The sequence below is a fragment of the Juglans microcarpa x Juglans regia genome, chromosome 3D (assembly GCF_004785595.1).
Source record: "Juglans microcarpa x Juglans regia isolate MS1-56 chromosome 3D, Jm3101_v1.0, whole genome shotgun sequence".
NCBI classification, from domain to species: domain Eukaryota; kingdom Viridiplantae; phylum Streptophyta; class Magnoliopsida; order Fagales; family Juglandaceae; genus Juglans; species Juglans microcarpa x Juglans regia.
Window position 1 is genome coordinate 4341109 of NC_054598.1, and position 105843 is coordinate 4446951.

The 105843-nt window shown below is 36.0% G+C and overlaps 12 protein-coding genes, 1 long non-coding RNA gene and 1 other non-coding gene across 18 annotated transcripts; 4 read left to right on the forward strand and 10 right to left on the reverse strand.

The window, feature by feature from the left end:
- Nucleotides 1-4535: 4535 nt before the first annotated feature.
- On the reverse strand, nt 4536-5490 carry LOC121254468. Its single transcript, XM_041154520.1, has 2 exons — nt 5150-5490; nt 4536-4942 (listed from the first exon to the last, which is right to left on the reverse strand). Exons 1-2 carry the CDS (start codon nt 5400-5402, stop codon nt 4701-4703), a joined length of 495 nt encoding a protein of 164 aa, XP_041010454.1. The 5' UTR covers nt 5403-5490; the 3' UTR covers nt 4536-4700.
- Nucleotides 5491-12550: 7060 nt separating this feature from the next.
- On the reverse strand, nt 12551-13459 carry LOC121254469. The gene is made up of 2 exons (XM_041154521.1): nt 13101-13459; nt 12551-12919 (listed from the first exon to the last, which is right to left on the reverse strand). The coding sequence occupies exons 1-2, from the start codon at nt 13450-13452 to the stop codon at nt 12675-12677; spliced, it is 597 nt and encodes a 198-aa protein (XP_041010455.1). The 5' UTR covers nt 13453-13459; the 3' UTR covers nt 12551-12674.
- Nucleotides 13460-14404: 945 nt separating this feature from the next.
- On the forward strand, nt 14405-19685 carry LOC121254470 (armadillo repeat-containing protein 6). The gene is given in 9 exon segments (XM_041154523.1): nt 14405-14562; nt 14565-14675; nt 15027-15329; nt 16028-16320; nt 16880-17008; nt 17457-17579; nt 18333-18440; nt 18763-18941; nt 19124-19685. Coding segments are annotated over 9 exon segments (1419 nt in total). The 5' UTR covers nt 14405-14510; the 3' UTR covers nt 19245-19685.
- A 208-nt stretch (nt 19686-19893) lies between these two features.
- Nucleotides 19894-24276, reverse strand: LOC121254471 (peptidyl-prolyl cis-trans isomerase CYP40). 5 transcript variants are annotated; one of them, XM_041154525.1, is made up of 10 exons: nt 24005-24254; nt 23792-23852; nt 22292-22792; nt 21982-22069; nt 21820-21872; nt 21358-21462; nt 20922-20997; nt 20495-20532; nt 20345-20411; nt 19894-20169 (listed from the first exon to the last, which is right to left on the reverse strand). In XM_041154525.1, the coding sequence occupies exons 1-9, from the start codon at nt 24094-24096 to the stop codon at nt 20358-20360; spliced, it is 1068 nt and encodes a 355-aa protein (XP_041010459.1). In that variant the 5' UTR covers nt 24097-24254; the 3' UTR covers nt 19894-20169; nt 20345-20357. The 5 variants fall into 5 exon arrangements, with proteins under 5 accessions (XP_041010459.1, XP_041010458.1, XP_041010460.1 ...); XM_041154524.1 differs by lacking the exon at nt 23792-23852 and having other exon boundaries at nt 24005-24276; XM_041154526.1 differs by lacking the exons at nt 23792-23852; nt 24005-24254 and adding an exon at nt 22953-23483.
- An 18000-nt stretch (nt 24277-42276) lies between these two features.
- On the reverse strand, nt 42277-42663 carry LOC121254218. The gene has a single exon (XM_041154182.1). The coding sequence runs from the start codon at nt 42661-42663 to the stop codon at nt 42277-42279; it is 387 nt and encodes a 128-aa protein (XP_041010116.1).
- A 6819-nt stretch (nt 42664-49482) lies between these two features.
- Nucleotides 49483-52614, reverse strand: LOC121254473 (peroxidase 10-like). Its single transcript, XM_041154530.1, has 5 exons — nt 52333-52614; nt 51241-51432; nt 50962-51127; nt 50065-50458; nt 49483-49889 (listed from the first exon to the last, which is right to left on the reverse strand). The coding sequence occupies exons 1-5, from the start codon at nt 52576-52578 to the stop codon at nt 49877-49879; spliced, it is 1011 nt and encodes a 336-aa protein (XP_041010464.1). The 5' UTR covers nt 52579-52614; the 3' UTR covers nt 49483-49876.
- Nucleotides 52615-54108: 1494 nt separating this feature from the next.
- On the reverse strand, nt 54109-54182 carry TRNAI-AAU. Its single transcript has one exon. It is a non-coding gene; the product is annotated as a tRNA-Ile (tRNA).
- A 1260-nt stretch (nt 54183-55442) lies between these two features.
- Nucleotides 55443-58713, reverse strand: LOC121254472 (la-related protein 6C). Its single transcript, XM_041154529.1, has 10 exons — nt 58071-58713; nt 57494-57575; nt 57293-57393; nt 57142-57213; nt 56982-57061; nt 56812-56890; nt 56661-56708; nt 56504-56572; nt 56270-56392; nt 55443-56032 (listed from the first exon to the last, which is right to left on the reverse strand). The coding sequence occupies exons 1-10, from the start codon at nt 58383-58385 to the stop codon at nt 55775-55777; spliced, it is 1227 nt and encodes a 408-aa protein (XP_041010463.1). The 5' UTR covers nt 58386-58713; the 3' UTR covers nt 55443-55774.
- A 2773-nt stretch (nt 58714-61486) lies between these two features.
- LOC121254474 (transcription factor HHO6-like) lies at nt 61487-64353 on the reverse strand. The gene is given in 6 exon segments (XM_041154532.1): nt 61487-62045; nt 62261-62337; nt 62803-63178; nt 63316-63545; nt 63881-64018; nt 64021-64353. Coding segments are annotated over 6 exon segments (1185 nt in total). The 5' UTR covers nt 64094-64353; the 3' UTR covers nt 61487-61754.
- A 9484-nt stretch (nt 64354-73837) lies between these two features.
- Nucleotides 73838-77380, reverse strand: LOC121254475 (pentatricopeptide repeat-containing protein At2g15820, chloroplastic). Its single transcript, XM_041154533.1, has 2 exons — nt 76698-77380; nt 73838-75914 (listed from the first exon to the last, which is right to left on the reverse strand). Exons 1-2 carry the CDS (start codon nt 77322-77324, stop codon nt 74037-74039), a joined length of 2505 nt encoding a protein of 834 aa, XP_041010467.1. The 5' UTR covers nt 77325-77380; the 3' UTR covers nt 73838-74036.
- A 3325-nt stretch (nt 77381-80705) lies between these two features.
- Nucleotides 80706-86775, forward strand: LOC121254476 (serine/threonine-protein kinase SRK2E). The gene is given in 10 exon segments (XM_041154534.1): nt 80706-81171; nt 81174-81320; nt 82617-82691; nt 82773-82874; nt 82954-83007; nt 83092-83184; nt 83572-83664; nt 84837-84941; nt 85019-85117; nt 86099-86775. Coding segments are annotated over 10 exon segments (1089 nt in total). The 5' UTR covers nt 80706-81144; the 3' UTR covers nt 86393-86775.
- A 2306-nt stretch (nt 86776-89081) lies between these two features.
- LOC121254219 (protein FAR-RED IMPAIRED RESPONSE 1-like) lies at nt 89082-91603 on the forward strand. The gene is made up of 5 exons (XM_041154183.1): nt 89082-89163; nt 89641-89864; nt 90015-90716; nt 90914-91150; nt 91457-91603. The coding sequence occupies exons 1-5, from the start codon at nt 89082-89084 to the stop codon at nt 91601-91603; spliced, it is 1392 nt and encodes a 463-aa protein (XP_041010117.1).
- Nucleotides 91604-91848: 245 nt separating this feature from the next.
- LOC121254477 lies at nt 91849-92188 on the forward strand. The gene is made up of 2 exons (XR_005938650.1): nt 91849-91884; nt 91964-92188. It is a non-coding gene; the product is annotated as an uncharacterized LOC121254477 (long non-coding RNA).
- A 2778-nt stretch (nt 92189-94966) lies between these two features.
- LOC121254220 (F-box protein At3g07870-like) lies at nt 94967-96112 on the reverse strand. The gene is made up of 2 exons (XM_041154184.1): nt 95175-96112; nt 94967-95096 (listed from the first exon to the last, which is right to left on the reverse strand). Exons 1-2 carry the CDS (start codon nt 96110-96112, stop codon nt 94967-94969), a joined length of 1068 nt encoding a protein of 355 aa, XP_041010118.1.
- Between the last annotated feature and the right edge of the window lie 9731 nt (nt 96113-105843).

A 105843-nucleotide genomic window follows, 5' to 3' on the forward strand; every position in this document is an offset into this window, starting at 1 on the left:
TTTTTAGTTTTTATATTGACACAATCAAATCCGATTGTTAGGATTTCAATTTGCACAAAATCAACCAAGGAATCATCACCATATTTTTAGCCATAGTCATTGATTTGTAAATATCAATTATTTCCTTACATTTGTTTATTTCCATACTCCCATCACCAAGGTTTTTTCTATTTTGTTTCAGAAAGAGCAACAACGCCTCCTTTAGCTCCAACCACTGTCGTCGGATTCCATAGTTTTCGTAGCCGCCACCTCCAGCAACCCATGGAGCCACCTTCGCTGCACCGAATGCGGCAAAACGGGCCACACCAGTGACTGCTGCTAGAGGGGTGTTGGATACCCACCTGGACGTGATCAATGCTCCAAGCCACGCCCCCCCATTCTCGGCAAACCACCGCCTAGCCCCAGGTCTGGTAGTCAATCAAGTCTCTTCCTCCTCTGATTCGTCGCCTCTCCTTGGATTGACGTCGGAACTCTACAAAAAATTGATGGATCTGCTGAACCCGACGCCCATCTCCTTTTGAACTTCTATTCAACACTATTCCAACCTATATACACCTTCGTGTGTTTGATTGTCTGTGTTACGCCCAAACCCTCCGTGCTCATTGAGATAAATTCGCTCATCGTGCCTCAAAATGTATCTTTTTTGGCTATCCCAGTAACAACGAAGCATATAAACTATAACATCTCGACATCCAAACCATCTTTTTTTCTCGCGATATCACCTTTCATGAAGACATATTTCCCTTTCAAGATCTTCCCGATATTTCCCACCCATCTTTTCCTATCCTTCCCTTACCCGTTCCTGAACCTCCCCTACCAACCTCACCCCCCCTCCCCCTACTATCACCTCGGATCCTCTCTCTATTCCTATCACAGAACCTCCCTCCACTTCTTTTCGTCTTCGTCGCACTACTACTCAACCAACTTATCTCCAGGATTATGTTTGTTCGACACTACACACAGGGTCCATGGCATCATCACTTGTTGCATCAACATCAGGTACTGCTCATCCTTTATCTGCTCATTTTTCACCTTCTCACCTTACATATTTATATGCTCTCACCACTTCTGTTGAACTTTCTTGCTATTCTACTGTCCTTCGTCATTCTCATTGGCGCGAAACAATATTTAATGAGCTCATGCCCTTGAAGCCAATTCCACCTGGACACTTGAACCCCTCACTCTTGGAAAAAAACCCATCGGTTGCAAATGGACCTTTAAAACCAAACTCAAAGCCGACGGTTCGGTTGAAAGATATAAAGCTCGCCTAATTGTAAAAGGCTACACTTAAGTTGAAGGTCTCGATTATCATGAGACTTTTGCATCCGTTGCAAAAATGACTAATGTCCGGTGTTTGTTAGCTGTCGCTGCCATTCAACAATGGATCATTCACCAACTTGACGTCAACAATGCATTCCTCTACGGTGATATTGATGAAGAAGTGTACATTACACCACCTCCCGGATATTGCCCTAAGGGGGACACTTGTGTCTGCAGCCTCCGCAAATCCTTCTACAACCTCAAACAAGCTTCTCGCAACTGGTTTTTTAAACAAACCGCTGTGCTTCTTGATGCAGGTTTTACTCAATCTCAAGCGGATCACTCTTTGTTCACCTTGGTCAACACCAAGAGTATCACCGTTGTGCTTGTCTATGTTGATGATATTGTGGTTGTTGGAAATGATCTCTCCCAAATTGAGGTCTTCAAACATGCTTTCTCCACCAATTTCAAAACTAAGGATCTTGGCCCCCTTAAATATTTTTTTGATCTCGAAGTTGCTCGTTCCCAAAAAGGCATCTTCCTTAACCAACAAAAATATGCTTTTGATATTCTGAATGACAGTGGCTAGCTTGGCGCCCGAGTCGCTCCTTTTCCCATGGAACAAAATTTGAATCTCTCCAATCAAGATGGCGCCCTTCTTTCTGATGCAAGCGCCTATCAAAGACTCGTGGGCCGACTCATCTACCTGACCATCACTCGTCCTGATATTGTCTTCACTGTGAACATCCTTAGTTAGTTTATGCATGCTCCCAGTCTTCCTCACATGCAAGCCACCACTCGTGTTCTTCGATACATCAAAGACAGTCCAGGCCAAGGCATTTTCTTTCCGTCCTCCAACCCTCTACATGTTACAGCCTATACTGATTCTGATTAGGCCAGCTGTCCCACTACTTGCCGCTCCACCACTGGTTTTTCCATTCAGCTCGGCACGAGTCCTATTTCATGGTGCACAAAAAAATAGACGACCGTAGCCCGTTCTTCCGTTGAAGCTGAATATCGTGCCATGACCGTCAGCACATGTGAGCTTATCTGGTTGAAATAACTCCTAACTGATTTTGGTATTCCTCATCCTAAACCTTTCAGTTTGCATTGTGATTAGGGGTGCAAATGGTCCAGTCCGGCGATGGACCGCATATTTTAGGTCCATCTTTTTTCGGACCGGACTAGATCGAACACCCATAGGGACCGGATCGGACCGGTAGTTATCAGTTCGGTCCGGTTTGGTCCAATCGGTCCAGCCTATTTTTTTTTCTTTTTTTAAATCAATTAATAAAAAAATTTATTTAAAATACTAAATTAAATTAAGTGATTTATTAATGTGGATTATGTAACAAACTCAATAAAAAAATATTTTATATGGTCAATGATAATAAATTAGTTGAAAATTACATTATTAATTTATGTAATTACTATCTAATTAACTAATTGATATTATATATTAGTTAATTCATAGAATATTAACAAGTGTTAATAACATATTTAAAATTTTATATTGTTAATAGTGATAGGTTAGATGAAGATATATATAAAATATTGTTAATTTATAGAATATTAACAAGTATTAATAACATATTTAAAATTTTATATTGTTAATTGTACAATTATTATATAAATAATATATATAAAATATTTTTTTATTTTTATTTTTTATTTGATCAGTCCGGTCCGAGAAATCTCCACCCCGGGATTGGACCGAAGACCGAAATTCCCATACTTATTGGACCGAAACCGACCATGCATTTTTTTCAGTCCGGTCGGGTCCGGTCGGTTTATCCGGTCTAGACCGACCGTTTTACACCCCTAATTGTGATAATCAATTTGCTCTGCACATTGCCCATAATCCTGTGTTCCATGAACGCACCAAACATATTGAGATTGATTGTCATATTATTCGAGACAAAATCCAGTCTAGAATCCTCACTACGGTCCATACGTCATCACATGAACAAATTGCAGACATCTTCACTAAAGCCTTAGGCAGATAACTTTTTCATCATTTTTTATGCAAGTTTGGCATTACAGATCTTTATGCGCCAACTTGAGGGGGAATATTGACACAATCAAATCTGATTCTCAAGATTTCAATTTGCACAAAATCAGCTAAGGAATCATCACCATATTTTTAGCCATAGTCATTGATTTGTAAATATCAATTATTTCCTTACATTTGTTTATTTTCATATTTACTCTGATTTCTTGTATCTATTTAATCAACAGTATATCATTGTAATTGACAAGTTATTGAAATAAAGTTATTCAGTTTTTCACATTCTTAACATTTTATTACATTCTTTAACATATGTAATAAATTATTATCAGCTAAGGGAAAGCTGCCTAGTGATCTAGCTTGGGTTCAATTCCATATATAGTACTATAAGTTTTCCTGTATGAACGTATTATTTTTTAACTAGTATTGTTCGTTCGGGTATTGATTCAGATAGTCGGCTATACTGGATCCGGACTTGAACCTAGGTGTATACACTACAAGAAAAACAACAATTTGTGACGGATTATTTGTGACGATAATGATTATTTGTGACTAAAACAGATTCATTTTAACATAAAATAATCATTTTCGTTAAAAATAACTAACCACAAATAAGAAGTTTTTTTATAATGATAATGCGGCTCGGGTACCCACCTAATTAATAGAGAAGGATCCAGATTTTTCAAATTATTTGGAACTCGATCGAGTATCCAGGTTAACCAAATATTTTTGCCAAAAGACCCTCTATTTTTTTTTTTAATTTTTAAGTCCGGCCGATACTCGGGGTTGTAACACAATTTTAATGAGTTGTGAGGGTCTTGTATTCGAGATGTACTCCCTATGTGTATGTTCGAATTAACTATCTTGTTTTAATTAGTGCGGCTACATTTTAAATAAATAAAAAATGAAAACGGAATCATATATGTTTAATTGTTGAGATTTATATCGCTGATCCATACCGTTGATATTATTAATATATGATCTGTACCCAAAAAATAATGATAATGATACGCCATAACGTGGGTGAGAGCCAATTGTATACAACTTTCCATGTTGCAAAAGGTTACAGTAGAGAACATGACTTGTGTATATGTATGTGTGTGTGTGTGTATATATATTTATATATATCTATATGTATACCAGCGAATAATTAATGTAGCAGGTGGTATGGAGTATTCTTCCATATTCCTGGCATTAATGTAGCAGGTGGTATGATAATTAAGTTGAGTACTATATATACACACACATGCATACACACACACACCAAGTCACACTACTGGTACATTTATTCGCTCTGATCATATCAATTATTCAGAACTTAATTAAAACTCATTATTTGATACAAACACAAACTTTTAAAATAGAGATGATCAGTAGGCCAGTATTGCTGTATATTATATGTTTCCATATATATATATGTATATCAATTTATTTACACCATGCAGCGGAGCATTGGCATCACAAAGAACTTCATCTGTCCAAGATTGCAATGAATGCCATCGTGCTCACCGCAAGCAAAGTAGTGAGGCTTCCACTCTTGCAGCTTGTACTCAAACCCCTTCCCACCTCCTTGTGTCACATTCCCCACCAACTTCGCTCGGTTTAAATCGCAGTTCAAGAAGCTCCAAAGGTCTGGTAGTAAGTATACACTGTGACGTGAATCATACTTGAAAACTGCAACCACCATATATATATTTTATATATATTGTCATGATCATATAAAAGATTATATTTCTCGTATAGCTAGGAAATTTGGCAAAATATATAAGAATCATAATCCCAAGATAACGGGAACTCATGCATGCCAATAAAACCAGATGACGCATTCAGAAAGACGATATATAGAACAAGGAATAATATTAATGTCATTTGTCAACTCACCTAAAGTATCATTTATGAAGAAGGGGCCATTTGTGAGAGCCCAATCCGTGTAGGTAAAGTTGAAGCGCCACTGCTCAGACCCGCCGACGATGATTTTCTTGGGACCTTGATCTTCACATTTTGGCTGATGGAAGCGGCGGCCATGACCTCTGAAAGGCCAATGGGGGCCACCTCTGTTGGCCGTACTAACTGCCAACATGGAAGCAGTCGCAATGATCAGGACAAGAACCTGTGCAAAAGTGAAACCACCCATATCTTCTTGTCAAAGTGCAGCTTTTTAAGGAAGAGTACTAGTGAATATAGAGGCTGATACCGAAGGATATGATAGATTATGAAATAAGATGTTGGTATATTTATTATTTACAGGGTGAGATAATGGGTATTTATACAAGGCCGGAGATCAGGAAGGAAGAAAACAGTGAGAAAAGGTGGTGCAAAACGCCAAATTCATGACCTATTGCTCTATTGGTTTAGTAAAGAATTGAAGATACAATGTGAAGCACCTTCATTAAATTCAATTTTCCACGAGTTTAGTCTTCCACTTACCCTTTGGACTTTCTTTTCTCTTGTTTTTTTTTTTTTTTCTTCCTCGATCCGATCCTGTTTGTGATGACATACCGGCCAAGAGGCAGCAATGGTCAAAAAAATTAATAAACGTAACTAACTGTTCCAGTTGTGTTATTCGATCATTTGCACATGACAATCCATATAGTATGATTTAATTTGTAATATTTAAATTTAAAAATTTATTTTTCAAAAAATTTAATTATATATGCGACGTAGATGCATGTGTATGATCTAAAGAAATTTAAATAGAATTATTCTTAAATCACATAAATCTTTGCGTCATTTATTTTATTTTATTATCCTTTATTTTTTATCATTTACGATCATGAAGTCACTTCGATCCGTTCACCCTATCATATCATGGCATTGCATGCGTTCATGACCACCGCGTTGACACAATGCTACATGTGGGAGCACTCAAAAATTTTGGAAGGAAATATCCAAGCACCTGCACATCAGCAATGGGTTGGTGCCATTGAAATTAGGAAACGACACGTTTCAACTAAAAATAAAAAAGTCTGGTCAGCACAAATGGCTAGAATCATTTTCCATTATCCATCAAAAGTTTGATCAATATAGTTATAGAGTAATCCTATATACAATCGTAGAGTACGCAAATGCCGTGTAATCGCGTATTTTGAAAAAAAGTGAGGTCCATTATTATTATTATTTTTTCATGAGTCTCATTTTTATTAATTTTTTTTAAAGAGATTGTACGACGTGTGTGAACTTCACGACTGTAATATCATTTCTCATAGCTATATAGCTAGTCATGATCATCTCCAAAACAAAGTCAAACCGGATAAATGAAAATTCAGAAAGCATGGGACTTTAACTGAATTAGGTTGACAAACATGCATGGCTGAGAATTAAAGTTTAGAATTAAACTTATATTATACGTTGGCCGACGTGAGGATGATGTTTTCATTGCATAATAAATTTGGTTTCGTTCTGTTCTGTTTCAAAACCATCGTGTTGCATGCATGCGCCCCATAGTTAGCTAGCTTTTGGGTCAACGTTAGTTTTGGATATCATCAAGCCTAAACCAAGCAACATGATATCATATGATCATACACCAAGCCCTTAGTTAAAAGCTTTAATTTGTTTGTGTACTACAGCTTCGGTAATAAATCTAAATTAGCCATTGGTCTGATCATTCTCGTTCATTCACATTATCCGTGCATGCATGCATGTGATATATATGTAGTTAATTAGTAATTTGACATATTTTCAAAAACAATAAAAACGGATGATCCACATGATAATCATGATACATCAACTAAATGTACGTTTTATCGTATTATATATATATATATATATATATTTATATATATACACCAACGGAGCATTGGCATCACAAAGAATTTCATCTGTCCAAGATTGCAATTATGAATGCCATCGTGCTCATGACCGCAAGCAAAGTAGTGAGGCTGCCACTTTTGCAGCACGTATTCCAACCCCTCCCCACTGCCTTGTGTCACATTTCCCACCAACGTTGCTCGGCTTAAATCACACTTTAAGAGGCTTCGAAGGTCTGGCAGCAAGTATATATACATGACTGTGACGTGAATCATACTTGAAAACTGCAACCACATGATATTATTGTCGTGATCAAATAAAATACTTTTGCAAAATATTATTCATGTGATTATTGATCAGAGAGACTTAAATTATAACAGCCGGGCTTTTACCAAGATAAAAGATGATAAAAAGATGAGACATTCAGAAAGATGATATATAAAAGGATGAATATTGTAAGGAACTCACCCAAAGTGTCATTTATAAAAAAAGGGACCTTGATCTTTACATGGATTTGACTGATGGAAGCGGCCACCATTGAAAGACGGCCAATGGGGGCCAAACTTGTTGGCCATACTGACTGTCAACATGGAAGTAGCCACGACCATGAGTACACACCTTTTAGAGCAGCAATCAAACTTGTGATCGATTGTTGTAAGGACATAGATCATAAGGCTAGCAAGAACAACCAAACACACACATGGTAGAATAATCAGGCTTAGTTTGGAAAAGATTTTCAAAAGGAGTGAGAGAACCCAACGATGAGGTGGGTAACTGATTGAAAATATAAACTGTCATGCGAAAGACACTATCCCAATAAGATTTTGGCACGAATGAGTGGGATAGGAGAGAGACCACTTTCAACGATATGACAATGTTTGCATTCTACGAACCCATTTTATTGGGAGATATGAGGACAAGTAATGCGATGTGTAATACCGTGTTGGCCAAAGAATGTGCTAAGAGATCTAAACTCACCCTCCTCCAATCAGTTTGAATACATTTTATCTTTCAGCTAAGTAGTCTTTCAACATGTTTTTGAAAAGAGATAAAAATTGACAAGACTGATGATTTGGTAGGAATTGAAAAAATTCATGTGAACTTGCTGAAATGATCAACAAATGAAATATAGTATTTATTTCCATTTTCAGGAGAAGGACCCCATACATCCGAGAATATTAAATCTAAAGAACCAGTGTAAACTGTATTTGAGGTTTTGAAGGAAAGCCTATGGCTTTTACCCTGTTGACATGAAGTACAGACAACTGGTTGTTTATTTGAGGAGACAGGAAGTAAAACAGTAGAGGCAAGGTGCTTGACAGTCTTGTATGACGCATGGTTGAGACGAGAATGCCAGATATCCAAAGGAACACGCTGACAAGAGAGAGCTTGGAGAGATGAAGGAGATGATGGTGGACATGTGAGATGGAAAGGGTAGAGCCCATCTTCAATTTTGCCTTGGAACATGCATGAAATTCAATGAAAACATTGTTGTCAGCTCTAAAATAACTGACAAAAATAAGATTTTTCTTGATATGATGAATTTAATTTAAAATTGGAATGGGGAAGAGAGAGGCGTGTAAAACCAATATGCTTAATAGGCAAACCTGTGTCGTCCCCGACTTGAATAGTGTCCATCCTGTGGAATGGTTCTGCACCAATATTCAAATTTTGAAAATCATTGGTGAGGTGATTAGTGGCTCCAATGTCTATGTTTTAGTTGAGATCACTTTGAGATTGAGGTTGAGCAGTAAAAGCTTTGTATGTTTGGTTGTGAGTCTTGGTAGGAGAGATCAAGGCAGTGATAATACTGAATGGTGGTGTGACCAGTTTTGCCACATACTTGACAAACTGGACTGGAACCAGAGGGTTGAGAGTGAGAGCCACGTCCGCATCCACTACCGCGATGACCACGACCACGACCATTTGGTGAGGAATGATGGTTGGGACCTCCCCCACGGCCACGATTCTTATCATTCCTGGTAGCCATGTTAGTAGAGCTAATGAAGATTTCAATTGCTGCATTTTGCTACTCAAGTCGAAGTTCAAAGTTTAAGAGATATGCAAAAGCATCATATATAGAGAACTGATCCACTCGAGTGGAGATAGAGGTGACTATGGAATTGTAGGAGTTTTCTAGCCCAGCCAACAGCTAGGTGAGAATTTCGGAATCCCGTAGTGGTTCACGGATTGCAGCAAGAGTATCGACATCACTTTTTACTTTTTTATAGTAATCTGATAGACATATTGCCTTTTTTCAAAGTAGACAATTGAAGTCGGATGGTCAGGACGTGGGCTCGGGCATGATTGGAGTGCATGCGCTCGAGGGCACACCATACCTCTCTATAGGTCTCGATTTTGACCATGTGTGTGATTATGGGCTCCGAGAGCGATGACATGAGACCCCTAAGGATCACTTGATTCTGATTGTACCATTGCAGGTATGTTGGATTGAGGGTTGGTGTAAGATCACCTTCTTTAGTTAGGAGACAGGGAGGGCTAGAAATGGTGCCATCCATATAGATGAAGAGCTGTTGGCCACGTAGGTAAGGTAAAATTTGGGCACACTAGAAAATGTAATTATCTTTTGTAAGTTAGATAGTTACCAAACTCTGCAAGTTGAGGGGTGTTGTTTGGGAGGGAGAGCTTGATGATACAGGTGATGGTTGCTATTGAAAAAAAAAATGGAAGAAGAGACTTTTGTCTAAGAGTACTGGCTGTGATACCATCAACGGAAATATAAAATAAAATAATGCTGGGCAATCTCACACCATCAAGTGAGGCCTGTGTCTGTGCTATTGTATTTATATGAGGAAAGATTTACACTTATGTATATTGTGTTTTGCATAGAAGGAAGACATTAATGCTTTGTAACCGTGGCTTGATTTATGGAATTATTCTCTTCAACACAGAGAACTAGTAATTCTTAAGACATACATATGTAAATTCCTTTTTCTTTTCCCTTTTTTTGCCTTAATATATATATATATATATACACACACACACACACTTTGGCCGACGTGAGGATGATCATGCTTTCATTGCATCATAAAATAAATGGATTCGTTCTGAGTTGTATGTATATATCACATCCATTCGAAGCCCTTAGTTAGTACTTAATAAATTATAAACGATTTAGACACGATTTCAGCTGATAGATCAATCCCTAGCTAGGCAAAGAGAACCATTGGAAGAAAATCTAAAAACTGATAAATATTGTATATTTCTTAATGACAAATTAATTACCTATATATCATACACTTCATGATATGAAGGTTAATTTGTAAAACTAACTTTTTTATATTATAACTTTGTTAACCAAATATTTTTCTTCCAAATAATTAGATGATAATATGATTTTTTTCAGATTGTCCTATATATACTATAGAAAATGCTAGTTAAACATATAAAAGTGACAGATAAAAATGACTAATTGACTTTTTTATTTTAATTTTTATTTTTTACTTAATGGTTAAGAAAGTGAATATTAATGAATTGATATTTTTTTCTATTTTTTAAAAATGTTTAAAGATATATAAAAAAATGATTAAAAAAAGAAGACAAAAATATAAAAATACATTTGCACTTACGGTTTGAATTCATCGGTTGATTATCGATCCTTGTAGCACTACCCACGACCACGACCATTTGGTGAGGAATGATGGTTGGGACCTTCCCCACGGCCATGATTCTTACCATTCTTGGTAGCCATGTCGGTGGAGCTAATGGAGATATCAATTGTTGCATTTTGTTGCTCAAGTTGAAGTTCAAAGTTTAAGAGATATGCAAAAGCATCATATAGAGAGAACTGATCTACTCGGGTGGAGATAGAGGTGACTATGGCGTTGTAGGACTAGTTGTCAAGCCCAGCCAACAGATAGGTGAGGATTGCAGCAAGAGTATCGGCATATCTCCTCTCAAGTAAATAATGTAGAAAAGTGAAAATTAGGATTTCTACCGTATGACACTATAAATATGTACTTAATGAATAATTTAATACATTCTGAGTGTTTTGAACAGTGAGATTTCACCTCAAAGTGTTTTTGTTATTCCTCAGTACAATAAAATCCTCAACAACTCTGTGAATCTAGGCACATTGCTGAACCACATCAATTTTGTATCCTATGATTGATTTGTTTGTATTTATTTTTGCTTTGTCTGTCATCGTTTTCATAACAAGGCCCAAAGAAGACGAGTACTACATCGGGGATTCTTGACTTTACGATCTCCCAAGAAGGCTTTAACAATTGGATAATCAAGGAAAACATGAAGGATCTCGAGATGGATATGTTACAATCTAAGAAAAATTTAATTGTTTGGACATAGGAAGTCTATATTATATAGCCTCTTGACATTTTCAAAAGGGTGTTTAATTCTTACCGTATCTAATCAAGTATTCTTAGTTGTACGTATATGTATACATTAGTATTTTTTTTTTCTTTAATTCCTTCAAAGAGATTTGAAAAACTTGAACCCATGATCTCGATCGAGCACTTAAGGGCTGAAACTCAACTATGAGAACTGAAAATCTTTTAGGAGGCAGTCTAAGGCAAGTTGACATGGAGACCCTTCGAGGTCCAAGACCCTTCTATGCTCCATAAAAACCTTAACCATCCAGGGCGTCAATCTCTTTGGTCCAAGCTCTGAAAGTACCCTCATTTTTACATGATTTCCACCCGCTTCGTTCCCAACAAAATGTAGGGAAATATGAAGAAGATAGAACAAAATAAAATTATGCTAAAGATCCAAGCATTGATCCAAAAGCTCTAAGACTGTTGTATATAACTAATAATTTGGTTAAACTTTTAACCCTCATGATCATACTATTGGATACAAATTTGGTTAAGTTTTTAATGTTCAGGATCATAGCACATTACATTCTCATTTTTTATTGAGGTTTTTCTAATTGTCTGAGCCGTTTTGGTTGCTTCCGAGGTTTGGAAGTTACGAGGCTGCAAGACCGATATTGTAGTTTTTCTATATATATGCAGCAATAGTAGCAAGAAATAGTGGGTGGTGCGGTTTGTTTTATTCGCTCAAAGATTCAAAATGGGGTCCAAGCGAGCAGGTTCTATTTGTTTTTAGGCTTTGAAGACATGATTGGCATCACTTAACATTGAATTATTTTGATGTTCTAACATACATATTATGTTAGGACTTAGGACTGCGCACACGGAGACACGGATCATGTTGTCTCTAGAGATTTTATTGTGCTTGTTCTTTATGATCATCATCAGTACTAATATTGATCGTGAGGATGTAACATCGATGTTTCCTTTGTTGGGAATTTTAGCATGTATATATAGACGGACGAGGAGTACAAGAACAATATTACTAAAGCGCATAAATAATGAAATTTTGATTATTTCAGTTTCTCACTGCAAGGCCGAGTCCATATCTACTATAAAAAAACATTGAGAATGGAAGTTTATAGTAGTACCTATGCAAAACATCAATACCAGTTTATGAAGTACATTTATTCACTAGTTAGCTATCCTCTCAATCATTTAGAATTCGTCACACAATCTTCTAGCGGAAGGAGAAAAAATATCTCTCATTATTCAATACAAAACACACAAAAAAACAACACCAACTTAAAAAAAGAGAGTAGCAAAAGCAGGTATCAGTAAATTTCTTGTGGCACGTTCTGATCTGTTAATTATGATCTACACCAACGGAGCATTGGCATCACAAAGAACTTCATCTGTCCAAGATTGCAATGAATGCCATCGTGCTCACCGCAAGCAAAGTAGTGAGGCTTCCACTCTTGCAGCTTGTACTCAAACCCCTTCCCACCTCCTTGTGTCACATTCCCCACCAACTTCGCTCGGCTTAAATCGCATTTCAAGAAGCTCCGAAGGTTTGGTAGCAAGTATACACTGTGACGTGAATCATACTTGAAAACTGCAACCACCATATATATATATATATATATATATATATATATATATTGTCATTTATATATAGAGTACAGCTACTTGAATAACAACTGGCTAAATTACCAACAAAACGATCGAGACGACACATGCATGCATTCAGAAAGATGATAAAATTACTAGCTGGAATATTATTGCAAAGAACTCACCCAAAGTATCATTTACGTAAAAGGGGCCATTGGTGAGAGCCCATTCAGTGTAGGTAAAGTTGAAGCGCCACTGCTCCGACCCTCCTACGATGATCTTCTTGGGACCTTCTTTACATTTTGGTAATTGATGGGAACGGCTACCTCTGGAAGGCCATTGGGGGGCACCTCTGTTGGCCGTACTAACTGCCAACATGGAAGCAGCCACAATGATCAGGACGAGAGCCTGTGCGATAGTGAAACCACCCATATCTTTTGTCGGAGTGCAACTAAAGGGTAGAGTAGTACTGTATTTAGAGGTACGTTCGTTGATACCAAAGGAAGGAAACAATGTAAAATGAGATGGTTGGTGCATTGACAGGGTGAAGTTAATGGATATTTATACAATGGGGAGGAAGGGAGCTAGCTAGAGATCAGCAGAGAGAATTAACAGTAGTGCAAAACGGCCAAATTGACGGCCACGGCCTTTTCAATTTTGGGTTGGTACAAATTTGAAAATATACAATGAATTCCATTAGTATATATTATTCTTTACAAAATATTAATAAATTCCATTAGTATCGAAGCCGATATTCACTCCTATTACTACAAAAGTAATACTGGAATTGATGATAGAAAGGCAATTAGCTATATATATCTTCAACAAAATAATACTATTTTAGTTTGGAAAAAAGAGAGCTGATCTCCCATTCCAAGGAATTAATCAACGCTATGCAGGAAGGAAGCACATGATCATGAGGCAATGCAAAATTCTTCAAAGAAATATCCAAGCTTCTGGAGTTGCGTATCTGCAGTTTTGGGTTGGTGACATATTACTGGAATTAATTAGGAAATTCGCGTTTCAACCATTATCTTTTTGAAGTGTGAAAGTACTCAACAAAACAAGTCAATATTCCAATGGTAATGGAAATTCAAAAGGCATGGGGCTTTAACTGAATTTGGTTGACCAACGCTGCCGATAACTTTGGTTGAACAACTCGTTATTTACTTATAGATTTGCTGACGTGACGATGATGTTTTCATTGAACACAACATCATTCATTCCGTAAAATTTATCATATTATTATTATATGATAAGGAAATGGTAGCTTTTTGGAAATTTTTTGGCAAAAGACAACGTCCTCCATCCCCCATGATTTTGGGTGGGCTTGGGCTCACATTTCAGGCCCGTCAAACGGGTTAAATAATTCGAGCTCGAGATGAGGCCCACAGCCAATGTCAGCTACACCTACATGTCGTCTAAAGAAGCTGTATCTGTACGCCAAGTAGTTTTTCGGTAAAATGCAGCAGCGAAGGTAAGACTTCGTTTGGCCTCTACCTCTGCTTCTATTTTCAAAATTGTTCTGGAACACCTGTTCAGCTCAACACTCTTAACTACTCCAACTCCGGAGGATCGGACGGATCGCGACGCAGATGGGCCCAAATAAGAAGACCGCGGCGGCGGATACTGGTCGTACGATCTCGCAGGGGCCTTCGACGATCTGGTTAAGGAAAACATTGACGATCTTGGAATGGACCCCGCCGAGGCCCTCCAGGACGCCATCCAAACCCTAACTCTCCAGGGCGTCGATCTCTCCGGTCCACCCTCTGAAACTCCCACTTTTACATTACCACCCGTTTTGTTTCCTACATAATGCAGTGAAATCAAAATAGAAATGAAATTAAACGACATTACATTCTCATTTGAGGTAGAGGTTTTCCTTAGTGCTGTGGGCATTTTGGATGCTTCTAATGTTCGTGAACGTTGAGATGAAATGTTTGTTGCTTACTCCGTGGAAAGAGTGAAAACAGATCTCGCAATAATGAAATTCAAAATCTCAATTTCTATTTGTTTCTCGCATATTTCCTCACATCCAAACAAAGCCTATAATGATTGAACCTTCCAAGTACATCCTCACATCCAAACAAAGCCTATTATTTATGTTGCAGGGATCGTCACGAGCCTTCCAGGAGAGGGTGGCGTAAAGGATAATCCAGTTATACAGAGCTTGGTTGCCTTGAAGCAGCTGGATTCGGATTTAAAGGATGAAATCAGCAAAAAGGGTTTGAACGACCTTTTGGAATTTCTTGATAAGCTTACAGAGCTGTGCGGTGACCAAGTATCGGGGAATGCGGCAATAGCAACAAGGAATGGTGGGGTGGAATTGCTTTGTTCTATTTGTTCAAAGATTCGAAGTGGGTGCGAGCAGGTTCTCATTTCGGCTTTGAGGGCATTGGTATCACTTCTTCATGGTATTACAGTTATAGAGGATGCATTCTATTTCTTTGGTCCTTATAGTTAATGTTACTTTAGTTGTGGAAATAATATAAGCTTCTGTGGTGGAGTTCGACGCGTGCTGGAATACCTAATCTACTAATATACAAACAGAAGAATGAATAGTTCTAACATGTTATATAAGACTTCACTTGGAGACCTCCGCGTGTGTATCTCTCCTACATTTAACCGTGCTTAGTTCTTTATTGGGGAATTAGTATACTCGGATAATATCATAAGATGTCTAAGGAGTAATGTTTAGCAGGCATTCTTCTATACGCTCATTATCTTCAAATGAATCATACCTGCCTTTTGGATATGGTGATTAAGCTGGTTTTAGTGGAATCTTCGGGATTTTCATAATCAATAATGAAATGCAAAAGGTAGGGTAAGAAGTGGGAAAAAACAGTAAAATAAAATAAAAAACGAATGTCTTAACAGAAAGAAGTTTGGATACCAGGAAATATAGGAATAATTATTTGAGATTGGTTACTAAGAACTTTTTTTTTTTTTTTTTTTAATAATTAGATTGGTTACTAAGATATATATACCTTGTAGGTTATCTATTACTATTAGAGGTGGGATTGTGATTTTTGATACACCAATTTATAGCTTGTGGGATGCTTGAGTTTGCGTACTCTCAGTTTGAAATGGATTTCTGTTTTGTTGTTTGCAGATCTTCAAAGTACAGAAACATTTCGCGCAAGTGGTGGACCGGCTACTGTGGTGGGTATTCTTAATGATTACAGTCAAAATCTAGACATCTTGAGTAATGGTTTCATGGTTGTTTCTGCGGCCTCAACTGGTAATGAAGTCATCAAAGAGTCATTCATGGAGTTGAAAATTGATGAGCTTATCATGCGAATACTGAGTGACCAACATGGGCAGAGTAGAGGCAGCATCCAGAGTATATATGACGCTATACGTGTTCTGTTAACACCAGATGATAACCGTGTTGTGGCTTCTCAAGTAAGTAAAAGACTCATAAAAACTCAGACACTTCCTTTGTACAATGCAATTACTTCTGAAAACTCAACATGTAATAGATGTAGAGCTGTTAGTTCTTGTCTTTAAGAAATGGATTTGTCAAAATTTACTTGGAAGTATGAGACTATCAGTTTTTCATGTTATATAAACTTTTGCAAAGTAACAGTTAAGAACAAAAATAATAATAAAGTCATCCAATTTCAAGTTTCTAGTATTAGTTTTGTCAATGGCATCATTCCAGAATTGGCCATATTCAAGACAAAACATAAACGGTTGACTATGATAATTCCATGGGTCATTGAAGTAGGCCCTTAACAAATTGATCGATAAAATATTTGAAGGTACATAAATATCCTTTCTCAATGGTAAACTTGTGTGAGATTGGGCTTTGAACCCTGATTATGGTTCTTTGGAGTCCCGGATACTAGACTAAGCAAGCTTGCTTTTTTTGGCGTTACATGCTTTTTGCATTCAATTGGTCTCACGCTAAAGCTAAAGTGCAAGTGTTCTAAAGTATATCTGTGATGTATGCGAACTTCAGGTTTATGGTTATGCACGAGTTTTTGCGAAAATTGGAGTTGCAAGAGCTCTAGTGGACTCACTACATGCAGGGCTTAGCTCACCTGGTCTAGTTTCAGCAAGTGTCGCTTTAAAGGCTGTTGCTGTCAATGTAAGTTTATTAAAATTAGACAAGTTGCCAAAGTTAACTTGATGTTGCTTTAGCCACATTTGGATAATATAGCATATCCTTTCCTAAAAAATAACAGAAAGAGGGTGAGGTTACATATTTAATTCATGTGCCAATGCATTGGTTACATCTACCTATCAAAACAACTAAAAGCATTCCTTGATATTCTTATCAGTTTAAAACAGTAGTATGATCTTTTTACTTGCAAGGTGGACAAAGATATCGAGAGTTCTTTGTGTTTTTTTTTTTTTTTTGACAAATTTTCTTATTGTGCACAATACAGTTATTAAATTTCATAGTTGGTGAATGATTCAGTGACAATTTTGTCTTATTTTGCAATTAACTTGTACTGATAGAAAAACTAAATACTTGTATGAGATTGTTTTGAAATATTGGATTTTTGTTGACTCTTAAGATTTTCCTGGTGCAGGATGAAATATGTAAATCCATTGCAGAAAGTGGTGGCATTGATGCAGTTCTCCGATGTATTGATGATAGTGGTGAACAAGGCAACAAGATTGTTGCTAGAGCTTGCTGTTCTCTGTTATCCAAGGTATGAAGTCAGATCCAATATTTTAAGTGGTTTTCTTTACCTTTATTGAAAGAACAATGTCATAGCCAAATTGTAATGCACGAAAACTCTGTGGAAACGTTTCTTGCTTCGACTTGGTATCCTTCCCAGTTCAATAAAAGATTTTGTTTCTGCAATATACTTTCTGCAGTGCTTTAACTCATAGGGGATAATGTGGAGCTTCAAGGAAACTTATGTGGAAAATATAATTGTGGATAATGTAATTCTCTTGCATGGGCCTCTAATAGAATGAACTATCTATCCTTTTATTTATCCATTGTTTTCATTCTTACCTTACATGAGAATCAGTGGTGGATGGCATAAAGCAGGAATACTTTAGGATTTCAAAAGAGCAACAGAAAATTTAGCTTTCTCATTGTTTTATCGAAATACACATTTGAATCTAGTTGTCCCACCTTTTGGGCATCCTAAATCACACATTCAGCAGATATTGGCTCTCTCTAATGATGTAATTTTTCAAGTGTTCAATCATGAAGGATTCCACAGCTTGGTAAATTTTGATGCAGATAGTGGGAAGATGGCTTTCTCTATGTGTAAAGCCCTAGTGGGCCTTTAATGGACACCAAAAAAGGAAATAATTGTCTATTCTGCACCAGGGCTTATATTTCTCTTTGGCTTTAACAATTACTAGCACCTTGCTGCTTGTCGAGCACATCTTATATGCTTTTTTTATAGGGAAAATAAATATACATCTGATTTGTTTTCTATGATTAGTTGGCAGGAAGTGACACAAACAAGACTACCATTGTTGAGAAGGGGGGTATGGACAAGCTAATACAACTCTCAGCCAGATTTTCTGATGACCCTGCTGTTTTGCAAGAGGTAAGAAAGCTGCAAGTCTTGTTTCAGTGACTGCATAGTTATAACACCAGCAAGCAACTCATAGTCCTCACTGAAGTGAAAGTTGCAGTTCATCTAATACAGTGTGAGATTTAGTGTTAGTTGTGCCCTCCTAAAGGCTTTCTGTGTTGGTAACATCCCATGTTTTCTAATGCATTTTTTTACCTGCAATTCTTCAGCAAGCCAACTCCCCCAAAATGCGTATGACTGCTACGTCATATAGTAATTGGCGAAGTTCTACCCAAAATTATTGCCTGCATTACAGAGGTTGATTTGTTAACTAATTAACTTCCACAATAAACAGGTAATGTCTTTGATTTCTGTACTCTCCCTGAGATCGCCAGAAAATGCTGCCCGGGCCATTGAAGCTGGGGCTGGGGACCTTGCTATCCAAGCCATGGAGAAGTTCCCCACCGCACAACAGATGCAAAGAAACTCCTGCCTCATGATCCGGAATCTTGTAGTTAGGAACCCAGAAAACAGGTCAGTTTTTCAATTACATGATGTTTCATATTTTTAGCAAATTTAGATACGTCGCTTGGTCTTTTTCCTGTGTCTTTTCCTGGTCTTGAGTATCTCTGCATACTACCAGAACAATTAAATTTCAACTTCAATGAAACCATAGTTGTTGATAGTTTGTTGAAAAGAACTCTTTCATTGGACAGAACTCTTCTTCTTAGTCATGGTATTGAGAAATATTTAAGGAGAGCTAAGCAAAGCCACGAAAGCTGTAAGGATGCTGCAAGCGATGCACTGAGGGACCTTGGGCTTGATAATTACTTGTAAGCCATGGCTTTCAAACGAAGCTTTACATACAACTTCCATAGCGACGTGTGGCCAACAATTTTGCTTGTCCTTTTCTTTGGGATTTTTATGTGTGACCCAAACGTTGTATTCTGATGACGTTTTGATGTCACGAGCTTTTTACCATGGTTCTTTATGACAGAGGTACCTCATGGGTAAATGGGGGCCTGGCTTTTTTCCCTTCCCCGAGTAAAACAAAAGAGCATTTGTCCATTTTGTCAAAGACTGCAAAACTCTATCAGGCTGAAGTGACTTAAATGAGGATATTAGCATTCAGTCAGTTTAAGTCATGGCCAGGGATTCGACTCCTTTTCCTTTACAGGTGTTACGAAATGGGTTAATTGCACTTTTCACCCATCAATTATCATATATTTTTAAGACTCAAGCACTGTAGTGATGATTGAAATTCCAAGTTTTATCATACGAAATAGAGAAACCCCCCATTCAGCACGACTTTCAGTGCATCATAAAGCTAACAGAAAACACGTGATATGTCTTGTTTTCGGATTGGGACTTGCAGCATTAATAAGATTGAGCTGAGGATCAAGGAATGGAAATTAAAGAAAAGGGGGGAAGAACAAAGAAGCAGCAGCAGAAATAACTAAGAAAAGGAGAAAAGAGCATATGGTTAAAACAAACCAAATAATCTGGCTATCTTATCGAAGTTCTAAAAGAGAACAGGACCACCCCACCCAAAAGCATCTCCAAGTCAAACTTGTGAACTTTCTCCAAATTTTAACAAAACAAAATTGTCTCGAGGAACTTGTTTTCACCGGTGTCAGCCAGTTCTAGAGTAGTACGGCCACACTTCTAAGAAAAATCTAAGAATCTGTTCAATCCTCAATTTTGTACAATTGTATTTGGTGTAAAGTGATGTGGATGTTGTCCCCCGACTCCATGGCAGAACCTGAAAAGTAAAAGGATTAAGTTCATCATGAAGAGATCCACAAGCAGAGCACAAAAGGAGGGCGGCAGCTCAGCTCAAATTTACATGCACAGCCCGCCCATATGAGAAAGAAAATAAAGCACATCCATCCAATTCCAGGAAGCCTATTACGTCAAACAACAAGAGGACAACATACCGGTTGAATGCCCCTATTGGAACATCTTGCTGTATGCCTTTCTCTCCTGATCACGTCTATCAGCGATCTGTGACAATAACTTCCACGTAAAACCTATTTCGCCTTAAAACTTATTTCCAGTCGAAAGATAATTTGCTTTGATATACTAACCTTCTTCTTGGCAGCAGCAAGCTCTTTCTTTATTCCAACTAAAGAAGACAATCAAACAAACAATTTACAAAGTGAGCTCAAATTCTATAGAGTCGGCCTAAACCCCAATTCCATACGAAAACACAAGTAATTTGATTCTTTATTCGTCCTGAATATATGAACATATTGAGTATACACGTATGAGTATCAAAAGGTTAAATCCTACGTTAGAAAGATTCCACAGATGTGAGTGGTAATAGAGTACAGTTGCGTCCATATATTTAAGAATTTCAACCCCATTACAGTGTACATTATAAGTTCACAGATTATATATTTGAAGCTCTTAAGTAAACATCAAAGTCAAGCATCTGAAGTGGTAACCATCCAGCATTGATACCATAATGTCTGGCCAAAAACAGATCATAACGAAGGGTTGATTCGCACTGACCATCAGTTGGCTCCAATTCCAATGCCTTCTTGAAGCTTTCAACGGAAGCATCAATGTCGTTGAGTGCCATGTATGCCTGATCGGGAGGACTATTATATTTAAGAGTCACAAAATATATAAAAAAAAAAAAAAAAAAAAAAAGCCTAGCAAATGGCCAGCCAAGCACACAGAAGATATCTGAAAATCACACGTCCACTTCAAGAGGCCGCATCTTTTTTTGGGTGTTTATAGACATAAATAGACTCGAGAATCAAGTGGAAACAAAATTATGCAAAGTTATAAAGAAAATGCTTTCAAATGTGGAAACAGGGGGCCAAAAAAAGGACTGCTAAGATTGGCAAAGATGAAAGCATCTGAGAAAAATTTCTCAACCAGAAATCTTTGAAGTTCCCATCCTTTTGGTGATAGATATTCTTCATCTGAGGAAGATACGAACCTGACCTTGCCGGAACAAAGCTTTCACATTGTTGTCTCCATCACGCATTGCAAATTCTGTGTCTAACAATGCTCCTTTCAGATCCCCCAACTTCAACTTACAAGCCTAAAGCAATATACCGCATCAACTGTTAAATACACCAAAAAGCATTGGGAATTGAATGATAATAAGGGAGATATTTAAGAATAATATAAGCCTACAAGGGCCTTGACAGGGAAAGGAGTGAAGGATTGATATGCGAGGACCAAAATTGAATGTTGAAGGAGAGGTTTGAGTGGCAAATAACAAATCTACTGCATATTGAGAATTTAGTTGTATGATAGACACATATCACGTGGATCCATCTTATGATAAGCAGAGAGATTTCAGATTTGAATATTTATCTCTGTGCAGCTTGAAAATAATATTATTTGCTATAAATGATCAGTAGTTCGTGTAGATAATTGACCCAGATTCACTTACAGAGCTGTTAGTGAAAATCTGGGACTTTTTCTTCCTCAAACACGAACTCTTTTCTGCAGCAGAAGGAAATAAAGCATAAGATCAAACCAAACCACAGGGATTTGTCATAATTGTCGGATCCTTCATATACAAAGAAACTCTAAGAGAAAATTGACAGCTCACCTTCATCAATCCCTTCTTTCTCCCAGCAGATGTCTAGATATCGTAAAGCCTTCCGATACTTTCTAAGGGCCATCTTATAGTCTTGTTTCTGTATGCGGGAACTATATATTAGCTTGTTGGAAATGCAGGAAGTATTTGTTTTTTCACAAAAAATAAAGGAAAACAAAACAAAATAAATTGATGTTGCCAACAGAACCAACAAGAACCAGTTTTTCCAAATTTCCTTTGAAGCCCCACAAAGGACTTATATTTCAACTAAACTTCGAAAGTACACTCGGGGAAATAAAACAATAACATCAGTAACCATCACCTTGTAAATTTCATTGCCAAAAGACTTTACAGAATCAACAGCAATCATCCACCAGGTGATCTCAGTAGGACTCTCATCCAGGTCAGCTGGCCAATCAGGGTAAGTATCACCATCTTTGAAAAAATTAGATGTCCCATCATCTGCCTTCTCAGGAATTTCTCCACAGTCTACAATTAGAACATCAGCACTAGGACAGTCACCGTCATCAGTCGAAACATGCTCAATTGATCTCACCACTCCCATCCCTTTAATCACCTTCCCGAACACAACATGCTTTCCATCTAGATGCGAAGTGCGAGTGGTTGTAATAAAAAACTGAGACCCGTTTGTGTCAGGACCAGAATTAGCCATAGATAACATTCCTTTCCTTTCATGCTTTAATTCAAAGTTCTCATCTTCAAATTTCAAGCCATAGATAGATTCTCCCCCAGTACCATCGCCAGCAGAGATATCTCCACATTGCACCATAAAGCTTTTAATAACACGATGAAAACGGCTTCCCTGGAATGGGCAATATTCATTAGGAAGAAAATAAGACAATCATCATTAAGCCCTTCAAAGGGAAATACAACTAATGCAATATAACCATTGCCAAATCTCTAAGTTGCCCTAACTTTTTAACCCGAAAGAATTGAACAAAGAAAGAAAGACAAGCATCTACCACTAACCCACCCATCTCTCCGCAACCTATGCCAGGCTCATCATATGGCCAAACAGCCTTAAAACTGTCATCGGATCGTTTCCCGAGTACGAAATACCACTAGGAACATCGCTTTTATCTTTCAATCACCAACTACAACACCCAGGGCTTTGTCCAGTACTGTTCCACAATTTTGCAAAGGGAGTTAAGCCATACGTCGAAGTTGCTTTGTTGTGGCCTGCTGAGATTCGTTTCCCATGACTTTGTTGGGAAAAAACAGGTTTCTTCTTACCATTATTGTTATGGTTCAAAGGGTTTCTTAATTGGATAAAAGTAGATAAAAAAATCAAAACTACGAAGAGAGGCATTTTTTCTTCAATCATCAAGGGCATCAGGGTCTTTTCCCTTTGCTACACAGAGAAGAAAATCAGAATTCAGACATCGCCATTATTGCAACGAAGCAAGGAGACCTAGGCTAGGTTTAGGTAAAACATGCATTTCATCTCGCAATTATAATTTTTTTAAATTTTTATATAAAATATAATAAATAATTCGATTTTTTTTAATTTTAAAAAAATAATAATATTAAAAAATAATATTTTAATAATATTTTATTCAATTTTCAACTCTTTACTTCGAAATCATTGAGATAGTATCAGCCAAACGGTACAAGAAAAAAAAAAAAAAAGACCATCGTTCTCAATCGCCAAGGACACAACCGCCATGTAGAACCAAACTATAGACAGCTACCTTTAATCTTTAGCCCCAAATACATATACTAACTTAGCCAGAAAAATCACCGAGCACATATACTTAGATGTACACGACAACCCGGCACGTATGCGCTTAAAAGTACATACGTAGATAGAAACAATAGAGAGGCGGCATAGACACCGGTGAAATTCATAAACAATCACAACCCTGCAAAAACAAAGACTACGACTTTACGCTCATGATCATCAAGAACGTGGCAGTAGAGTTTTGCATCGCCAAAACCATGAACATAGACCCAGTTAGTCACGTATCAACTTATACACAGACATAAATGTATACATATATGTGAAAGAAAGGACCTTGTAATGAAGAGGAGCCCCAGTGTTGGGACCAATGCCCTTCTCGCCAGTGCAAAGAGCCCTGAAGTTCTCAGCGGTTCTGGGCACCACATCGTTGTAAAGCTCCACCACAATCCTCCCTTCCAGTTCCCCTCCTATGCTTATGTCCAGAAAGCACCGTGGCCTCCCCATCTCTGTGTCTCCCAATATCTCTCTGTGTCTCTCTTTCTGGACTCCTCTTTGACCGAGTTCTGAACAAAAAACATATAGTTGGTGAACCCTAGTAATTGCCGTTGTTGGCCATATATATACTCACCTCGAACGTGACAACTTTTCAATTTTCAAATGCCTCGGTATTTAATTCAAGGGTCATTTATTTTAGGAAAATGCTTTGACCACCTAGAGTGGCCACGTATGAAAGCCATTGAAAACAAAAATAAATATTTAAAAAATTTTATAAATTCTTTAATTTTTTTTTTTAAAAGAGGAGGGTCTCCAATTTTATTGAAAAATCCATATTTTTTATAGAGGAATATCGTGATTACAACCTGACACTTGGGGTTATAAATAAGGAAAATTTTATACACCATACTACTATTTCACTTTCATTCCATTAAGTATGATGTGATACATTTATCACCATTAGATGATATTTTTTATATATTTTTTTATCATTTAATAGTGATGAATGTGTCACATACTATTTAGTATGATTAAAATAGGATAAGAGTGTGGTGTAAAGCATTATTCTACAAATAAACAAAACAAAAAAAAAATCAAACCCAAGCATTAAAAAAAAAAAAAAAAAACCCTATTAATAAACCTTATTATAGATGAGATATGACAAGAGAATAAAGAAAACGTGTAAAACTGCATCTACTTTCTCCTCTGATACGGCAAACTTCCTTTATCAAGTCGTAAAATACCTCTAGTCTCCGTTGGAAGATCTAAAGCAGAGGAATAAGTTGAACTACTACCTTTAGCACCAAGCTTGGCCAGGCTATCAACAACAGCATTGCACATCTCTCGTGTGTAGTATCATCCTTCATTTGATCTTTGTGGCTAAAGAAAGCCGAGTACGGTGTAAGACGACTTATTTTCTCCCTCGTCTCTTGCGTAATATTTTTTCCTTTAAATAAGCTGGAAGTCCATATATTCTGTCTTTGGATATGGCTTCTTAAAAACATCTTAAATTTTATTACCTAATCATCCCTATTGATTTGTTATAACACATTAATTAATATAATAAAAAAATAATATTTATCAGTCTAATATCCTTGAGGCGACATGCTAGAGTACTTCATGTTCCTCTCGTTATTGGATTCGGTTAAGTTGAATAATTTGTAAATTCTGTTTTTCACCAAAAAATAAAATAAAATAAAATATCTCAAATACACAAAATTAGATCTCAAGTATGTCAAGTCGGATTTTGGTTAAACATTCTCAGGGCACCGACCCATGTTTAGGGCTAGATTGGAATTTGGATTGAATCGAAATCAACTCAATTCAGTCTAAATTTAAATTGAATATAATATCTAAATATCTAATTTTTAAATCATTAAATTTATCTTAACTTAAAACTTCTTTACAAATGGGACCAACAACTTTTTTCAATTTAACACATCTATATACGCAAGATCTATAACATTTTCAACTTCTCATAAATACATCTTAACATTTAAATACATCTAAATTTATTTTAAATGTGTCATACAAAATTCATTCTACTATCTCAATTTACTATTATTTATAAAAAAATCAATTTATTTCAACTCCATTCAATATTAAAAAAATCGCTTTAATCATAATAGCCGTTCTGCGAGAGAGAATACAGTGACTTATATGTCTTCTGCATGTTGCTACAGCTCTTTGAAAGGACCGAAGATTAACATGTATGCCGGGAAAATTTTGGATGGTTAATTGGATAATTAGTGAAACCTTATATTATTTTATTATTATTTATAAGCAGTTTATTATTATTTACAAATTTTTTATTATTATTTATTATTATTGTTTACGGATTATATGAAACTGCACGAGCCGATGCGACATTCGACTCAGAAAGCCTTTTCCTTTTTTTATTAATTAAAAATATTGAATGCATGGAGATATACGCGTAAAATGGAAGGGATAACAAATATAAAAATTGAATACAGATCACCATATATCTACCTTCTTCTTCTTTTTTTTCTTTCCTTTTTCTGGTAAGGCATGCAGCAATATTTATGACCATGCATCAACCTGATTATAATTAAAGCTTCTACGTACGTACAGTCCTGTCCCCTACAGAAACACAGTTAATGGAAACACATGCATTAATAAACGCACCGGGGAGGGGGGGCCCTGCCCATTGCCCAATGTACATGGCTTGATATAATCGGATAACGTTTGATCTTAATATGCCTGCCTGCAGGACTGACACTTAAAATTAAATAGTATATATTTCCTAATAATTTATATATTGTCACGGGCCCCATTTAATTATTAACAGAACAAAACTGCCCACAGCACGAATGATGATACCAAATCTTCGACAGGAAATTGCAACTTGCAACTTTATAACTTTCAACCACGAAGTTGCTGTGGATGTGAAAAGACTACTCTACTTATAAACACCTAATTAAGTGCATGGGACAATAAAACAAACACAAGCGATTATATATAATATATAAATACATGATGCAGATATCAGGTGTCTCGTGTATGCTATGATCGATCTCTCTCCGAAAGCGGGGAGTGTGAATTGTCGTCATGTTTGGTGCATTATATACGTCTCATGTGATGATTGGAGAAGTTAGGCCGGCTTGGGAAAAAGCATGCATGGTGGAAGACTAATAAATGAGATTAGGTATTTTGTACGTGTCACAGTCAGTCATGCGCGCAGCACCAAGATGTGCATGGCGCAGTGCGCACTAATCAATCTCATGATTATTATTGGAAAATAAACTAGTCAAGATAATTATAGAAAGCAGTACCGAATTAGTTTAATTAGTTATCGCGGAAAATGTTTTAAAATTCTATACGAAATAGAAGATCCATTTTTAATTAAGTGAGATGATTAAAACTCCGTTTGAATTTGAAAAATACTTCATCTCATCTCATCATTATAATTTTATTAAATTTTATATAAAATATAATAAACAATTTAACTTCTTTTTCAAATTCTAAAATAATAATAATATTAAAAAATAATATTCTAACAATATTTTTTTCATCTTTCATCTAAAACCATCATATCACATCTCTAAATCCAAATCAACCTATATCAATGAATTTTAAAATGGATTAAAAAATAATTGTAAATATATATCTAATTTTCTGTTTCACTTATTTATTTATTGAATAATATTAGATGCAGACTTGAGTTGTGCAAACACCACATACTCATTTTAATAAAAAGTGGAGTACACTATTAAAAAATTATTTTTTTCATATGTCTCCTATCTATTCATTTTTTTTGTAAATAAATGTACAACGCTTGCATATTCTATAACAGAAAATATCAGTTCTCCTATTTATTTGCAAAGAAATAATATTTTTAATTGTAGAGTATGTAAATATTGTGTAATTTCTTTGAAAAAAAAATATAAATATAAAATTTATAAAATAAAATTAATAATAAATTCTACTTTTTTTTAAAATAATTATACGCCGTTTGCTCACTATACAATCATACGTAACATTATTCTTATTTGTAACCACAACGCAACGAAAGGTGCGCGCAGAAGGAGCAGATTGTCGTATTGGGCTAAGCCAGAGCCTAATCCTTAGGGCACAAGATGGGCTGTCCCTTATGACCATCTGGAATCCCGTGCAGCTAATACAAGGTTAAGCCCAGTAATAAGCCGTACGCACTAACATGGATGATCATGATAGGAGCCTTTTTTTGCCCCTTTTTAAAATATCTTTGATTCTTCACACTTCTGACTTTATGCCGACTGGATCCATTGTTTTCTTTATGAGTACTGAGTAGTGTTGTTTAAAAATCTTTAAAACTATACCATTAAATTATGCTATATAAATGATATCTGATCGTGTAAAGATCTCTATATGGCGTAAAGATCTTCAAATAGATTCTTTTTATATATTTTTTTTTAGAGTTTTATTACTTATCATCCTCATAACCATCCACTACATTAATTTTTATTTTTATAATTTTTTATATATTTTTTTTGTTTTATTCTTTCTAAATTAATTGAGTTTTTTTACTTATTATTCATATACTACATATTTAATAAAAAAAAATTAAAAAATTAAATGTAATGTGTGATGTAAGGATAATTAAAAAAGTTGTAAACACTTCACTCTCTCTCTCTTCTTTATTCGTCGTAGAGATAGCGTTCTGCGGAGAAAATTGTTGATTGTTTCTACCAAAAAGATTGTTGATTGAGAAATGATTTAATTATAAATAGATTTTATAAAAATAAATTAATAAATTGATATATATATTAATGTTATATTATATTATAAAATTATTTTTATTATAAAATAAATTTAATGTATTATATAAAGTGATGTCAATTTTTAAATTTATTTTTACAGAATCTTTTTACAGTAATAACAGTTCTATCATTAATTTGATCGGGGAATTATTTTTGCACATTAATGGGTAATTTTCAAGTAATTCAACCATAAGAATTAGAATTTAGAACTAAATCAGTAGCTCAACTTTTATATATTCGTCCAAAAATTCGTTTCGGTAAAATTCGAATAACTTTAAATATTAACACAAACTTTATATTAGTCATTTTTACATAGTTTTTTGTGCACACAGCTAATATAATTTGTTGAGTCATTTTTTTATATAAATAATTATTTTAATTAATTACATGAATAAAATACAAAAAAATTATATAAAAATAACTGATAACAAGAATCGAGTTAATTCAAGACTTCTACTTTCTGACCTCAAATTTATAAGATTTCATTTGAAATCAGAGATGAATTAAATGTGACATGAAATATGATACTACTGGACAATTTGACACTTGGCACTCATCTATTCAACGATGGAGCTGACTGCAGGCTCCCAGACCTAGAAGAAGGAATCCATTTGTGCATGGCACTCATCATGGCTTTTCCTTTGCAAAACCATGGAAAATGTTTGCCTCCCGACAAAGCTTCACAATCGGTCCCGACTTTTTTTTTTTCTTAACGATTAAGTAAATATTTTTTAATAATATTATGATTTTTTTATAAATTTTTAAGATGACTAAACATATATATAAGAAAAAAAAAACAAATAAAAACAAATGCCTTCTCCGTTACTTTTCTCGGGTACGTATTAACCAGTGTCCCAAAACCATTGGCGAATGTCGACTACTCCCACCTGTTTCAACTTTCCATCGTATTTGGTAAAGATCAGAACATTATTATATGGAAGCACACAAGACTATAAGGATCGAAGACTTGGGCCACAGTGGGTAGCAGCGAAAGCACTCTCATGAACGATATGTACAAGGACAGTTCGGCTGGAGCAGAAGATGATGCGTCTGCAAAAGTAATTGGTGCAGTACTCGTTTTGGCGTTTGTGTTTCTGCTGGCGTATGTTGCAGTCACTCTATGTTTTGGCTCAAAAACTGCCGCAGCAAACAAGAAAACAATGAAAGCTCCCGGAAAGGATGCTCGCATCCCAAGGGGTAAGTTTGAAGCAGACCCAAAACAATACTTTCGCAACTTGTGCAAGAAGTAAACTCTGTATCTAGTGTGTGTGTGTGTGTGTGAATGGAGTATCGCCGAATTGATCTTTGGCATGTCGAGGTAGGCTCAGGGTCAGGGATACCACGAACCCCCTTGATCTTTGATTGCCTATAATAGTTATGGAAATAAATTAGTTGAGACGTACGTACATGTTATATCTGTTTGATTTTTCGTTAATCGGTTTCGGACTTCTTTCTTTCGTCAAAGTGGATGATGATTTGTATTCCATCTAACATGCGATTCGTTAGGTTTTGAACCCAAGTCTCAATATCGGAAGGGGAAAAAAAACGATAAAAAGGAAGCGAATGCGTGCGTGTTTATATCAGATTATAGACACATGCAGCTACCTACATTAAGGTTTATATATACGATTTCTTGCTAGACTAATGCTAGTAACTAGTAAGAGCATTGACATTGAATTGGCCAAATACCTTTTTATCTTTATATTTGACTAATTTTAACAATAACTGGCCCACATTGAATTAGTCAAAGACTTTTCATCTCAAATATGAGTTACAGTAATTTTATTTTTCTTTTCGGCTCCTTCTCTCTTCCGCGGCTCTTTTCCTTGATATAGTGTGATGAAATTTTGTTTATTAGATTGTGAAAATGAAAATGAATATGATTATTAAAGATTATAGAAGGTTATGAAAATAGAATTAATTAATTATAAAAATAAAAAATAATAATAATTTATTATTATAGAGAGTGTGATGACTAATCCAATATAGACTTTAAGTTTTGAATGATGAGCTAAAAGTGAAAAAGTTACATATTAGTCAAAATTTGAAGAATAAAATAGCTAATCCAATGCCAATGCTCTAAGTTCTGCATAAGTTGACCCCCGTGACGTGAACTTCTCTCTACAAAACTCTTCCAAATCCAGATCTAGCTTTGCGGGGGAGGGTGCTTTGGCTCCTCCCCCTCCCCTCCCTCCTGTTGTATGTTCAATCTGTTAGCTTTTTACCGTGTTTTGTTTTAGCTTTTTAGTTTTAGCTCAAATAAAGGGTACTCTTTCGGGTAATCCCATTTTTAGCATAGGTTTTGTTCCTCCTTTCTAAGATCTGTGTTTCTGTATAAACTCAAAGATCTTCATTTCAAAGATCCGGAAACCTCATCTTTTTTCTTTCGGACCCGTGTGTGGTATTGAGTCGCCTGGAACGGCCGCAGCTGGGGCAAAGAGTTGGTCGAGAGGGGCGAGCGATGCTATGGCCGATTGGTCGTGCGGAGGAGCTTGTGCGTAGGAGGTCTTCTGCGTAGTGGAGGCTGTGTTCGTGCAAGCTGGGTGCTCGTGCCGTCGGGGCTCGGGATGCCGATGCTTGCGGTGGGCGCGCTGCTCTGGGCACATGCCGGTGCTCGTGGAGGGTGGCGATAGCAAAGAGGGAGATGGGTTTGGGAGAGAGCGGCGGAGGGGGGCGACGGGCTTTGTAAAACATAGAAGAAGAAGAAGGAAGTAGAAGTAGAAGCAAAAAGAAAAGAAAAGAAAAAAAGGAAAGTAGAAGGGGGCGGCTGGCTTGGAAAGCGATGAAACCCTGGAGCCCCACTTGTCTTTTTGTATTTTTTATTGTGTTTTCCGTTTGATGTTTGATGTTTTTTAGTTTTTAATAAATAAGAAATAGGTTATTTTAGACTTGATCTTCGTAGTAGTAGAGTCCCTTCTTCCTCTTATGTCTGGGAGGATGGAGGGAGTTAGTACTTATCTTTTTATTGAAGATGAGTCGTTTAGTTCTATTTTTATAAGAATAAATATAGATAGAAGCCACTGTTGGGAGCAACCATTTTGCACACATGATGTGGCATCATCTAAACCACACATCTCCCAAATCTAAAATAAAAAAGTAGAGAACTAAAAGCAGCCATGTAGTGAGTGCAAAGTGTGCACTGCTACAGTGGCTTCTCTCTAGCATTACTCTTTTTATAAAATGCTCTGTTTGTTAAGAGGGAGTTTTATCGAAGTTAAGACAATATCTATCATAAATGAATTTGTGTGCGGGGGTATTCCAGAATAGATGCGTAGTTTGACTTGTAGTTTAGGTTTTTCCTGTATTGAAAGTCACAGTTGTAACTTTAGTTTATGAAATGAAATGAAGTTTATTTCAAAACAAAAAAAAAAAATTAGTAAGTTCTGCATGCTCTATTTAAAAAAGAGTTTTGTTACTCTTTATCTCTACATACCACACATTATATTTATTTTTATTTTATTTTAAATTTTTTGAAATCTTTTTTTGGTTTATTGATCTTCTTAAACTAATTTAATTTTTCTATTCATCATTTATATATCACACATTTAGATAGAAAAAAAATAAAAATACGTGTGATGTATTGTTGTGTACGAAATGATTAAATTTTTTTTTTTAAAAAATATTAGAATTAAAAAAATCTGTATAAGTAACAGATTTTTTTTTTTTTTTTTAGGAAATGCAAGAGACACGTCCCTAAAGTATAAATATTATATGTCTCTTTTTAAAATTAATGAAATGAACGTAAGGTATGTACTATATATAAAAGGAAATGCTTTAAGCCACCGACATATTCTCCAATAAATTCTAGGAATTCGACTTTTCTTTTTGTTTTGTTTTACTTTTTTTTTTCTCAAAGTTGGACATTCATAGATAAATTAATAGTTACAAAATACAAAATTTAATAGGATGAGTCTTCTACAGTCTTTTCAAAACCAACATATTATAACATGAAAAAAAAAGATCTGGAGTTAAAAGTATTGCTCCCACCAATTTCCCACAAGAGGAGACTGTTTAATGACGATTTTTACATAATTTGATAAACAGACAATAGAAATGAGGCTAGAAGCTGCAGTAAAGGATTGTATGCTACAATTTGTTAGTTTGGACCGGTTGGAAGAAGCTTTCCCGTCCATTTTCACTCGATCTTTAGTTAGGAAAAGTAGAAACGTAGCATAACAACTGGAAACTGTGATGAGTCACCGATGAGGGGTCATTACTGGCGATGACGACTCGTGCAGGCCACATACCACATCTGGAGTGAAGAGAACAGTTAGATCTAGAAGATCTGATATCGTTGGTCTCAAAACTGCGACGCATGGCAGTAAAGAGCTTTGCGAAGTGCGGCAAGGCGTGAGGCATACGCACCACACATAGGAGCGGAATTTATTGATGTTAGTTGGAGCCTCATCATTCAAATTTATTACTACTGAAACGATCATAAATTAATGCAGCATATATACGAATTACGTACGTGCTACTTTTCTTTTATTTTAGTTTTTCATAACGTACGCATTTCTTCTAGCTAGCTAGCTAGCTGAATACTCATGGACACGTACACAGCTGATCATGTACTCCAATTCATTATCTCTAGCCTACAATTTTGGCTCAGATATATTATTAATGCATGCAACTCTGAGTGCTATTATATATATTTATTAATCCAGCACTAATTGGACCATGCCTCATTAATTGAAATTAAAAAGACATATTTAATTGGACCAGGTCTCATTAATTCTATCTATTTAACATGCGCGCAGGGCTCCCTGTTGTTGTTTCTTTATTTTAAATAGGAAATTTTTAGCCGGATATAAATCAACCTCAAAAACATTGAAAGAGATGTAAGAATAGTACTCTTTCATCCTCTTAATTTGTTTAATTTGGAAGAATTAAGTGACTTTCTATATATGGAAAATTCTTAATTTTATTTATGGAATTTATATTGCCTTGTAATATTGGAGAAAGTCAATGCACAAGTAACAAGCTGTAGTATCTGAATTTTAATGATTTTTTGGACACTCTAAATGGAACGTTACTTCTACATGATGTATTACCATAAAGAAAGATTTTTAACGATTTTAGTTTAAGTACTGATGCGGTACTAATGTTTAGATATAAGAGTTTCTGGTCATGATTGGATTTATAAAATATTTTCACTCATTTCCTCTCATCATTATAAATTTTTTAAATTTTTAAATAAAATATAATAAATAATTTAATTTTTTTAATTTTAAAATAAAAATAATATTTTATTCAAATTTTTAATAATTTATCACATCTAATTCACCATCCATACCATCTCGATTTAACCACAATCATAACACAGAGATTGACTGATCACCACAAAATCGAACTAAAGTTGAATTCCAAAAAAAATCAGTACACTTTCTACATAGGAAGTAGGAACCTGGAACCGTGAGAGAGAGAGAGAGAGAGGCATCTTTCATTTGGTCAGGGAAATGACGTTAATGTGGAAGTGGCAGGCGGACAAAAGCTGACCATATCACATGGAATTTTCACGCTATGTGCCACGTACATGATATGGCCGTCATATGAGGCGGATTCATGGTGCTTTGTACATGCAGCTAATTAGTCACTAGTCAGTCTGGCCATGGATTTTTTTTTTTCTTTTTTTTTTTTTTTTTTCCTTCATATCCTCGCAAAAGGTTATACAGATTATCAAGTGACCCAGTTCTGCAACCCACTAAACTTTCCTCATGGATGGATAATCTAGACTTTTCTGTGGTTCAAATTCAATGGTGTTTTGGATCAAAGGCTGTCATTCAAACGCTTTTTTTGTATGTCATTGGAGATGAAGAATGCATCTCATGTTCGAGTCAGAGTATTCAAGAAATTAAGAGATTTTGCTATTATGGTTAATTTTCTGTGTGAAGTTATTGACCTGGAAACATACCCTCCAAAGGCCAAGCTAACTGGAAAGATATTACCACCCCCCCACCTCTCTCTCTCTATTTATCAAAGATCGTATCGTTAGCTTACTTAGACATAAACAAAAAGATCGATCATATTTATATGGTTGGTGTTTCTTTTGACAACGCTTTCTGGGGTGCTGTATGTGTAATATCTGTGTGGATGGATTTGCATGAGTAGGGCCATAGAACAAACCCTCTTCCGTCAATATCAATAAGGGTCATTTTAGGGCTTAGCTCTATATTCATACGACAGGTCAAAGAATTCGTAAATCGAGAAAGAAGAAATACACCGATTACAATTTATTTAATCCAAGATACAAAGAGTTTAATGCATGGCTGTTTCCAACAGACAAAAGTAATTGCACTATCTAAGAAATTTTTATTCATTATCTCTCTCCTTCTCTCTTTCTTTATCTCCGGCCTTTTTTTTTTTTCCTGCTATTTTTTTTTTCTATTTCCTGCTATAATGGCAACCTATATCAATGTTTAAGAAGCCAATTGTGTGAAAAAAATTCTTAATACACTCATTTTGTTTTCATTTTCTGATTTTTATTTTTTTTTTAATTTAGGTTTGTTAAGGAAATCTCCACTGATACAACTGTCCCTGATTCTAAGGGATAATGATGCTCTGCCTAATTTTGGAAACTTGAACCATTATATTCAGGAGCAATCAGTGCAACGGTTATCCGTGTATCTTGTCCATAATATTAGGCTTTTGATTTGTAGTTTACTTTTTGATATTTGCCTTGTATAGAATCTGTTATATATAAAAAGGTGACACTCAACTCTGCTGCATCATGCAGAATTACTCCGATTTTTAGCCTCTCGTTTCATGGTATCAGAGAATTAAAGTGACCTCTATCTTTTTTTTTTTTTTTTCTCTCAAATGGCTTCCACTCCAGTCACTCCTGTCAGTATTCACAGCCTTGTCACCATTAAACTTACCAAAGACAATTATCTATTGTGGAAAGCTCAAATTGAACCTTACTTACGTGGGCAAAGGCTTTTCGGCTATGTTGATAGTTCCATAACGCAGCCACCCACTCATATTACCAACCCTGCGGCAGCAACGTCTGAAGCTGTCCCTTCCCAAATACCCAACCCCAATTACACTATTTGGTTTGATCAAGATCAAGTGGTGCTAAACACATTGGTCTCTTCCTTGTCTGAAAATATTCTGGCTCATATGGTGGGGATCTCCACCTCCAGAGAAGTTTGGGTCGCCTTGGAAACTATTTTCTCCTCCCATTCCGGTGCCCGTGCAATGCAAACTAGACAAATCCTCTCTGTCATAAAAAAAAAAAGGAAAACAATCAATCTCTGATTATTTTTAAAAGATCAAGACTCTTGCTGACACTTTAGCTACTATTGATGAGTCATTGCTACCTCATGAATTTCAATCCTATTTACTGGGTGGACTCGACTCCACCTATGATGCAATTGTCACTGCTATCATTACTCGGTTAGACCCGATGAGCAAAGAAGATCTCCTCAGTCATCTTCTCAATTTTGAGTTGCGGCTGGAACACCACAACTCAGCTCTTGAATCAACTATTGGTTTTGTTAATACTGCTACACGTTCTGACGGCTTTCGACCTCGAGGAGGCAAACAGTTTTCTCAGCAGCAATCTTTCTCTCCACAGCAGCAACATTCTAGTCATCTTCGACCTCCACAACAGCCTTATCAGCGAAATAATTTTCGGGGTCATGGACGCACTGGACGTAACAAAGGCGGACCTGGCCAACAAACCTCCTCTCGACCACTCTGCCAAGTTTGTGGTAAAACAGGCCATACTGCCATCCAGTGTTACCATCGTTTAGATCAGACATATCAAGGAACTCCTCCCACCATGACAGCGTACTTGACTAATCAGCAATCCACTTCTGATGCAAACTAGTATCCTGACACTGGGTCTACCAATCATCTCACCAATGAATTTCAGTATCTCAATATTCATTCTAAGCCGTATACAGGTGGTGACCAGATACAAGTTGGAGATGGGGCAGGTTTAAAAATCCAAAATATTGGTTCATGCAAATTGCATATTGCTTCACACTCATTTAATTTACCACATCTCTTACATGTGCCTCATATTCAAAAGAACCTCATTTCTGTTAGTCAATTTACTAATGACAATAATGTCTTTATTGAGTTTCACTCCTCTTATTTTTTGGTGAAGGACGAAACCAGCGGGAACATTCTACTACACGGTAAGACTAAGAACGGACTTTATCCCTTCCCATCTGATGTCTCATCTTCCACTCAACGACAATCCTTCACATGTCAACGTGTTCCTCTTGAAATGTGGCACTCTCGAATGGGACATCTGTCATACCAAACTGTTCGTTGTCTTGTTTCTTAGTAATCTCTTCCAGTATCAACAAATAAAGCTCCTACCATTTGCTCCAGTTGTCAACAGGGAAAAAGTCACCGCCTTCCATTTCCAGTTTCTACTTCCTCTTCAACCTCTCATCTTGAACTAATTTTCTCAGATGTTTGGGGTCCTTCCCCCGTTATGTCGACTAGTGGAAATAAATTTTGTGTCTTTCTTTGATCATTACAGCAAATACACTTGGCTTTATCCTATTCCACAAAAATCTGATGTTTACAAAGTATTTTGTTCTTTTCAAAAACTTGTTGACAAACAACTTAACTGCAAAATCAAGTCTGTTCAAACCGATTGGGGAGGTGAATATCGTTCTCTTCATAGACATTTTGAAGCCAACGGTATCCATCGTGTCTCTTGCCCTCACACGTCTCAACAAAACGGTTCCATCAAACGAAAACACCGTCATATTGTCGAAATTGGTTTGTCAATTCTAGCTCACAGTTCGGTTCCCCTTTCTTTCTGGGATCATGTGTTTTTAATGGCCACTTACCTCATAAATCGACTACCCACCACTCCTCTGGATACGACACCTCTGCAACAATTGTTTGCTCGTGATCCAGATTTTTCCCTTATGCGTGTTTTCGGCTGTGCATGCTACCCATTTCTTCGTCCCTTTAATAATCATAAGCTCAACTTCCGCTCCAAACAATGTGTGTTTCTGGGCCTCAGCAATATGCATAGAGGATATAAATGTCTTGATCCATCCACAGGTAGAATCATTGTGTCTCGACACGTGGTCTTTGATGAACACGTATTCCCTTTTGCTCAACTACCACCTGCATCCCTTCAGACCAATTCATCCCAAGCCGACACGACATACTTACCTTTTCCCATTAACCCCCAATCGGGACCACACACAAACACTTCCTCACCTTTCATCCCAGATCATGCCACGATATCATCCCCACCTGCTCTCTCTAACTTACACTCTGCGACTACCCTCCCTCTTCTCCAACTGATTGCTCCTCTTCACCTACAACTCATGGTCCTTCTACTCTTGCTGTTGCTATTGAAGTTCCCGCGGCTCGCCCTCATCAAATGAGGACTCGTTCACAGAATCAAATTGTCAAGCCTAAATCCTTCACAGATGGTACAGTCCGTTATCCTTTTCCAAAAGCTTTACTCACTGTGTGTTCTATGCCTGAAGCTCCTTCTCGTTACAGCGAGGCTACCAAATATGCTGAATGGAGGTCTGCCATGGATGAAGAGTTCTCTGCTCTAATGAAAAACGCACTTGGTTGCTGGTCCCTGCTCGTCCCGACATGAATGTTGTTGGCTTTATGTGGGTTCTTAAAACTAAAAAGAGATCGGACGGCACTCTTGACAGACACAAGGCCCAATTAGTGGCTAAGGGATACCACCAACAGCAAGGTATTGACTTCGATGACACCTTTAGCCCAGTTGTCAAGCCTCCAACAATCAGACTAGTTCTCAGCATTGCCATGTCTCACACCTGGGAAATACATCAAATTGACATCCAAAATGCATTCCTTCACGGACTGCTTGCTGAGGATGTTTACATGCACCAACCCATCGGCTACGTGGACACCAACTTCCCAACTCACGTTTGCAAGCTTCATAAAGCTCTTTATGGTTTGAAGCAGGCACCACGTGCCTGGTATTCCAGACTTAGTGACTATCTTCTCACCTTAGGTTTTATCACTTCAGGCTCAAACACGTCACTCTTGATCTATACCACAGACTCGGTAAGATTGTTCCTACTTGTCTATGTCGACGATATTGTGATCACAGGCTCCAATTCACAAGCCATCTCTCACCTCATCCAAAATCTTAGTAGTGAGTTTGCCGTGAAAGACTTAGGTCCCATCAGCTTCTTCTTGGGTATTGAAGCCTCCAAAACTTCTTTTGGTCTTTTTCTCTCCCAAAGACAATATATTTATAACATTCTCCAGCGCACAAATATGGTAGAAGCAAAGCCTGTGTCGTCGCCAATGTCATCCTCGCAACAACTTTCTTTGTTCGATGGTGCCCCCTGTGCAGACCCTTCACAATATCGCAGTGTGGTTGGTGCTTTACAATACTTATCACTGACTCGTCCGGACATCTCTTATGCAGTTAACAAAGTTTGCCAGTTTATGCATAAACCCACTGAGATACACTGGTCGGCTGTGAAGCGAATTCTCCGCTATCTGAAATTTTCCATCGACTTTGGTCTACAGATCAGACCTGACTAATCCACCCAGCTCTTTATTTATTTTGACGCTGATTGGGCCAATTGCCCCGATGACCGCCGCTCCACATCTGGCTACTGCATCTACTTTGATTCCAATTTGATTTCTTGTAGCTCCAAGAAACAACCGACCGTTGCTCGCTCCAGTACGGAAGCAGAATACAAAGCTGTTGCTCATGCCACGGCTGAGTCACTTTGGCTTCAGTCCCTTTTGCGTGAGCTTGGTGTTTTTATTTCCTCAAGACCGGTTGTTTCGTGTGATAACATAGGGGCAACTTATCTCTCCGCGAACCCAGTTTTCAATGCCCGCACTAAACATGTGGAAATTGATTACCACTTCATCCGAGTGAAAGTCCAACAAAAATCACTTGAAGTTCGTTTCATATCCAGCCGTGATCAACTTGCTGATGGACTTACGAAGCCTTTAGTCTCAGCCAAATTCTCAGTAATGCGCGACAAACTCAATGTGGTTCTTTCCCCGTTGAGTTTGCAGGGGCGTGTTAAGGAAATCTCCACTGATACAACTGTCTCTGATTCTAAGGGATAATGCTCTGCCTAGTTTTGGAAACTTGGAGCATTATATTCAGGAGCAATCAGTGCAACGGTTATCCATGTATCTTGTCCATAATATTAGGCTATTGATTTGTAGTTTACTTTTTGATATTTGCCTTGTATAGAATATGTTATATATAAAAAGGTGACACTCAACTGTGCTGCATCATGCAGAATTACTCTCATTTGTAGCCTCTTGTTTCAAGGATATTTTTATCATTTAAAGTGTGGATAGACATATTACATCAATATTTTTAGATACAATAGAGTGACGGCCCAGGAGCGGATTCCCCACCGGCAGGAGGGCGGGAGACTTCCCTTTGTTTCATAGGGTCTATCGACCCCTCACATTCCAGAACGCAACCGTTGCAGAAATTGAGATTATAGTCATATGTAGCATCCTCTCTTAGGCTCTGTTTGAATAGTAACATGAGATGAGATGGTTTTAGATGAAAATTAAAATTTTTAAAAAATATTATTATAATATTATTTTTTAATATTATAATTATTTTTAGATTTAAAAAAAATTGAATTATTTATTATATTTTGTGTGTAAATTTAAAAAAATTGTAACGTTAAGATGAAATGAAACAGTCTTACCATCCAAATGGGAACTTTTTTGAGTAGGTGGAAGCATTCTGTTTTGGTTCTTCTCCACATTCTTACTGGGTGATCAAAGCCTATAATTTTTTTAACTGAGATTTCGACATAGAAATATCTTATTTCTTCACCGCGGAGTATCGCGTCATTTTCTTGAAAAGATATTAGATCACCTTGGGACACTTTCCAATGAGTAATGCTTACCATTGCATTATTCACACAAATCAGATGTAAAGACATTGGAAATATGCTAGATTAAAGAAATAAGTATATGTATTTTATTATTCTCGTACTATAATCTCATTTTTTATATTTTGAATTTATTTTTATTTTTATTTGGCTTATAAATCTTTATTTTATGTGTATAAGACATAATTGTATGACGTATATGAAGAGATATTGTAAATTCATTGATAGTTAAATGAAATATTTGAAATGAATTAAAAATATTAAAAAGTATAATATTTAAATGACATAGAAAAAAATAGATAAATTTATGTATGGTATTATAATAGTCAATATGTAAAATAAAAAATACGAATTTTAGTGTATCTGTAGTTGTATTTCTACTATTTTTGTTGTGAAAAAAGCTACTCTTACCGAGATTTGGGTTCCAATGATGGGTCCCGACAATCTTCTTTTTATTATTATTTAGTGACGAATGAATTGTTTTTTAATGATGTTGTAATTTTTTTTTAAATATTGGAAGGCGTTAAAAGAATAAGAATTCTATGAATCAGTTACTATTTACTTTCACACTACATATTTATAATTTTTTTAATTTTTTCATAGGGTATGAGAGTGTTTTTCATAGAATATAGATTATAGAATAATAAATAAGAGAAAATATATTTACAACTGTAAATTATAGAATTACCATGTAATCAGTTTATAAAAAGTAAATAAAATATAAGATCTAAATAAAAAAATTAATTTTTTAATACTAAATTCTATTCTTTTTCAAAATGATTATACGATATTTATATACTTTATAATTATACATAAAATTATTTATATATAAAATTATCTAATAAATAATAATTGATGCATAGAATTAAGCACTTAACCTTATCGGAATCCATGGCTACACCCTCGGCAGGTGTAGCACCACTCTGTGGTCCCTGTTCGTGTAATTCCAAATTTACTTTTCTAGCCTTTTTGTTTTCGAATGAATTTCTATAATCTATTCATTTTGTTTTTGTCAAAAAAAAGTATTGGCCAATGGCTATAAAATTTTGGGGGCAGCCGCTTCTTGGCCATCAATCATGAAAGGACCCTCATTAGCACCTTTTTAGATATATAATATATATATATATATATAATTAAAAAAAAAAAGGGAAAGAGAGGGAGAATAATATATTTGTTTTTTGAAACGAGGTCGAATCATCTCCCAATGATCTAACAACAGATGCTCTAGCTTATTATTATGATTTTCCAAAATCATATTGACAACATTCAGAGACCAGAACTGAAAACCCAGTTTACAAACAGCTAAGGCCACGAACATCATTAATTCGTTTTTTCCGTTATTTCAAGGATTGGGATCCAGAGCAAAGAAAGACGATTGGGATCCGTGTTCGAATGCAGTATACTTGAAACCCTGTTCGACTCTCGAGCTTAAGAAGGAATTTTGTATAATTTAATGTACAGCAGCTCAATAGACATGAATCGAAGAGAATACTAAGAAAACGATTATGAAATAAATACCGGATAATAATGAGTATGCTTCGTTTTATTTCCTGGAAACGATGAGCAGCTCAGAACTGTTTTGAAACCAGAGATCAATGGCAGTAAATAGCCACACAGGATCATCACGGACAATAAGAAACTTTATATTCGTTTTGTTTTGTTGCTGTCTCCGTAATGTCTATATCAAGGCCATCTTCACAAGAATCGAAATGTAAAAGGAAGACATACGTGAGGGAAAAGGAAAACTTGTTTCTTTCTTCCTCCTAAATTTTCGATAATATTTATGAAGAAAATACCAATCTCATAATTTCCCAAGCTGATAATGATATATATTTACATATCCTATGACGTTGCATGCCCCATAAAAATAAATAAAAACAACATGACAATGAAACTAAGCTCAGACACTAAAATAAGGATAAAAAATGAACCCATTTCACATTGAGAGAGAGAGAGAGAGAGAGAGAGAGAGAGAGGGAGTATAACAAGAAGCATCTTGTCAAGATTCGCCATTTCCATGTCCATGTGTATGTCGATGAGCCTCCTCTTCTTGCTTTATCTCTTGAGGGATCTCCACCGGTTCCGCCTCCGGTGTTGGCTCTTCGGAGGCCGTTGCCTCCTGCTGCCGTGGGGCCGGAGGGTCGATTCTGCCGTCGAGGCACGATGAGCATTTCCTCTCGATCCAGCTCTCGAAATCGTACTGTCCATGACCCATGATCGGCCGACCCGAACAAATCCGGCCGATCATGCCGGCTATGAGTCCAAGAATAGTGATCACTGCAAGAACGGCGATCACGGGACCCACCGACCCGTGGCCCGAGTGGGCGGTGTAGGCTTCCTGGGTCACCGCCAGGGGTGGTGTCAGTTGGTCTATCGGAGTAGACATGTAGCCAGACTGGCTATGCAACTCTTTTCGGGTTTTTAAGAGGTTTAACTTTTAAGGGACTTGGGCAGGCTTGAGGGTTTCTCGAGGAATCTTTTGTTTTCAGAAATCAGAAGTAACAAAACACAACTAACAAGAGACATAAATGGGTAAAACGAAAACTAGAACTTTGTTTGTTTGGAAATAATGAATTCCAAGAGTGCGAGAGACAGAGAGAGCCATTGGGAAGTTCCTGGAAAGAGAAAAAGCAGGAAGTTTGTGTCCGGTGATCAGAGACTTGAGAAAGATCTCGCGGGCTTGAGGGTTTTTTTTCTTTTTCCTTTGAACTTTATTTATATACATATATATATATATATATAATATATGTATATTTCACACCTCAAGGCAATGAGAAGTGAGAATTATGTGATGAGGAGCAAAGCACAAGAAAACCCTTTTTCAGATGGTGGGCAGAAATGAGGGTCTCCTGGTTACCTTTGTCTGGTTAATTAAAAGAAGAGTAATTATATATCTACAATACTTTGTATAATATATTATATAATAATATATTAAATGAATGATATTTTTGTAAAATATTTTATAAAAGAAATATAATTTTATAAAAATATCACTCATTTAATACATTAATGTATTGTATAAATTGTTGTGGATAAATCATTTTTTATTAATGAATACATTGCGAGCAAAACCGGTTTGACATGGTTGTTTGGAAGCCTTGCAACGGAGGAGACGGAGAGGGAGGGAGTACTTGCAAGATTTATGTAGCATCTTTTGACAAAATTCATGCTTTAGAAACAACAACTCTCTCTAATTGCGTTAATTGATGCTTCTATTTCGCTTCTTTTTTTGGTGCTGCATCTACGTACAGTGTCACTGTGACAGGGCATGCACCTAGCAGAATGATAGTACGTGTCTACTTTATGAGGTTCGACCCTTTTGTTTTCACACCAAAGCCAGGTGTATACAAATTGGTAATTTTCACTCACAAATATGCAAGTTTTTTTTAAAGAAAAACAATCAGAAAATATATTAAAAGAAACCATGCGACCATGTTTAGACCTAAATACACATGGCTATCAACAATTCCAATCAATAATATTTCAATAAGCAACAAAATATTATAACTAGCTGGCCTGCAAATATTTTCCAAAAGCTATATAGCTTATGAAAATCAGTCATTACCGTTGTCTTTGCTGTAGTGACAGTAACATCAACTTAGTCTATTTTTTTAGATTATTTTTAGTGAGTGACTTTTAAGTCTAGTTTATTTTCACAGATGAAATAAGTTGAAATAAAAGTTAAAAATTGAATAAAATATTATTAGAATATATTTTTTTAATATTATTTTTATTTTTAAAATTTAAAAAAATTGAATTATTTATTTTATTTTATATGAAAATTTGAAAAAATTTTAATAATTAAATGAGATAAAATGAGTTAAAAAATTTTATAAAAACAAACGAGGTTTTAGTAGACGTTTGGATTATTATAGCCCGACCACCCATATCCATATATCTGTGTATATATAGTACTATATTTGATTTTGTTCTTGTTTCGGTATTTCATGGAGATCATTTTTCAATTTTAAAGTTGTCCTCTTTCGGTACAGGATAGGTTTCCTTTTTATTTTAAGGTCAAAAAGTCGAACATTAATTTCAAAAAGTTAAAACTTTAAGCTAATTCGATATTCTAATCCTCTCTTTTTCTCTCCCACCTCAATAATTGTACGTCACTGAAGTCTATAATTCACTGAAGTCTATAATTCTTATGCCTTGTCGTACTATGCTAAGCCGGGCAAACGAACGATGCTTCCTTCAGCGATGAATTGAATTGGAATTTTTTTTTTATCAATCACTATTTATTATTTTATATTCTATATTTTATAAAAAATATTCTCATATTTTATAAAAAAATAATTATATATATAGAAATATGAAAATAAATAGTAATTGATGCATAACAATATTCATCCCATTTTAAAATTTAAGGGTCAACTTTCATTATTTAGGAAACCATTAACGATGTCTTTTGGTACACAATCCGAACCATAAGTTGCAATGTGTTTGATGAAATTCAACATCCTTTTACTCGTATTTTTTTTATTGTATTAAGAGCTACATGAGATTAAAATAAACTGTATAATCACAAAATATAATAAATTTTACCCTTAAATAATCTAGACGCGAGCTTTCATACTAATTACATAAATTTAAGTGTCTATATCTTTATTCATATTTTACATGTTTTATTTATTATTTAATTTATGTATGAGCATTGAGTACCATATCATTGTCCAAACGATCATCTTGAACCATTCGACCGTATTATAAAGATCCAAGTGCGCCGAAAAATTGCATCAACACAATGCGTATCATTTCTCAATATTTGAGTTAATTAAGACTATCATCATGTCATCTTCTGACTTTTATATATTAGTATTTACAGTCATATCTCACTTACAGTGCAAATTATAATTTATATATATATTGTAATTTATATTTCAATCTTTGTTAGTTGGAAAAATAGATTGGAAAGGGTGTGACAGTTGAGGGTATAATGTATTAAGTATTCATTTTAATTACTTCTGAGTAGCATTGAATTGTTTCAAAACATTGGATCGATAACATGATTGAGCCACGTATCCAAGTAGTTGGCCACAAATATCACTGCAAAAATTTGGATGTTGTTGATGTTTCCTGCTATTATTTATGACAAAGATCGATTAAATACTAAAGAATAAGAAACAAGATGAAGAAAGGACGTCGTCATGCATGCTTGCTTTTACTACGTACAACAGCAATATCTTTGGCGATTCAGGGAATTGCTGGTCTTCATAATTAATTGTTTAGCAAACAATAAAATAAAGGATCTTAGACAATATTCTTCCATAAAGTATTCGATCGATGGAATTAAAGACATGATGAAAGTCAGTTTTTAAATGTTATAATATATTGGACTTATAATAAGGTTGCATCCATCAGTTTCATACGTAGCCGCGCGCGAGTATGCATTGTTACAAATAGAAGAAGGATACAAGAAACGAAACTGAGGCTATAAAGGTAAAATCACATTAACAAACTTAACTAACAGAATTACAGTTATTTGAAAATTACTTCAATTAACTCTCTAATAGTCCCCCTCAAGATGATGTGTATATATTATGCACATTCATCTTGAACAAAAGAGAAAAAATGAACTATAACCTAATAGTTTAGTTAAAATGTCTGCAACTTTATGAGTTGAAGAGATATGCAAAGTTTTTATTAGTCCAGCCTACACTTTCTCTCTTACAAGATGACAATCCAACTCTATATGCTTTGTCCTTTCATAAAATACTGGATTCGAAGCTCTATGCAAGGCAACTTGATTATCACAAAAAAGTAGTGATGTTTTGAAATATGTTTGATGAAAATTTGCAAGTAAAGAATGAATCCATGTAATTTCACAGACTACACACACCATAGATCTGTACTCAGCTTCAGCAAATGACCTTGAGATTGTCTTCCGTTTCTTTGATTTCCAAGATACAAGTGAATCTCCAATAAACACACAAAAACCAGAAACTGATCTTCTTGTATCAGGGCAGCTAGCCCAATCTGAATCAGCAAATACTTTCATGTGAACTAAAGAGAATGCTAAGAAGAAAAGTCCCTGTCCTGGAGCCTTTTTGATATATATTAAAACTCTCAAAGCAACTTGCATGTGTGGCATTCAAGGTTGATCTAGAAACTGACTTAGGTGATGAATAGAAAATGTGATATCTAGTCTTCTATAGGCTGTAGCATCTTCCAAAAATTCTCCATCTTCCTTGCTGAGTTTAGAATGAGTATCCATAGGAAAGTTTACTGGTTTAGAACCAAGTAAACCAGCATCATCTAACAATTCTAAGACATATTTTATTTGACAAATCGAAAGACCTTATTTTGTTCTAGCAACCTCCATCCCTAAAAAATATTTAACAGGTCCAAGATCCTTCAGCTTAAACTGATCATTGAGAGCAGTTTTAATAGCATCCACTGTTAACATATCATTACTAGCTAAGAGTATATCATCGACATATACTAACAAAGCCACAAAAATATTTCCTTCTTTCCTTGTGAATAAGGAATAGTCTGACTTGGACTGCTGAAAACCAAGCTGAACTAAAGCTACTGTGAATTTTGAATTCCACTGTCTAGATTCCTGTCTTAGGCCATAGAGTGACTTCTGCAATTTACACACTCTAGTGACCCCATTTCGAAGATATCCAGGTGGTAACTTCATGTAAACATCCTCATCTGAATCTTCATATAAAATGCATCGTTGACATCAAGATGAATAAGATGCCAACAATGTATTGCAGCTAGGGACTAAATACATCTTACTGTCACCATCTTAGCAACATGAGAAAAAGTTTCAAAAAAATCAAGACCCTCCTTTTGAGTATACCATTTTGCTACTAATCTTGTCTTATATCTCTCAATGGAACCATCAGCATTGTATTTAATTTTATAAATCCACTTACAACCTATAGGGACTTTATTTGGTGGAAGGTCAATGAGTTTTAAAATATTGTTAGATTCTAGGACAGTTAGTTCAAGAGACATAGCTTCTCTCCAATGACTGTGATGTACAGCCTGATGATAGAATTTAGGCTCTACTTGAGATGAAATAGAAACAAAATGTACAATGAGAAGTTGATAGTTTGGAATATGAAACAAAATCAGAAATGTTGTAAGGAGTTTTAGAATGCTTACATGACATACCTTTAGAAGAGTTGTTAGAGGTAGAAGCTGCTATATTACAATAATAATTCTCCAAATACCCAAGGGCTTTATGCTGCCGAGTAGATTTTCTCAAACAAGGGAATTGAATCTCATCTTGGATGTCAAGTTGGGGGAGGAAGTGTTTGAGGAACTGTTAGGATCAATATTGAGAGGAGTATTTGGTGAAGAAGTATATGAAAGATTATTAGAAGCAGTAAGATTTTCAGGTTGAGAAGTATGTGTAGGTTGAGTAGTTGTAGTAGGAATTGTTTCAGGTATGTACTGAGGTATGACAACTTGAGATGAGGTAGAACTGGATTGAATGTCAGAACAGAAAGGAAATATACCCTCATGAAAAACAACATCTCTGAAAATGAAGAGGACTTATTCGCAAAATCAAATAATTTGTATCCTTTTATACCAAAAGGATATCCAATGAATATACATTTTCTAGCCCTAGGTGCAAACTTAGACCTATTTTGAGTAAGAGTTTAAGCATAACATAGTGAGCCAAAAACCTTTAAGGTTTTATATGATGGAGGGATTCCATTTAAAACTTCATGAGGTAACTGATTATTTAAAACAGGAGAATGAATCCCATTGATTATATATGTAGCTATAAGTATATACTTACCCCATAAATTTAGAGGTACATTTGATTGAAACCTTAAAGCCCTAGCGACATTGAGAAGATATTGGTGTTTGCGCTCAACTATTGAATTTTGTTGTGGTGTTTCTATACAAGATTTTTTATGAACTATTTCTATTAAAGAGAAAAATTATATCATGTTAAATTCTGGACCATTATCAATTCTTACATTTTTAATTCTTTTTTTTTTTTTTGAATTGTGTAAGAACTAGATTATAGAATGATATGAATATAGGCCTTACATCTGATTTGGATTTCATAAGATATACCCATGTTGATCTAGAATGATCATCAACTATTGTAAGGAAGTATTGAAAATTATCATGAGGAAAAACTGAGAAGGGCCCCCATATATCACAATGTAAGAGATGAAAAGAAAAGGTGGCAGCGTAGGTATGATTAGGAAATGACAACCTTTTTTGTTTTGCTAAAGGATATGCAAAACAATGGTTCATATGTATATCTTTATTTGGGCAAACAACTTCTAGAATTGATTTAGAAAGTACTAGCAACCTAATTAGAGATGGATGACCAAGTCTACAATGTCAAAGATAGAGTTTGGAATCTATCGCCGAATTAATATTGGCAAATTAGAAAAGCTATCAACAGCATTAGAATTCTTTATTGTAAATATTAACTCTCTAATATGCATGAAGACATTATTCCCTTTGGAAAACAAAATATTACTCGATCCCTAGCTAGCTAGCTTCATCCCCTAACTACTTATCACATCTCTCTTTGAAAACATTTGTCTCAGGTGAACTGAATACTTCAATTTCAATAATAAGAAGGAATCGAATATTGAATGATTCGAAACCAAAGGTGGCAATCATACCACACACACACACACACACATATATATATATGTGTGTATATTTTCTAGTATGTTTATTGAGTCTTAGAATACCTTGTCTTTAGAAAACCTCTGATGCTGCACACAATACTCCCGTACCTGCTAAAAAGGCAAAACCAGCTACTCCTCAAAAGACAGATGGTAAGAAGGGTGGTCATAAGGCAACCCCGCATCCTTCCAAGAAGGCTGGAAAGACTCCTGCAAATAGCGACCAAGCTAAGCCGTAGACCCCAAAATCTGGTGGTCAATTCTCTTGCAAGTCTTGTAGCAAGAGTTTCACCTCAGAGGTTGGTCTTCAGTCACACACAAAGGCCAAGCATGGTGAAAAATAAGTAGTTGGTGGATGATTGATTATCTGTACATGCACAGCCGTAGCATGTTCTGGATTTTTTTCATGGGATGGGTTACAGAGTCGAGTTTTATTAGGGTTTTGGCATGGTATACCAGAGAATTTTCTAGTTGTTTTTGGAATTCTGTTCAAGGATTTAGTATATCCCTATTGTGCTTCTTGGACCATTTTAATGGAGGTGGTGATTTCGTCTTTAAAAAAAAAAAAAAAAAAAAAAAAAAGGGTTCGGACTAAGTTGAGTGGTAATGATTACAGTAATACTATATATCTGGAGTGATAATCACAGTATTTGAAATAATCTAAAAAACCATCTGTCAAAACTAAATTTCCATCAGAAGCTGAAGGGCAGTGTCTGTGGATGTCCAGCCAACAAAAGATGGAATTAATGGAAAATAATGCATTTAAAAAAGTGGGATAGATAGTGCGATTCATCAGCACATACGGAGACATTCATTCACGTGAGATGCTTTAGCTTTTGGAGCGCTCTGCATACGAAAAGTCTCCGCGCCTCCTCTTGACTCCACATATGTTGGCATGCAGGGCAGGCAGGCAGGCATGCTTCTTGCTATTTTTACAGGATGAAATCCTGTTACGACTCAAACGGCCATTTTGCACTTGAATTAGTTCATCAACCTAATGGAGAAAAATGAGAGCCATTTTAATCTATATCAGCAGTACTCGGGAGATGTAAGCTGATTAAACATTTTTATTACGCGATAGCCTTTACTCAACCTTGATTACACTATAGAATTAGTTCCATACATGCAGTAATTAACATTACAGGCAGGCACCATCTTAATTCACAGACCCGCATTTCCTCCGAATTTCCCCATTTTCCCCTGTGAGTACCCCGACATTACCGAGCTTATACATTGATGCTGCAAAATCATGGGAAAAACTACCCGGATTTATGCTATAACTTTCAACCAATGCAGCAGTTTGTGGGTTCCCCATTAATGCTCGGTCAGATTCAAGAAGCCCTGCGTTGTTCATGAGGCTTGTATAATATGAATTGTCAAAACTGGCAGGACTTGTGTCGAAAGGAGCAAAGTTGCTGTTTACTGTGTCTCCATTGGGGCACGTACTTTGCAGGTACGCGAGCAACGAAGAGTCAAGTGTAGGATCAGGCTTTCCAGTGCCTTTGAAGTTAAAGATCCTCCCCTTAATGAAGAGGCAATTGGCAAAGCCTAAGGTGTGTCCTCCTGTAATGGATCACAGGACTAGAACTAAAGCCCTCAACGTCAAAAAAGGGTTATACCATTTACAAGTCTGGTATTTACAATTCTAGTGTGCAACATACCACTTACAATAGGACCCACTATATTTATAAAGAAGTCAAACTACTAATACTTTTCACATAAGCTGATGTAGCAAGCTTCCACGCAAGCTTTCACATCAGCGGTATGATTGGTGTGTCAATAAAAAGGCTTGCAAATAGATCTATTCATAAAAAAAAAATACAAGAAGTAAGGGCACTAGCTTTTGCTTGGAATATCCCATGCATGAAAACTCAGTAGGTCCACTTTCTTTTCATGGCTTTTGAAAATAACTCTACCATATCAAAGGGATAGTATGATTCACTGAATGAAGTTTAGCATAATGGTGACAGCACCAGGTCAAGAATGGGAGTTAGGTACTTCAAACAACTTCCTAGAGTACAAATTTGTTAGTTATAAGTAGAGAGAATCAGGGCAAGAACAAAAACCTGAGAGGACTACAACATCCTTCAAGTCAAGACCCTTTGATGTGAACTTGGCAATGTTATTCTGTAGAGCGTCGACAGGTGACGGTATTTGCTCAAGAACTGCCGACTGACTTGCTGTTGTTGCATCGCGTCGGCCTAATGGAACAGGCCAATCAGTCCCTCCAACCTAATTAAAAAGTTGCAAGAAAAAAGATAGCATATAAAAACCAAAACAATAAGTTGGAGAGGGCGTTTAATTGCAGAGTTCTCTGAGATTTCATATAAAAGTGTAACAAATACCAAAACAACAGCATCTCTTGCCGCGAGAGTCAATATATCTGCACAAGAAACAGTTGACGGGCAAAATCTTTCAAGATCTTCCTTTATGCTATCGATGACTTCAAAACCTCTAAGCGAATTGTGATTGGCAGGAGAGTTCTTTTCACCCGTGAAATCTTCTGTGTCATCAAGAAGTACCGAGGCATCACATCCCTACCCCAACCAATCACACACTTATATAAGCAGCTCCATAAAAGTCATAGGTGATGTAAACATAAGAAATAATGTTTGACACAGACACAGGCGTGAGGCCGGGGGGGGGGGGGGGGGGGGGGGGGGGGGGGCGGCGCAAGATCTTTTCAGTACAACCCGTATGGGAAGAAAAATGGTCGGCCCAAGGTCAACTGGCCATATCATATGCTTTCTCAGGTGCAATGAACTTTCCAAATATCTAGCTGTTTAAAACCCCTCCAAACTCCCATCTGATCATCCTCTCTCTCTGTACTTTACAGTAGCTGAAGGCTGAAGCTCCAACAGATTCTCTGTAATTGATATTATGCCTGCAATCTAGCAGGTAGATATGTATATTTATTTTTTTGTTTCTTTTTGTGCATTTGAACCTTGATTTAAAGTTGACTAGATTTTTTTTTTATAAGTGCTAATGAAGTTATTCTATATTTTTTAAGATGGATAGCCTCTTCTTTTAGAACATTATATTTGGCCTTCTATGGCTTCACCACTGATACCAGGGTGATATTTAATGTCCTCAAAACATTTCCAAAACCATAGTTGCCTATATTCATTATTCATGTCATGTCATGCCTGAAACACTGAGCAAAGTACTTAAATGTATCATGTAAAGGGAAAGAAACTTATGATAATTAAATATCTGCCTAATTTTTTTTTTCCCTTATTGGAAACCTTACAAGACATCACAGATGCACGAGAAAACTAGTAACCAATATAATTGTTGTATAAGTTGCTCTTTACAAAATGTTTTTGCAAAGAAACATGTCATTATGCATTTGTATATTTTTTCCAATAGCATGGACAACAGGAGATGCAAGGATGCCAAAAAGCAAGAGCTAAGAGGTTTTAGGCAAGAATAATTACGTTAACAATACAATCGTGAAAGTGCAGCCGAAGGAGAGATGCTGCCATCCTGGTGTCATCTATTAGAGCTGACCAAACTCTGTACCTAACAATGTTCAACAAGAAGGGGCATGATCTAGCATAGAAATTGTGATTGAGTTGGCCAATAGGGAAATTGTAAATTGGGGGACGCGAGTAAATGAGGGGAGACAAGGACACAATGAAACACAGAGTAAAAGTGAGGCAGAGGAAGTGTTTTTGACCCATAGCTTGTGAGCACGATCTATTTGCTGTGAAATGCTAATTCTGTTACACATGGTGTAAGAGCTTGGTAGTGATTTATATGCAAAAAAATGGAAAACTGAAGGAATTTGATTGGTTAAACTTAAGTGGGTTAGCCACTAGAGTTGTTACTTATTACTGTGGCCACATTTAGCACTAAGATATTGTACTCTAATTTAGATGCGGTAAGATTTCAATGAAATTATCAAGTACCTTTTATTGCTTTCTGTGTGCTCTGATAATTAATTGATTGTTCAAGGACTCGAGCTGTGGGAGATTACCCTCCAATACATATTATCTTGCTTTAAATGATTATAAAAGTCAAGCCATGCGCATTTGAACCGAATTGATTCATTGAAGGTTAGTCATTGTTTCCCATGTTAGCATACCTTGAACTATTATGAAATAAATAGGAGAGCACCAATGTTAACAAATAAATAGTAATCTCCAAAATCTGGTTGAATATCTTGATCTTTTTTATCGTAAGTGCCAATGCTTCCAAAATTATCTGTTGTGGTAAACTTTTATTTGACAAATAAAGAGAGGACAGAGAAGTATTCCACAAGAACTCGTACACGTGAGCAAAAAATATATTGTATAAAAATTTCACATACATGCTAAAATCCACAAATGTGACTAGGATCTCACAAAAAAAGGTGCAATCAATTCAACGCTAGTCAAATTTTAAAAGACAAAAAACAGTAAATTCATTCCAATATTGACCAAATCATGCCAGTGGAAGTACAAGTGTCTTGATGAGTAAGGCTTACAAAAGAAATTTCCACCACCACTTTGCATACCACAAAAGCGATTGCACTTCGTATGTAGTTTATTCAGAAAAATAACAATGAAGTGCATGACTTCACGACAAAATATATTTTGGGCATTACTTGATTCTAAGAGACAAAAAATTAAAAGCAAAAGAAATTCTTCCCTTTCCTGTCAATGGCTTCTAATTATATACATTGGAGGTGATTCGATGGGCTGCATCCCAGTGAGGAATGACTTAGGGGATTGCTAAAGCAGAACGGAACCATGTGGATATATAAGTTAACAAAAGAAAGAGAGACTAACTTGGCATGTCCAGGAATTAGAAGAGCTTGTATGCGATTTTGTATCCACTCCAATCGCAAAGCCACGATTACTTCAGTCTTCAGACCCCAACAAATGCTGTACAATTCTCGTTTGGCAAATCGGCGCACTGTAATTGGGTAGACATTTGTAATTAGGAAGTGGCAGTTTCACGCATGCACTGAGCACTCAGACATATTTTCAGAGATATATATCCATGTAAGTTAAGCCGGTTTCCACCAGCAAATTAGTCAGAGAAATTTACGAGAACAAATACAAGAAACTTATAACGACATGGGAATGGGTTACTACCTTTTGGAGGAGCCAAGTCTCTGGCATTCTTTCAGGCATTTGGTCATGCATAATGCGTGCGAGTGGTTATCATAAAACAAGAAAAGAACGACAGACTATCCGCGAGAAAGGAAAAAAATAAAAAATGGTCATTGGCCCATGCAGGTCTCGAACCTGCGACCTTCGCGTTATTAGCACGACGCTCTAACCAACTGAGCTAATAGGCCTGTTGCTTCTGTTCTCCAAAATTTAAATATTTGATATAGCCAGAAAATGCTTGATGAGGAATATTCTTGCTACAAATCTCACTGAAGTACATGCTCCAATACTTCTTTAATCCAGTTTTTTATTTTAGTTATCATGTATTTTTTTAAATAGGATTAATTGTGTTAGAGATCACAGTTTTTAGTTGTTAAAGGGAAAGAAGTCAAGGATGGATTAATACCGTTTAATTAGAAAAAAAAAATAATGTGTTTGTTTCATGCTCTAAAGACACGTGACAATTTGATCATAGATCAGTCGGAGAAAAACATTGTCCATATTACTATGTGCCAACTCCCAACAGTGATATCCATTGGAAGGGTGAGCCAAGTTTGTGCTCAATTGTATTATTAATTGGAAAGTTAAGGTTGTGCTCCGTTCATTAATTTTTTTTTTTTAGAAATGATATTTGCAATCATAGAGTTTTGCATATTCATTTTGAAAAAAAAAAGTAAATATGGAATTCACATGAAAAAATTAATTTTTAAGAGTAATGCTACATATAATCGTAGAATGCGTAAGCGCCGTTTAATCGTTTTTAAAAAGAGTAGAGTTTACTATTCAAAAATGAAAAATCTTCTTGCAAGCTAGTTCACGTACCAAACCGAGCATCAATATTGACATGTAAAGCATCCGTTTAACGAAACAGTGTGAATTGAAGACAGAAATGATTTTAGTGAGATAAAGGACCTTCTTCTTCTCTCAAAATTTTTCTTTTCAATAAAAAAACTCATGTAAGCATCAGTACGAAATTTGGTGCACGAACTCGCTTGTACCTAGCAAGGCTCATTAAAAAATAATTTTTTTTCATGTGGATCATGTATTTACTTACTTTTTTCAAATTGTTAAATAAAACTCAGGTACCAACCCGGTATCCGAATTTCATAACTGCACTCGACTTGGGTAGGGCCGGGTATGATGATGTGATTTTCGGCCCGGATAAGACGTGGGTTGGAAACCGCATCTACAACAGTTTTTTTGACCCAAGAAAAGGGGTCCGAATGAATTGTCTTATAATTGTGTTATGTTTATTAATTATGTTTTTTTTTTTTTTTTTTTTTTTTGTATATGCATTCGAATCAGAAGAAAAATTACAAAAAAGAAAAAAAGAAAAAAAAAAAGATCAATCTTAATACTTACAAGTTACAATGACTTGATTACCTAATAGCATTCTTTAAATCATAAAATGAAATAAAAATATGAGAGAGAGAGAGAGAGAGAGAGTCATATTGCACCCGTCATCAACTGTATTATTAATGTGAACAAATCTACAAATAACAGATAGAGCTGAATCCCAATAGAAGATACCATGATCTGACAAAATGGCAAGCTTACAAAAAAGTGTGACAAAAAAAAAAACCTACAATCATTTCATGGGCTAGAACATGGCATACAATGCTATACATTTTTTTGACTAATTAATAAAGTTGCCATGATTAGTAATAATAATAATAAAATCCACATAATATAGGCTACTCAATTCCCCTTAGTAACCACAACAGAGCAAAAACAAAACAAAATCGGAGCAGCACCCAATTAAAATTTAAATCACCCTTAATCAAGGTGAAGTGACTGGAGCTGGAGTAATCAACGGCTTGCCTCGTCCAACGGTGAAACCCTTTGTCCCGTCCGGCATTCTTGGTCCCTTGGAAGCGGCCTGTTTGGCAGATGTTTCGGCCTGAATGCCGCTGTTCGATTGTGGAGATGGGGCATGCAGCCCACGTCCTCCACTATGGCAGCTTTGGCCACGTCCTCTGGATTTTCCACGTCCTCGACCCCATCCTAATTTCTTTGATCCCACTGCATTTTCCTCAGCCTACCAATTAATTGTTACATTAATTCTTTTTAGTCAAACATCACTTTTCTTTTTTACTTTCCTTGCTGTGCAATATAGGTTTTGAAAAACCTAATTTGCAGAAGATTTTTGAATTCTAGCTGTTAGCTAGATGCATTTGCTGCATATGGTAAGCATACACATGCCAAAAAATAGTCCCTTTTTTCTGCACTAGGATTCTCTAAATTATGATTAATTATCCGAGCAAAGGACACTTACGTTGCTCTCTAAGACAGATTCTATGTTGTTTGGCTGACAGGAATCTCCGGGGGATTCAGGTGCCTCGTCCTCGTCTAAGATGACATCAAACTCTGTCTTTCTGTTCTTTAGAACAGATTTTGGCTGGAAACCATCGCAATAGAATAATAAGAATACGTTCAAAACAGGAGCACCTGAATCCAGAATTAGCTTCAAGGAAATTAAAACTAGGTTTAATTTCTCAACACGACATACCGAGCGTCTAAGCAGCAACCTTACTCGGAGCCCTTTTCTCCAGTTCCTTTCATCATTCAATTTCTCAACCTGGTGAAGTTGGCGAGCTATTATTTAATTAATTAATGTTCTTGCCATGGAAGTTTGCATATCAAGTATCTTCATGGTTTTTACGTACCGCTTTTTCAGCTATCTCTGTAGACTCATATTCCACAAGTGCATGTAGCTGAAGAGAAAATGAATTGGGAGATAATAATGTAAGAGAAACTCCTGGGGAAGATCTCCTGGTTTTGATAACAAAATGGTCTAATTCATTCAATCTCCTATACCTTGTTACTAACTAAAAAATCGCCTTTGGAGCGAGATGAATTGGGTTCCTGGGGATGGCATATTCGAATTGATTTCACACTGCTCAGTGACAGCAACTATATCAGTAATTAATAAAGCAACAAACACCTTGTTCTCTCATGTAAAAGAACTAAAAGATAAAAGGCCCGACCTTCCAACCACCCCAAGTATTTTCTCAAGGTTTTGATGAGAGTGATCTTCGGGCAAGTTCTCTGCAACAACAATACGAGCCTGCAAGAAAAAACAGCCATTAAAAGAAAAACTTTCTAACCCCTTTGATAGAGGAAGTCTCATGTACAGTTCTTAATTACCTGCAACTCCTCTTTCTCTTTCTCAGTGAAAGGATCTTTCCGTCTAACCTTCTTGCCGTCATCACTCACCACCTTTCAAGAGTATTTTTTTTATAAATAATAGATTGGAGAAAAAGAGATAGAAAATGCTAAAGTTGGCCAAAAGACATACAAGCCTTGAAGAGGACCGAAGTGCTTGGGCAAGTACAGGGTTGGGATTATTGCTAACAAGGGACTTGATCTTTTTTGCTGAAGCAATAACAGATATCGGAACTGTTACAAAGACATGAAGAAGAATTACTATCTTTTTTTAAAATTAAATCTGTAATAAAAGTATTGACTACAAAGAGTACTGCTCTTCCTTTATCCTTACCATAACCTTCGGGATCTTTATTTACGTGTTTCGCCAAAGATTCATTTGCGAGCAGACTCATGTTGCTCAACTGATATTCCACCTGTCATATGCAGAGAAACCACATTCAAATTCAAAAATCTGCTCTAACATGACCAATTAATGCATCATCGTTCCTGCAAGAACCGTGACGTGGAAATAGAGACGGTGACTATGCCAGAAGATGCTTCAGTTTGGAATCTTTGGATGATTCAATGACAGGAAAAGTAGTAATCAACATTCTGGAACTGAAATTAAGGAGTAAGCATGAGAAAGGGAAAGAGAGAATATGCAGAGCAGCATGGCTAAGAAACCAAGGAGTTGATGAGACGTGTGTCGATGTATATTGCGAAACCCAGATTTTAATGGATGCCGCCAAAATATCAAGGAAATATGTTGATGAAAGAGCATCCATATCTAAAATACGCATCGGAAATTGAGCATAATTGTCGTATAACTTAGCCAATACGCTTAAACACAAGGAGCCGAACAATCTCATGATATGACTCCAGAGGACTGCAAGAAAGCCAATATCATGACCATCGCCACCAATTATCACCTGTTTGATGATCTTCTGCTTAAGCTCATCCGTGAGAATGTTCTTGGAGCGATCGGGTGGTGCGACATTCGTGTTGGAAATAAAAAATACAGGCTCGTGATCACTAACAATGAACCACTCGGACCCAGTACCAGTCCCGCCAAGAAAGTTAAAGCATGGATAGAAATAACCCGAAACGGGCATCTGAGTGTGTGATCTTGGGACAAATTCAGGTGCGTGGGCATTGAATTTGAAAGCTGCAGTGTCGTTTGTTTCTTTCATGTACTTTTCTTGGGTACTGTCTTGGATTTTCTCCTCAGGTTGTGCTTGTGCCATTTTTTCCTATCTCGTTCTCCTACCTGAGATTTGTCTTTGAATCTCAGTTTTTTATTTATTATTTTTATCCCTCTGTGTCTGTGTGTCTCTCCCACCTGAAGTTTAGTAACTGTCCGTATTTGTTCTGTCGAGTCCATGTTTCGCGCCCAAAATACGGGCATATATGTTTCAACGGGAGGACTGGTTTTCTTACACATGACCGTTGCTCGTGGGTTTGACTGGTTTTTTAAGGATGGAATTTTGCCAACAGCATACTCTTTGTCTCTCTCTCTCTTGCCTCTCCACCATTTCCGAAAAACCACTCTACGGGAAATCCGGTCCTTCAAACGAGTCCTTGATCAATAGGGCAAAGTAAAATCTTCAAAGTTTTAGGAGATTTGTGGATTCTACGAGGCCGTCTGTGATATCTATTGAAGTGGAAATGGGAGTGCGAAATTTCGAAAGGTGGTTTGTGGGCCATTTGAGATTGGCCCAATTTTTGCCAATACAGTGTTTAGGCCCAAAATAGTCCAAACTTGCTGAGACTTGGAAGTATCTGCTTGCTGGAGTCCTATGGCCCAAGAATACGTCTCTCATATTATTTTTGGATTTTTTGGATTCCACTAAGCAAGGTTTACTTTGTCTTAATCGGGTTTAAATTCGTCCTTCATAGCTCGAAAGCGTTTTTGTTTTTCCATCTCTATCAATAAAAAAAAAGGGTAAGAAAGGAGCAACCGAAAGCTAATACTCTCTACTTGAATGTGACCGTAAAATATTCCCTCAAAATGGATTTGACCCATAATATGACTTTAATGACCGTAAAATATTCCCTCAAAATGGATTTGACCCATAACATGACTTTAATCGCACAAAAGGATAATTAATGCGATACTACGCCGGTGACCATAGATAATGGACCTGTGTATCCGTCGTATTCATGAATACATAAAGCCTTCACCCATCACACCACCCGAGACTAATTAACCTTGTCATCCAAGTCGAGGAAACTAGGTTGAAACATACTGTTAACATTTAAAAATGACGCAACAGACTGGAAAGGGAGAAATATCCATTCTCGATCCGTTGAGATTGTTCGGACCTTGATCGGTGTTGCATGGAGTCTCCAACGACAGTCTGGTGCGACTGTACGGCGTCGGTGTGTATATTCATAACACATTACCTCTCATTTATGTTCTCTCCTCTCTTTTCTCCTAACACCCTTATTAACTTTTTGTCCCCTCTCTCTCTTTTTATATTCTCATTCCTTTGTCTTATGATGGAGACTATTTGATGAACTGGATTTAGTTATTTGAGTCTAAAATATTTTATCCCTTCCACATAAAATCACTAAACTTATGTCTTGATATTGGGACGAAAAGTAGTGCAATTAAAGATAAATTAGATTGATTTCAAATGGTGTTTAGGAAATCCAACAATTGGAGATAATGGTCACCAAAAAAAAATGTAGTTGGCAGACTGGTTGGCGTATTCACCAAATTATTCTGGACATTTGTCCCATGGGTAGTAGAGATTTGTACAAATGTCCTTTTTGGTGTTGTTTTGCATTTGAATATTTCCAAATTATGGCATTACCACTCAAAGAATCTTAAATAGGAATGGTTTTCTTTGTGGGTCCAACTGTGCATATATTTTGCTATCAAACAGATGGCCATGTGACCTGCCAATCTTCTAAATAAATATATTCTATTCTCTAACTCTCTAATCTTATCTACCAATTAAACAAATAGAATACTTATCAGATTTGAAATCTAATCAGTTTATCAAAACAGAAGAGAATTAAAAAAAATAAAAAAAATAAAAATAAAAAAGCTGTTTGGAGATATGAGTTGATGAGAGGTTGGTTCCATCTTTTTCACCAAACAAACAATTTATACCATATATAAAAAGTGCAGCTATCAATGTGGGCTCCTTTCATTATATCTTTGTCTACAAGATTCTCTCTATTATTTTGTTTGTGAGAGTGACTGTTTTGTCGTGTGGACACAGATAAAATAAAAATAATAACTCTCACCATGTTTTCTTAGTGGGATATGACTGTAGGTTAGGTGAGTGGATGAAATTCTGGGATTTTGAGCATTTTAATTAAACTCATTAAGAGGCTGTTTGGAGACCTCATGATTGGGTCAGCTGCTTCCCAACAATATAATGTTTTAGGTAATAATAAATTGCTATTTCCTTTTATATACAAATCAGTAATTTTCAATCTCATATTGGTAACGATGCGTTTACATTTTACTTGGCTGAACATGGCATTCCCAACATTTTTATTATACAAATGAAATCTGATTCCCAAACAGCCCTTTAAGCGACGTGATGATATCAGGGTGAGTTAAATTAGGGAGAATAATGTCAACTTCTAACCTGTCCACTTTCCATTAAATATTAGAAAGCCCTCATTCCAGACGATTGAGGGATAACCACAACACAAAAAGGAATAAACCCTCTAAATATTCTCACAAAGATGAGTCCGGATCTTGTCCTGTGTCTTCTTGTACGACACTCATTTCTTTAACACAATACTAACGCTCGGAGACAGAATAATGCCCAAAAGATTAGGCTCTGATATTTTTTGAACATGCAGCAGCAAATTTCATGAATTCAAGTGCCAAGGAACTTTAGTTCAATGCCAAGAGTACAACAGATTGAAGTGGTTTTTACCAAACACTCAAAACTGTCCACAGGTCATGCAAAAAGGAGACGATCTTTGAGACAGTAAATAATGACTGATGAGAAGAATAAACATCTACTGAGAAGTGAAGAGGTTAGATAAACTAGCTCAGGTTTTCCCCGAACCACGTCTTTCCAATCTTCACTCTGCTCAAATAGATTCGAAACGGGAATTTCCAGAAGTCACAAGTAACAAAAATAAATAAAAGATTCTACTAAATTGAGGTGAAATGAGTGCTTTTACAACTAATTAAATTCAGAAACTAAAGCATGATAAGCTAGCTCCCCTTCCAGCCTAAATGGATAAATACCCATCAAAGGAAACAACCGAGTTGTCCTATTATTATCCATTAAAAGACATTTGCAGGAAAAAAAAAACAAACAAACAAAAAAAGCATGGAAATGAAAGAAAAGTGCATACTGAAGAAATGTACTGTTCTAACTTAGTAAGAGACTTTTATCATGTGGGAGAAATGGCCTTTGTTTCTTCCATGCACGCATGGATTTGGCGTAGAACTCTTGTACCAATCCCGAGACAAAAAAACAACTCAAATTTTGAGAAAGGAGAAAAGCTAATCCTGCAAAATTTAACAGCCTCATTCAAGATCCTTCTCATTTATATGTAGTATAATATTTCTTGTATAGTAATTATCTCCTCCATGTATATACTTCCTATCCGCAAAATTCATGGTGGGATGAGCTCTATACATTGATTTTTCCAGGTTTTGGAATGTGACTTTTCCAGCTATAGCCTTCAGATTTTGCATCTTCATCATCTTCCATGATGTCACCCCCGGTGGTTGAAGTCCCTCCAGTGTTTCCAGTTAACTGGAGGGGACCTTGGGGAGATCCAGACTGGGAACTGCTAGCCTTCGAAGATTCACCATACTGATCTTGGGGCATCCACAAACCTCCTAAAACAACAACAGATTGATTTGTAGGAGCAGCTGATGCATTATTAGCTGGAAGCCTTCGAGTATGTAGTCTGTATTTCTGCAAGGATGAGAAAGAAATACCTTCAATCAATTTTGATCATCAAAATTCAAGTTCCAATCAAAGCGTCAACCTTTTATGGTGCCATCCGGTATATGAAAAAAGAAGGAAAAAGAAAAATGAGGTAATGGAAACAGAAATTCTCAAATGGAGATCACTTGATTTATCCCTCCCTCATTCTTTCTTGGGGAAAAGGAAAAAGACATGTAACCTACTTGTAAATGACTCTTAACTTCATCATTGGTGAGTCCGTCCACCTGCATCAGTTCTCTAATTTGCTTTGGCGTGGCCGCTGTAAAATTTCCAGAAAGTTCAAATTAGACCCTTTCACATCAAAAGTGAGAATAATGCAATTTATCGATTATAGTGCATGGCTCTCAGCAGAATCATGGATGTTATGCAATAAAGACTGTTTCCCTATTCTCCACATTTTCCCTCTAAACGAATTTCCTAACATTACATTTATATCTTATCATGTGGCTGAAAAGTACAACACCATGCCTCCCTCTTCATATCCAAATCTCCATTTTTAAGATAAAAGTAGCCTGAAGGGGAAAAACCAAACATCATAGGTCCTATTTTTCCATTGTTTCGCACAAAAAAGTAGTTAACAATAGAAATCCAACCAAAATTGATTTTCAATTGAAGTATGTAAGTGAGTCTAGACTCATTCCATCAAAAAACAAAAGAACAATGAAATTACTAAAATTGTCACATTTTCGTCTCAAACTTTTTCATTTTGATTTCAGTTTCTAACCTTGTGAACCTCCAAGTTGCTGCAAAGCATTGACAAACCGCCTGTGCAACTCTGGTGACCAGCACCTCCTCTGCTTCCTAGCAGTCTGCTGCTGCGGGTGCTGTGTCACGCTCCGTATATTTGCAGTAGGAGCAGAGGAGGAAACTGACCTGCTACAGCCATTTCTCGAACCGTTAGAATTGGATTCTTCCCTAGGATTCTTAATACCCGGAGTGAGAAGCGAAAGCCCATGAACTGGAAATTCCTCCCTTTCTTCCTTGCTCGCAACGGGACAACCTGAATATGCCTTGAATGGCATAAATCCCACCCCTTCAACCCTGTTTTTACAAGACTGGAATGGGTCCTCACTTCCTAATTCACTTGCTTCCTCGCTCCCCTGCCATAACCACATAAAACATCAATTCCCACGGAGTATTTCAATCAGATTGTCTCGTAATTGGCAATTAAATTTTGGTGAAGTCCCGACTTTCATGGTCTACGAAGACATAAAGTAGTGATCTTTTTTCTTTATACCTTCGTTTCTGATTTGGCGTTATGTTTTGTGCAATCAGTCGAGGGATGATCATCAGTGTTCCAGAGCTGAAATGAGCTCATCCAATTCTTCTTATCCCTGTAGTCTTTTTCTTTCTTGGTTTCTTCACTTCGATCACAATCTTTCTTCAGTGGTATGAACTCCCCCAACAGTGGTTGAGCCTCATTTGGCGCAGTGCATTGTATTGACTCCTCCTTCAGAGCTCGAATCGCTACAAAAACGCACGCGCACAGATAAAAGAGAAAAATGTCAAAATAGCATAACTTTATCGATCAACATGTTCAAAATCTAAAACCCATGTCGGGAATCCAAGATTCCAAAAACCCGTTCCCAGCAGAGGATTTTCATATGTATAAGAACAAATACCCACAGATAGAAAATAATCAAAACCCAAGAACCCATCTCCGATATTGTATCATTTAGTTCCAAATTAATAAATAAAAAGAAGCCTGCATATCCGAAACTTCTTAAATCCAAGCCCATCTCAAAAACCAAATTTATTTCCCAAAAAATGGCATAATAAAGGAAAGAAAATCCAAAACCAACCATCGTTCAATAAAGTCATGCAGAGAGGAAGCTCGCGTTTAAACGCGTCGATCTTCCTCAATTCCTCCTCCAATGTTTTCACGAAATCTTCGAGCTTCGATGCCCTCTCCGAGACGTCCCCAATCCTGGAAACCTCCCGAGGAAATCACTGATTGATTTGGGTACAAAAGTCGGCCTAAAATCCAAGCTCAGCTCAGGCGGAACCGAACCCATTTGCGATCTTTCTTCCTATCACCTTTGATTCTATCTATAAATTGTACAAAACAGAGTGACAGAAAAAAATACAGAGAAAGACCCTGAGGATCTGTGTATATAATATATGGGTGTAAAAATTTATTTTAGAGTGAGAGAGGTTGCGTTTAGAGAGAGAGGGAGAGAGAGAGGTGGGTAAGGGGAAAGGAAAAACAACTGAAAATCGGAATTTTTACGCGAAGATTCTATTTGGTTAAGGAAGCCAGAGCATCCCCGAGTTTCGACGGTGTTTATGTATATATAAAGTCACAATCGTGTCGTCGCGTATTTTATCCACGGTCCAAAACTCGGTGCCAACTCGGCGTCCGGGCGGGTTCAACTCGGCAATGGATCGGAATCTCCTTTTGTTGAAATCTCTAAACTACCCCTTCTTTAGGTCGTTTTTTTTATTCTCTTAACGAGAAGGGGTGGGCCTTATTCCTAGGGCAATTTCTTGGTCACAAGGGTGTTTTGGAAACAGTGGTGAGTTACAAATACTGGGTGATAAATGAGCAGTATATTAAGTAAAATATCATAACTTGTTTTTTGTTCAAATTGCAATTTAGGACATTTATAACTTAATTAATTTAATATATAAGAATATCCTGCATTAATTAAAAACCAATTCTTATCGAAATTATTTATTTATAAGTCTATTTATTGTCAGAAAAATTGACATACCAAAAAACATAAATAATTATTTACGTTTTAAATCTGTTGCGATTTAATTGATTCTATAATAATAACAATAACATTGGATAGCCACAAAGGCCATTGAAATGTACCTAAGTTCTGAAGTTGCATAAAATCCTATGCACCACAATGTAGTTTAGCAATATGTATCTGAAATAATATTTAATTAAAATCAAAATAAAGCAACGATTCAGCTCCAACCAATTTATTCTCGAGAAATGATTATTGCATTCGTGAGACAAGTACTGCACAATTATTTTAAAAAAATTAATAAATATAAGATCTACATAAAAATAATAATTATTTAATAACATATCTACTCTTTAATCCTACCACTATATTAACATCACTCTTTATTCTCAATCTCAAAATTACTTTATGTGCTTTGACCAAAAAAATATCTACAAATTCCTCACCAAAATACCATTTTTGAAAGTTTGAAATATGCTTTCCAACCACTTATTTATTTATTTTTTTGGGGACACCATTGAAAAAAATGTCATCACCATCATTATAGAAAGTGTGTATATTGAACTCTTGTAAAGCAAGCCTTCTAAGAAAGAGGGAAAAAAAGGATGGAACTTGGAAGTCCCAACCCATTAATCCAAAAGCACCAAGGGAACTTTTGAAATACGCAAACCTACTGATTTTATTTTATTTTTATCAGTAAGTATGAAATGGCATGCAAGAAATTAGTGTAAAAAATCTTGAAATAGTCCATTGAAAATATACCTTGGATTGGTCAATTCCATTTTGCACTAAGAAATTTAATATTAAAATAAAAAAATAAAAATTAATAATAAAAAAAGTAGAGATTTGTATAGTCAAATAAGGGAAACCATAAATATGGATGTGTATAAACTATGTACCACTGTTTCAATGTCCATCATGAAGAATCATTTCCTTTATGGGAACAAGAAGACCGCCAAAGCGGAATATTGAGGCCAGCCCATACATATATACATGTTCATCAGATTCCAACACGTGTATATTATATATTTTAACCAGCTTTCCTCCTTGTCTTCAGATATTTTATTTATTTATTCGCTAATTTAATATGCCCATTCATTTTATTGACAGTTGTTGAGATTCTTCTTCTATATTGTTGTGGGTGCAGTGCTTTTGGAATCGTCACTTTCTGACCTTAAGGGTCATGGCTTGGCATACTTGGTGGGATTAGAAAAAACTTTAGTCGCTTTGTTGATTCCAAAAATCCCAATTTATTGGTTCATATTTACTCGACCGTCCATGCCGAATAATTCTATTTAAATATTTTTATATCACACATTATTTATATGATATAAATAATATGATTAGATTTAAAAAATATAAATCAATTTATATCATATGAATGATCTGTGATATAAAAGCTTTTAAATAACATTTTACTGAAATATTCGGATAAAATTTAGGAGAGAAATACATGGTGTGTAATGTTTGTCACGAGATATAAAGTTCACATGGAAGGTAAAAAAACACTAGCTAAATGAAAGATGAGAATCTAATGTGGAAGAAAGTGATAAGGTCGATCTGGAGTGGTTGTGTAATTAAGGACTTTGGCTACCTTTCAAGGTAAACTATATGTTATTTTTTTAAAAATAAAATATTAGTATCTTATTTGGAAGACAATGTGTGACATGTGATTGGACCGTGTTAGACACCAACCTTAATTGCGTGCGGACCAGCCAACTTCAACAGCTGGGGAAAGCTTAGGGATAAGGAATCTTGTGGGGGCTGCGGGCCCCATTTTCGAGATTGCCTGAGATTTCAACTATGGTGGCATTATAAAAGAGGACAGAAGGAGCAGATGGCATGATGCTCTCTCTCTCTCTCTTCTCTTTAAAAAAAAAAAAAAAAATCCCAGAAGAAAAGAAAAAGGCCAAAAAGGACAAGCTTTTACAGCCGTTAGATTCCATCTCTCTTCCATGGAATTAAGAATCTGCCTTTTGGTCTAAAAGATACAATATATATTTAAAAATAATGTAAAATCCGAAAAATACAATATAATATTGTAGCAAAAACGTGTGGCGTATGGTTTGGATCCACTCCGGTTTCCCGCATCTCCACTGGTCTTGTCGGATGCTTGTACTTGAAGAATCTGTACGTCAGATTAATCCCAATTATGCCCCTTGATTTTAACGAGTTCTGAAAAGTAGAGAGAGGGTGAGTGGGGAAGGAACTATCAACTACGTGTCGTTTTTGGCGTGGTAAGGGGATAATAACTTAATATTCGTGTTTTTGAAGGGTCAAAAAGAGAATAAGATTCTTGTAATCCTGCCTGTTTCTAATAAAAGTAATGATGGCATAGAATTGGAGCCAGGTCAGGTCAGTAGGATCTTTCAACGATTTTTAAAAAGTTGGGTCAAATCTATGAAAAATATTCCCCCTTTTTTTCTCTTTGCTGTTTGATGGGTTAGTAATTCAAGAAAAAAAAAAAAAAAAAGATAAACAAAAGGGAAAGTGTGGAATTTGCTCTACAGAAAGAGGAAGAAAAACAGGTTGGCTTTACGGTGTGAAAGCCAACCACTACGTTTTGATGGCCCAAGCTAGCCAGGGAGATTCTCACACATATATATATATATATATCCATACTTCTAAGAATCCAAGAAAAAGATAGATAAATTAATAAATCCCTTAGTTCTTGAATACAAAAAAGACTAGTAAATAAATAAATCTCTTAAGTTCACAATATACATTAATGGGTTTCAATTAGGGGTGATAATATGTGACACGACGCATTAATCTAATACGAACATGACACGATAAAAGCGGGTTAGGGTTTAGCCTTAACGGGTTTGGGTCAAAACGGGTTGACCCGTTAAGACACGATAACTTAACGGATTGATAACGAGTCAACCCTTATATCTAAAAAATAAAATTTTTGAGATTTTAATTTCGATATTTTTATTGTTTGGATTAGTGTTTTAAATTTCGTACCATACCGGCTAGTACAGTCGAAATTTTTCATTTCGGCCGTCTGGCCGGTACAGGTACTATACCTGTTACGTACCAGCCGATCGGCCTCAATTTCGGCCTGTACCGGTCTATATTTCTGTCGGTACCGACCGATATTTCGGCCTGTGTTTTTTTTTTTTCATTTTTTCAAACTACAAGCTTATTTTTTAATCTTCAATTCAGACTAGACTATTTATAATTTATATATATGTATTTATATATAATTTATTTATATATAGACTATTATTTTGGAATATAATTTATATATATTTATATATATAATTTATTTATATATCGACTATCCGAAACGTTATCCTGAAACGCTATCTCGAAACGGTACTAGTACTGAAATATTTCGTTTCAGTGCCTTGACCGGTACAGCGTCCGGTACGGTATTCAAAACATTGGTTTGGATTGTAATTTTGGACTTGTAGTTAGTTTTATATTTTTTATAGATATTGTGATTTTAACATTTATATAAAATTATGCTAAACTTAATTAGATCAATGGGTTAATTTTAGGTCTGTTCAATCTATTTACATAAACGGGTCAAAACGGATTGACAAGACACGACTCGTTATGTTAATGGGTCGTGTTAGGGTTTGAGATATTGACACGATAAGCTTAACGGGTCAGGTTAGGGTTGACCTATATAGTATAATATATATGTCTTGACACGACACGAACACGACCCGTTAACACGATTTGACACCTCTAGTTCCAACTTGTTGAGCCGATTCGAAAATTCTTAAGCCGATATAGCTAGTCTTCAACCTCTAATTACAATAGGAGAAATATTATAGTTATAGAAAAATTATATAAAAATAATTTCATAAATTGATATGACTTTATGTGATTCGTCAGATTATAAAATTATTTTATTTTAAAGTAACTTTAATAGATAAGATGAATGGTGTTAGTTTGTGAGATTATTTTTATATAAATTTTTTTGTGGATGTAACGATACCTCTCCTGCAACTCTAATGTTGCATGGTTTTGCAAGAAGTTATTAAAATTAAATAATAATTGCTTCATTTTATCATAAGATTTTATTTATTGATTAAGAATATTGGAAATAATTTTATATGTCGTTCATTTAGGCTCGTTTGGAAATAAAAATATTTCATCTTATTATTATAAATTTTTAAAATTTTTACAAAATATAATAAGTAATTTAATTATTTTAAATCTTAAAATAAAAATAATATTTTAATAATATTTTATTCAACTTTTAATTTTTATTTTAATTCATTTCATCTAAACTTTTGTTTAAACACCCCCTTGAGCACACGCTAACTTAAAATATTTCGCATTAATACGTGTAATTGAAGATGGCAAAATTTACTATAAATAAAAAAAACAAGTCGTACTTGACGAGTTTAAAAAGAAAGACTACACGATCGAGCCGACATAAATCTGGAGAAAATATAGTAGGTCAACAAATGGTTGTTTAGTCGGTGCGTCAGCTTTGCCAAGAACATGCAAGATGGAATGGTGAGTCCACACGTACATATTCTCAAAATCTCTTCTTCTTGGGCTCCCTATTAATTCCGTCTCCCGCTTTTGAACAAATGTTAATTCGATCGTCTCTATTAGTCATGTATTTCTTTTTGTAGGATTTGTTGATAAATAATCTCATATTTTTTATAGATAAGATTTCGAACATATTTATAATTAAAGAATAAGCAATTATTTTTTATAAAATTAATTTTATCAAATGATTTAAACTTATAAATTTCTTTAAATATGACTACTAAATATACTTATCAAATATGTTCATTTATATATTTTTATTTATTTTTATTTTTTTAATAAATAAAGAATTGACTATGAATAAATTTATAGATATATATATATATATTTTTTATGAATAGGGTACTTTTACATGATGAGCTATTGTTACTGTGTGCAGCTTTTACAGGCATGCATGGAGCTTAGGTCATAAAACACCACGGAACCAACCCTACAAAGTTAGCAAACGTGGTTACCCACGATTAGAGACAATCTTTTTTGTTTTTTTTCTCTACTTTGTGAGGTATAGTAGCTAGTGCTTATTAAATTCCCACAAGATTCAATGAACAAGCCAATTCCCTTCGTTTTCAAGAAAGTTTCAAAAACAATAGATTGAATCCAAGGAAGAAATTAATCAAAGATACCTTATTTTAAATACTTTCGAAAAGGACACACACTATCCTTATCGATCGCCCCCCATGAAAGCATCTTTCACGTGATGACAAAGCTCATGTTCATGCATGGCCTTAATTTGTGTGTGGTGGTGACCTCCTCATGAGGGTATCCTTTCCTGTACATATCATCTTTTTTTTTTTTTCTTTTTTTTTTTAAATAAATTTGTTTACTTGGGGCAATTTTCTGAGGCTGTTATTGTCATTTCAGGGTTTGGTGTCCCTGTCTACTTTTGGGAGTTGTTGAGTGGCATTATTATTGCTCCTGCTCGTTCCTAGAAAGAATTCCACTTTATTGGAACCTTTTTCTCTCCCAAAACCTGCAGGGCTACATCATCATTCTCCCTATTCTTTTCATCATCTTTTAAGTTTTACCCATCCAAAAGTTTCAACTCTCGGGGAGAGAGACAGAGAGAGAGGGAGAGAGAGGATTGTGTTGAGGGTAAAATTCTTGAAAAGCATTCTCAATGGTCTGCATTAATTATAAGTATGAGTTTTTTCTTCGAAGCTGTATATATAATCATCAGCCACCTTTGGGCAGTATCTCATGTAATGAAATTCCAAAATTTTAGTCTAATTAATGTGACTGACTACTGTATACTATAGCAGTATGAGCATGGCTCTGGCTCCATTAATATTGGTGCCAGGAATATCCGTTTTAGTTCTCAGATTTTCGATTGCATATATAGGAAATGTGTGCTGTGTTTAATCATGAGTAGGCTGCATGTCCGCCCTTTTCTTGCTTCATGCGCATCAACTACAGTATAATGATAAGTATTTCCTTCCTTCCTTCCTAGGGTTAGCTTGGCTTTAGAGAGAGAGAGAGATGCAAAATAGGCCAAAACAATGAAAACAAAATACTTTTTGCTTTGAAAAATGTGCTCGATGCATTGAACGGAACATCCCATCATTAAATTATTTAAATTATCCGTATTCATGAGTAGAGTTGTCATATTATTATTTGGGTGCGGTTACTAAGCCGGCTCATGTTGATCGCTGGGCGGTAGTGTAAATTTTTTTTTATTTTTTATATTTTTTTAATATATTTAAATATTTTTATAAAATAAAAAAATATCAATATACTTAAAATTATTTTCCTAATAACTAAGTAAAAAAAAGAAAAAAATTTTACTAAACGCTCAAATGGAACGGCCATAATAAATGAATAAAGTAGTGTTTCTCTTATTATTTTCACTTGGATTTAACAACGATTTATTAAACACCCATTAATTAAACATCATCTGTGTACCTGTCTATGATCGAACGGTGTTTTCATTTTTTCAAAAAATCTTGAGGTTAAGACGTTAAATTGAGTTGAGTTGAGATAATAAAATATTATTTTTTAATATTATTATTATTTTAAGATTTGAAAAAATTAAATTATTTATTATATTTTATATTAAAATTTTAAAAAATTATAATGATGAGTTAAAATAAATTGAGATGATTTTAAATTCTAAATGTACCTTGAATCTTTAAAAAAAAGTCCCTTTCAGGAAGCTTTTATCATACATTCATGACCTCTTCCAGATATAACTGGATGCATGATATATAGCAACCTATACAACTAAATGAATATTGCAGAATTTTTATTTGTTGTGTAGACTCGATGTTAAATAATACAATGATGAAGAACATTTTCCTTCTAAATCTCTCATATCAGATTTGACTTTGAAGGTTGAAACGATACTCCTCTTTTTTAAAAAAAAAAGAATATATATATATATATATAATGGGTAAAAATAAATAAAGCAATTCCTTCATATACAAAAAGCTGGGAAGCCCACGAAAGAAAAAAAAGCTGTTGGTGTTGGTGGGGATGGTGAAAAAAAAACGTGGGATGCAGCGTGGGGGTCGCGTGGCATGATCTGCTATAAAGTAAATGCGGGGGAATCGGTTCGCCGCATCCGAACGGCGGTGCTCTCAACCATTCGAATATTGGTGGATCCCACCTCCCATAAGATTCTCTCTTTGACATTTCTCTCTCTCTCTCTCTCTCTCTCTTCCCAATATCTGACCATGTCATCTCCTCGGCTCCTCCCACCTGTTTCTTTGGATTGTTTTCCACCGCTTTCCTTTTCATTTTTCCATAGTACATTTCCAAGCCCTGCACGAAAGAAGAACGAAAGAAAAAAAAAAAGGTTGTGCTGTGCCCTTTTTCTGTTTTGTGAAAATTTCACTGTTCTAATCTCTAACGCCAATGCAAATTGCAATCATTCCTTATTTTACATGAAAATGTACAACTACTTACAACCTTCAACCCTCCTCTTGAGTTGCATTGTTGCTATTGGCTTTTTAGCTCTTAAAATCCACTTTCCTTTTGGTTCTGATCACATGCTTGATGTTGATTTTTTTGGGTTGTCCACTCAGTTTAGTGACATCCATTCTTGGGAAAAAAGAGTTAAGACTCTTATCTAAAATCCGTGAAATTGCAAATTCCTCGTCGTTCGTGACATCGACTGGTTTAAAGTACTCTAATGATCTAAGAACAGCTAACCTTGCGTTATGGCTGGTTTTCAGGGACTGGACTCTTCAAGTTCAAGCATTAATCTCCTATATCTAATGCCCAACATTCCTCATCACAACCCAAAACTAAGATACAGCACATGAGTCATGCCATGCCATATGAAGCCCTCAGTTCAGCTCTCAGTTCAAATAACAAGAAGGAACTTCCAAAAAATTTAATATTTAGAATGGCTGCAGGGTCAATGCAACAGATCAGTGTCTCATGCTCTTGCTAGTAGAGAGAGGATTGATTGTAACACATACTGACAAAGTTTTTAGTGGGTCAGTTAATAATACCAAACTGCTAGTTTAATATCAGATAAAGAGCTAGGAATCTAATGGGATGAATCGTGCAATCTTGGTAAAGTATACACCGTAGTGAATTTGTAAGGTATTTTGGGTAGTAGTAGTAGTAGTGTGCGCAGGCACGCCGGCAACATATCAGAGAAACAGATTCTCTTTGTGAAGGATCAAACGGGACATGAAGCCTTCTTTGACCCTGTTGTCCCTAAAAAGATGACAGGTCATTTTTGAATTGCTTTCCATGAGTGGCAACGTCTTATCTTTCCACTTTCTAATGGTCCCTATAAAATTCTTAAAAAGATTCTCTCTCCCCAACACCACCGAGCAACAAGATTTCCAAAAGAAAGTGCATGTATGTTACGAGGAACATTAGCAGTAAGATTACCTAGTCAGTAGTTCCCCCATCTGCACTTTTTGAAATGAAGGAAATACAAATTCATAACCAGGTTTGCATAAATATAATAACTTTTGGGCAAAAATGCCTTTTGAGCTCACATTAGAAAGAACTCAATATTCTGCTCGTCTTGATGAAATTGGAGGTTAGAAGCTTTGAGAAGGTGAAGCCAATGAAGAAGTCCACTCCAGAAAGTCACTTTAGCTTATCATCTCATGTAGTTCTCCGCTTGTCAGATGTGTCCTTCAGAAAATGCATCTTTATCATAATCCCACTTCATTATTTGCATCAAATATTGCCAACCATTGAATCTTGTATTAGGCTTTCACATGTGCAGTGTGAGTAAACAGATTTGCAATTTTTTTTAATATTATCAGCCCAATTAACAGATCCAGAGGTAAACTGCAGCCGACAGTCATGTAGCCCAGAATAGGATCAATGGGCTGAGAATCATGCCAGCCCAGAATAGAGTCAAGGCCGGCGCTGGCCCCCCAACTCTCATGCATTATCCCTTCCCTTTTTTTGAAAAAAAAACGTATCATTTTCGTCCCATCTCGTTCAACGCAGCCCGCTATTCATATCGTGAATCGCGGTTCTCTAGAATGGTTCCCTCCTATGGTAGTCAGGCCTCCGCATTCGGCTGTGCCGACGAGCCGTGGTGCATTCCAACATTAGAGCATGAAGATGGCAGAATATGAAAAAGCTCTTTTCACTAGCTTAATTATATAAATAATTTACTCGATCTCTATGAATTTGAATATGAACATCTATGCAAAATCCCCAGGATATGATATCCTGAATTGTTGAGGAGGCCTCCAAACTTCATGAAGTAGTCTTTCCGGTGCTCATTCTGCATCATTTGCAGTCCATAAAAGGAGGCGGTCCATAAAAGTCATGAATCATCATCACTACAATTAGAGGCCATTTCATCGGTTTCTGACACATCATCATAATTAATGTCCTCAGTTTCTCCCGAAATGTTTTCCGAGGTTGCAACACCTACTTTCAGAAAATCTTTCATGTCATCTAAAACATAAGGTTCAATAAGTTTCCAAAACCACGAGGAATTGCTTCCCAGAAAACCTATCCAAAATACTCTTCCCTTCCTCTTCACCCTGCACTCCAAGGACTTTGCCTTCAATGCTTTTACAACCTTGTCAACACCCTCAGGATTTCCTTTCAGCTTCAATAAAATATCCCCTGAAGAAGTTCTACAGCCCCCATACATATACCAGTATGCAAGAGCACATGGCGACAGCCACCTATGAATTAACTTTGGGATCATGGGCCTGCCTTTTGGCCAAAACTGGTCCGCATAGAAACCAAAATAAGAATGGGAGATTGTACAAAATCTACGTGGTATGTCATCGGAATCTTCGCTTGGCTTACATGATGGATGTAACCACTCATAATATTGCTCATGTATATGTCTCTTCAAAACAAAATGAGAGCTGGAATTTTCATTGAATTCAAACCGAAGCATGTGGTTCTTCCTCTCTTCATCTGATTCAATCTGCAACCCACCCAAGAGCAAACCCACCAAAATCTCTCGTTGTTCTTTGCTTAGCTTCAGACTTACTGGTTTCTTAACCTGTTTCCTACTCAAACTCAGAACATAATCAAGCTTCTCCATTAAAGGGGAATCAATACCGTATCTCTTCTGGCACATCAGATCATATATCTTCTCTGCCTTTACATACTCTCCTGAAGACAGATATCCACCTAAAATAGTGTTGCAGGATCGAGAGTTAACACCAATCGCCTGGTTACTCCGCATTACATTAAAGATCTCCTCAGCCTTGTCAAGATTGCCAACTTTCACCAAAGAATCCAGGTATATACTGTAAACGGTGCGATTGGGTTGACATTTCTCAAGGCACTGGGAGAAGACTAGCTCTAATTTATCATGTAGGCTCAAGTTGAAGTACATATTCATCACATCAATATAAGATGGTGTAAGTGGCTTCAAATTACTCTTTATGAATTCCACCATAAGGGACTCTGCAAGTTCTACTTCTTGAGCCTTACATAAAACCTCTATGATTTCATGATATGCTGCAACACTGGATGAACCCAATTGTTCCTGCATCTCTCTGAATATTGTCAGGGATTTTTTGGGTTCTCCAACCTTGGCATAGACTTCCATTTTATACACAAAAGCCAGAGGTGGGATGTCACAGTCTATACAGAGGAGTTTGAGCCAAGTTCGTTCTGCTTCCCCCACATCTCCCTCTTTTGAGCAAACACGCAACATGGACAAAAGCACTTCTTTGCCCTCTTCAAGTCCTGCATTTTGCATTTCCTTCAGTAATGACATTATTCTTTCTCTATCAACGGTGTCCTGATAGCTATGTAACCAAATAAGGCCACCATAGATATCCTTGTGTATCTCCAGTCCACTTGTCACCAAATTGTGAAAAATAAACTCAGCTTGTTTGAGATAATTCTTTGAGGAGGCTCCTGGTTTGCCTACAAGAGCTTTGAAGAGGGAATTATGCAAGCTAAGTCGGGGCTGGTAACCTCCAAGCTGAATCATACGATTGTAAATGCTACATGCTTCCTCCAAGCAACCTTCAATCGGTGAACTAAGATAGGCAACAATCAGTATATGGAATGTAGATTCACTAGGCACACGTCCCTGATTGATTATATCGTCAAATATCTCTCGACATTTTGAGAACTTCCGCTCCTTACCCATGTAATCAGCTAGCTTGGTAGCCAGAGCAAAATCAAATCGATACCAATGTTGTTGCATCATCCATTTGTACACCTAGGGAAGAAAAAAGTTATAAGACGGCTCAAGCAATCCAAGCCAAATCCAAGTTGCATGAATAAATAATAAAACAACCAATATTATTATGAGACATGAGCTATAAGAATGGCGGGGGAGGGGAAGAATCAGGAAGATACCACAAATTTCTGGGACTGGTGCAATGTAGATGGTGGACTGGTTCAGAAATCTATTTTTTTTAAGTACTAAAAAAACGTTTGCCACAGCTCTAATTGGACTGGTTCATCAGTTGCATGCCTAACCTATCTGAGTGATTTCATTTGTTATTGAGTTTAGATTATAAAAAGGAAAATATAGAGGGTGATAAACGAAGGGGATGGAAAAGGAGAAAAATACAAAAGTGAGGAGAAAACTTGTACGTAATAGTAGTATAACAACATTTCAATTACTTCCTAAACTATTTGTGTTGCCACAACGTGAGACAACAAATAGGTCATCTTCTTTCTCTTTGATGCTATGCGGGTAATTTCACTGTCATGAACATGAAAATAATTCCTATGCAACAAAAAGACGGACGATTTTAAGTACACAAGAATCAGACATCTTAGCATCCAGCTTTCAAGACCCCTGAACATAAATTCATCAAATTGACAATGAGCCACAATCACACCCTGAATATTTTTTAAATAGGTCACTATATAAAATAGAAATCCACCAATTACCACAATGAAGTATTGACACTAATCAGCGATTGATTGAACCCTAAATGCACGAAATATGGTAGAATCCCTCGGTACGGGGACGGAAAGTTGTGAAATTCACCTTAAACCCGGCCTCGTTCTCTCGAATCCGCATACAATGCACTGCGACATAAGTGGCGTCCTCTTGCCTCATCCACTTCCGCTGTGCATTAAGTACCCGAACAAGCGTCCCGCCCTTATGCGCGGGGAGTTCCTTACATAGCCATGCCAGCCTCGACCGCCTCCACTGTTCCGGCAGCTCCGCCAGCTCCTTCACGTCCAGAGTCGGCACCGCGGCGTGCTTCAAATCCAGATTCCCAACATTTTTATCGAAATCAAAAGCCGCCTCACTCTCATTATTGTCACTGAAATCCCAATTCTCCTGTGTTTCGGACAGTGGAGCCTCGCACGCCAACTGTTCGACGGAAGTCCTATTAGAAACCGCGCAGAGAGTACGAAACTTCAGGGGTTTTGGGGACAAAAAGAAAGGTAGGGTGAATATAGAGCAAAGGAATCGGTGGTGTGGGCGGTGGTGGGAGAGTGGGAAAGAGAGGGAGCGGAGAAGGGAGAGGGAGGAGCGCATGGGGATTGAGCGGATTACGCTTTTGGGGTAAGGTTTTGAGGAGCAAAGGCTAGGTACGAGCGTACACGTAGAGGCGAGCGTAAGAGTGGAGGATGGCGGGAGGTCTTGAGCTCTGCTCAGAAGCATCTCTTTGCTCTCTTATCTGCTTTGAGGTTCGACTTCGAGGCTTCGAGCTTCGAAAGGCTTTGCAGGTTAATCTCTTCGAGACGGTTTGGGCGCCCACTTTGGGCACTGATCGCTGGGGCCCGTGGGTACCATTAGGCCCAGGTTAATTCAAAACCTTATTGACTTTTAAAGTGAAAAAAAAAAAAATGGTATGAATTTAATTTTAAAAATTATCTTTCATATTAAATTATATTATATAAATAGTGTGTGATATAAATATTTTTAAATATAATTATTAAAACAATAACAAAGAATAAAGTTATTCATGACTTTGCAAGTATAACATCCATTTAAGCATAATTATTGCTAATGTAATAGTGATTTAATTTATATATTAATTATCAAAAATAAAAATAAAAATTATTTTTAAACAAATAAAAATTATTCAAACTATTATCATTGAGCTGTCGGTATAGGCCAATACTGTTGTGCCAAGTGTCAAAGTTTAAACTCTTTATAAAAAAAAGTGTGCAGGTTTTGTAGGATAAAATGGGTCGGTGCCCTGAACATGAGGCAATCACTTCCCACTACAGTAAAGGTTTTGTTTGATTCTTTAACTCTTCTTAACTTATCTTAATTTATTATTATAATTTTTTAAAATTTTAATATAAAATATAATAAATAATTTAACTTTTTTAAATCTCAAAATAATAATAATATTAAAAAATAATATTCTAATAATATTTTATTATCTCAATTTAACTCACTTTAACATCTAAACACACTTTAAAAATTGGACAGCAGCAGCTATTTTTTGACATGGAGAGCTCAATCACACAACTTTTAAAGTTTGTTTGGATACTAGATCAAGTCTAAAATTGAGTGGAATTCAGTTGTGTTTAACATCTAAACGAGTTAAAATGGGCATTTGTTTAATACTTTTTTTGGTTTTTGAATATGTAATGAGTTAAAATTAAAATTAAAAATTGAATAAAATATTATTAGAATATATATTTTTAATATTATTTTTATCTTGAGATTTAAAAAAATTAAATTATTTATTTTATTTTATGTGAAAATTTAAGAAAGTTATAATAATTAAATAAGATGATATAAGAATAATTATGAAAACAAATGAGACCTTACCAAACTATTTTGGTTTTTTATGCATCCTTCCCATTGAAGGTGTTGAATTGAAGCAATGTATATTCCAAACTTTTGAATAAATTATCTTTGAATAGTTTTGAAAAGAAAATTTACCAGCTTCTAAACTTTGTAATGCCAAGTGATTTTCTGAGCAAAGCTTCTTAATCTCAATGTGATGTCCATGTCAAGATTTCGAATATGGGCAACAGATTATGAACTGAGACTCCTCTATTACCAAACTATCAAACTCTGTCTTCCTAGTTGGGCCTCTATGTCTCGTCCCAACAAAAGGTTTTGTGCATTTTTTTTTTTAAGGAAAACACTAGTCTGCCGCTCCAACTTAACTGCTCTTTTTAACCGCTTGGCAAAATTATTTTTTTACTCAGTGATTAAGAAAATATTTTTAAGTGTATTGATATATTTTTTTTATATTTTTTAAAAATATTTAAATGTATTATAAAAAAAAAAATAATGTTGGGCTTACTGTCCAGCAGTAAGAGTGGGGCATCAAAGTAGTCCCATTCTTTTTTTGATAGTATGTGCATGAGACTATAGTTAAGATAGGATGGTTGGTCATTCTAGTCCTACAAAATGACAATTACTTAAAATATGTGCATATTCTAAACTTTTTCTTAACAAAAGAGTTTCTTGATAAGTATTAAATGTTTTTTTTTTTCCTTTTTTTACTCAAATGAACCTTTCAATTTGTATCCAATTTAATTTTCAAAACCTTGTCTGTTAAGTTCACAATTTTGCCCTTACAAAGATGACAAGATCATATTTCATTTACCTAGAGTTAGATAGTAAAGTTTTATCAACTAACTCTAAAAATTCATAACAAAAACATTATTTGCAATATCCCATATTCAATATTAAAAGGCATGAAATAAAATCTTGTATTATTTGACGCGGATAACTTATTATCTTTTATAATAATTTTAAGAGGGTTTAATATTGAATAATTATTTTGAAGCAGGAGTTTATATGTCGTTATATTATTTCACCTTTATTTAAAAACTAGTCCATTTTTATTTTGTAATTTTATTTAGAATAATTAAACTTGAATTTATTGGACCTATTTATATACGGTTAGGAGACATACACGCGTCTCTAATTGATACAATTAAGTCAAATCTTAATTTTATATATGATTATGATACATATATGGTAATGGTGGTAGCAGGAATTGAAAATTCTTGTCATCGTGACTTGCCAACCTTATCCACTTGTCCATTCAATTAATTTCACTTTACTGGAATTCATTTTATTTATTTATTTTTTTAAAATCTGTTTTGACATTATAGAATGGAACTCAATAAAAAACCCAGGCACGTTCATCAAAAAAAGGGCGCATAATAAGTATTAAGAACACGTACGTGTCTGCATTTGGCATATGCCGTCGGTAGTACTGTTGATCCGGATTTCGGTACGAGAATTCGGGTATACTGGAACTGGATGCCGAATTTTAAAATTGAGCCGGATTTATAGTTGCTAGAAAGAAAAAATAAAAAATCAAAAAATCAAAACATTCAACCCAAAAAATAGAGATATCGAGTTTACCCCAATTCTTTTAAACAGGTATCGGCCCGGATTTATTCTGGACCGGAACCCGATTATCTAGATTGGAATGTGAAAAAATTTGTCCAGATGAACAGGCTTAGTTGTTAGTGCACAACACAGGCGGACACTGAAGTTATGTTTGAATAGTGAATTGAGATAATATGAGATAAAATAAAAATTAAAAGTTGAATAAAATTTTGTTAAAATATTATTTTGTTAATATTATTATTATTTTAAAATTTAAATTATTTATTATATTTTATATAAAAATTTATAAAAATTATGATGAAGATTAGATAGATAGATTGAATTAAGAGTGGGTTATTATGCCGCTCTACCTTTATCGTTAGATGCAATATATATATATTTTTTCATATTTTTTTAATATATTTAAATATTTTTTAAAAATAAAAAAAAAATATTAATATATTTAAAATCACTTCCTCAATTATTAAATAAATTTTTTTTTTTCAGCGTTCAACTTTAACGGTAAAATGGAGGCAAACTAGCTTTTCTCTTTAATCAAACTGAGCCTGAAACATCAGCAGACCAACCGCCTATATTTCACCAAAAGTTTGGGGCTATTGCCGTCATTCTACTGTGAGACTCTGCACTGACTTCGAGACAATATAAAAAAAAACAGATAGGAATTAAAGGGGAAAGGAAAATATCTCTGTAGTCTGTACCCTCAGCGCAGAAACTCCCTCTCAGAGAGAAAGGGATTCACGAGCTTTGTCACCGTCTCCCTATCTATCTCTCTGCTACTCTAAAAATCTGGGCACCACAACCCCCCCTCCCCCAACCAGCTGTGTGGGTGTGCTGTGGTGGGTGAAGCTTCACGGGCTCTAGCCTATTTTCCAGTCTCTTTCTTCAACTACCTGTTTCTCTTCAATCTAGTGGCCCACATTGAGCCACGTCGCCGCCTCCACCGCCCCTCTTCCAGCTTGATCTTGATTAGGGTTTTGTTTTGGCCACCTCTCAACTCAACCATTTGGTGTATTGAGTTTCTTATAACATCCCTCAACAATGATATAATGTGAGAGAAGGACATTGAGCTTGTGCGTCAGCGCTTGTGCGTTTTTTAGGGAGAGAGAGAGAGAGAGAGAGATTGAGAGAGTTAGAGAGATAAAGAGAGATGGATCGTTCGGCGATCACTGTGGGCCGGGCATGGACATGCCGATCATGCACGATAGTGATCGGTACGAACTGGTGAAAGATATCGGCTCGGGAAATTTCGGGGTGGCTAGGCTGATGAGGGACAAGCAGACCGAGGAGCTGGTCGCCGTGAAGTACATTGAGAGGGGTGAGAAGGTTAGTGTCTAAGATACTAGGGTCCGTTTGAATATATGAAAAATAATGTTGTCTCAATTTTATCAAATTTTTATACAAAATATAATAAATAATTCAACTTTTTCAAATTTCAAAATAATACAATTTCATTTCATCTCATTATCCGAACCGCACCTTAGTTTCTTCTTTCGTTCATTCTTTCTTTAATTCGAGCTCAGTTTGAGTTTTTAGTTCGCAAATTTAAGGATTTCCATACATTCTTTCTTTAGTAGTTGAGTGGATTATTGGGTTTGAGGGTCAATGAGATTAGTTGGTCGATGTTCGATTCTGGTTACTTCGGTATGTGCGTGTTTATGTTTTGAAGGAATTGAGTGCTGTATTCGGTTTTGGGTCTTTAAGGGTCTATGGGTTATCAGTACAGTACCTGTCGTAAAATTGGACCCCGGTACTGCTGATCTTATTTAGGGAGATAAATTAACAGAGACTCATTTCCACACACCCCGTTTTAATAATTTTAGAAAAATACTAGTATGCCTTTTGATTTTGCCCGCTCATTTTGACCGTTCATATATTAATTTTTTTTAATTTTTACATAATAATTAAATAAGTGATTTTTAGTATATTTGTATATATATATTTTTAAAAATATTTAAATATGTTAAAAAAATGTAAAAATAAAAAAAGGAAAAAATGAAAAGGGAGATTTGTGCTAGCTGGGTGGCACGCTAGCACTGCCCATAATTTTATGAGCGACGATACAGTCCTGGGGCTAGCTCTGTGCACCCTCTTTGAAAAATAGTGGGACCACTAAAATAGTGAATTATTCCACATGAGTCTTAGATTTGTCCACTTTTTTCAAAGAAAGTGTGGGGGGTTTAACTTTACAAATCATTTTCCTAATTTCATTTACTAACAAAAAAGAAAAAGAAATTATGTTCTTCTAAACCAAATTTGGAAGTTTTAACCACCTAATTTGAGCTTGACTTTCTATTAGAGGAGTGAAAGGCTTTTTATTTATGGTACGTACAGTAGGACATATCATATAATTGGTCATGATCAAGATCTTGGAAATATTGTCACGAAACTGAGGTCAGTTTTCATCCTTTTATTAGATTGTGTTGGCTGAAACTAGCTGAAACTATCGGTCAGTCCCTGTGATATAGGCTACAGACCCTGTAATATTATGCTTTGTAAATAAAGAATCTTGACTTGCTTGGAGCCTCGGACCTTTTATGGATTTCTGTCTGGCTTTGTAGTTTACCAAACTTTTATATCGTGTTAACAGATAGATGAGAATGCCTTTTTTGATAAGTGCAGATAGATGAGAATGTACGGAGGGAAATTATAAACCACAGGTCCTTGAGACATCCCAACATTGTTAGATTCAAAGAGGTCTGTCTAATCTCATTATTTTATCATATTTTCTCCCCTCGGTCTATTCTGAAATTCATTAACATGAAGATGTGACTATAGGTCATATTAACACCAACTCATCTAGCTATTGTGATGGAATATGCCTCTGGAGGAGAGCTCTTTGAACGGATATGCAATGCTGGGCGGTTCAGTGAGGATGAGGTTTGTTATCCACGATGTTCGTTTCATTTCTGATGGTTCCCCTGTGCTCATCATTTACTGTAGTCTTTTCTTGTTGCAGGCGCGCTTCTTCTTCCAGCAACTTATATCAGGAGTTAGCTACTGTCATGCAATGGTGCGTGAATTAGCTTTATAATATGTCTTAAAAGATACAAGAATATGTCTAAGATGCATATCTTTCTCTGTATCTTTTGTGAAGCAAGTATGCCATCGTGACTTGAAATTGGAGAACACATTATTGGATGGAAGTCCGGCTCCTCGTTTAAAGATTTGTGATTTTGGGTACTCCAAGGTACTATTTTTTTTTTTTTGCCTTTTATATTGTGAAACTATGGTGCCTTTCTTTCTTTTTGATAGGTAACTATGGTGCCTTTCTGTGATTTAAAAGCTTGATATTTGCATTGAAACTCGAAATACTTCAAAAGTACATCATGGGAGGGTAATTTGATTGTTTATACACTTTTATTTTTAAATTTTATTGTTTATACATGTATCAATAAAATTTCGTTTTGTATTTTCCTGTCAGGGTGCTATTAATAAAATATATTTACCTCTTTTTCAACAATATGGTCCAGTGCATAGAAGTTTGTTGTTGTTTATTTGTGGTATCTTTGTATTCATTTGTCCATCATTGGTTCTCAGTATTTACGTATTTAGACTTGCCCGTTTCTTTTCTCAGTCCTCAGTGCTGCATTCACAACCAAAATCAACTGTTGGCACTCCTGCATATATTGCTCCAGAAGTGTTACTGAAGAAAGAATATGACGGCAAGGTAATGTTACTACTCAATGGAGGAATTTGATTCTGTCCTACTACTATTGTATCATCTATGGGGTACCTCTACTTCCTCGTGGATTTTTTTATTTTATTTTATTTTATTTTTAATTAGGAGTGCAACACCAGAACTTCCCAGGAGGTCACCCATCCTAGTACTACTCTCACCCAAGCACTGATCATTTATGAAGCTTTATAAATCTATTATCATAGGTTTTCCGACTTTGCATTGTAACTGTTCTTAGCTTGTGGCTTATAAGTTTGTTTCTTGAACCCTACATCTGAGCATCATTCTACAATGATATTATAAGGTTAACCTGTTTGTGTCTCAGTCTTCACCATTAATAAGGTCAAATATTGGAGTTATTTCAACCACTTATAAGTTTCACGAATGTAGGATCTGACTTCTAGCCCTGACCTCACAAATCCACTTGCATTTACAGAGGTTACAACCAGGTTCACTTTGGCAAAAAATCTTATTGGCTTTTAACTGCCATTCAGATGAAGCTTGGCCTATGTTTCGCATTTCTTTCCCAAAAAGATGTTTTTGATTGTTAAGTAACAAAGCAAACTGTTCTAGAGTTCAGTTTTTTTCACTATCCAATGCATACACACCTAACAAAGAAGTTAATTCGAATTTTTTTCTCCCCATCCTAAGAGCTGGCATCTAGATCCCCCTCCCCCATGTGTGTACATACACACACAAAATTAAAAAAAAAAAGAAAGAAAAGAAAGAAATCATTCTGCTTTAAAATTATTTTTCTCACTTTTGATTTGATTTGCATGTTTGCTCCATGCATGGTTTCTACCATCCCTAGAAGACATGGGGATGGGGCCGATGGAATGGTCAAAGTGATATGATAATATAATGTGCCACACACATATTGGACGGACAAGAGAGAAGGTTCAAACGTCGTCTATTGGGGTAGGACATTTGACGATAGGGCTGCTCACGAAGAACCTCCTAACTGTATTGATTCTGTCCAGCATATTTTCTACTAAAATACTTTCTGTAGTGAAGAGACCAAATGTTACTGCTGTGTTGTGGTTGATTTCCTGACAAATTTCTTCGTAGATGTCATATGATAGTACATCGATTTTTTATTCTACACTCATGCATTCAACATAATAATTGATATAATTACTTATAATCTGCTGGGATGTCTACAGGTTGCAGACGTGTGGTCTTGTGGGGTGACCTTATATGTCATGTTGGTGGGTGCATACCCTTTCGAGGATCCTGAAGAGCCTAAAAACTTCCGCAAGACAATTCAAGTAAGCCGTTGGACCATATTGGTGAGTTTGTTAGCTCCACTGAAATGATTGACTAAAATGATTCAATGTCTTTGCAGCGAATTTTGAATGTCCAGTACTCAATTCCTGACTACGTTCATATATCTCCAGAGTGCAGCCATTTGATCTCGAGGATATTTGTAGCTGACCCTGCTAAGGTTGGTGCACTTGGTGCGTGTGCATCTATTATTATAGAAATTCCATTTTGTGATATGACTGCCATTTCTTTCTTTTCAAACACCATGTTGTGGTTGCTTCTGTGTTTTTTGATTTTGAATTTAATTGTTTTTCCGTTGTATTTATAAAAGCTTTTAAAAAATGTTTATGCTCTTCTTGTCCTATTTTCTAGGTATGTTCTTTATGAAAATGTAAATAGGTCCAAAGTTGTGAGATTTTATGGAATTGGCATGCATACACATACCTAATCCTGCCGTCCTGAAGAATTTTGAGAGATGCAGTGGTTACCTCCAATTGCCTAGCCCATGGGCCGAAATGATGCCCCAATATACCCACCCACGAAAGAAAAAGTTAGTGCTGTTCTTGGATTGTAAGCATTTATAGGAGTTAAATTGTTGTTTAAAGTGATGGTGTAAATGTGTTTTTCATCTCTTATTTGCCAACTTGCTCACTGACCGAGTGAGATAAGTGTCAAACTATCCTACTTCAGCAACTTTAAGGATTCTAGACGGTGCACCTGGTGGGTGCTTTTCATCTCCATTGACACTTTCCATTCTCATTGGCTGCACAAAAATACCCAAGATTCTTTACCCTTCCCCTTCCTTTTATCCGATTTCCTCTTCATGTTTCCATTTGTGGACCCAGTTATGATAAAATAAATGGAACTTGTTATTGTTTTAGAATTGGAAATTAAGGTTACCTGTGCCTAGCAATGGTCAAGATCTTTCTAAATGCCAACCTCCCCTGGGTTTTGCTTGGCTTGTGGCTTGTCTGACCTGCAAGTGACGACAAAGTATAGGGTGCTTTCCTATGTAAAAATTATGTGGGTATATATATGTGCGTGTGTTTTTCCAAATCTTGGTGCTTTCTGTTCTGTGCCTTGCTTTCCCGTGTCTGATTAAGGCTTAGTGGCAGAATATTGACTTTCTAATTTACGTTCCCACGAATTCACTTGGCAACAGAGGATAACTATTCCTGAGATTAGGAACCACGAGTGGTTTTTGAAGAACCTTCCAGCAGATCTCGTGGATGAAAACTCAAAGAACACTCAGTTTGAAGAGCCTGATCAACCCATGCAAAGCGATGAGGATATCATGCGGATAATTGCTGAGGCTACCATTCCTGCTGCAGGGAGCCACAGTCTCAACCAGTATCTGACTGGCAGCTTGGAATTTGACGAAGACATGGAGGAGGACTTGGAGACTGATCCTGACCTTGACATTGATAGCAGCGGAGAGATAGTCTATGCAATGTGATCATAACCACTGCCTGCAAGGGGCGGTGTGTGCATTTTGTGTGGACGTAAATCATCTCCTAGGCTTTTTTTTCTTGGGACTTGGGAGTGTGGAAGATTAGAGAAAAATCTTTCGCCGTCTCTGTAATGGAGGATTCTGTGGTGTGGAATTTGTACATGTCAATGAGAATCTGTTCTCACCGCTCCTGTTTCTGCTCTATGTATAATCTTTTCTGGTGATGTGCATCTGTTCATGACCTGTATTTTTATGTTTTGCTACTTTTCAAGTGGAATTATGTATCGCACTGGTAGCACTGTAACATAACACTTTCTCTCTTTTCTTTTGGCGACCAATGTAACAGTATGTCAATTCCTACCTTGTTTCGTTGGGAGATTGGTTTATTATGTTTCTCGAGCTTGCAAGAACTAACACTGCGTTTGGTTTGGTTCGTCCGCAGATTAAACAGCTAAAGAAGAGAGTTTAATTCTCATCTTTCTTTGCATTGATTGGTTTGTCAAGGTAGAGGAAAAAATGCAACCAGGCAACGAGATGATGTCTCAGCTAGCTCGAGAAGATCACAGGTCAAAACATACGAAGTTAATCATAACAACAAAGAAAAAGAAATGGTAAGAGTTCAAGAGGAAGTCTACCTTGAAACCAAGCAATCCATTTAATGACAGAAGACAATCAACATTTTTCTATTCAATGCTTATGTTCAAATCCAGCTTTTCTTTTTTGTTGTACAGAAAATTCGGATGTTGTCAATAGAAACTGATTATAAAACCAATACCAAAAGATACAGACTCCAAATGGGCTGAAACAACATTGAAGCTCACCCCTTTTGACAATCAGCACATACGGCCAACCCTCTCCTATATATTAAAAATCTAAGATGCATATGGGCTTGAGTTGGATGGCTCTGATCCTATTTAGAATTGTAAATTTCAATGACTTGGGATATAGATAAAATTTTGGGGAGGGTTTCTTGTAGTTTCTCAACCGACCAAGAAATCTCATCATCCTTAGCCTAGTGGGGTATGAGCAGAACCAATGAAAACATCTAATCATTATTAATTTTAAATAAAAATATTTTTCAATTTTAAATTTTCAAAATTTTATTTTTTTTATCTAATCATTACAACTTTTTTAAATTTTCAAACAAAACACAAAAAATAATTCAACTTTTTCAAATATCAAAATAAAAATAATATTATGACAATATTTTAACATTATAATATTTTTATTCAATCTTTTCTCTCTCATTTCTCAAACAATAAAATATCTTAATTTAAATTATTTTTATTACAATTCACAAATTATTTTATTACTATTTTACAAATTTTTCATTTTATCTCATCACATTTATGTAACCAAACGAGACACAAAAACAACAGAGGCGGTGTGTCTTGAAAGAATTACCATTCCATTGTCAAACAAATTTGGGAAAGCACGAAAATATTTTGTGGTAAACATAACTTGGATTTTAGATTTTTTTTCTAGAGACATCCTTGCAAAACACAAAATACTAACGCCTGGTTTTTCACAAACAAACCAAACCAAACACAAAATATCAATCATTACAAATTTTTTAAACTTTCAAATAAAATATAAAAAACAATTCAATTTTTTCAAATTCCAAAACAAAAATAATATTATAACAATATTTTATTTAATTTCCATCTCATCTCATCTATGTATATAACTAAACAAGGCCTGCGTCGTTTCGTAATAAAGATGGTTTTATCTTATCTCATCTCATTTCATCTTATTTCATTTCATTTCCTTCTCAAATATCACTCAAACACAAATATTTTTCAATTTCAAATCTTCAACTTTTTCATCTAATCATTATCTAATCATTATAACTTTTCTAAACTTTCAAGCAAAATATAAAAAATAATTTAATTTTTTCAAATTCTAAAACAAAAATAATATTAAAAAATTATATTCTAACAATATTTTACCTTTATAATATTTTTATTTAATTTTTTTCTCTCATTTCCCAGAACTTAATAAAATATCTTAATTCAAATATTTTACTACTATTTACAAATTATTTCATTATTATTCACATATATCTCATCTAATTCTCCAAGAGAAAAAATGTTCAGAGGGTAGTTGTCTATATCACTCGGGAAATGCTATTCATCCCGCCCTTAAGTCCCGTTTTATCATCCCGCTCGACGTGTCTACACGTTTGCAAAAATAAAACACTTATTTTAAAGTTAAAACACACGGAAGCAACATAACGCCTCCCTCCCTGCGCGATATCTGCTGCTTCTCCTTAGCCCATTGCACCCGTTCGGACCAGCCATCGACACCACTGCCTCCCTCCATCTCCGACCTCATCTCCCCTCCTTCCATCTCCGACCTCTCATCTCCAACCTCGACCAGAGTTTTTTCTTTTTTTGTTTTTTCCTCCCCCAGACCCCGCACGCTATCTACTTCTCCCTCACCCATCTATCCCGTTCAGCGCAGCCATCTCGCCCCCACCAGTCTCTCGGCCATCTCTCCGATGGATCGGACCCAAGGTCTGTTGTTTTTGTTCCCCTTTCTCAGTTAGTTTCCCCTGCAATTGATGTCCGAACGTTTTTTTTTTCTTTTTTTTTTTGTGGTTTGTCTGGAATTTTTTTTTTCTTTTGAGCTATGTTGTAGTAGTGTTGTTATGATCTTTATTTATTGTACTAAGGAAGGGAAATAAAATGAAAAGATGGAGAAATTTGTGAAACAAGAAATTGCAGTTCATATGTTTGTGAAAATGCCTGTGAAAACCGAAAATGGAAATGGAATGAGTAAATTAAACTAGTGATTTTACTCAGTTTTTGACTCTCCCATGTTCAATCTTATGTTTAATTGTTCAATCACTTTGCATCATATATCATGCTTTCTACCTTGCTTGTTGCTTGAAACGAGTTAATTTCTTGTCGTCAATGATGAACACATCTTGATTAAAAAAGAAAAAGAAAAAGTCTTGATCTCCCTATGCTATTCTATTATACTATAGATACTTGGCTGAATGTAATATTTCCATTATATTCAAGTTTAATAAGTTGTGGAGAATAGTTGATTCGTACATAGTTTTATAAACTAGAAGTTAACCCTTCAAGCTAGCTGATGAATATTTCAAGACTTATGGAATTGCAGGAATAGATGGTAGCTGATCATTTTATAAAATTTAGTCAATGACAGACATATGAATCCTTTGCTTAATCTTTTTATGCCAAATGCTTTATTTTAATATCCTTGTTTCACATGTTGTATATTTACAGAGAATTTGAACGTTGCAATAGATGCCGACATAGAATTTTCAAATAATGAGTGTGATGAGGTAGAAATTGATAAGGAGATTGGAGGTGATGAAACAATTGAAGAACCTACGGTTGGAATGCAATTTTCATCTGTAGAAGAAGTGCATGCTTATTATATGAAGTATGGTAAGAAGAAAAGGTTTGGGGTATCCAAAAGGAATATTAGACAGCATGACGATGGGACAGTAAGATAGTTTTGCGTGGCATGCGCGCGAGGAGGCACATCGAAGAGTACGGTTGCCAATGTTATGAAACCAAGACAAACAGTAAAGATGGGATGTAAGACTAGAATTAATGCGGTATTAAATGTTGAAGGTGTATATACTATATCTAAGGTGATATTGGATTACACCCACGCCTGTAGTCCGGAGAATGCAAGACATTTCAGATGCTTTAAGAAGGTTGATGCTCGTGTCTCTAAGATGCTTGAAATAAATGACGAGGCATGTATAACGTTGTCCAAAAATTTTAAGTCTGTGGTTGTTGAGGCGGGGGGTTATGAGAATGTAACATTCGGGGAGAAGGAGTGTCGAAACTACATTGACAAAGCACGACGACTTCGCCTCGGGGTTGGAAGTGGTGTAGCTCTATGTAACTATTTCGAAGATATGCAAAAAAGAAATCCGGAGTTTTATTATAAGATTGATGTTGACAATGAGATGTGGTTAAAGAATGTGTTTTGGGCAGATGCCCAGAGTAGAGTTGTGTATGAATCATTCGGGGATGTAATTACATTTGATACAACATATTTCACTAATGCGTATAAAATGCCTTTTGCACCGTTTGTGGGTGTGAACCACCATGGGCAGTCAATCCTACTCGGTTGCGGATTGATATCCAATGAGGACGCAAATACATTTGAGTGGTTGTTTCAGTCATGGTTGCAGTGTATGAATAACCAACCGCAAAATGCAATCATCACAGACCAAGACAAGGCCATGAAAATTGCAATATCGAGGGTGTTTCCAACTTCTATGCATCGATTTTGCTTGTGGCATATAATTTCAGTTAGCATGAGTTTGATGAACATTGGTGCCGTATGCTCGATACATATGATTTGCATGAGAATGCATGGTTAGTATCACTGTATAGTGATCGACATTATTGAGTGCCGGCCTATGTTAGAGACACATTCTGGGCAGGAATGTCAGCCACACAGCGAAGTGAAGGAATGAATGCATTTTTTGACTACTACATTCACTCTAGAACTACTCTGAAGCAATTTGTTGACCAGTATGATTCGGCCCTTAGGAGGAAGGTAGAGAATGAAGCAATTGCTAACTTCAATTCCTTTAACACGGACATTCCTTGCATCAGTCGTTATCCTCTTGAGAAGCAATTTCAAAGTGCATATACTCTTGCTAAATTCAAAGAGGTACAGGAGGAATTGCGAGGATTTCTATATTTGACTACTAAGGAGATAGGGTGTGAGGATGATAGATATATGTTCGTTGTTGTGAATGAGGTCCAAGTTGGTAATGACTTATTAAAACGTGTAACCTTTAATGTGGAAGTTGATCAAGATCTCCTTGATGTGAAATGCAGTTGTAAGTTATTTGAGTTTAGGGGTATTTTGTGCAGACACGCTCTCCGTGTCTTAACTCAGATGAGCCAACATACAATACCATCAAAATACATCTAGGATCGGTAGAGGAAAGATATTAAGCAAAAATACACATTCGTGAAAAGTAGTTATGACACTACTAGCATCGACGATGCACGAAGGTACGATAGGATCCAAAATTGTTTCTATGAATTGTGTTCCAATGCTTCAAAGGCTGAGAGCAGTTGTGTTAAATTGATTAGTCAGATAGAACAGTTGAAGACACAGTACCCTGGTATCGCTAATCATGATACTAGCAACACAGTTGATACAACTCATTCAACGGAGGCTTCAACCCTAGAGTTCTTAGTCCTTTGGTAGTTCGGAGTAAGAGAAGACCACCGTCTAAGAGAAAAGTGCACCCCGCTGAGAAGAGTATTAAGAAATCCAGTACGAAAATGCGATTGCACAACAACCAAGCTGAGGTTCATTTTTATTAATTTTGTATACTAAATTTACAATTCACTTGGTCTTCAATATTTTTGTTGTTTTTTATTTAATTTAATTTTAATTAATACTTTTAACACTAGGATCAACAAAGTCAAGTTTGAACACATGTGCTGGAATTTTTTTCAACTCCTTCGACTGCTCATCACTCACAAGTAATGTAAAACTAAAATATTTTGATAATCTTTTTAGTGAATTGTGTTGCCACTGACAATATTTTTTATGCCTTTATAGGACAACACTACGGAGGCTTTCCATCAGGACTTCAATGCTTTCTGATTGGTAGATGCTATGAGACAAATTTGTACTTGGGATTTTATATTGTAATCTTGGGATATTATTGAACCTGTTTTTGTATTGACGTGTTTAGATCATTAATTGTAATCTTGGGATATTATTGAACTTGTTTTTGTATTGACGTATTTAGATCATTAATTGTAATCTTGGAATTGTATTGAACATCTATTTGTAATCGTTATTTTCATAATAGTTTGTTGATGCAATATTGCATAATTGTACCCATGACATTGAAATTACTTCAAAACAAGCCTAAACAAAGTACCCATGACATTGAAATTAACTTCAAAGATTATATATTGTCTTAGAATTTTCCAAAAAACAAGCCTAAACAAAGTATCCATGACATTGAAATTACTAAAACTACAATGACTCTCTCAACATTTCTCTTGCGCCTCTCAATCTCTATTTCTAGTCAATGTCGAGTTGTTTGGACATTCATTGCTAGTTGTATCTTTTCAATTTCGGTTTTTAAACGGTTGATTTTCTTCTCACCATATGGTGGTATTTCCGGGTCATACCAACAAAAATATTCAGCCTGCAAAATTAGCCAACACATTAGGAAACAAAGATTACCATTCACTTCATAGTAAACAAGATTTAAATTTGAGATACCTGAAAGTTTTGACAACTGAAAAATCGACCTCCGTCATTATCCTCCGTATGCGCAGTTCGTCTGCATGCTTTAATACCACAAAAATATATTGGGTATTCATTTTGGCAAGAGTTCTTTGAGCGTGAAATATTGCTAGTGCTACTACGTGCTTTCGACATTGTAGAATATCTAGCCTCGTGCAGGAAGAGGTATCTAGCCTTGGGTTCAGATATGTTTTTCTTCATTAATTGAATAAATAGTGGACAACACATCAAGCTTATAAATTAACATAAGCTAATAATAGACACGAATCTATTTGGCAACACGAATTAGCATCAACTAATAGACAACAAATCTAGCTTATAAATTAAGTAAATAATAAAATTAAAAGAAAACTAGCTTATAAATTAACATCAACTAATAGACAACAAATCTATTTGGCAATTCTTATATATATTAATGAATATATTAAACAAGAATTCCACTGTTTCTGGATATGAACATAAGATTGAACACTAATTAATCTCAACCAAACAATATCCAAAAAGAGATCAAGGCATTGAAGGCCAGAAACGGTTACTTTTTTTGTGGGGAGGGGGAGCATTGAACATTAATATATAGGCCTTTTTTAAATGAAAATTGCAACAAAATCCCAACAAATCTAGTAGTACTACTGAAACTGTTGCTCTTTCTTTTCTTCCAATCGGCCTTTGCCCTTTATTGGTATATAAATAATGAAGCTCAAATCTTTCCCACCTCCTTTTTGGGTCACTGTAAAATGCATCCAGCAATACTTCAATCCAAAGCTATGTTTTATGGACAAGGTTTCCTAGCATATTTTAACCTAAAACTAAACATCACTACCCACATACATGTTCGAAAGACAACCTGGTTGTCCCACCTCATAGTACTTTCTTCCCATCAAGTTTGCCTGCCAACTAAATGTAACTCAAATGGAAGAATTTTCTCCTATAAAGGACTATATAAGACTAATTAAAGATGGCAATTCAGCTGTAACTCAAATGGGAGGTCGATTGTAGATGCATTGATGCTGAGCAAAACCACTACATAAGACTCTTGTACCTGACTCTATCTCAAGCAAGAAGCAAGCTAGAAAGCATGATATATGATGCAAAGTGATTGAACAATTAAACATAAGATTGAACATGGGAGAGTAAAAAACTGAGTAAAATCACTAGCTTAATTTACCCATTCCATTTCCATTTTCGGTTTTCATAGGCATTTTCACAAACATGTCAACTGCAATTTCTTATTTCACAAATTTCTCCATCTTTTCATTTTATTTCCCTTCCTTAGTATAATAAATAAAGATCATAACAACACTACTGCAACATAGCTCAGAAGAAAAAACAAATTCCAGCCAAACCACAAAAAAAAAAAAAGAAAAAAGAAAAAAGAACGTTCAGACATCAATTTTAGGGGAAACTAACTGAGAAAGGGGAACAAAAACAATAGACCTTGGGTCCGATCCGTCGAAGAGATGGCCGAAAGACTGGTGGGACTCGAACTCGTGAGGCTAAGGATGGCGAAATGGGTCTGGGGGAGGGCAAAGTCGATGGGTCGGTGGGAGGGAAAAAAAAGGAAAAAGAAAAAAACCGTGGCCTGAGATGGAGGGAGGGGAGACGAGGTCGATGGGAGAGATGGCTGCGCCGAACGGGATAGATGGGTGAGGGAGAAGCAGAGAGCGCGCGGGGTCTGGTGGAGGGAAAAAAAAAGAAGGAAAAATTGTGGTCAAGGTTGGAGATGAGAGGTTGGAGATGGAGGAAGGGGAGATGAGGTCGGAGATGGAGGGAGGCAGTGGTGTCGATGGCTGCTCCGAACCGGTGCGATGGGCGAAGGAGAAGCAGCAGATATCGCACGGGGAGGGAGGCGTTATGTTGCTTCCGTGTGTTTTAACTTTAAAATAAATGTTTTATTTTTACAAACATGTAGGCCACATCAAGCAAGATGATAGAACGAGACTTAAGGGCGGGATGAATAGCATTCCCATATCACAAACTTGAAGGAATAACATAGAGAACTCTGGAAGCTACACTACGGAAACTCTAAAATAAGCCTCTAAATATAGGAACATGGGTGCAATCAAATCACATTAGTTTATAAATTTATTTTTGTGTGATCTATTTGTGACTTTAGCACTTCTCTAAACTAAAAGTAGTATGATGATAACTAAAAAAATACGTTACAAACTCCCAATAATGAAAATAGTCCCCCAAGTAGGATGATTAATTGTCCAAAACCAAGTCCCAACATAGCAAAATCACTCCAAGGAGGATGGATTCCATGCTGTCTCAAATGTCCCCATGACAAAATTCTAATTGAATCTAGAGCTCGGAAAGGCACTGCTCGATTTCTCTTGAGCTTTCTCCCACCTCAACATCTTCAAGCCAAACAAAACTGGGAACATACAGAAGTGCAAAGAATCTTGAATGAATCCCAATAGTCTCCAAGAATCTGCAATTTTCATTTTTGAGATCATAAGAATATATATTGTCATCAATAAAATATATGATCTCCTCGTTTTCCTTGTACTTGATGATCTTGAAACCACTAGGTGACGATAAGGTTTCCATTGGGTTCTCTAAAGCAAACACTTTTGTCCATGATTTGGTGACACCATACTCCTTCATCACCCACACTTCAATATCTGGATTTCCATTGCCGAGGCCATAGATGTTGGATACAGAGAGACAATCTGTCAATACTCCCAGACCCAACCACTCAGGACACTCTTCATTATCCAAGGGAGGACTAGGTTGCTCCAAATTTGACTGGAACTTCTCATTGTCAAAATCAAAGGAACAGATATAGTCATTGAATTCGGGGCTATCTCGAGTGAAAATAAAATGGAATGCTCCGTTGAAAAAAGTGCCATCTAGTGTCGTACAAAACAAAAATTTCTGTGGGACATCTGCAATGTTTCTCCAAGTGACAGCACCAACTCCAAGCGTACAGATCTCTGCTGCCCATTTGGTTTTTGACCGGGATTCTCTTCTGGGTTGAATTTTAAGCACCTTGTATAGGCCTGTCTCTGGACTAATTCCAATCCTCAGCATGGGTTTGAAGTGTGAAATGCCATACTCCTTTTGGCTTTCGGGAAGAGTTATGCGCTTTCCGATGATTGGATTAGATACACTAACTCGTTTTTCCCTGTAATTCCACGAGCATATTAAGCCATTCAAGGAAGCCGCGCCATTAAAATCAAACTCCATCCCCAATTTCGTTACCATTACATTATCTTCTCTAGATAAATGCTCGAAAAATAAACAGTCTGGACTTACTCCTGTCGCGAGGGCAGTGACCGATCTCGAGAGATGGAAGCTGACAAATATAGGGCTTGAAAGCAAATCCTGCCATTCTTTGCATACGCCCCTACATTGGACCAACGTCTTCATGGGAAGTCTGCAGAAAATATCTACAAGGACATCGCCCGGCACTTCTTCTAGACATGTATTCTCCCTAGTATCCATTGCTGCAACTTGAATGAAGAATTACAATGGAAAGTCTTTGTTTTGTGTTCCACACATCAAAACCTTCCCTGCAGATGTCAATTTTAGGGCTTGCACGCTCAAGGGATATCAATCTTTCACCCTCTGTTTGGTTGAATACTACCATAAAACAACAGTTGATAAACATGATAACACTACAAGTGTTTTAATTCAAAAAGAGATGCATTGTAAGTAGAATTTTAGCTCAATTATATTTCTTATTCTCGAGTTTGTTTTGTTTATAGATTGAAATGCTACAGGGAAAGTCTTACACCACACATCTCTATTTAATCAACATATGATTTGTCATTCTTATCATTTTATTTAAACACATACATATTTAAGCATTAAAATAAAAGGACAAAAATGACAAATCAAATATTGATTAAGTGGAGTTGTGTGGGGTAAGACTTTGAATTTCTCTTCTTCTCCTAAATGCAAGATACATCTTTTTCGGTCTTTCTGGGCAAATCAGCATCATAAAGGGATTAACTTGGAAGAGGAACATGATCAGGATGAGATACGCTGGGAGTCTTTTCAGATAAACAGGTTTAAAGTTCTAGAATGGGAAGAAGTATGAAGATTTCTATGAGCAAATTACTGCCCTGAAACGGTCCCTATTGGCTTATGAATTCCGGGTTAGAAAGTGAAGATTGACAAGTAAAAATCGTCAAAATACGTATTTGCTAGAGATTTATTCGGTTGAAAACTTGTCCAATTATTAGAAGATAAGTGTTATAGTTACAAAAAAATCTACAAAAGTAAACTCACAATTAAAATGATTTCATATGATACCTTAGATCTACTAATAAAAATAATTTTAAAATTTAACATATCATATTAAGTCATGTCAATTTATAGAATTCATACATAGCTAAAGCATTTATCTATTATTTATCATTCGAACAATTGGAAAAAATAGGCCTTTTATAATGGTTGGGCCATGGGTCGGCTTACTACTCATGAATTGGGCCACATTAGCAACCATATAGGGTCATGCGTTTGAGAATTAAGTTCGGCAGGGTTTAGGGTTTTTTTGGTTGAGTGATGCTAGGTTGCCGCACAATAGTGACCGCTAGGCGTGCCGCCTAGGCAAAATTCATCTTTTTTTATTTTTTATTTTCATATTTTTTTAACATCTTTAAACATTTTTGAAAAATAAAAAAAATATCAATACACTAATAATCACTTCCTTAATCAATAAGTAAAAAAATAAAAAAAATAAAAAAATAAATATATGAGTGGTCAAAATGAGAGACATATTAGCATTATTCTTTTTTGGTTTTGTCTGAAGAAGAAATCAAACCCGAAAATTCATAAATGGTACTTTCCATAAAATAAAATGTCTCTCTTTTATATTTCATTTAGTTGGATAGGGGAGGTTAAAAATAATTTGATGATGGTGATTCTTTTATGTCTTTGTTTTCAATACATTGTTATGAGAATACAATGGTTGACTTCCTCCATGTATTCAGGATTTGCCGGATATGATTGCCATCAAGGATGCCGACTTTTTTGATGTCGATGCTGTGTTTTTTTGTTTGCCGCATGGGACCACTTAGGTTTTTCTTAGTCCCTTAAGATCTCACACAGAGCTTGGCACTCTGATACCAGTTTGTCGGGATAAACCAATTATCAAAGGCTAAATTGAAGTATAACAATGGAAGCAAACAAAAGAAATAACGACAATCACACAAAGAGCACAAAGATTTAAGTGGTTCGGCTCAATGTGAGCCTAAGTCCACTATTGGGGTCGGTCTCAACGAATTCACTATCAACAAAGGTGCAGTACAAGAGATCAATCGCAAAATCCTCAATCCCAAAGCCCCAATACACCTAATAGAACTCTAAGGATTCTTTACAAAAGGATTCTTTCTCTCTCTCTCTCTCTACAATGTTTTGCTGCTAATGAGTTCTAAAATACATGAGAAAAACATGTATTTATAGTTCATGTCGCGACAGTCTAAATTTCAGAATATTCACTCGAGCGGAGTGTCGAGCGGTGTCAAGCGGAAGGTTAGGATAGGCACTCGCTCGAGTTGATTGTCGAGCGAGTGTTGAGCGAACTCATAGGTTAGCCTCCCGCTCGAGCTGACTGTCGAGCGGGTGTTGAGCGAACTCTCTGTTTGAAGATTCGCTCGAGCGGACTATTGAGCAAAGTGTCGAGCTAAGGTTGCTTGAGCCAGGGTCGAGCCACAGTCGAGCCAGGGTCGAGCCACAGTCGAGCCAAGCCTAAAAAATGGCATTTTCAATAGGAAAGCAAGCCAAACTCAACAAAACTCAGTATCAAGAATTGTCATGTCCCAAAATTTTTTTTTGTACTTGGCGAATATGAGGCATATGAGAGCTACTTAGTGATGTGAGAATATGAATTCTCTCTCTCATTTATTTCTTTATCTCTCTTCAATTGTGCTTGGAAGCACAAATCTTAGGTGTGAAAGCTAAACTCATGACTCTAACTCTATGAATGTTGTTTTATTGAGATGAAGAGTGCACTTGTCCTTAATTTCTCTTTAGAAATGAATTGAGGTCATTAAGGGTTACAGTACTTGTGGGGGGGCAGGGGGGGCGCGGATGGGTAGGGGTACTAAAACATTGAACATATTCATCCTTGGCATTATGTACTTTCTTATTTGTCATGTAAATGAGTATTTCATTACCTGGATGCAGAAAGAAGCTGCATATGGTTTGATAGAGATTTTGAGAGAGGAAAGAAAAAGCTCACGTCTAGTTGCTAATCCTGGTTGTTATTCAACATCCATTCAGCTTCCTCTTGTTCCATTGATATAAAGGTTTGTGTTCACTATTATGTTATTCATTCATAAAAAAAAACTATTCTACCTTGTCATTGAGTTCTTTCGTCATGGTTGGGTAAATTAATTTTGCTTGTCTTGATTGATTGACTACTGCATATTCAAAAGCCAATTTGTGAAAGTTGTGCCTGAGATTGGTTGAATAGGAATTAAGACTTTAAAATGAGGAAACGTATACACTTAGAAGCTTCTCAAGAAAACAAAGGAAGAACTGTGTTCAATATAGAGTTTGAATTGAATAACCTTGATACAGTTTAAACTTCAAAAAAGTTTGGAGGTGCATGGTTTGTGAGTTGCATGGTCACACTAACTTGATACTGGCTAGGGCTCCCATTGCTAACTTCTATATTATAAGTCTTGCAGGCTAATCTTATTTAATATAGAAATATTATTATCGACTCAAAATCTGGTGTACATGAGCGTAGCAGGTAAGGATCTGTTCACCTCTAGAAAAAAATATTGACAATTCTTAGCTAAATGTTCTCGATGCTTGGTTTCATGACATATGCTAACTAGTTTACCATGTAGGGCGTGGTGCTAAGGAGGCAAATTTGTACACTAAAATTTCTGAAGGCATGGCCATGGTAATATTTTGCACTTCAATTTTGAACTTGCATATACTATTACTCATGGATCATCTTGTCTTTGCATGTGTACTAGGACCACTTGTTTAGATGTTCAGCAATTATTAAATTTTAAGGATGAAAAAAAATTGAATTGGAGGCAGTTACTTGCCCTAAAAAGAGAATTGGAAGGCTTTGCACCCTTGTCAAGAAGTTGAATGGAAAGATCAATTATTGATTGAAAATAATGGTATTATTGGTCTACAAATAACAATCTGAGTGCACTTTGTTAAACATGAAAGAAATGTTATCTGAGTGATCTAGAAGACATTCATGATTTTCTAGGAGAAAGTGGCCTGTGTTTGACCATGATATTTAATGAAAAATTGAAGTTTTAGGGCATGATGTTCAATGATTGATCGATGACTAAGCAAATGCCCTCTTGATCTTTTAGTTTACTGCTCAGCTATCAAGAAGAATAGCCTGCACAATAGTTCAAGACTCTTTCTGAAGATCGAAATAACGAGTTCTCAAGGAAAGAAGGGCTGGTAAAGAAGCCTTGTATTTTCTTGATATCCCAACATGATGTTGAGATTCTGTAAAGCTTGACCGAAGCTCCCTTTACAAGATTATCAATTTGTGAAATGTTCTAAAAGCTTAGCCAATGATCATCCATCCCCAGGATAACAATGACTATACATGCGGAGTAATTTTAACATAGAGATGGATGAACACAAACATACAATTGATGTAATTATTGCCCTTCCCCGTATTCGATCAGGAAAGACATTTATTAAATTATAATTGGACCCTTGAACATTATGAGTGTGAGGGATGACTCTCTCCAACAAAATAACTAACTCTTCATCCTACAATAAAAAATTAAATGAATTTGAGAATCCCATAGATTATTACAAAAGTAAGCAGACAAGAAATAGGTAGTATATATACATCAAACCATGCGTGTGCAATCTTTGGTCAGAATCGAGAACATAGCAAGATCAAGATCAAGAATCCCTTTTCGGTCAACAAAGAGAGAGTCCTCCCACAAGTTCTTACTTATATAAAGAGAGTAAGCCAAGAGAATAATTGGCACCTTGAGAACTTCTTGCAGAGAACGTTTCCTTTTTACTGTATTTGGCAACATGCAGAACTTTGAGCAGGATACTGAAGATAGATTCAACAAGCTTCCAATTTCAATTCTTGATTACATTGTCACGCTTCTCGACATCAAGAACCTTGTACGACTTAGCTTGGCAACGAGAAGATGTCGAGAAATATGCAGATCTTGCTCGAGGTTAAGTTTCTACAATAAAAATTTGAAGAATGACATGTCATATCAACTGCGCTTCAACAACTTTCTTGACACGCTCATGCTTCATCGCAGCATGAACAGGGCGAAGATGAGAAGCCTTAATCTGTGCTAGTCATTGTAAGGAAATGTCGAGAAAGAAGAATACCAGATTGAGACATGGCTGCAACAGACAGTGAAATCCGGTCTTGAAGAACTTGAGATCGACGTCATCACCAAATGGGGTAAACCCTTTTTCTTGCCACCTTGTATTTTTGACTGCAGATCCCAGAGGTCCCTCTTACTAAGATGCAACGAAAGCATCCTCAAATTTCCCTCTACATTATCTGAATAGTCATGCCGCTGCTTTAAAGCTTCAGACACTACTTTTTTCACTTGTTCAAATTGAAAACGACCACATGGGAGAATGGTTTTCATCTTTCAAGTCCCTCAAGGTATTGGATCTTTGACACATAAGAGGGATACAAAGTCTGACCATCATTTATGGAACAGTTATGAATTCGAACCCTCCATAACCTCTGTGATATTAATATTCAACTAGAAAAACTTAATCAACTTCAAATAGTTTGGCTTGCAACATCTCCTTCTTCTTGTAAATCATTGAAAATCTATGCTCTTAATCTCCAAGACTTTTGCTGTATGGGACATGTTGTATCACGGTATGGAGGATCTTCTGAGTCATGAGTTGCGGGTCTCAATTTTTCTTTTGTTATCCCCTCAATACAGGAAGAATAAAGTTCAAACCTTCCATAAGGTTTTGCAGAATACGAAGTGCCATATCGCTCAAGCTACGTATGGATTTCGTTGAGGTAAAAGTTACACTAATTCTCTCATTTCCCATATTGATTCTTGAAAGTTAATTAAGATTCAGAATTTTGAGCTTCATATTATAATAATCTGACAATATTAAAAGACAAGATGATCGATTAGAAGATGGATGAATTGTAGCTCGAAATAATCTTAAGTTGGGGCTATGGGAAATTGAGATGTTTTGCTTGTTTGTTTTATAGTCTTGTTCTTTTATATTTGTCATAAGCTCCGAGTGGATTTTCACAGATCTATATATACTAGACCAGATTGAATGGTCACAATGATTGCATGTGGTTTTCCTTTGGAACTTGCACCCCAACAACTTCAAAACACCATTTGAGATGTGAGTGAGTTTGACCTTTGTCTTGAAGGGATCCTGCAATTCTTTCCTTACACTAAGTGGTGCATAAACTTTGATATCACCCTCATACCAATATTTGAATCCAATTAGGTTTTTACCAAGAGTCAAATTCTGGATACTCAAGATTTAACCCTGACTTCAGTATTGATTAAGTCAGACTTGGACATCTCAAGTGGGATGTTATACCCTTGGCCATCCCCCCGTCCACACCCCAGGAAACCCTTCCTCGGAGATTTTGTTAAATGAACAATCAATCATTCCATGTATTCACAAGCATGGACAATTATTCCCTATCTAAATTCAGCACACGACAGTTCAATCTTTTGTTTTCCTTTAAAGTTAAACCTTTTTATGTCAAGTTCTAAATATACCACTCTACTATTTCTTTAACAAATTTTATTTTCTTTTTCTCTAAACTATCTCAAAATTTTAGTTGGCATTTGGGGTGGATCAACTTTTATGCTAAGATGTGCCTTATAAATGCTGCAGGCTTTGCTTAAGCATGGTTGCTTGCCTTTCTTATTTGACAACTTAGAGTACTTAACAATAGAAAGTAGGACTGCTTTAAATCGAAACCAGGTCCAAGCATTATCCTTCCTGCTCAAAGGAACAACTAATCTGAAGCACCTCATTGTACTTGGACCCTGGTATTTTTCCTTGATTGATGTAACTAAAACAACAATTTGCTTTCTCTAACTATTGCTAGTACTTCTCTATCTTTTTAATTGAATCGATTTCATGCTCAACATTGTTTCTTTTTTAACATGTGACAGACTGGATGCCTTCAGACGAGCTTCAATTTAAGATAAAATATTGAGAATCTCAAAACCTTACCGTGTATTCATCAACTGAAACAAGTAACAATGGAGCTTTTATCTTATGGGAAAAATGAATTAGAACTCATGAAGTACTTACTCAAGAATGGAAAATAATTGCATGCGCTGGCCTTCTTATATCCCTCAGCATTGCCATCAAACTTCATTACCGAGCTAATAAAGCACAAAAGACCTTCCACAAAACTGCAACAAGGTCCAATAGCATTGGATTCTTTGGGTCATGATTTGAGAGCTTTTGATGCAGTAGGATCTGAGTCAAATGATGCATAGTTGTCAGATTGCACATTGATTGAGTTGAAATACCTTGAGGTGGCAGATCAGTGCAAAGATGGTAGGAAATCGTGATCTTTCCTTGATTGGAGCAGTTTTGGGCACATTTCCGAATTGGGGTCATATGCGTAATTTCCTTGATTGGGATAGGAAATTGTGAATTGAGACTCACATGCTTGGACTCTTTTTGAAGATGGAAATAACGAGTTCTCAAGGAAACATGAGCTGGTAAAGAAGCCTTGGCTTTTAACATAGAGATGGATGAACACACACAAACATACAACGTAAGTAATTATTGCCATTCCCGGTATTCGATCAGGAAAGATATTTATTAAATTATAATTGGACCCTTGAACATTATGAGTGTGAGGGACGACTCTCTCCAACAAAATAGCAAATTCTTCATCTTGCAACAAAAAATTAAATGAATTTGAGAATCCCATAGATTATTACTAAAGTAAGCAGGCAAGAAATATGCAGTATATATACATTAAACCATGTGTGTGCAATCCTTGGTTTGGACCTAGAACATAGCAAGATCAAGATCAAGATCAAGAATCCCTCTTTGGTCAAGAAAGAGAGAGTCCTCCCACAAGTTCTTACTTATATAAAGAGAGTAAGCCAAGAGAATAATTGGCACCTTGAGAACTTCTTGCAGAAAACGTTTTCCTTTTACTGTATGTGGCAACATGCAAAACTTTTAGCAGGATACCGATGATAGATTCAGCAAGCTTCCAATTTCAATTCTTGATCGAGTTTCTGCATTAAAATTTGAATGGCATGTCACATCGACTGCGCTTCAGCAACTTTCTTGACAGGCTCATGCTTCACCGCAGCATGAACGGGGTGTAGACAAGAAGCCTTAGCCTGTGCTGGTCATTGTAAGGAACTGTCAAGAAAGAAGAATATAGGATTGTGACGTGGCTGCAACAGACAGTGAAATATGATCTTGATGAACTTGAGATCGACGTCATCACCAAAGGGGGTAAACCCTTTTTCTTGCCACCTTGTGTTCTTGATTGTGGATCCCTGAGGTCCCACATACTGAGATGCAACGAAAGTATCCTCAGATTTTCCTCTACATTATCTGATAGTCATGTTGCTGCTTTTAAGCTTTAGACATTACGTTTTTCACTTGTTCGAATTGAAAACGACCACATGGGAGAATGGTTTTCATTTTTCAAGTCTCTCAAGGTATTGGATCTTTGACACACAAGAGGGATACAAAGTCTGACCATCATCTCTTGAACAATTATGAATTCTAGGCCTCATAACCTTTGTGATATTAATATTCATCCAGAAAAACTCAATCAACTTCAGATAGTCTGGCTTGCAACATCTCCTTCTTTTTGCATATCATTGAAAATCTATGCTTCTAATCTCCAAGATTTTTGCTGGATGGGACATGTAGTGGATTTTTATCATGGTACGGAGGATATTTTGAGTCATGAGTTGCAAGTCTCAATTGTCTTCTGCTATCCGCTCCATACAGGAAGAATAAAGTTCAAACCTTCCATAAGGTTCTTTCCAGAATACGAAGTTTCATATTGCTCAAGCTACATATGGATTTCGTTGAGGTAAAAAGTTATACTAATTCTCTCATTTTCCATATTGATTCTTGAAAGTTAAATAGGATTCAGAATTTTGAGCCTCATATTATAATAATCTGACAATATTGAAAGACAACATGATCGATCGGAAGATGGATGAATTGTAGCTCGGAATAGTCTTAAGCTGGGGTTGTGGGAATTGAGATGTTTTGCTTGCTTGTTTTATAGTCTTGTTCTCTTATATTTTTCATGAACTCTGGGTGGATTTTCACAGATCTATATATATTAGACCAGATTTAATGCTAACAATGATTGCATGTGGTTTTCCTTTGGATCTTGCACCCTAACAACTTCGAAACACCATTTGAGATATGAGTGAGTTTGAACTTTGTCTTGGAGGGCTCCTACAATTCTTTCCTTACACTAAGTGGTGCACAAACTTTGACATGACCCTTATGCCGATATTGGAATCTAGTTAGGTTTTTATCAAGAGTCAAATTCTGGATACTCAAGATTTAACCCTGACTTCAGTATTGATTAAGTCAGACTTGGACATCTCAAGTGGGATGTTATACACTTGGCCATCCCCCTTCCGCACCACGGGAAGCCCTTCCTCCGAGATTTTGTTAAATGAATAATCGATCATTCCTTGAATTCACAAGTGTCGACTATTATTCCCTATCTAAATTTAGCACCTGACAGTTAATCTTTTGTTTTCCTTTGAAGTTAAACCTTTGTATGTCAAGTTCTGAATATACCACTCCATACTATTTCTTCAACAAATTTTCTTTTCTTCTTCTCTAAACTATCTCAAAATTTTAGTTGGCATTTTGGGTGGATAAACTTTTATGATAAGATGTGCCTTGTAAATGTTGCAGGCTTTGCTTAAGAAGGTTGCTTGCCTTTCTTATTTGACAACTTAGAGTACTTAACAGTAGAAAATATGTATGCTTTAAGTGGAAACAGGTCCAAGCATTATCCTCCTTGCTCAAAGGAACAACTAATATGAAGCAGCTTATCATACTTGGACCCTGGTACTTTTCCTCGATTTATGTAAGTAAAACAACAATTTGCTTTCTTAGACTATCGTTAGTACATCTCCATCCTTTTAACCGAATCGATTTCATGCTCAAACTTGTTACTTTTTTAACAATTGACAAACTTGATGCCGTTAGACGAGCTTCGATTTAAGTTGAAA

Coding starts and splice junctions, on each gene's coding strand:
- LOC121254468 (XM_041154520.1), bottom strand. CDS start 5,402: ATGGGTGGTTTCACTTTTGCACAGGTTCTTGTCCTGATCATTGCGACT. Junction 4,943..5,149: donor CTTCATAAATGATACTTTAG/GTGAGTTGACAA, acceptor TGGTGGTTGCAG/TTTTCAAGTATGATTCACGT.
- LOC121254469 (XM_041154521.1), bottom strand. CDS start 13,452: ATGCACCAACCATCTCATTTTACATTGTTTCCTTCCTTTGGTATCAAC. Junction 12,920..13,100: donor TTACGTAAATGATACTTTGG/GTGAGTTCTTTG, acceptor TGGTGGTTGCAG/TTTTCAAGTATGATTCACGT.
- LOC121254471 (XM_041154524.1), bottom strand. CDS start 24,175: ATGGGGAGGCCACGGTGCTTTCTGGACATAAGCATAGGAGGGGAACTG. Junction 22,070..22,291: donor TTGGCAATGAAATTTACAAG/GTGATGGTTACT, acceptor TCCCGCATACAG/AAACAAGACTATAAGATGGC. Junction 21,463..21,819: donor AGATTTTCACTAACAGCTCT/GTAAGTGAATCT, acceptor ATATTGCTTTAG/GCTTGTAAGTTGAAGTTGGG.
- LOC121254218 (XM_041154182.1), bottom strand. CDS start 42,663: ATGTCTACTCCGATAGACCAACTGACACCACCCCTGGCGGTGACCCAG.
- LOC121254473 (XM_041154530.1), bottom strand. CDS start 52,578: ATGGGTCAAAAACACTTCCTCTGCCTCACTTTTACTCTGTGTTTCATT. Junction 51,433..52,332: donor TTCACGATTGTATTGTTAAC/GTAATTATTCTT, acceptor TGGTTGGGGTAG/GGATGTGATGCCTCGGTACT. Junction 50,459..50,961: donor GGATGTTGTAGTCCTCTCAG/GTTTTTGTTCTT, acceptor GATCCATTACAG/GAGGACACACCTTAGGCTTT.
- LOC121254472 (XM_041154529.1), bottom strand. CDS start 58,385: ATGGCACAAGCACAACCTGAGGAGAAAATCCAAGACAGTACCCAAGAA. Junction 57,576..58,070: donor AGCAGAAGATCATCAAACAG/GTGATAATTGGT, acceptor TGCATATGACAG/GTGGAATATCAGTTGAGCAA. Junction 57,214..57,292: donor TTCGGTCCTCTTCAAGGCTT/GTATGTCTTTTG, acceptor TACTCTTGAAAG/GTGGTGAGTGATGACGGCAA.
- LOC121254475 (XM_041154533.1), bottom strand. CDS start 77,324: ATGCTTCTGAGCAGAGCTCAAGACCTCCCGCCATCCTCCACTCTTACG. Junction 75,915..76,697: donor AGAACGAGGCCGGGTTTAAG/GTGAATTTCACA, acceptor TTTCTTCCCTAG/GTGTACAAATGGATGATGCA.
- LOC121254219 (XM_041154183.1), top strand. CDS start 89,082: ATGGAGAAATTTGTGAAACAAGAAATTGCAGTTCATATGTTTGTGAAA. Junction 90,717..90,913: donor GTTTGATGAACATTGGTGCC/GTATGCTCGATA, acceptor TTTGTTGACCAG/TATGATTCGGCCCTTAGGAG. Junction 91,151..91,456: donor TTGTTGTGAATGAGGTCCAA/GTTGGTAATGAC, acceptor AATGCTTCAAAG/GCTGAGAGCAGTTGTGTTAA.
- LOC121254220 (XM_041154184.1), bottom strand. CDS start 96,112: ATGGATACTAGGGAGAATACATGTCTAGAAGAAGTGCCGGGCGATGTC. Junction 95,097..95,174: donor AGTGGTTTCAAGATCATCAA/GTACAAGGAAAA, acceptor TGAAAATTGCAG/ATTCTTGGAGACTATTGGGA.